We start from the raw sequence: 144,179 nt of genomic DNA on the forward strand, positions 1-144,179 counted from the left end.
GAGATCTGTTAGCCTTAACTAATATGTGGGCTGCTACTAGGTGCTTTGCTGAGGGTTTAAAAGAGAACTTTGAAATGTTAACTTCCTGCAATGTTGTCACTTCATTCCGATAATGTGTCATAAAGAACCCAATAACTTCTGGCATATATGCTCTAAAACTGTGTACAGAGGTGAAAACTAGAGCCAACATTTCTGTGTTGGGTAACTTTTAAATAGCAATGTCTCTTGTAACTCTACTGCTGCCACACTGCAGAACTGATGCAGTTTGATACCACTTTAACTGTTGTGGTTCCATCCTATGGAGTCTTGGGATTTGTAGCTTGTTGTGGTACTAGAGCTCTCAGAGAAAACTAAATCTCTTACAAAATTACAAAACCCAGAATTCCATAACACATACCATTCCATGTCAGTTAAAGTTAAATCTCCAGTGCAGATGCAGCCTAATCAGTCAGCTGGAAATTTTATTCATTTTTCCAGTTTGGCAACCATTAAGTGCTTGGTTTGCTATGACATTTAATCCTGTCTTTCTCCTAAATATATACATAAAGTCAGCCCTTCTCATCCATGGATTTTTTTATCCACAGATTCAAGCATCCACAGCTTGAAAATATTCAAAAATATATATAAATTCCAAATAGCAAACCTTGATTTTAAGTAAGGGGCATAATTTTGCTATGCCATTATATTTAATGGGACTTGAACCTCCAAGGATTTTGTTATCCACGGAGAATCCTGGAACCAAACCCCAGCAGATAACATTGGCCTGTTACAGACTGCCAAAATAAAGCTGCTTTGGGTCTCTTTGGAGGTATGCTATTTAAATGATGCATGCATCCTAAGAATCTGGAAGCTACACTCCGGTGCTTAGGAATGGAGTGTGGCTTTGGTACGAACTCCGGACTCTTAAGACCCATGCATCATTTAAATAGCATACCTCCAAAGAGACCCGAAGCAGCTTTATTTTGGCAGTCTGTAACAGGCCATTGATTCACTGTATGAGTCCCAAAACTGATTAAACAAAATAAACAATGAAATTGTGAAAATCAGTATGTGTTGCTGCAGGTAAGCATTCCAGTTCAATAAAGACTTGCAGGCAAAGAAGTGACCCCTCCCTGCATTGATTTGCACATTCATCTCTATAGCGGTTGAAGTCTTACATGTGTATGCCCCACATGGACACCTCCATCAAAGTAATGGGATGGCCTATACATGTAGAAACTCGGTATAGGTAGGAGAGTGTAAATGCATTTTGGAATTAAGTTTTTTCTCCTGGTCTTCCATATTGGAAACTGCTTTTCAATTTTATTTTCGCAACAATTACAATGTGTATAACATCAATTGTAATTGTGTATAACAATGTGTATAACATCAATTAGGGATGCTGTGGCTTAGTGGTTAAGATACCAATTCTGATAATTAATATAATAATAATTTGTTTTATTTATATACCGCTATTCCAAAGATCATAGCGGTGAACAGCAAGTAAGCTAATTAGCAAGTAAGCTAATTTGCCCCCAACAGTCTGGGTACTCATTTTAGCAACCTCGGAAGGATGCAAGCCTGAGTCGAGCTTGGGCCCTTTTGCTGGTCTTGAACTCGCAACCTTGCGGTTTTGAGTGAATGGCTGCAGTACAGGCATTTAACCACTGCGCCACCAGGGCTCCTGATGATTGCAAGATCGGAAGGTTGGCAGTTCGAGCCCTGAGTGCTACATGATGGGGTGAGCTCCTGTCACTAGTCCCAGCTTCTGCCAACCTGGCAGTTCAAAAGCAAGCAAATGAAGTAGTTAAATAGGAACTACTTTGGTGGGAAGGTAACAGCATTCCATGCAATCATGCTGGCCACATGACCACAAGAGTAGTCTCTGACAACACTGGCTTTTTGGTTTAGTAATGTAGATGAGCGCCACCCCCTACAGTCAGTTATAACTCGACATTCATGTCAAGAGACTACCTTTACCTTTATAACATCAATTACAATATGTAATGGACAAACAAAAAGGTTGTATGGTGTCATTAATCCTGATTGGGAGTCCTAATATATAAAAGTAAATTCAGCTCCCTTTTATGAGGATTACAGTCCTACTCTTGTTATACTAGTCCCTGTGTTAGATTAGGGGAAAGTGTTCTTTCTTGTCCTAGCTTGTAAGCACGGCCTGTAAAGCTATAGTTGGAACTCCTACACACACCCACACACAAAATCCCGAGCAGTCAGTTCCGCCACCAGCCTTTAGATCCAGTGCCAGACTAATGCCAGTAACCATGCTCTCCTTAGTCCCACCTTCATCTGCATTCCTGCATTTCTCATTCTTGTATAGAAATGAAATGAACAGGCAGCTGAATTTTATTTTAACTCCAGCAATGCTGTCACTTGCTGCATCTAAGACTATCAGGCTAGTTTGGGGGGGGAGACTAGCCAGTGGACCAAGAGAAATGGGTTAAGGAGTTGCCACGGTTCTCCTCCCCCAACTGCCATTATCTTGAGTCTATTAGCTAATTTTGCCAAAAGCTAGGGCCAAGCTTGAAAATGCCCCTCACATTTCATTCCCAGTTCTCACTAACTTATTGTTACAGAATCTGTAATGCCAGTGCTTTATTGGTACAGGGCATGACCAATACCATCCTGCCTAAATATCCTAGAGGCACCAGATTCCTGTCTGGTCTAGGAAGCTAAGCAGGGTTGGCCCTGAATAGTACTTGGATTGGAGACCACCAAAGAATACCCATTGCTGTAGGCTATGTTTCGGGGGGGGGGGGGGGGACTGGCAAAACTACTTCTGATTATTTCTTATTCAGGGTGAAAACCGTGTGAAAAATTCATGGGGTTGCCAGAAGTCAGCAGGCAGCTTTGAAGGTACATACATACATACACATATGACCATAAGCTAAAACAGGTGATAGGTAATGCTGACTGGAATTCACAATCACAGTTATGACTGCATAACCCACCATTAGAATTCAATGACATAGCTATGGCTGCCACCGCCTCCATTTCTGCCGGCGGGAAGCCTCAGCTGCCAAACAGCGAGGCTTCCTGGCAGTGGAAAAAACCCTCAAAAAGCAGGTTCTTTTTGCATTGCACTTGCGACGCCCGAGTGCGCAAATGGCACACTCATGACATCACAAGCATGAAGGGGCATGCAGACGCTACGCATCTGTCGTGTCAAAATGGCAGCGCCCATGTAGACAGGGTGCCGCCATTTTGACGTACTGAGTACGTACTAGGGTTAGGGAGTGTCTAAAAAGGATGCTCCCAGGCAACCCTAGCATGCACTCAGTACGTGCTTTTTGGCCCATCTGGACAGGGCCTATGTTAGTCTGGAATATCATAGAATCATAGAATCATAGAGTTGGAAGAGACCGCAAGGGCCATCCAGTCCAACCCCCTGCCATGCAGGAAATCCAAATCAAAGCATCCCCGACAGATGGCCATCCAGCCTTTGTTTGAAGACCTCCAGGGAAGGAGACTCCACTACACTATCAGTATGCAAAGAAATCTTGTAGAATTTTTTAGACTAACTGTGTGAAAGAAGCTATAGCATAATCTTTTGTAGAGATGGCCTACTTCCTCAGAAGCATGAAGTAAACTGATTCCCAGGAAGGATTTTTATAACTGGACTATATGAATATCCAGGGGTGTCAGTTCACTCCATGCATTTAGTGCCTGTCTGTCAAGGCCCATAATCTGTAGTCATGATCCATACATATTCAATAGTGTGGGGAATCTGTAGGGATTGTAAAGATCCAAATAGGCTTTTTGAATAAATATACAATAAATATTAAAAGAAGTTTGACCAGGAGAACCATCTGCAGCTGCTTTGCATCTTTAAAAAGTGTGAAGTATAGGGCAGCTGCAGGAAAATGGGTCAGCAGAAGGTTTTAATGATGTGATGTGTGAAAGGGTACAGAAAAAGTCAGCTGGCACAAGTGTTCATCTTTTGCCACAAATCAGGAAGCCAAAGCCTTTCTAGCAGCCAAAAGCACTGATACAGATACTGATGACAAATTAGAAGAGAAAAGTAGTCTGTCTGCCTGCCTACTGGAGCCCTTACAGCTACATAAGCATCTCTTGGAGTCATTTTACTGAAAAATGTGCCCACGTGGGGGACTGCTGGAAGGTGAACCTCCTGGCATAGTTACTAGAATGGAATTTGATACACTAAGATCTCACATTTGACAGCAGCAAACAAGATGGCATGGATACCACATATGGCCCTTATTTAGAAATATACGTTTATCAATTTTGATAACCCAGAATCAAGGATTAAAGCCTAAAACCAATTGCTGGTCCCCAACAGGACTGACATATTGAATCAATTGCTGAGTAAATCAAAACTTTGGCAAATCCCAATGGCATCTCATGGTGAAAGATGAGGAGTAAGAGAATTTCGCCTCCTGTTCCAGGTAGAAGCAACTGGGATCAGTGTATCCTATGATCACTCTGATGCTGTCACTCTGGAAGAACCTGATATCTGTCTTTAGAATCGGAACTGTAGGCATCCCATCTCCAGCCTTCTGCAATCGCCCCTGGGTTCCATGGTCAGAGATTATAAAATCATAAATCCAAACTGAAACAGTATTCTCAGAACCAGTATCCTTCTGATGTTCAAAGAAGGTGAGGGAAGGCATAAAACCTCTCGTGTTGCTTCCCACATGTTCATACCCTCCAATGTTTCACATGTGAAAACTAGGATACATGTGGCCAAGGAACATGTGGCAATGCAATATCTGACTATGGTAAAAGTTATTATTAATGGTCAAGATGGTAAAAGTCTTTAGTGATGAGGAAGAACACACAAGTGAGGAAAGACTGAGCAGTTTGAGCCTATTGGTAACTGCCTATCAGGAACAGCTACTGGAAACTGAAAGAATCAGTTCCACCTCTCCTCTCTCCACACTGAATTCATTGGGTACAAACTACTTTTGCACTTTGAACTCACTTTGTAGCAACTGAAGTAAGTTGAAGATGAAGGGGGAAGGTGCAAAGAAGAGAGACAAACTGGAACATTTTAAAACTAGCTGAAAAAGTGAATTAAATCAGGAATGTCCTGGCAAATCAGGACAACTGTAAGGTATGCATATTTTCTTCAATCTGGCTGATAGACCTGTGCTTCACCTATGATTCCTCCACTTCTATTCAGCAGGCCTGCCCTGGACCTTCTTCTTGCTCTGCAGGACATGTCCCCAGCCGAAACTGATGAGGTTGCATCTACACTGCAAAATGAAATGTAGTTTGACACTGCTTTAACTGCCATGGCTCAATGTTATGGAATTCTGGGATTTGTGGTTTAGAGAAATATTTCGCCTGCTCCTTTAGCGAGCTCTGGTGCCATGACGAACTACAAAACATAGGATTCCATAGGATAAAGTAATGGCAGTTAAAATGGTGTAAAACTGCATTAATACTGCAGTGTGGCAGCAGCCCAAGTCACAAGAGGAATTTAAAAAGAATTATTTAAAAAAAATCTCTAATTTAGAGGCCTCTTCACCACTTCCTGTAGAACTGCATTGAGATATTCTGAAGTACGCTACATTTGGGGCCACTGAAAACAGTCACCTTACTTCTGTTGTGCCCTGTTTTCTTCTTCCTATGGTTGATTCTTGCACACTGCTCATGATGAGCAGTTATCCCAACTGGTAGTACTTGTAATGTCTCTTCTTTCTGTGTAGGCTAAGCAGGAAACTCAGGGGCATGATGTGCACTTATCTTTCTGGCTGATTCAACAATACTTAATAACTATAAACACAATAAGAGCACAGTAAACAAAGAGAGGTGGTGCAGAAAACAATCATGGTTCCACAGTTTGTAGTCTGAGAAAATAGGCTTTGGCCTATTTTCTAAGGAACATCAGTGGAAGAACCACTGGTAAAGATTTTACCTGTCGCACTGCAAAAATAAAGCAGTTTGACACCACTTTAACTGTCATGGTTCCATCTTGTGGAATCCTGGAATTTGTAGTTTGGTGAGGTATTGAGCCTGGTCTGTCAAAGAGCTCTGGTGCCTCACCAAGGCTGCATCTGCACTACAGACAAAATGCAGTTTGACACAGTTTTAACTGTCATGGCTTAATGCTATGGAGTTCTGATATCTCTAGTTCTGTGAGATATTTAGCCTTCTCTGTCAGAGAGCTACAAATCCCAGACTACCATAGCATGGAGCTAAAGAAAAGGTTCAGGCATGCAGGGTGGCTTTTTGGAGTCCACATAGTACCTCAGACCTCATAAAGCCCCTCTTTAGGGGCAAAAAATATTTGGTAATGAATGATCAGTGCAGTTATAGATATTTCTGTGCCCGAGTCTTTCTCCCAGTTCATCATGCATACAAACTTGTGCCACACAAATTCAAAGGGGCAATTTGCTCTTCAGAAGGAACATCTCCTCTCAAACAAAGGTTTAGGGGTACTTTTACCCCTAAAAGTACTTGTTGCCAAAGTAATCATAACATAACCGGTGCGGCTCGGGAATTCATGGATACCATGGCGGCCATGGGCCTGTCCCAGTTGGTCTCGGGTCCAATGCATTTTGCGGGTAATACACTGGGTTTGGTTTTTTGTACGGATGCGGAAAATCCGTGGGCGGAAATAACTAATATTTCCCCCCTGTCATGGACGGATCATTTCCTCGTGGAGGCAAAAATCAAGGCCTCCACCCAGATCCCTCCCGGGGGTGGTGGACCTATTAGGATGGTCCACCCTCGAAGGCTGATGGAACCTAAAAGGTTCCAAGAAGCCTTAGAGGGGAACATGGTTGGAAATGACGGCGATTCTGTTGACGCCCTGACTGGTATCTGGAATACCGGCCTTTCCAGGGCTATACACAGTATCGCTCCCAAGCGCCCTCTCAGGCCCGCTTCCAAACGTAAGCCCTGGTATACGGAAGACCTCCGGGCAAGGAAGCGGGTTCTGTGACGGCTAGAGCACCGCTGGCGGAAACACCTACGCTTAGCCGACAAGGCTCTCCTGGACCGCCTTTTGGAGGACTATGGAGAGGCGATACAAGCAGCTAAGAACTCGTTCTATGGTGCTCGTGTCGCGTCCGCGGAGTCGCGTCCAGCAGAGTTGTTCAGGGTGGTCAGGGAGCTAACTCAGCTCCCTCCCACCCTGAACCAGATCTTTGAACCTTCTAAGGCCTGCTGTGACCAATTTAACAACTTCTTCGCAGATAAAACCTCTTGGATAAGCGAAGGTCTTAACGCTGGCATTAGGGCAGAACCAAGGGTAGAGGCATCCAGAGCCTCCGTGGACTCCATTAAACTGGATCAGTTTGAGTTGGTCAGTACCGATGATGTGGACAAGATCCTTGGAAGCGTTTGGAAGACAACCTGCTCTCTCGATCCCTGTCCCTCATGGCTAGCGGCTCAGGGGGGACCGGTGGTAACCTCGCTGTTACATCGGATTATTAATACATCTCTGAGGGATGGGCAATTTCCATCCAGCTTGAAATTGGCCACTATAAAACCGCTGCTAAAAAAGCCCTCCCTCGACCCCCTGATATATAGTAATTATCGGCCAGTCTCGCTGCTGCCATTCTTAGGGAAGGTGATCGAGAGGGCGGTTGCAATCCAGCTTCAATCGGTCTTGGATGAAACAGATTATCTGGACCCATTTCAAACTGGCTTTCGGGCGGGCTACGGGGTTGAGACGGCCATGGTCGCCTTGGTCGATGATCTCCGTCTGGGCATCGACAGGGGAAGCGTGTCCCTGCTGGTGCTCTTGGACATCTCAGCGGCTTTCGATACCATAGACCATTGTATCCTTCTGGAACGCCTGGCAGAGGTGGGAATCGGGGGCACTGCGCTCCAGTGGTTCCGGTCCTACCTCTCTGGGAGGTTCCAGATGATGCAGCTGGGAGACGTGTGCTCCAATAAGAGGGCCCTCACAACTGGGGTCCCTCAAGGAGCCATTCTGTCTCCCATGCTATTTAACATTTACATGAAACTGCTGGGAGAGATCATCCGGAGACATGGGGCGCGGGGTTATCAGTACGCTGATGACACCCAAATAATCTTCTCTATGTCTCCGACTGATGCAGTGACTGAGGATGGCGTCTCTCCTCTCGTGGCTTGCCTGGAGTCGGTAATGGGCTGGATGAGGGAAAACCGACTCAGTCTGAATCCAGAGAAAACGGAGGTACTTGTGATAGGTTCCCCTGGTCCAGGAATGGCGGTGGTTCCACCTGTCCTGAACGGGATCACGCTTCCTGTGAAGGACTCCGTGCACAGTCTGGGGGTGCTTCTTGATTCGTCCCTTCACCTTACAGCTCAGGTGAATGCGACGGTCAAGAGCACCTGCTATCAGCTTCGGCTTATTCGCCAGCTGCGCCCATACCTGGCCCAGAGGGACCTTGAAACAGTGGTACACGCTCTGGTAACCTCTCGATTGGACTTCTGCAATGTGCTCTACATGGGACAACCCTTGTACCATACCCGGAAGCTGCAAATGGTCCAGAATATGGCAGCCAGACTGGTCACTGGCACGTCCAGGACCAGTCACATTACACCGGTACTTAAAAATCTGCATTGGCTGCCCATTCGCTTCCGGGCGCAATACAAGGTGTTGGTTATAACCTATAAAGCCCTACATGGCTTGGGCCCAGGATACCTTGAGGACCGCCTCTCCCCATACATTCCGCCCCGCACCCTCAGAACATCAGGGCAGCAACTACTGAGGGTTCCAGGGGCCAGGTTAGTCTCCACAACAAGGAGATCATATTCCATCGTCGCCCCGACCCTCTGGAATACGCTGCCCATTGAGCTCCGCTCGGCCACCTCCCTGGCCCAGTTCAGGAAGGAGCTGAAAACCTTCCTGTTTCAATTAGCATTCCCCAATACAAGTTTAGCTAGTCCCCCTCACTGACAGCAAGGGTAGCTGGCTTAAGGGGTTTTAATATTGATTTTAACAGTTGTATTGTATTGGTATTGTTTGTTTGTTGTGATGATATTGTATTGTTTTATCTTGCTGTTCACCGCCCTGATCATGGGAAGGGCGGTATATAAATAATTTATTTATTTATTTATTATTATTGTGTACACTGTATAGCTGCCTCTATGGTGTATCAGTTCAAATGTTTAAAGTGGAATTATTATTGCAGCAAAAGAATCTTGTGGCAGCGCCTTAATCTCTAACAAATTTATCATGGGCTGTATTTCCACTTCATTAGATGCAAAAATCAAGGAGGAACCAAAACAAGACAACCCTTGCTGCTAGCTACTGCCAAGCTGATTGAACCATACATCTTTTGATTCAGTCTTCAATTATTCTTTGACATGTAACATCACTCTTTAGAAAAATTCAATTGCTAAATGTGCTTCATTGCATCTTTTCAGACAATGCTGTTATACTACAATTGCACTGCATTGGCTCCATATTTGACCAGCCTTTATTGCACAAAATTGAGGTTCCCCCAGTGCTGGATTGCTGTTAGATTGTTGAGAAATCAAATATTTTCCCACTTGAAATAATTCCTTAATGGCCTCCTATACTGCTGTTTAGGTATAATTTTTAGCATGAATGTCTCCTTTGACTTCATTGCAATTTTGGAAGATCAAGTGATCTCCAGTGGGCATGGTGTAGGTGTGGTTTTGTTGCCCCTCACCAGGATTCCACAGCAGAACAACCTCAGTCAATGTTCAGTGGTTGTACTTTGGCCACATCATGAGAAGGCATAACTCACTAGAAAAGCCAATAATGCTGGGAAAAGTAGGGGATGGTAGAAAGAGGGGAAGACCCCAAGCCAGATGGATGGACTCAGTTAGGGAGGTCACAGGCCTAATCCTAAGCAGAGCAGTGGTGGGAAGGGAGGCCTGGAGATGTCTCATCCACAGGGTTGCCATGAGTTGAAGTGATTTTTTCTCATGACTTTTCCTTCATATAGCTTAATTCAGCAGGATTTCTCAGTGCATACAAATGAAGAAAGAAGGAATCAGGAGAGGGGGCATTTGTGTTCATGGGCACTCTCTTGGTTGTGATATTCATACAGTGTTTGGAGGAAGAGGAGAAAAATGGTTTGAAGAATAAATGAAACCAACATTTCAGTGGGTGGAAGATGTCCATTTACAGAAAGGGGTGGTTACTACAAGATTTATCAGCCCTGAGAACGTAACCCAACTGGAGCACCTCAAAAAACCATCATCCACTGTAGCCATGGTAACTCTCTCTCCCTCCATGGCTTGCCTGTCATTATATGGCTGGTATTCCTCTAGGAATTGTGAAATCTTCAGATCAGCAAGGTCTCAGAACAGCACATGGTCCTTTGGCCTGCATATGTTGTGAAACAGTACACATAAAGACACCTCTGGGACACCATTCACTTGAACCAACCAATCATCCTTGCCCCAATGCACCTCCATCTAGAGCTTAAGGCATACATAAAATCATGCTACACAACATTCAGACAGTGATTTAACGCCTTGTTGTAAGACTCCCAGCAAACAATTTCACCAGCCAGCACCACACTGAGTAGGCAACATCATTGAGAATGAGAGGAGGGACTGTTACCCCATTTATTTTGTAAATTGTAGGGTTACCAGGGACAAATACACCTTCATCCAATACCTGGCACAAGGTGAAGTGCCTGCAAACTTACAGCCTCGACAGACCAGCAATAAAGGCTGGCATCAGGGTGCAGTGGAGGTGTGGCATCTGCACGATGCATGCCCCAATTCCGCCCCCATGCCAACGTGATGTCACATGCCCCACCGCACAGCCGGCAGCATCACTGCACTCCTCTAGCGCTGTGTCCAGATGATGCATGAATATATGAATATATATTCCTCAAAATATCCTCACCTGCTGATCCAGAAAGTTCAAAACCATGGAATCTACCTGAATGTGCAAATGTAACAAGAAAGCAAGCTCAGAGCCCATGACAAAGATGTAGAGCAATTTGATGTTCCTTATGTGACAGTCAATCATTTTGTTGTTGTTAACTGCCCTCGAGTCAATCTCAACTCATGGCAGCTGTATGGTTGAGACATCTCCAAGACCCTCTGCCCTCCATTACTCTGCTTAATTCCTGCAACCCCAAACCTGTGACCTCCTTAATAGAGTTCATCCATCTAGCATATGGTCTTCCTCTCTTCTTACTTCTCTCCACCTTTCCCAGCATTATTGTCTTTTCCAGTGAGTCCTTCCTTCTCATGATGTATCCAAAATACAACAGCCTCAGTCTGGTCATCTTGGCTTCCAGGGAGGTTTCTGGCTTGATCTGCTATAGGACCCATTTGTTTGTCCTTTTGCCAGTCCATGGAATCCTTAGCACTCTTCTCCAGCACCTCATACAGATGATAAATAAATGGTGCAAGACCACAGTAGTTTTACAGTGGCCCACCAATTCTGGGTATGTAGTTGGGGTCAAGATTCTATTCATTGTCACAGGCAGGAGGGCAGTTGCAAGAACCATCAACCTTAAACACCATTGCAGCAAGGTTGTGAAAGGTGTCGCCTCCTCCTTCTACCTTTTCACTTAGGGAAAAAGTGGTATTCATGCAGAACAATGGGATCGTGCAACAAGGCCCACTGTGTTTGGATGCAATCAGATGGTGAATAAAAAAGTAGTATTTGGAATAGTGCCCTTATAATCATCTCAGGAAGCGCACCTTTTTCACCTAACCAGCTACACCTAATTGTTCCAAACTGAGACACTAGAACCATTACAAAAGAGAGGTTGACAACTAACTCCTATTAAGTTAAGTCAACACCACATCAGAACACCAAAATTTTCAATTGTGGGGATGTCTCAGGGAATGTGATATCCCACAAGCCACACTTTTTCACCCCTGAGGTATACAGTGTGTCGAGTGGCAAATAGAGAAAAATGAATTTAATGTGGCACATGTGTATCCAGTAACGCAGCATTCTTTCTCTGGAATTGATCAGTTGGATTCTTTCAATGAAAGCATTTTGCAGACGAAAAGAATGAATGAGACCAAGCATTGAGAAATTGTTTGAATGCTGGACTAGGGCTCTGCAGAGCAGAACAGAGTACAAATCCCTGCTTAGTCATAGGAACCCATAGTTTGATCTTGAACAAGGAACACTCTCTCAGCCTCAGAAGGAGGCAATGACAAGCCCCTTCTGCATAACTCTGGTTGAGAAAAACCTATGATAGCATTGCCAAAAGTCAAGTCAACACGAAGGCACATAACTATAAAATCCAGTGAGCATTCTGAAACATCTTACATAAGGGGCTTTCTGTTTGTTCTGCAGTCCCTTTCATTGTATTTGGCTTCTTTGAGATGGTCAAAATTGTCAGAAGAATGGCAATTTGATGAAAGACTTGTCAAGTTTGGGCTAATGATATCCACCTCTCTGACAAAACTTTCATCATGGCTGCAGATTCTTCTGACTGAGATTATTATCATAGAAGGCATGCAGATTTAGTGTACAAGGAAAAGTGCTGAACTGAGAGAAGCTGGCTGAGGAATGTATCTCGTCTCTGGCCAAAAAATAAAACTTTGGTGAAGTTTAATCCTTGGGAAATCTCTCTATAAGTGTTTAAGATTTTTAAAATCCCTGCTACTTCAGGATCTCTTTACACTGCAGCATCAGTATCACCATTTCATTCCCTGGCATGTGCTATATTTCTGTCATCAAACAAAGCCAGTTAAATTATGTACACAGAAACTAAGGGTGGGGAGTCATTATGAGACTAGTTGCAGATAATGCTTTACGGTTATTTCTCCATTTGAATTTATTGGGACATTGCTTGAGAGACATTTTTCTTCAACATCAGTTTCTTTCCCTCTGTGTGAATGATTGTTTGTCTGCTGACAGCTGGCAGTGTGATCAGCACACAAACTGTTCATAAATGTAACTGCTTTCAAGAGAGCTATTTGTACAAGAAGGAAAGCACAGTGTCTAACAGAGGAGACTTGTAGCGAATGATATTCAGACTTCAAAATAAATTCATTGCTATTTAGAAGTAGTTTGTCAGAAGCTTTTCAAACTACTTTTTCCTTATTAAAGCACAAATTATATGTGTATTTTTGGCCCGGCTTGCTGCTAGTTACCTCTTTCCATGGTGCATTGACAATGAACACCCCATCTTCCTGCTTATTGCCAGCAATAAGTTGCTGATTATTCACTAACCCTGATTCACTAATACTATTCACTAACACCTGTAGGTGGAAGCAAATTCTGTTCTCAAGCAATCCAACCTCTGAACCAAGAAGAGTTGGTTTCTGTTGCCTGCATAAATTAAGCAAATTGAGCAGCTCTACCTCATTTGGCTTAATTTGCTTGCTTGGGCTTTATGAACCTTATCGCACACAATATTTTCCCCATTATGGGAACAGGAAGGAGATTCTTGGGGCCGCGCACAATCGGGAAAAAACAGATTTTATTGCACAGCAAATCATCCTCAAAATGGCCTCGTTCCATCCCCCGGCACCAAACCATCCCCATTCAGTGCTGATGCACGTCATTTTGGTTGGCCTGGCTGTAGCACAGGAAGGAGCTCCAAAACCGAGCTCCTTTTTGCCACGCATATCATTCCCACGGAAACCAAACGGCCGTGGGAACAATGCCAAGGAGAAAGGGGCCGGGTGGCCCCTTTCTACCATGGCTCTGGTTGTCAGGGTGTCCGGGGACATGAAGCCCCAAGGACACCCCTTTTCTGCACCAGGGAGAAGCGTCAGCCTCACTGGCAGCTCTCACCAGCAGCCCTGTGCCCCCAATCCGGAGCGAAAAAGGGAGGGTGCAGGCCACCCCAAAGGGGCGGTCTGTACCACACCTTAATTAGGTATATGGTAACGGCAGCTAGAATTGTCTTTGCTAGATATTAGAATAATAATAAATTACCAAAATGTAAGGAATTGAGAGAGAAATTGATGGAAATTGCAAAAATTGATAAATTAACTAACTTAGGGGCTATACAGACCACACACCAAAATGGCACCTTGGGGCCAGGTTTAGGGCATCCAGTATGTGGACGCTGTACCCTAACTCCACCCACAGGCTGGCACAAAGTGCCAGTCTGTATAGGGCCTTAATTAGGAAATATACATTGGAGGGTTTTTTTTAAGAGATGTGGGGACCTTTTATTGTTATTATATAAAACAAAAAGAAGGGGAGGCTTCAACTGCTGGTTTTGATTTATAAATGGCAAATTGTAAAGATTGTATTTTATAATTCTTTGTAAAGAGGAAATGTAATCTAATGAAGATAATATTGGAGATTTATTTATAATTTAGGTAATGTTTACTGATTTTAAAAGGAAATTAATGATAAATAATTATAACACAACTGTTGGGAAGTGGGAGGTTTTTTGTTGTTATTTTTGTTGTTTGGCTGTTGTATCCTTATTTTATCTTAGCAGGGGGAGTTTGTTAGGAGAATAGTTTGGACACATATGTAGGTATGTAGGTCTATAAATGTTTTCATTGTTTGTTATTTTGTTTGATTGTCTGTTTTGGTGAGATTGCATATCTTTGTGTATATGTGCACATTTTTTAAAAATCTAATAAATATTTAATTATTTAAAAAAACAATACACACTACAGAAGCCGTGGTTTGTTTTTAGAAGAAAAAGCTGGATATAGGCAAGCAAACCATAGGCCTGACTGAATGTTTGCAAAAACAATTGCCTATTGAAAATGAATGGGTCATTCTTATTCACAAATAAACTGTTTAATAAGTGGCTACATTGATCCCAAATCAAGTGCTGTATGGGTAGTCAAACTTTAATGAATGGCTCAGTCGTAAGACTAGAAGATGTAGCAAAAGTCATAAATGCAGCAAACATCATAAATGAATAATTAATATGAAAAACAAATACATAATGTTTGAGGACTTTGTATTTTAGAAACAAGCTTTACATTATTTGGTTATGTTATCACCAAATGACCACTCTCTTTTGTTTTGTTTTTTTTCCTGTTCTTTTTTGGTAAGTGTCTACATGTTAAAGTAATTATCATTGCATACTTGCTGCATACTTTTTCCTTTGACCTCACTCTTAACAATCCCCACCCAAACATGTGGTATAAACCTAAGTCCAGTGAGGATAGCACTTTGTGCATCTAAAGAAGTAATCAGAGTACTGTACATGAAATCTGATGCCACCATAACTTATAATTGCTACTGGATGTGCCTACTGGGTGTGCCTAGGAAGTGCCTCTGGGATTGAGAGGAGGACCCTCTGCTGAGAATGTCAGTGCCCAGGAAGATCAGGTCATTCAGACAGCCTTGATCTACGGGCCTTTTAAACTTTGGGGGTTTCCAGTTTCCTTTGAGAATATGATGAAAGCTATGGACCCTCACCTAGATAAATGCACTTGAACACAATCCAACTATCTACAGTATTTAGGTATGTGGAACCTGCCTCGATCCTATGGGACAGGCAGGATAAAAATAAAACATTAGTAGTAGTAGTAATACAGTAGTAGTGGCTCCATCTTCCCATAATATAACACTGCAGAAACATTAAACATACATCTTACTAAGCTGGGGGGGGGGGATACATCATGTGTTGTTATTTCAGGTTGTTGGTAGTTCAAATGGGGCTATAATCTTTGTATGGCTTCTACCACATATATCAGACTAATCCACTTAAGAGTCTGGTCGACACAAGACATCCCATGGTTTATGGCCTTCTGTGCTAGTGTGAAGACATTCACATGAACTGATTGGCATATGTCATAAGAGACTTAGAAAAAGATACATCAAGAGACCAGGATTGGGTGACCTTGGACTCATCCCTATTTCTCAATCTACCTCTCAAGATTATTTTCAAAATAAATGTTGTGAGTTTGGTATAGTTAGTTACTGTTTGAAAATAATTTTCTGTGGCAGGCACAGGGAAACTTTTTCAGTCCTGTAGCCAAATTCCAATCTGAAGAGGAATTGGGGGGCAATATTTCAGTGGCAGGCAAAACTGAGGGTACAGAGTGAGATCAGAAAAATTGGGGAGGGTAATTCCTACCAAATATACCATTTTACCACCAACCAACAGACCAGTTAATCCTATGCATCTATCCTTAGAAGGAAGCACCATTAGAACAGTTTCCTGGGATAGAGAGCAAAGTTCAATACCCTGCAATGTCTTCTTGGCTATACAGAGCTTATTGTCTGTTATCTCTGATTACTTCTCAGATATAAGAGAACTTGCAACCTGGATAAATAGTAGATATAGGAGAAGCTGTAATCTGGATAAGTGAGAGATATAGGAGAAGTTGCAATCTGGATAAAAGCTCTCTGCAGACTGATTTCCTGATGTATGAGGAAGGTTGTTATATTACAAGTGGCAGTAGTATACTTTGAGCCCCGTTATTTTAATAATAATAATAATAATAATAATAATAATAATAAATTTTATTTATATACCATTTTTCCAACAGATCAAATCGGTTGACAAAAATGCATAAACAATGCATTTTATCAGTGATACTAAGATCATTGGCCTTTGGAGATACCAGCCTATAAATTACAGATGGCAAACATATGCAACAAGTGATTTATGATATGATATGATATCATATCATATGAAACCTAAAACACTAGATCCCCTCTGGTGAAGACACACTGAAGACACCACATTCCCTCTGATCTTGGAAGCTATGCAAGGTCAGGCCTGATTACTAGTTGTATGGGGGGCCACTGGGAAATAACAGGTGCTGTAGGCTAAATTTTAGGGTACAGCACTGGTAAACCACCTCTGAGTGTGCTCTGCTAAAAGAAAATTCATGGGGGGTCACCAAAAAAATCCATGGGATTCACAGGTAACTTGGAGATACATACATATACACAAACATACACAGTGATGTACAAATGTACAGGCTAATTACAGCAACAAATAATCAGCTTGGAAAGAGTTATAACTATTACAGTCCATCCATTTCCATATTATTGCCATTGTTTTCATCACACCTGATCATTTTAACATTTATTACTTCTTTACATAATTCAGTTTGAATTCATTTTTTCTTAGTTTCTTGTCCATATTATTTTCACTGCTTACCTTCCTTGTAGTCTTGACAAAGCCTTGAACCATTAGGATTTCCTCATTCCTACAACAATATCTGGGACAACATAATCTAATTTCAGCGGCTTCCTTTGCATTGTATTATTTAGAAGCTTCCTTTGCATTGCATTATTTAAAAGTAGATGTCATTGTGTACCTTCAAGTTGTTTCTGACCTATGGTGAGCCTAAGGTGAACCTATCATGGGGTTTTCAGAGGGGAGTTTGCCTTTGCCTAAGGCTGAGGGAGCATGAGTTGCCCAAAGTCATCCAGTGGAGATTTCAACCCTAGTCTCCAACACTCAAACCATTACATCACACTGATTCCTTGTAGTAGATAGCTTCCTGTAGAAGCTATTTTCCACTTTGGAATACATCTAATTTTGTCAGAATGAAAATTTCTTGTAGATAGCTTCAAAACCAGGGTGATTTAGAACTCTAATAACATTATCTAATTGAAATTGCTTATGGGTCTTTGAGGCCACATTATAATATTCTGTTTGATTACTGTGTATGCAATACAGATAAGAAGCATACAGCGCAGATGGCCAGTCTGATTTGGCCAAAATCAGCTAATAAGAGAGTTCCAGCCGGGGAAGTGAAAGCCTTAATGAAAGAGAAAGTGTGATATGAAAATAAAGGTTTTTTAAAAAAGAGAAATCAAAAGGCAGTCTTAGAAATTACTATGCTTACCACAGACCATTTAGTGTGGTGCTTCATAAATCAAAAACCCTTCAGACAGAACTTTAAAAAATAATACTCATTTGTTATGACAAACTGGCATAATGAATCATTTTTCTTCCTTGCTTTCTTTCCTTACTCCTTCTTTTGTTTTCTCCTAGTCTCTCTCTTTCTTTCTTTCTTTCTTTCTTTTCTTTTCTTTCTTTTTTTCTTTTTTTTCTTCTTCTTCTTTTTTGGTACATATATCAGCAAGCAACCATATCACTTCCTGACTCTTCTGAAGAAGTATTGCTTTGTTCTCCCTCCTTGCTTGCTATCCAACAAATCAAATTAGAAGGAACATCTGTGTAGGCTGTTAAATTACTACCCTGGAATTTGGCTACAATGTCAATGTTAACATCCTACTCTATAGTGTTACTATATTTACTGTTGAGGGCAGGTGCAGTAGGACTGATTCATTCTGAAAGAGAAGCTCCCAGCTTTGAAAAGCTTGTGGACTTGGAACCTTCTATTCTTTAAAGGCATGAAACTGTGGGAATGTACAGATCATTTTCTTTTCTGTTCTGTACATTTCTTTCTTTTCTTTGTTGTGAACTCATCTCTAGTCATATCTCTGAGTCACCTTGAACCTCATTTCTGGAGAAAAGGTGGGACACAAATAAAAGGAAACATTATCATTATCTTGTCATCATCCCTTGTTTCCTTTGTCACAATAAATTCCAATAAGGCAAACCTCTCTAAAGAAATCCTCCCAAGAAAGCCCCTTGGTAGGTTCGCTTTAGGGTCACTATAAGTTGGAAACGACTTGAAGGCACACAATAACAACAACAGCTTATACGTCTTGAGTTATAATGCTCTTTAAAAATCTTGAGGACAGGATATCTGAAAGACTGCCTCGTCCTATATGACCATTCTTGAAATTTTAGTTCCATGGTTGGAGTCTTTATTGTATGTTCCACTATCTCATGAAAATAGGCTGCTGAGTTCACATGTCAGCTCTTCTGTGGCAGCTTCCAGGTTCTGGACTTTCTCTCAAGGGAGGCCAGGCGCTTTCCATCCTTTCTGAGTTTCTGGCAATGAAGACTATGCTATATCATTTGACATTTTATTATTAATATTAGATGTGCCTATTCTGACTGTTTTTAGCTGCTTTTGACTGTTGCTTTATTTGTTTGTGGTTTAGGCTATTTTTAAAGAGGAGTTTTGGTTTGTTTTTAATGATTTTTACACAATAAAGCACTAGTGCTCCCAAAACCAAAAACAAGTGGGAGTGTATGAACAGACTAATGTATTCAAAGCATAAAAACACATAAGATACTATAATCAAAACATACATATGATGCAAAACATATACAGCATACAGAATAACATAATCAAAAAACATATCGGTACAACAGATCTCTGGATAATATCAATATTTTGACCAAAAGGGTCTTCTTCAAACTACAGTCATCCCTCCGTTTATGCGGACTTTGAATCTGCATCCCTCACTTACTCGTGAGGGGCAAATGGAGGGACTTAAAATGGGGGAGCGCCGCCATTAAAGCCAATAGGGCTAGAATATTGGTGGGTTTCCGTTTTCATGGGAGGTCTGGAACAGATCCACACAAAAATGGAGGGGCGACTGCATAAAGAATATTTACAGCAACCAGTTCTGAGAGCAAACCTTTATCTCTTTAATATATAAATTTCTCATAATCAAAGAAATATTCTCACAAGTGAGACTAGTACATAAGTAACACAATGATAGAATAACAAAAATACATATAAGTAACTCAATATCTAAATAATAAGAAAGCACTGGTTAGTAAAGGCAGAGTTCAGTGTTAATTCTGTTTGCTTGCTCCTCTCATGGGAAAATAACCAAAGCCTTCCTCATGAGAGAGGGGCAAGCAAGCAGAATTCCTTTTAATGGGTGGGTTTTTAATTCTGTTTTTAACAAAAAAAAAGTTTTAATTACTTGTTTGAATGTTGCTATTAGCTGCCTCAAGTGCTATTTTTTGCCAGAACAGCAGAATATATTGTATATACTCAAGTCTAGAAATTTTCATCAAAAAAAGCTGGGTGAACTTATCCACAGGTCAATAAAGGGTCCACTCTCTTTCTCTTAGTAGAGTGGCAAAAAGAGTTTAGTCCATCTCAGGAGCACCTAAAAGAAGCACCAACCATTTCTACTTTGTCCACCATTGCTCCACCTCTGATCTTTTTGAATGCCTAGGTTGGAAAAGCACAACCAGTTATGGCTGCCAGAACAGGGGCGAGATACAGACGGGCAAAAAGGGGTGTATTCATGACGTCATGAAGGTAGAGCCTTCAGACGGCCCTTACCTGAATGCCGTCATGAACGCGCCGCCCGCACGCCCCAAGCGGGAAGAAGCGGCATTAAAAAGGTGCTGCTTTTTTCCGCTTCTTTTTGATATGCGGCGTACGTGCGCATCTCCGTCTGTAAGCTGCTGCACCGGTACGCCAGAATTGCCACGCCGCAAATATAAGTTGCCCATTTAAAAGCTCTGTGTCAGTTGCGTCGCATAATGGGTCGGGGTCCGGGACATGCGTGGTTTGCAGTCAGGCTTTAATTGCAGCGTCCGCTGCCATGCAGCTGTGGAAGCTGCGGCACAGCTGCGGCGCATTTTAAGTCTCGTAACCCTAACCCTAGAGCTCCATGTGCGCATGCGTTGCTGGAATCGCGGGAAGTTGTAAGTTTTGCCGGTGGATGTTTTGGTTGTAGACAGTGATAAGGGAAAGTTTGGAATTTAAAGTGACCCCCTACACACATTCCTGCGCCATTTTCACCTGGGAACGGGCACAGTTCGGCTGCTCCTGGCACAGCTTTGCAGCGGCTCCCCTTTGGCACCAGGCAGGATGGCACAGCCATCCACCAGCACCCCGAAAAAAGGCAGGGGGACGTCTTGGTCTCATGCGGAGACGGCTGACCTTATAGCTATATGGTCCCAGCCAAACATTCTGCAGAAATTGGAGTAGTCCTATCTGAATGCTGACACATATCGAGAAGTGGAAGAAGCCATGAGAGCCAAGGGCCACAACAGAACTTTGGAGGAGTGTCGCCGAAAATGCAAGTCGCTAAAATCTCAATACAAACAATACAGAGATGCCCAGGCCAGAGGTACTAAGAAGGGCACCCCCCTGCCCTTTTACAAGGAGCTGCATGCTTTCATTAAAAGTGATGGAAGCATCAGACTCAACAGACTAGCCACCAGTGGGGAGCGTGTGAGGGTCCCGGCGGGCCAGCCAGCCAGAGCAGAGCCTGTGGTGGTGGAGGAGGAGGACGAGGATGAGACCCCGGACCTTGAATGTGCCCAAGACCTTTTGATGCCCCCTCAGGGTAAGATGCGCCAGGGCCCCTGGGGGGAAGGGAGGGGGAAATGGGAGAAGGAGAAGATGTGGCCCCGGGGTGGGCACAGGGCAGAGATGACCCTTGTCCCTTGTCATACAGATGAGGAGCAGGAGGAGGAGGAACACCCCGACTCGGGCGATTCCTCCAGCAGCCAGAGACCTCTGGACCCCCGCGCCCTGCTCAGACGAATGTCTGCTGGGGCTGGGAGCTCCAGAAGGAGACCACCATCTCGTGCTGGATCCTCTTCCACGACCAGCAGCTACCGTGACCGCTCACCTGTCTCCCGGGCCAGTGCACCCGCCAGCGATGGCAGTGAGGCCGAAGAGAATATGCAATGTAAACCCTATATTTATGTTTATTACTGCATGGCTCAACTGCGCAATTGTGGCATGTTCCTTTCACTGCTTACTGTGCTGGTATGTTTGCAAGGTTGCTGTGCAAGTAGGCTTGTGAGTGTCCCTGGCATGGTCATGTGCTGCATGTGTCCCACATTCCTAAGGCACCCCTCCCTTGCATGTAAATCTCTCCTTTCCCCACGCCCTTAGTTTGAAGCTCTACCCTTTGCCACAGCTTCGAGTGAGAGTTCCTGCATGGCAGAATGGGGTTGGACTAGATGGCCCTCAGGGTCTCTGCTAACTGTAGGCTTCTGTGACTCTCTGCTTGTATGTCCCATAGTAGGAGACGAACTGAAGCAGAAGAAGAAGGAGCAGGAGAAGGAGAACCACCTCCAGCTAATCCCATAGCTGCCATGTCAGCAGAGGAGAGACTTGCCACCAAGAAGAAAAGGGTGCATCCGTCAGCAGCTACTAAAACTGTGGCGGCTGTGGATCAGCTCAAGGCTTGCTCAGAAGAGCACATGGCAGCACTGATGCAGCAGGGGCAGCGAGCCTTTGAGGACAGGGAGAGGGGCAGACAGTCCCGCAGGGAGCTCATGGAAAGGGCACTGGGATTTCAAGAGACGGCACTAGGATTTCAAGAGAGGACACTGGGAGTTCATGAGAGGAACCTAGAAGTTCAAGTGAGGGCACTGGGATTTCAAGAGAGGAACCTAGAAGTTCAAGAGAGGGCCGTTCAGAACCAGGAGAGATCAATAGACAGGAGGAGGAAGGAGTAGGGCAGCAGCTGGAAGGATTGCCCCCAGCAAGAGCAATCCTTCCAGCTGAGGAGCAGGGAGTTGCCGTGGAGGTGGAACTGTCTCAGCAGCCTCTTGCTGGGCCGTCCTCCAGCCTCTTCATTGACTCTCTGGCAGTCCCACCGCCCACAACTCGCCCCCAAAGGCAAAGGGCAACTAGAGGGGGCCTGGGATCAAGGGGCAGGGAGCACTGACAAGGCACTAGGTCCCATGATGTCCCATAAAGACATCATTTCGCCTCCCAGGGCATGTGTTCCCTCCCAGCCCTATCTAATCTATTCTACCCTTCCTGTTCTCTCCTCCCACCATGCCTGGCTCACTGGTCCCCAAACCAGCAATGTCCAAACTCTGTCCTTCCAGGTGTTTGGACTTCATCTCCCAGAATCCCCAGCCACCTTGCCCTGTGGTCTGGGATTCTGGGAGATGAAGTCCAAATGCCTGGAAGGACACAGTTTGGAGATTGCTACCTCCCAGCACTCCTGCCTAGCTTTAGACTGCACAGTTGCGCCTAAGCTATCACATTCACACTCACAGCCACACTGCCGCAGTTGCGCATAATGAACAACACAATTTTTTTTTAAAAAAATAAAGTTTTTTATTAACAACAATAACAACAATAAAAATCTTTGACTATATACAATATGTACAAAGGGAAGGGGGAGGGTAAAGGGGGTGGTGAAGGGGGGATGGCAGAGGGGGCAGGGGAGGGAAGCTGCTTCAGGGAGGGGGAGGAGGCGGTGGGGCGGGCAGCCGGCGGAGGATCTCTTGCAGAGTCTCCTCCATGGAGGAGACTCTCTCCGCCAGCTTCTCCACCTTGTCCTCCAAGGCAGAGAACCTCCGCTCCGTCCGGTTCTCTGTGGGGGGAAAAGAAAGAGGATGATTAGGATCAGACTGTGGAGCCCATCACCCACTCCCACAGGCAGGGTTTCTGGGGACCCCCTCTCCCTTCCCTGGGTTCACCTCTACACTTACCTCTCTGCCGGGCTTGGAGGACTCGATACAGGGCACTGGCATCGAGGGCCAAGTCCCCTGGCTCTCCTGGCAGGCGGCGGCTCAGCCCAGGCTCCTCTTCCTGTGCGGTGGCGGCGGCAGCAAGGACATGAAGCCCTGCCAAAGGGGAAGGAAAGGCCCAAGTTACCATGCTGGCATGGCAGAGGAGGGCACAAGTGTCGTGGGGGCTGCAGTCAGGCAACCCCCACCCCTCACCCTGGGGACCTACCTTCCGCCAGAGGAGCCTGCTCTGGCTGTGGCCCACCCTCGGGGACATCCTCGTCCCCCGAGGATGGTGGAGAGGGCGACCTGGAACGGTGCCCTCCCTCCCTCCGCCTCCGCCTCGGCCGCACGCCTGCAGAAGGGAAGAGGAGGGATGGCATTGGCACCATGCAGGAAGGAGAGGAGGGCAAGGGAAGGGTCAAGGAGGGGAGGACAGGGCATGGCAAGAGCTCTGACTTACCTGGAGGACGGCGATCTTCCGGTCTTGGCCGATCACCCCTGACCCACAGGTCCTTCAGCCGCGAGAAGAATGGTGGCCGCTTGTCAACCGGGGGCTCCTCTCCGAAATCTTCAAGGGTTTCAAAGGACGCTGCCTTGAGAGTTTTAAACTTAACTCTACATTGGTGCAGCGTTCTTTGAAACCCTTGGTTTCGGAGGGCACGAGATGACTCTAGAAAATGCCCCCGGTTGGGCTTGTTGGTGCTGGCCATCACCCTCCTCGCAGCTGCCTGTGGCATCAGGGAGTCCAGGAGGATCCCGACCTCCTCGTCCGTCCAGTAGGCGATTCGGACCGGGACCCTCCTGCGTGGCGCTGCCATGTTGATCGCCGTCCTGGGGTCTTGCACAGTTGCGCACGGGTATATATGGGCACCTACGGCTCAGGGCCGTTAGGCCAAGGTGGTCCTAGGCCAATGATAGCTTTCAGAGGAGCAGTTTGAATCTCTCCCCCAATAGATGCCCTCTGGGTGCCCTATTGATACATTCAAATGAGCCATTAGGAAAGCTTGAATTTGAGGGGGATTGATACATTGTCAAAGGGGCAATTGGCAGTTGGAGCTGATGTATCTTTTTGACCCAGGAAAACAGGCGCCAGGAGACCTTTTGTGTGTGTGTGTTTGTGTGTGTCCCCCTCAGGCACGTGGCAAAACATGCCCACAGCACAGATCAGGAATGATAGGCAGACTCAAACTGTGGATAATGGGATACATTTATTCATGTGCTTATGCTATTACAGAACATTGCACTCTGACATCACAGATGATGGCACAAGAGCCATCCTTCAGATTCTCCTTGTCAGAAAAAAATCTGCCAGGGCATTCCTCACAGTCTCCCCTGCTTTCTTCTTCTCTTTCTCTTGAGCCTCTGTGATTGGTGCCAGGGTGGGCAGCACAAAACGGCGCCTATATCGCATGCCCTCATCCAGGACCCTGCCCTTGTTCTCACAGATGTTGTGCAGAATGACGCATGATACCAGGATGGGCACCACGTTCTCCTCTGCCACCAGCAGTGGGGCAGTGAGACAGCGCCATCTCGCCTTCAATCTGCCAAACGATCTCTCCACGGCCCCCCTCACACGATTCAACTTCTTGTTGAAGAGCTTCTGTTTGGGAGTGCGGGGGGTCTTAAACGGTGTCATGAGCCACTTCCGAATGGGGTAGGCACAGTCAGCCAGTATCAGGGGCCCGATCTGCTGGCCTCTGATGTTGATGCTGGGGTTCCCTTGCACATAGATGCCAGCCTCCATGGCCTCGTAGATGAGAGAATTCCGTGCCACCCTGGCATCGTGGGCTGACCCATGCCATCCGAGCTCCACGTCCACGAACCTTCCTGTGTGGTCACATGTCCCTTGCAGGATGACAGAATAGGAGCCCCTTCTGTTGACATAGGCATTCCTCAGCCCCAAGGGTGGTATGATCAGGCAGTGGCACCCGTCCATGAGGCCAACCACTTGTGGGAAGCCGCGGCGACCAAAGGTATCCATAATCTATGGGGGAAAGAAAGGGAGAGAAACAGAGGAATTGAGATGACAACTCTTTTACACGTGTGCAACTGCACCATAGCAAGAACAGCAAATGTACAGTGAGGGGGTGACACTTGACACAGAATATCACAGAGCTGCCAAAGATTAAAGGGAAGGTGGTCTGGCTGTCCCTACCTCACGTGCGTTCCCCAGGTACACGGTCCTTGACAGCAGCAGCTTCTCCATGGCCAGGGCAAACTCCACCACGATCTCCACCACGGTGGCAACGCCAGTCCCAAACAACGCCCCCGTCACAATGTAGGTGGACTTGTGTGCCAGTGAAAAGACACCAATGGCCACTCTTTTCTCCACCGGGATGGCTTTCCTCATCACTGTGTCTGACTTCTCCAGTTCTGGGCGCAGGATGCCCACTAGCCTGTGGAAGAGGGCACGGGGCATTCGGAAGAAATGCCTCCATTGCTCATCAGACCATATGGTTGACACAAAGTTGTCCCACAAGTCTTGCGATGCAGGGACCTTCCAGCATCGGTGGAGGCGTGCCACTCTGGCCAGGGCCATGGCACCGCCAACAGTAACCTGATGAAGTGCTATGGCAGCCACTGCCGTGCGCTGTTCTGTGTCATCATCATCATCACTACTGCTGTCATCCAAGTCTACAGCTGTTATGGTGGTGGATGATGGGACCTCCATTGCAGCGGCAATGGAGGCGGAGGGGCCGGAGGGGGCGGAGGGGGCAGAGGAGGCGGAGAAGACGGCGGTGGCACTGGCAACAGCTGTGGCTGTGGATTGCAGCTTCAGGAAGACCACAGGGAACAAAGGAGAGGAGGCATCGATGATGCCAGTGGTGGCACTCGCAATGCGCAAGCGGGCAAGGATGCCAACATCAGCTGATCACCAGCTGGCAGGAGGCCACCTTTGTTCTTAGGCAGGGCGGGGAAAAAAGTTTAAAGGGGCCTGGCGCTTTAAATGTGCACATGCGCATTCCGCAGCCGGCAAAAGGGAAATTGCCGGCTGGTGCTGGAGTGCCGCAGCTGCGCACTTCTCATGTGGCAAAAGGGAAAAAAAGCCGCGGTTTGGGCCGCCCGTGCGGAAGCTGCCCCTTTCTTTGCGGCGTCCTCCGAGGCGGCGGTATAGAAGCTACGGGTCTGAAATGGACCCAGGTGAGGCGTCTTCACTGCCCCCCGTGTGGAAGCCCCAACACCTGAAGCACGCCCCCGGGGCGGGCAGTCTGGAGGCTCCGTATTCAGCAGAATACACCTCCAAGACGTCTTCTCCTGCCCGTCTGTATCCCGCCTTTGTAAGTTCTTTGGCATTGTTAGCTTCATCCTTTACATCCTTTCTTACATGCCTCTAAGTTTTATCCTTATCCATGAGTCAGGTCAAAATCCATAATTTTAGTACCAAAACCTGCCCTCGACTTATACATGAGGCCAACTTATAGTTGAGTATATATGGTAAGTTTAATAAATAAGTGCATACAGTCAACCCTCTGTATCCATGGATTCTGCTTCCATGGATTCAACCCTCCACAACTTCAAAATATTTTCGACAAAAATCCCAAATGCAAACCTTGATTTTGCTCTTTTATGTAAGCAACATTGTTTTACTACATTGCTGTATATAATTGCACTTGAGCATCCATGAATTTTGGTATCCAAGGGGGATGGTCCTGGAACAAAACCCCAGTGGATATCAAGGACCCATGAAATAACATAGAGAGGCTAGAATTTTATTTGTGGCATATGAATAAGTAGGGTTTTTTTGTTTTGTTGTTGTTGTTGTTGTTTACATTGTGGAAGGAGGTATAAAAACCCACTGGGTGATCTTGAGCCCATCACACTCTCTCAGCCTCAGAAGATGGCAATGGCAATCCTCCTCCGAAGAAACATGCCAAGAAAGCTCCATGGTAGGTTCTCCTTAGGGTAGCCCTAAATAAAAAAATGATTTGGAGGCACACAACAACAGCAACGAGGTATCCTGTACCCACCCTTGTGAAATATCTTCCATTCAAGTGTGCAACAACAGCCTGGGGCCTCACAAGTATATCTCCATCCTCTCAGCCACACAGCAGCCAGACACATTCAGGCTGCCCTCATACAGTATACCCAGGGAAAGAAGGAACAGTTTTATGCTGGGAGCAGAATCCTTTCTATTCAGGTGTACAAGGGCAGCCAGTACACACCCAGACACATGCACAGGCAGTTAGCAATTCAGTGTGTGTGTGTGCACTGCACCCATGAGCCCCCAACATGGTTTGTGCACCCCAGGAGGCAGTGGGGAAAATGGTGAAGCCTCCACCAGCAAACAGTAGTATAAGTACTGTACAATGGTAGAGGCTTGCTCTCTACCACTATGCATGCATACTGGTTCTCATTCAAATACACCTGTAAGAGTCAAGATTATAAGGGCCAAAGTCCATGTTATGATAAACATGCTTTTTAAAATGTTTTTAAACTGGCCTCTTTTGATTTCAAGAAATGCAGCAGAGATGCTGTAGCCAGGGGTCAGGGGGAAAGAGCAAATAAACAGCAATGGATCACCAGTTCAGATCAGAAGGAAATTCTACTTCGGGACCTCACAATCGTTTTTAGTTCATTAGAAATGTGGCTAGTTCAAGAGTGATTTTTATATGTATGTTTAACACACCACAAAGTTCATTTTGAAAAAGATTAAACCACCCCCATGAGACTTCAGATGGATGATAAAATTGCTTGCAACTTTGACTTTATAATTGCTTTCATCTATATTACACACAGAGACATTCTAATGACTTTATTCCACTGCTGAGAAAGCAGGTATAGCCGGTCTGTGATCAAGTAAACAACTCATCTACACATATTCATCCCATGCTACAATGTGTTAGATATCCTTTCCCCTGGTTTTATGTTGTAAAATTTCATCATCTTCTATGGCTCAGTTCATTGTATGCTTGGCACAGGTTTCTGGCTTTGGCTGTATGAAAGACACTGTTTAAGAATGAGAAACTTGTATGCCTTTTCAGCCAAAAATCATTACTTCCAAAAAGTTATACATTATACTATTATTCTGAAGTGATTTTATTACACTGTTTACCTTGTGGAACTTGTACTGGAAGTACTAAATGTGGTACTCATGTGGGTAATATATTAGCTGAAGTGTAATTGGATGCTCTGACTTTTCACTAGCAAAAATTGCATTTGCTCTACTCTGGAATTGGTTTTCAGCCCTTGTTATACATTTGTCTTTCAGACATCCTTACTGGTGAAAATGGCACTGTCAGTAGACTCTGCTTGGTATCGCTGGCAGCCTCAACACTGGTGGTCAGTAGAAGAAAAAATCCAGAATCAGCTAGAATCAACACCTTTGTTGTCATCTGGGAAAGAGAGTCAGAAATACAACCTCAACAAATGGAGGGTTGTATTTCCCAGTAATGAGAGATTTCAGAAGGAGTCAGAGAAAGTCTCCCAAATTTATTCTGGAAATTGGATACGGACCACAAAGTACACGTTGCTGACCTTTTTACCCCGAAATCTCTTTGAACAGTTTTACAGGTAGGTATAAGCATCATAGCTAAAACCTAACGAAGACAATTTTAAAGTCTTTTGAGAAAGGGGGATTTTAAAAAAATAATTCAAGGGACGATTAAAACAATAAATGTTAGATGAGAGGAAAATATAATTGTTAAAGACTAGTAGTAGTAGTAGGCACAATTAAACTCAGTCTGAAAGGATGTTTGGCTGTTCACATGATCAGAAGTGAAAGGAAAGTCCAAAGGAACTTATAAAGACATAGACTTGAGAAAGATGAATCGGGGGAAGCTCAATATAGTAAAACAAGAATTGGAACATATCAACATTGTAATACTTGGAGTGAGTGGGCAGTGGACAGGAATGGGCAATTTTGAGTCAGATAATTATACAGTCTTGTCCTCAGTAAATTAAAACCTAAGAAGAAATGGGATAGTATTAATGGTGAGGAGAGATGTAGCAAAAGTAGTCAAAGGATATCATACAATTTAGATATCAAATAAACTACATAATTGGAAGCATACAATGTAGAAGCTCCATCCTATCTACAATCTGCAATCTACAGGAGCAGATTGCGACACAGACCATGAACTATTATCAAAAATTAGTGTAAATTTAAAGAAGATCACTAAACCAATCATTATGCCAAAAATAACTTAAATAACATCCCTGTAGAATTTAAGGATAATGTAAAAATAGATTGGCACTATTGAACCTACTTGCCCAGAAGCCACAAGACTGAAGCCAGGGGTATTGTCAAGAAAGAATACAAAACCACACTACCTGCAGCCATAAAGAAATAGAAGCCACAGTGGATGACGTTCTTCAAGCTGTTAAAGATGTATGACATGCAAAAGTCATACTCTGAATGTAACTATTCACCAACCTGGATGCAGGTAGATGGAATACTACTATAAAAGTCAACGCAAAGAAAAAGATGACAACAAAAAAGGAAAAAAGGTAGACTTCTTCCACAAAATTCAATAAATCTAAGGGACATTTAAACCAAGAAAGGGGATGCTCTGTGTCCACCAAGTGAGCACATTACATGACCAAGTAGAAGTAAAAAGAAGATGGAAACAATACCCAGAAGAATTATATAAAAGAGTTGAAAGGATGACAGACTCATTCAAGGAAGAGCCATTCAAAGATGAACCTACAAAGTTTGAAAATTAAGGGGAAGCTGCAGTTATAGTACTTGGGAGAAACAAATTACCAGGAACAGATAACACAACAGAGCATCTACTATAGTTCTAACTAAAATCTGTCAACAAATAAGGAAAACAAAACAATGGCCCACAGGTTGGAAACACTCAGTATACATTCCAGTCCCTAAGAAAGGGGATAGCGGGGATTGCAGTTAATCTCTCATGCAAGCAAAGTGATGTTCGAAATTCTACAACAATGTATTTTACCATATTTGGAGCAAGAAATGCCAGATGTTCAAGCTGGGTTTCAGAGAGGAAGAGGCACAAGGTGTCCGATTGCAAATTTGTGTTGGATAATGGTGTGCGCCAAATAGTTTGTGCCAAATAGTCTTATTTCTCTTTACCTTCCAACTAGGGCCCTCTGTTCTGGTAGTCAAGGTCTACTGTCCCAGCCCAGGATTTCCTCTGCCCCATCTCGGATTCGCCCCTTTTCACTCGCTGCCCCTCACTCCTGGAACCTTCTTTCCCCGCGAGCAAGAGCCATCACTTCTTTAACCAGCTTCAAAACGGAGTTGAAGACCATCCTGTTCAGAGAAGCCTTCTCAGGCATTGCATAATTGTCGCTTACTATTTGATGTTCTTTTGGTGCCTGTTTTATTGAATCATTTCCTATATTGCTATGTATTTTATATGTATTATCCTACTAGAAAGGCCTCTTCCCCACCACCACTACCTTTGTGTCGTGTCTTTTTAGATTGTAAGCCTGAGGGCCGGGAACCGTCCAATTAAAAAGATTGTGTGTACAGCGCTGTGTAAATTTACAGCGCTTTATAAATAAAGGTTAATAATAATAATAATAAAGAGGAAAATCAACCTGTGCTTTATAAGATATACGAAAGCCTTTGATTGTGTAAATCATGGAAAGCTATGGCTTGCTTTTAAAGAATTGGGTGTGCCACAACATTTGATTGTCCTAATGTGTGACCTGTACTCAGGGCAAGAGGCTACCACTAGGACAGAATATGGAGCAACAGAATGGTTTCGAATTGCCAAGAAGGTCAGATAAGGCTGCATTTCATCTATCTGTTTAACTTGTGTATAGAATACATACATAAGGCAGAATCAGACTTCAAGGAAGGAGGCTGGAAGATGCCAGCCACAGTTGCCAGAACATGGCCATATAGCCTGAAAAACCCACAAAAACTATAGATTCCAGCTGTGAAAGCTGGACTTCACATTCTGACTGTATGTCTTCCATCAGACTGACCCACTGAGCCCCTATATAGGAAAGTCCTACTACCACTTGGTTTTCTATTTGGATACTACGAGGACTGGTCTGAGAGCAGATATTTGTAACTCCTTTGCCATGAGCAGACCATTCCATGGAGAACCCCAGCAGCATGCACCCTCAGGGAAGAAAACAAATATTCTTCCTCATTATTCTCCCTGTATTTTAAAATCCCAAAGTAGTGCTGAGGTATTATTTTGCGGAGAAAAACACATGGTTTTTTTTCTCTTAATGGTGACCCCATGAACTTCATAAGGTTTCCAAATCCAGTAGGCCTGCTTTATTGATGGGCTAGCCCTCCACAGATTGGAGCTGCCACAGATCACCCCAACCCATATTAGACAATGGTGACGTGTTCCCCTGGGCAATGCCCATATGCCTCATATTGACTAATATGGGCTAGAGCTCCTACTTTTTTTTCCATCCAGGGGGAGATAGAAGCAAACCCCTATGAATGGGAAGGGCCCACTGTACCAGGACAAAATTGTGGAATCTATTATTCTTCATGATAGGATTTCTCAGCGGTCAGGAAACTCATTTTTAAACCAGGGAATGCATAATTACAAATATTATTTCCAACCTTATTGGAGCTTAGCCTGTTCAGTGGTATTATAGGAAACCACAGGCAATGAAACAGTAGAGAGAATGATTAGAATGTACAGTAGGTAGAGAGAAGCTTAGGATGATTCTGATCAAGCATTAGCTGCAATAGTATTTACATTTCTATACCGCTTAATAGCTGGGGCTCATTTCAGAGCTGTTTGTTAAATTATTGTGACAAAGGAGTTGTACTTTATCTTGCCTATGTAAAGTATAATCCAGCGGAACTTTTCGGGTGGGTACAAGACCTCAGGAGACCTGGGCTTATGGCTATTCACTCAGTAGTTAACGGTGACATGTGTATTGATATTGAGCAGTTCTAATATGGTGGGTGTGAATGACTGGCACAAAGAGGTGTCAAGACGCCGCCCCTTTCTGCCATGGAAGCATGGCAACCACACGCTGCAGCCTGTGCATAGCTCAAAAAGAAGCCCTGAAAAGCAGCTTCTTTTTGCACCAGAGAATGGGAACCATAACTGCCACAGTGCAACATTATGACACCCCTCATGTGCAGCGCCATTTATGCATGGTGCATGAGGAGAATTATCATGGCATGTTCCATCTGTACAGGAGCACGCCAAGATGGTGCCCTGGCAGAGAAAGAAGGGCTGGGCACATGTGGACACCCAGCCCTTCTTCAGCCCTGCCACGCACGGAGGCCGGCAGAAACTGCTGCTCTGTATTCCCCCTGACTCAGTGAAACCTGTTGATGGTCCTTGGGGTCTCTTCCAACTCCATGATTCTATGATTCTATTAATAATTATTTAAGTGAAAGGGTGGTCCTATTGTAGCGCCTGTTCTGCAGTAGCCAAAAATAAATTCATATGACCCAGAAACTTATAGGTCGGTTTGGGACAAAGTAGTAGAGTGGGTAGATCAGATGTAAATGTTCTTGAATAAACTTTTTCAAACTGGCTTCTGGTGTGCATGAGGGGCATCATCATGGTGTGCTCCATCTGTACAGGAAAACTGAAATAATCCTGCTTACACTCCTGGACAACCACTATGGTCTAGCAATGGTCTGTGGGCCCAGCTTTACAAGACTTTAATCACAACAGAACTATATGGCCTTTAGCCCTGTCAACTGAAATTTAATCACAAATAAGTTACCACAAATAGTTATTGCCAAAGTTGTTGCAAATTGCAGTATCATATCTTGATTTGCTGCTCAAACGAACTTTACATTCAGGAACATCAGATGTAAAAATCCATAGTTTAGATGAATGAGCCATGTTACGTAATTCTGTAGCCAACCAATATATATGGAGATGGGGGAAACTGTTGTTTCTTACACATAAATAAAAAAAAGCAAATTAAGTATAAAACTTCTATTAATACTATATCTTCTTCTTTTTTCAGATTGGCCAACGTCTATTTCCTGTTTTTGGTTATCATCAACTGGTTCCCACAGTTGGAAGTCTTCCATAAGGAGATCACAATGTTACCTCTGGCTGTTGTACTTTTAATTATTGCAGTTAAGGATGGCATTGAAGATTATAAGCGATATAGATATGATCAGCAGATCAACTCTTTTAAAGCCAAAACATACAGTGTGTAAGTCTAAAAATGTCATATTATTCTCATTTGTTAAATTAAATTCTTATTCTATCAATACATAGGTGCAATTAAAAGATCTGAGGACAACTATTTGAGAGCCAGCATGGCATAGTGGTTTGAGTGTTGAACTATGACTCTGGAGACCAGGGTTCAGTTCCCAGCTGAGCCATGAAACCCACTGGCTGATCTTGGGCATGTCACACTCTGTCAGGGCAAACCTCCTCTGAATAATAATAATAATAATAATAATAATAATAATAATAATGTATATCCCATCACTCTGTGCAACTCAACCGGGGTGGCTTATATGTTAAAATACACAATGCCATATCCCAATAACCCACTCTGAACAAATCTTGCCAAGAAAACTCCATGATAGTTTTAGGGTTGGTTAAAAATGGAGTTTCAAGATTTATCTTAGATATGTATTGTAGTAAACACTATTGAAATCCATTCTGGTGTTTTGCTATGATTACTTTTGTTTGTTTTATATGGTTCTTTGCTACTAACTAAATATCTATTTTCCATGGCTTGAAGGGTGATTTAGGATAAGGCTTTTATTGTCCACTTACCCTACCTCAATTACGGCATTTTATTGGGGTCCAGAGAGCATCTTCTTCCATTTGTGCCCATCCTGTGTTTCCCCACCATTTTATTTCATATAAAAGACAATCCTTTGAGGAGACAAACCAGGAACAGCTGCACAATGCCTTTTGATAGCACAGGAATCAATCTGTCCAAACAAGGAACTTTAGACAAGGAAATTACATTTGTCAAAGTACCTGAGATAACATAGTAGTGCACAATCAGGCACCAAGGTGGGAGGGAGATATCTGTTGAGAGCTCTGTGCTGCTTCAGATTCTTTGGTTGGTGTGGCCACTGCCATCATGCCAGCTAAGAGAAATCAGGCAGTGCAGAAAACTCACAAGCAGATGTTACAGAACTTGCACCCTGTCCTTGTCACACTCTCAAAGAGATTTTTGGTAATTAGGTTCAGAGTAAACTACAATATTTTTTGCTTTATTTCATTTTAAATAACTTGCTTTGCTGAGCCCAGTTCTGGATCAGGCCCACTGTGGTTTCCACATCACTAAACTCCTATATGACTTGCCAGTTGGCATTTGTGGATAGATGCAAACATCTCAGGGAGCAAGGCTTCCTTAAGATGTTTCAAAAACTTTGGGCACCAAAACCTATCCTTTTATTGGAACTGTGTCCCCATAATATTTGATAGAAATACCAGCCTGCTTTCTGCCCTGCCTTTCCTTGCACTGTTTTTCCTCTCAAGGTATACCCTGTAAATTCTTTTACAAATTCCTACATAATAAACAGGCTGAAGTTGGCTCCCTGCCCTCATAATGCTAAACTGTTGGAAATTATTCATTAAATAATTTTGCAACTGCTCTTCCACAGCTGAGTGTTTCACTCATCTTCTCTGCTCCCTGCTTCAGATGCACTTAAACTAGAAATATGTAGAGAATGTCACCCCATAAGAACTATACAAACCAGAGTATGTGTGAATATTTCCAGTGGCAGGGTGATTTACATTTTTACCTATCCTGGGTACTTAGAGAAACACAATATCTTGCAACAACAAAAATATTCAGTATCAAAATATGCAAATATTATTTGCCCAAATAATAACAATTTTCAAAATGCTGCATCTGGGCTTTTTCTGTAGTCATGGATTTCTTGCCTGGAAATGTGATTAGCTGAAGGACTTTTCTTTAACAAAATGTATATATAATGCTGTAAATGCAGAAATAAGAGGTATTTGTAGATATAAGATGACAAATATTAAAATTTACCTAAAAAAAATCAAGAGACAGAATAAAACATCTTCTGTTTTGAATGTAAATGTAGTTTACTCTGAACCTAACTGAAAGTTTCTTTGTAGTTCTACATGTGAGGAATAATTTCCTCATCATCACAAAGAGCAAGCACTAGGACCCAGGATCATTCATTCTGAGTACAGGGAAACCGGTTTATAGGAGGATGATACCTGTATGTGCAACTCTGACGTCTGTGTTCCGGTAGGTGCTGACTAAAAACAAGTGAAAGCAATTAGTTTAGTTCAACTCAGCCTGGCACTTCGCTATACAGCAAATCAATTGGAGTGGATAACCCTTAATTTCTAAACTCTGTGCAGCAAAGTCTAACTTTTAAGGAGCAGGAAGATGTCAAGGAAATGTGCTCAATAAAATTCCTAAGGGACATACCTTGGTTCAGAAGACCGTGCTGCCAGAGTATTTCTTCAGATTCTGAGAACGAAGAACCTGTGAAAAGAAGGAAAGGGAGAAGGAAGAAAGAAGAAACTAAGAGGGTTGTTGTTTCTAATATCCCCTTTGAAGGCAAGTGGAAGGAAAATCCAAATAGACATTATGAGGGCAACAAAATCAAGACCACAAAATACACCTTCCTATCTTTCATCCCTAAAAACCTCTTTGAGCAGTTTCACCGTTTTGCCAATTTCTATTTTGTGGCCATTGTAGCACTCAATTTCATACCTGTGCTCAATGCATTTGAACCAGGGATAGCTATGATCCCAGTCTGTGTTATAATTGCCATCACAGCCATCAAAGATGCTTGGGAGGACTTTCGGAGATTCAACCTGGACACAGAGATAAATAGCATGGGCTGCCTGGTATACAGCAGGTAAATAACATGTTGAATACAATTTGAGGATATTTCAGAAGTAACGTTGTTAATCCCTGAAAAAGTACATTTGCCTTTGGCTTAAGTCAGTATTTAAATGTGTGCATGGGCACAAATACTTTTGCCAGAGAATGTTTAGCTAGCATCTTGGGTCTTTGGGTAGCCAGTTAGATGCCCATGAGAAATACACAATTTGGTCTTGATAGCATTAGCCACTTCCTAGTTAACTTCTAGTGCATGGCATTGGAAGGAATGCTGCATCTCATCCATCAAGTAGCACATAATCATCATAACTAGCAGCCTTTCATAGTCTTATGCTTCATCAATTTGTTTTATGTCCATTTAAAAACAACTGAGTTGGTAGCTATCACCACATCCCATGGAAAGGAATTCCATAGTTTAACTTGGAAGTGTGTGAAAAAGATTTAATTTTATGCCTTGAATCTACTACCAGTCAGTTTCTTTGGCTGACCCTAATGAATTCAAGTATTATAAGAGAAGAGAAACCTATTCCCTTTCTTATGCATAATTTTATGTAACTATCATATCCCCCTTACTTGCTTTTCTTTAAGGTAAAAAGGCCCAGACCCCATGTTATTCTTGCACTTGACTTAATTCAGGCCCTTGATCTTTCTGGTTACTCTTTTCGGTGCCTTTCCAGTTCTACAATATCCTTTTTGACATGTGGTAACCAGAACTGTACATGGTATTTCACATTTCCTTGCACCACAGATTTGTAGAAGAGCTGACAGTTTTATTTTGTGGACCCTTTTGTAATGTTTCTTAACATGGATTTTGCCTTCTTATTTGCTGTCACACACTATATCAGCATTGTCATTGAGCCATCCACCATGATGGCTAGTCCCATCAACATCTGTATATAGTTAAGATAGTCAGAGCACAATATATGCAATTTCTTTGCACTTAGCTTGTTGCATTGAGATAGTTCATTTATTTTTGGTGAAAAGGAAAAAGCACTGTTGGCACAGTGTATTTGCATCTCAACCTTAAAAAAACTAATCTTATTAATCATTTGGCACATTTTTTTATGTTTTCTAGAAATCGTTTTAAACTGTATCACAGATACTTCTTCTAGTTTAGTTCCTGATTACTTTGTCTAAAGGTGAATTATTAATTCAGTTTGTTGTACTGCTCTAAAAAAGAAATTGTGTACAGAAACATTGAATCATAGAACCATAGAATTGAAAGAGACCACAAGGGCCATCCAGTCCAACCCCCTTCTGCCATGCAGGAACTCACAATCAAAGCATCCCTGACAGATGGCCATTCAGCCTCTATTTAAAGACCTCTAAGGAAGGAGACTCCACCACACTCCAAGGGAGTGTGTCCCACTGTCAAACATTGGCTTAGTTAGATGTCCTAACAAATCATACAATAGTTCATCCAGTACAGCTGTGTTTTACACATCATTCTTTCCAATTGCTATTTCTTCATCCACACATGTTCTCCAATTTCCTATCACATTTCCTGGTGACAATATCCATAAGTTGGCATTTACATCAAAATTGATGTTCACCATATTAACAATAATTTGCTTTTATACAAGACTTGAAAATCATGATTTCAACTAGGTTTCCATTCTAGTTTGGAATCAATAAATGGTTTGTAGTAATAATTTGCCCAAGTGGACATAATGAAAACTATGATTATAACAAACCAAGAAAAAGGGAACTTAAGTATATTTCTGCAGACCTTCAAGCACAGCATGACATAGTACATCGCCATATGAAATTATGCTACAGTGAGCCATTTACCACCTCTTACGCCTACTGTAGAGCCACTACTGTCTGAAAGAAATGTATTACAGAAGCATCTGGCTATGATGCTGTAGCCAGATGCAAAGTGATTACATCAACTGCTATGGGTCCTCCAGGGTCCTCCAAAGGTCCCAGTGGCTGATGTAATCACTTCATGTCTGGCTACAGAGACATAGACAGGTACATCGGTGTGTATCCCCCTCCCCTTTACACACGTGTGCTCTCCTCCAGTTAAATTAGAATCGTACTGCTATAATTGTGTAACATGAAAGGGATCCTGGAGTAAGAACCATTAACTAGTATAGCCTTATCTGCCATGGTGTGATCTGCCTTTTGTCTAATGGGCCAATATGAGTTCCTGTTAATCCTGGGTAGGACGCATTTGGCCCACAGACTGGATGAAGCCCTGAAGACTCCCACCACCAGAATTGAAGTGCTTCTGAAAGAAAGTATTCAAGTAAAAACTCCTTTGCAAGTCTATTGAATACTGTTTCCAGTGCTGCCCAACCTGAAACAACCAGCCCTCAGAAGGAAGGAAGGAAGGAAGGAAGGAAGAAGAAAGAAAGAAAGAAAGAAAGAAAGAAAGAAAGAAAGAAAGCCCAAGAAGCAATCATGTATCACTTTTAGTGCCCTAAATGGCAGCTACAGTGGCACCTGCCAGAACTCCAGGGAAAGCAAAAATTGGCCAGTGTTGTCTAGGCTCTGGAGTATAGACACCCTAGTGTTGAATTATGAAGATAATAAAACAGCTACAGTGTGCTTTAGGAATATGAGTAGCACTCCTATGGCGTGGAAGACAAATTTATAAACTTTTATTTGACATGATGTTTAATGGCTGGTAGATCTAAAATACCATTTGAAACAACAATCTGTTCACCTCTAGGAAGCTGTACAGAAGTATTGGGGTTGGAGATGTCTGGTTAACACCCTTTCATTATCTCTCGAAAGATCTGTGTTTCCCCTTCTTTCAAGAAAGAAATGACAGTTTTCTTCTGTGGTGAGAAACCTCATAATTTCTTTTGATGTGTCTTCGTGCCAGCTTAGAGCTCAGGGTCCATTGTTCAACATAGAAGGAGGATCCCTTTAAACGTTCACCCAGTCACCGGGAAGAAAGTTCCCCCTTATCCTTCTGGAGTACTACTTAAATAACCCAATCACTGGATGAGGATGTGTAACAGAGTGGATCTTTGACATAACAGATATCCTCCTCCCAGTGGTATGCCAAGTCTATTTGGGCTTTCTGGAATCGGCTCCTGTTGTTTGTGATTGGGTCACAGAAAAGCAGCACTCACACAGTACGGGTTAGATTTCAAGTCCTATTGTGAAAACTGAATTTTATTGTGAGGTCTTTCACCTTCAACAATTTTAATATACAGCTTGAATCTTCCGTATCTGAAATGCTTGGGACCAGAAGTCTTTTGGATTTTGGAATTATTACTTTGTTGCATTTTGGAATGCTGGTATTTGCATATACATACATAAAACCCACTGGGTCACCTTGGGCAGGTCACACAGTCTCAGCCTCAGAGGATGAAGAAATCCTCTGAAGGAATTTGCCAAGAAAACTTCATTATAGGTTCATTTTAGGGTCGCCATAAGACAGAAATGTCATGAAGGCACAAACAGCAACAAACATAATGAGATATCTTGTCTAATGTTTTGTCTAAACACAAAATTAATTTATGTCTTGTATTACCCTTATACACATAGTGTGAAAGCAATTTTATACATTGTTTTCAATAGTTTTGTGCATGAAACAAAGTCTGTATACACTGAACCATCAGAAGGCAAAGTTGTCACTATCTCAGCCACCCCTGAAAAAGGTTTTGGTTTTTGAAGTATTTCAGATTTTAGAATTCCATATAAGGGAATGTCAACCCGTATTACTAGGCAGTTGGACCCTATTTTTAACTGTGCACCACACTTCTCTTCTATTGCCTCATGTCTTCCCTCCTTTTCATTCCCAGTGTCTTTTGCTGCATTTTAGGCAAGAGCCTTCCACTCACACCTTTGTTTTTCTGGCATATTTTCCTCTGTTTTTCTATACTCTTATTTCCCAGGTCCTTGTTTCAGGGCAGCTGTATATTCCTCTTATATTTAATGAGAGTGTTAAACTGTAGGTGTCTCACCATTCTGAAACCATGCTGACTTCTTTTATTGGATAAATAAGCTGGTCTTTTATTTGTTCTTTGTTGTAGTTGTTTGGATTTATGAAGTCATTATATTTACATAGCAATGAAGGCTAAGGAACACACTCTGACCTTTGATCAGTGCATGGCAAAATGATGCAAAATTTGTGACTAGTTAAAAATCAGTTACATCTAATTTCTTTTTCAGACAACAAAGATTGAATTGTGTTACATAACTACAGTATAATAAAGGATAGGTTTACATCTTTTGTGCACACTATACTTGATCTTAGCCAGAGGGCCGAGAAGCAATTTACTCCCTTTATAGTATAATTGTAATTTTAGTCATGTCCATAGTTACAGGCAGAGGAGGGATACATGGTTCATGTATTAACTTGTATTGCTACTGTTTGCTGTGTTACGTGTTGAGAAGGAAAACTGGTCTTTTACTACAGGCCAGGAGCTTGTAGCATTCAGGGTTTTAAAAATCCAGAAGTAATTATTTTAGTCAATTTTAAGAAATAGATAACTATACTTTTTTTTATTGAAATATTGTAATTACAATGGCAAATAACTACTTTTGGGATGAACTGGAAGTCTAATTTTAACATTTGCCTTTTTAAAGTAACTTTCCAAGTTTATCACATTGATGTGTTTTTGAAGGGGAGGACAAGCTGGTGTGACCATGGATAGGGCCTGTAGCTAAAGCAGGAGATCTTTGTAGGAAAGTCCTTTTACTGTGGAGATTGTCAGATGGTGACAGGGGTGATGCAGATTGCTCTCCCATCCTTATCCCATCCTTATCACGATCGCATGAAAGACTGTCATAAATATTGTACTTATCTGGTCATTATCCTGTCAGCAAAGTGCAATTGTCCTCACTAGTATTAATGGGTTATTCCAATATTAAAAAATGCAGGGAAATGATGGGACGATTCCACCTTATTGATGGGACAATGAAGGGATTCGCGCGTCAGAAAGTCTTTTGTGCAATCGTGGACAATTGCACTTCACGAACAACATACTGTCCAGATCTGATGTCATTTGAAAGTCTCTTGCTAATCGCGCAATGAGGAGGAACAAGGACATCCTTTTGCCCATGTGTTAATCTCCTATGTGTCACCAACTGGTATGGCTTTACAGAATGTCCCTGAACTGTGAAATTGTTCCCAAAAAAGCTGTTTGTTTTGCTGACTGAACAGCATTCTGTAATACTTTGAGTCCTTAGGATTATAGCTACCTTAAGTAACAGTCATTTTATGTAATGTGATTTTCCTGGTTGTCTTGAAAATCAGTTGCTTCAAGGACATGCCCCTCTTTCAGTTTTTATGATAGGTAAATGTAAATTGCAAATAGAATGGCATCTGTAAATACTGAGATGGTTTAATGAATACATACTGTGTACCTTATGGGGCATATTTGTGAAAATTGATAATGCTATCTGTTATCTAGATTTGCAGTAGCAGAATATGCTGGCTGTGCTGGCTGGACTTGCTTTTAAATATTTAAATATTTAAAATGCTTGTATGATGTCTACAGTCAATCATAGAAATAAGAAAATAGCACACAGAATGTAACAAAGAATTTGAATTTTGGTATTTTAAACCAAGCTTTGAGGGAGACTTGGCTGGACAGTCTTATTGACCTGAAGGTCATTTGATGCAGTGAGTGAAGTGTGTGCAGAAAGGATATTAAAAAATAATATAAGACATGATGATCATTTTGTATTCAAGCAAGTCATGGGCTCAATGCATACATCTTGGAGCCAGCATGGTGTAGTAGTCTGAGTGTTAGACGATGGCTCTGGAGAACAGGGTTCAAATCTCAGTTTAGCCATGGAAACCCACTAGGTGGCCTTGGGTAAGTCACACTATCTCAGCCTCAGAGGAAGGCAAAGCAAATCCTCCTCTGAAGAAACTTGCCAAGAAAACCCTGAAGCAGGGTCACCTTAGGATCACCATGAGTCAGAAATTACTTGAAGACACACAACAACTATAGATTGTTAGAGCAAAAAAGGTGTTCAGGCTATAGACCCCCTCTTGCCATCAACCACACACCATAATAAAATATCTTCAGCATTTGTAAAATCAGCTATCTTATCAGCCATCTTATATATTTTAAATATATGAAAGGCAAATAGGCATAAAATCTTGTTGAATTTCTTCACTAACCAAGAGAGGCTCAACAGAAACACTGTGTAACTAAAGAGATTATCGCATGACCATTTTTGCCCTGGCCGTGCACAGGATGGGTTCAGGGCGGAATGGGGAAAAATGGGTGTTATCACACAGTAAATTGCTGCTGCCCTGCTGCCCGACCATCCCCCATCCTGCCAGCTGATTAGGGTGGTATGGAAGCCTTCCATGCCTTCCATCTCATACACAGCCAGGACAAAAATGGCCATGTGATAATCTCCTAATATAACTTTAACTGGAAAATTTTTGTACAACACAGTATTTGGAGTTACATCATATCATCTATGCTCTTGTAATCTAATTTGTTCCAAAACTCAGCACTATGGACAATGGCATCACCGCCTGAGGTGTCACCTGGTGGGGGATAGGGCTTCCAGGGACAGGGCCAAAAGGGTACCGCCCCCTCTCTGCCATGCACCACTCTACATGTGAGTAGAATAGCATGTGGCATGGAGGGGGGCAGGGATGTAGCTAGGATTTTAGGAAGGGGGGTCCAGACTAAGTGCCACCATTATAATGGGGCTTGAGTGCAGCGACACAGCAGCACACACCATTCATTTTTCTAATGGAAGGGGGGGTCCGGACCCCAAGAACCCCCCCTTGGCTACATCCCGGGGGGGGGGGGCTAGAGATGCTTCCCTCCCTGTTGCACACTGTTCTACTCACGTGTAGAGTGGTGCACAGCAGAGAAGGGGGCTGGGCACACTTCCTTGTTGCCACACACCACACCAAGGCAATAGCACCAAAGTGAAGAGGGCACTTGGCTCACTCGATACTGCCGTGTTGTTCTGCTCATGATACACTGTTCAACTGAGGTGACGGCACCAAGGCGGGGGTGACCAAATGTCACCCTTCTTCTGGGGTGTCACCCAATGTGATGTCACTGCGTGCAGATGATAGCAAAGGCAATTTTATATCCAGAAAAGCATTAACTAATTGGGTTTATATTAGAATACTATTTCTGATGTTGTTGTTTTTAACTGCCCTCAAGTTTATCCTGACTTACGGTGACCTAGTAGATGAAACATCTCCAAGACCTTGTGTCCTCCACTACTCTGCTTAGGCCCTGTAACATCTGGTATGTGTGGTCTTCCTACCATTCTGCTTCCTTCTGCCTTCCCTAACATTATTGTGAGTCATGCCTTCTCATGAGGTGGCCAAAGTATCATGGCATCAGTTCATCTTGGCTTCCAGGAAGACTTCAGACTTCATCTGATCAAGAATCCATTTGTTTGTTTTTGAGGCTATCCACAGTATCCTCAGCGCTATTCTCCAATATCACATCTCAAATGAGTTGATTTTCTTTCTGTCAGCTTTTTTCACTGTCCAGTTCTCACATCCAAACATGGTGATAGGGAATATAATGTCTTGGATGATTCTGACTTTAGTGTTCAGTTGTATAGTGGGCCCTTGTTATCGGCTGGGGTTTGATTCCAGGACCCCGTCGTTAACAAAATCAGTGAATGCTCAAGTCCCATTCAATCTAATGGCATAACAAAATGGTGTCTCTTATTTAAAATGGAAAATCAAGATTTGCTATTTGGAATTTATGCTTTTTCTGAATATTTTCAAGCTGTGGATGCTTGAATCTGTGGGTAAAAAATTCGTGGATAAGGATAGCAGACTGTATATCTTTACACTTTAGGATCTTGTCTGGTTCTTCCATGACTGCCCTTCCCATTCCTGGTAATCTTTTTATTTTTTGGCTGCAAGTTCCATTCTTTTCAAGATGTTTGATCCAAGGCATAGAAACTCTTTAACTATTTTGATTTCTTTATTATCTCAGTTGAATTTATGTAGATCCTCCGTGGTCATTATTTTTGTTTTTTTTACCTTCAGCAGCAAGACTGCCTTTGCACTCTCTTCTTTTACCTTCCTTAGTAACTGTTCCAAGTCTATGGTGTTTTCTGCCAGTTGTATGGTGTCACCTGCATATCTTAGATTGTTGATGTGCCTTCCTCCTATTTTCTCCCTTCCTTCTTCTGCGTCTAAACCTGCTCTTCATGTGATATTTTCTGTGTACAGGTTGAGCAGATAGGGTGATAGAATGCAGGCCTGCTTACTCCTTTGACAATTGGGAACCATTCTGTTTCTCCATATTCTGTTCTAACAGTAGCCTCTTGTCCTAAATACAGATTCCTCATCAGGACTATCAAATATAGTGGCATTCCCATGTTTTTAAGAGCATTCCATAGCTTCTTGTGATCTATGCAGTTAAAAGCTTTGCTATAGTCTATAAAGCACATGCTGATTTTCTTCTGGAATTTTTTTGTTCACTCCATTAACCATTGTATGTTTGCATTATGATTCCTAGTGCCTCTTCCTTTTCTGAACCCTGCTTGCAGCTCTGGGAAGTATTTGTGAAGTATCAAATCATTATTTAAGAATAAAGCCTTCATGAATCCTGTAACCTCTTTCTAAATTATCAGAAGTGGAGAGATGTTTTCTGAATCCTCTGAGGCTATGTTTGAGTGGTGAGCACTTCATTTTCATATGTATTGCAAGAGATTATGCTTTCACTTTTTTATCTGACAATGTGAAGTAGGACAAATTTACAACATGCTCTGTTTCAATCTTTCTTCTCTCTCTGTCTGTCTCTGTCACGTGCACATATGCCCAGTAGTAACAACCACTGTTACATTTTAAAAATAAGATTGTACATGAATTCTTTACCCTTTAAAATGTTTTTAATTTGGGCACTGCCCACAGGAAATGCATTAAATCAGCAGTGGCTGGGAGCTTCCTTATCAGTGAGATAGTGAAGCCACACCAGGTTTTACTCAAAATTTTAAAGGAATTAGCAAAGTGCTAAACCTACAGAGGGCAGGGTTCAGCACCCTTAATAGTTTAAAGTGCAGTCTAAAACCTGAAATGGATTTCCTGCCCCACTGATGTGGAAGCAACCAGCCACCGCTGTTCAGTATTAGACCTGGTTCGGTTTCTACCATGAAAAATATCAAAGAAATTCCTTCTGACAGTGCTTCTCATCTCTCCACTGATTTAAACAGCCAGACATTGCCCTATCCCTGGACCCTCTCCCAGCACCACAGTAATAATACTAACTCAGAGCATCATTTTTACCAAAGAGTTGAATCTTTAGGCCTTCCCAGCAGATGCCTAACCAACCTATTTTAGAGACTCCTGATGAAAAACATTGGACAACCACCCTCTCTCTTTATTGTTCCATTGCAGCACTGCTCTTATGAGAAAGAAAGCTTCACCTAATGTTTGTGCTAAAGCATTGACTTTGCAGAAGGGCGTGTATCCAGCATACTAAACTCTTTGGACTTGGCCTCCAAACTTGCATCTAGCTTATATGTTTCACAAGTGTGAGGCAAGCCATCCCAGAATACTGTGAACTGCATTGGAGAGAAGGATCTCAAGGCCCTGATCTCTTGCTAATCTTCATTTGGCCTGATCAGCTGTCACAGCAGGGCTCCCACTAAGTAATGGCCAACCAGGACTCAGCTCAAAAGTGAAAAGATACTTCATATCATGGCACCACCAGAAATACTTTAACATTCAAATCATGCCAAGCAATAAATCGATACAGCTGTTTCATTTATCAGTGGAACAGTCTCTTACTTTTTCTTGGCAAAACTTCAGGAGGAAGCAATGTACTATTTCCCAGAAAGAGAATATAGGTGCCTCTTTAATCATTGACTATACCACACCCTCTGCTTCCAACACTTGGAATAAAATGGGTCAGAGAAAATCCGCTTTCACTATGGAGAACTCTCTATAGAGAATTCTCAATCAGTATAAGAGATTCCCTAATTCTTTTATTTTCACTACATGATTAAATTGCTTCTGATAACATCATATCAACATTGAATATATAGTATTGCTCTTAATACCTTGAGAAGGAAGCAAATCAGCACAATAGTGCAGTAAAGATTACTACCATATCACTCTCAAGATTCCCTATTTCACCTTATTTGAGAAGCTAAGTAGAGTAGAGCATAATTGGTGTTCATATAGAAGACAATCTGCAATACCCAAGGAAATACTCTCCAACATTTCACAGATGTTTTGAAAACCAGGATCCATCCATTCATGCAATGAAACAGTATAGTTAAAAGGGTATGGCCAGAAAACAAGAGGAAGAATACACAAAAGTGTATAGTATTTTCTTCAGATTTATTTTTTTCACAAAATGAAAAGATAAAAAGAACATGTGTGGGTTAAGGCAAAGCATTGTCACTGATTTGTGAATAGCTTGGATTTAGAGGCCAGAACTGTGCATGATGTATGTATGCAGCTGATGCTAAGAATAGATTCCCTACACTTAATCTAACACAATTTATCTATGGTCCAAAACACACTGCAAAAATAATCCAGTTTGAGACCACTTTAACTGTCCTGGCCCAATGCTAGGGAATTCTAGGAACTGTCTTTTTGTGAGTCATTTGGCCTTCTCTGACAGAGAGCTCTGGTGCCACAATAAACTATAATTCCCAGGATTCCCTAGCATTGAGCCAGGGCAGTTAAAGCAGTCTTAAACTGGATTACTTCTGCAGGGTGTTTTGGACCTATGTTAAGATTCCACAATACTGCTGCATTTTACACCATGTTCTAGCAGTCTACAATGCATAACATTAAGTTAGTTTAGCATGTGTATGCTGTATTAGGGATTATAGAATATTTAATTCCTTAAATAAATAAATGCAATACTGTGTGTTTGTATGTATGTTTGCATGTGTACAGCACAATTAAATATATACTATAATATTTATAAACATTATTCTAAAATCAAAATACTAACATCAGACCTGCTCAAAATCATAGCTTAGAAAGGTAGAACGATCCTGATCACTAGTATTGGGGCACTACTGGTTGCAAGTAAGATCTTTACACTGTGCCAGTATCTAGTGCAACAATCAGTTAAAGAGCCCTCTATAGACAAAAATATCCAAGGACCAAAGAGCCCTCTATAGACCAAAAAAAAAAAACCTACCCAAGTGTTAAAATAGTCCTTGGTAATGGTCGGAAAAGGTCGTTGTGGCAAGGAGAAATCCTTTGTGTACACAATCATCCGTATGTAGACAGTGAAGCAATTCCTTATAAAAGTGTTAACCAAAGCAGCAGTGTATGAAATTGATCCAAACTATGTACTCTACCAAACTGGTCAGCTGTGATAATATCTTATGTGGCTCTTTGCTTTTACTCCATCAAAGATTGAAGCAGCATACTGAAGACAACGGCAAGAAAAAATCACCAACTTCCCTCTTCACTGTATCGATTAGCTAACTGCCCCATTTATCAAGGTCATCTGAAGTTCTAATGCTATCTTTTAAAATGTTTACAATCCCTCATCATAGATTGTTTCCCCAACAAAGACATACTGTGTTCTCCACCCATGTCCTTGATTAAAATATTGATTATGCACAACATATCACCATTCAGTGGATGTGAGTTTACCATCACCAACTTTATTTCCTGTTACAAATGTAGACACAGAATGTGCATAGCCTGGAAATACAGATAAAAACATGAAGAAGAAGCCAGTCAGTAGGAAAAACTACTTGCCCCAAAAATAAAATAGCTATGAAATAAAAAACAAAATTTGACTCAAAAAGCACCCAGTGATGCTAAAGCTCTGGTACAACTCAGAATAATTTATTGGCTTCGTGGCTTTATTTTCCAGTACAAAGTGGCTGATCCAGTTTTCCCTTGTCCTAAGGCAACAGTAGCTGCCTGGGAAACTAATTGGGAGAGGTTTTCAAGGAGACTTGCTCAAACAGATTCTTAGTCTGCTTGTATCAAGACCAAAGGAATGTAGACAGTTAGAAACTGAAGCTTCTCTATATTTAGCGTCCAATTATATAGTTTGATTTCTATATTGGCCATCAAGCTGATATCCATGTAAACATTTGCCTCATTGGTTGCTTAACAAATGTGTTTTGCAAACTGTTGGCCTCGCAAAATTCAGTCAGCCAGTCTCCTGATTCATTTCTTGTTCCTAGATGAAATTTTCCTACAATCTTTGATTCTGCTGTTTTTCCTGTTTTTCCATTCTAATCATCTATGATTAACAAGAAGTCCTGTTTTGATGTGAGAACAGTTTCCTCCTGGACTCCAGCACAGAATTGTATTTGTTTTGTTTGTTAAACTTCCTAACTGTCTCTGCAGTTGAAGCATAAACCTGGATTAAGATTATATTAATGGGTTTTCCATGAAGTCTTGTTGACATGATTTGGATTTGTAATTGGTTGACTGGCCGAACCCAAAGGGTTCTCAACAATGGCTCCTTTTCATCCTGGAGAGAGGTGACCAGTGGAGTCCCACAGGGTTCTGTCCTGGGCCCAGTGCTATTTAACATCGTTATCAATGACTTGGATGACAGAATTGGGAGCATACTTATCAAATCTGCAGATGACACCAAATTAGGAGAAGTAGCTAACACCCCAGAGGACAGGAGCAAAATTCAAAATGACCTGAATAGACTAGAAAGCTGGGCCACAGCTAACAAAATGAACTTCAACAGGGAGAAATGTAAGGTACTGCACTTAGGGCGGAAAAACAAAATGCATAGATATAGGATGGGCGACACCTGGCTGAACGAGACTACATGTGAAAGGGATCTGGGAGTCCAAGTAGACCACAAATTGAACATGAGGCAACAGTGTGATGCGGCAGCTAAAAAGGCCAATGCAATTTTAGGCTGCATCAATAAAAGTATAGTGTGTAGATCAAGGGAGGTAATAGTGCCACTCTATTCTGCTCTGGTCAGGCCCCACCGGGAATATTGGGTCCAGTTCTGGGCACCACAATTCAAAAAGGACATTGAGAAACTAGAGTGTGTCCAAAGGAGAGCGACTAAAATGGTGAAGGGTCTGGAAACCATGCCCTATGAAGAAAGACACAGGGAGCTGGGGATGTTTAGTCTGGAGAAGAGAAGATTAAGAGGTGATATGATAGCCCCGCTTAAATATTTGAAGGGATGTCATATTGAGGAAGGAGCAAGCTTGTTTTCTGCCGCTCCAGAGAACAAGACCCGGAACAATGGATGCAAGCTACAGGAAAAGAGATTCCACCTCAACATTAGGAGGAACTTCATGACAGTAAGGGCTGTTCTACAGTGGAACACACTTCCTCAGAGTGTAGTGGAGTCTCCTTCCTTAGAGGTCTTTAAGCAGAGACTGGATGGCCATCTGTCGAGGATGCTTTGATTGAGATTTCCTTCATGGCAGGGGGTTGGACTGGATGGCCCTTATGGTCTCTTCCAACTCTATGATTCTATGATTCACTCAGACTTTATGCTATATCCTTTGACTGCTTTTGTTACATATCTCCTCACTACAAATGCCACCCATTTCTTCTTGGATTGTTTACTGAGCAAAAGACTGTGTAATGATCTGGCTCAAAATGCCCTATTTCTGTCCACTTTTGGTCACTCACCCCAAGTATTGCAATGTTGAGACATTCCATTTCTTATTTTACTATGTCCTGATTCATGCTTCTTACGTTCCATGTTCCTATAATATGTGTTGTGCAGCTTCAGTCTTTCCTTTCATGTTTGAGCACATCGCTGAATGTTCTTTCAGCTTGAGTCTAGTTGTGTCATTAGTGCTACTCATAGTTATCCTCCACTGTACCCAAGTAGTTCTTTGAGTGCCGTCCAACCTGGGATTCTCATCTGACACTGTCTCTTGGTTCCTTTTGGATTGTCTCATCATAAGTTTTTGTGGTGAAATCTTCAAAAGAAAGTTTACCATGCCTCTCGCTGTACAGTACTAACAAAGTGCCACTGCTGTTTTCTCTGAGAGATCCTCCATGAATGTCAACTTCCACTACTGCTGCCCAGTAGCACTTTGGCAAATTTAGTCTGTCTCCTCAAGAAGACATGGGTGACCCTGTCTGACATGAGACATCCTGTCAGCAGCACTGCTTCCATCAGCATAGCCTCTTGCCTCACAGGAGCATGCAATCCCATCACCACAGAAAAGTAGTGCCATAACTATTTTACTTCAGTTAGAATTCAGAAACATAGCCATGTCTGGATTATCAGTATGGAAAGGAATCTTGTATGACCTATCTGAGGAAGTAGGCCAAGTCTACAAAAGCTTATGCTACAACTTTCTCACACAGTTAGTCTCAAAGGTGCTACAAGATCCCTTTGCATACTTATTTCAGTTATTAATGAATAAAATGTAAACAACATTGTGATCCTTACAGGAACAGAAGAATACAGGTGTGATAAATAAACTCAGTGGCTTCAGTCAGGTGGCCAACTAGCCCTATACCCCAAAGGAAAGGAATGCTCTGTGTCTTGATGGGGCTGTCACAGGCAATTCAGCTGTAGTGCCTTTTCTCCTAACAGAAGCAAAAACACCTACACAGAGAAGTGCTGGAAAGATGTGCGAGTAGGAGACTTTGTGCAGCTGCAGTGTAATGAGTTCATCCCTGCCGACATCCTGCTGCTCTATTCCTCTGATCGGAATGGGATCTGTCACTTAGAGACAGCCAATCTTGATGGTGAGACCAATCTGAAACAAAGACAAGTTGTGAAAGGATTCTCCAAGCAGGTACGTGCCTTGAAGCAGCAACATCTGTCCTCTGTTCTTTAAGTATTAAAAGAAATGTTAGGACAGAAATGCAAAACTGCCCAGCTGGAGAGAATTATTCTTTAGTGGCATAACGTGAGTGGGAAATGTGCTTGCACGGTTTACATGTAACTGTTGCCACAATTGCCATATAATTATCTTCAGTTGCGGAATCAAAGGTGACAAAGGGTAGAAAAGTGCTATAGCCATCCCTGGGTTCCTACACGTAAATAGTTCTCAGCAACAGAATATTATTAACAAAATGTTATAGACTAACACACATACGTTTAAAAAGGGAGGGCATGATTCAGATAACAAATAATGGGAGAATAGTCCCTATAATAGTGGTGGCAGAATGAGCAATTTTCCCCAACATTTTGAATAAATATAATTTCAATCGAACAGTGATATCTGTACCACAGTTCTGGTAGCCTCTCCCTCCTCCTTCCCCCATCTCCAGTGGTATCCTTGTAATATGAACAGACCCCTAAGTCACTCTCTCAGTTTCAGTCAGTCCAGAAACACACAAAGAGAGAGGCAGAAAAGAGAGGGGGAGATAGCGCACATGCTCTGGTTCTTCCAGGGGGAGACAGTTCTTTGAACAGGAATAACTTCTCCCCAAACAATGAGATCTCTTGCTCTCACTCTGCTGGTGTCTGTCTACTGCCCATAATTTCCTTCACTGTTTTTCTCTTGCATTCATGAATTAATTTTTATATGTCTTTCTGCCACACCTCCCCCCCCTCTCTCTCTCTCTCTCTCTCTCTCTCTCTCTCGTCTCATATCCTAGCCTTTCACCTGTTCCATAAACCAACTGACAAATTCTGTTTCTGTTGCCCAGGCAACCTGCTGCCCCCCCAACACACATGAACACACACACACACACTCATTGTATCCCCCTAGACATTTCAGATCCTGCTATAATAATAGCAGTGACAGTTGGAATGTTAACAGACATTGGCTTTATATAAAATATAGATATGGTTATGTTGAGCCTAAATGTGGCATGATGTACAAGAATGAGTAAAACTTAATCCAGCTCTTTGACTCTCGTGTGCTATTGTCAGCCATTTTGCATGGCTTGCCAGGTGCTTGACAACCCCTCCTTTATACACTCCTAGAAAAGTGATTTCACTTTAAACCCCAGGCAGGCCCTTCAGAGTAAGGATTCATGCCCAGCGTGCCAAGGTGCCAATTCACACGCTGAGAGAGAGATTCTTTATAGCCCTTTATTAAATCTTGCAAGATTGAGTACACCTGGCTTAGTAGCAAATCCTGTGTCCTCCCCTTACTGGAGAACAGCATTCTTATATAGTTTTACAACTTTATCTATGACACCAGAGCAAACTGTGATTGGAAGACAGCATTTTAATACAATACAGCCTAAGCTTGTGGACACTGCATGGACACTAACTCATGATTGGCTGCTCAAGCTTTGCTTACTACATCACATATGTTTTTCTGCTTATGCATGGCAAAACTGAATTCATCTGTTGTCTATTCACCCCTCAGAAACATGTTATCTGTTGTAGCTGTACTCCCTAAGTTCCAAAGGAAAGGAATGTCAGTTGCTACCTCAAAGCTCAAGGCTTCTGTTTGCTTCTCTAAGTCATACTGTGAGGTTTCAGGCCTGTTTTCTGTCTTTTGGCTATTGGTGACAAAAACAAGTGGTTTTCTGAGCTCCTGATATGACAAGTCAGATAATACATATATATTGGGTTTGGCTTGGTGGGCCACAGAGTCTCCATGACTGACATGAACAATTATCTATGTGAACATCCTGGATGTAGATGTTATAATTTGGGACAGGCAGGTAGCTTAAAGTCTACTGGTGGCTTTGGAGTGAATCTTGTAACCTGAATACAAACATTATACACAGTTAGGGTTGTCAAATGTGGACAGCTCTTGTCCCCTTAATGTTTGTGTAGAAGATGTAATTTCAGTAGTTGTTGCTTGTCATGCAACCAGGTAACAAGCAACACCTGCTGGAATTCCCATTTGTATAGCACCATTAAAGGAACAGGAGCGGTCTTCAGTTTTCATTCTAGAAACTGCCTCTCTCTCTCTCGTTCGCTCTCTCTCTCTCTCTCTCTCACACACACACACACACACACACACACAGAAATACTACGAGCTTATTAAAAGTTCTAGGCCATTAAAGACACTCATAAAATTACTACCATTACTTAATAATATTACTTTTGACCTTATAGATCATGAAAAACTATGGATCGCTCTAGAATAAATGGTTGTACCACAACATTTGATTGTCCTGATTTGTAACCTGTATTACCATTAATACTGAATATAGAGAAATAGAATGGTTTCCAATTGGCAAAGGGGCCAGGCAAGGCTGCCCTATCTGTTTAACTTGTACACTGAACATATCATACATAAAGCAGGATTAGACACAGAGAAAGGAGGCATGAAAACTGGAGGAAAGAACATCAAGTATTTAAGATATGGAGATGACACCATACTACTAGCAGAAAATAGCTAAGACATGGAACTATTACTGAAGAAAGTCAAGGAAAAAGTGGAAAGGCAGGTCTACAGCTGAACCTTAAAAAAAATAACAACCAGAGATAGCCTATATAACTTTAAAGGCCTATATAACTTCTGATTGTGGTGGAGTTTCCCCACTGTGACAAACAGCAGACCAAACAGTCGCATTCCCCCTTACCTGCCACTACTGATATCTCTGAAGACCCCAGTTGTAGCCTGTAATGTCAGAAGGCAGTGGCTATGTAGGTGAAGCCAGGCATCTTGTTTACATTCTTACGGGCAGTGGCAGGGGCAGCGATGGGCAAGGCAATGACGACTATGGCTGCTCCATTCTGCAGTGGCAGACAGGTGTCTGAACACCCACCCATACCCTGCCATCCCAGGTAATTGCCAGATCCATGTGAAGGATACCACAAAGTTGGCCTCTGGTATTCTGCCTGTGTATTCAGAGCCTAAGGTATACCTGTATATAGCAACAATTCAGTTATAAATCTGACTTAGTTTACTAACTAACAAGACAGTCCTGTGGCTCATGCACCATTGTTGATTTAAGCTCTTTAACACTTAAATCAGTGCAAGTGATTGTCCATTTATTTTTATTTATTTATTTTGCTGCCAAAATTGATACCTCTCCAAAATAGCAGCAGCCAGTTTCAGAATGGCAGCATCAGATTGCTATGGTCCCGCACCCATCGGGGTTCAACTGGAGGTGGAGCAGCCAGCAGCTGCTCCAAATTGCCGGTCTGCATGACTCCTATATTAGCAAGCTGTTGAATCCATTTGAGGTCTGGAATTTTAAAAGCTAGCCAAGGGTTTGAATTTATTTGAGACTAAATCTGTATATCCCCCAGCTAAATATATAGTTGTATCAAGACATAATAATAGTTACAGTAGATTCGCTGAAATGAACAATTCTAATGTGACCATTCTTAGTATAAATTAAGATCTAACTGTGAAAGTATGTGTACATATATATTGTGTATTATAAATGAGTGCAAAATTAGGATACATTCAAATTCAAAAGTCTGACAACAAATGTTGGGCGGACTAAATTTTAGCTTGATGGCATTTTATGATAAATTTATATGCTTGATATTACTTTCTTTCTATACATATTACCCTTTATAGAAAAACAGTACATTGACATCCTACCATCTTCAGAGGATAAATCTTCTGTTTACATGGCAGTTTTAACATTAGAATCTCACACTACCGAGTGATTTCTCAGACATTAGTGCCGAAGTCAGATGAAGGCAAAACAGGTTAAATCAGCTACAGCATCAGAAGGATGGTAAATCTATTCCATTTCTAAAGGAATTAAATATTTCCTGGTCGCAGTGTTGCTGATTTAGCCTATTTTGCCCTTATCTGAGTATGTTGTCATCTTGCTGTGAGCCACAGTTTAAATAGATGCAGTGTTAAATTGTTAGTTACTTTTGTCTCTTCCCTTGACCTGGGCTTTTTGCTCTGTCGGGTATATGAGTCTGTTCTTCAGAATAGAGCTCCCCCTGTAAAATTTAGCAGCTAAATACAAACACTTTATGTAGACAATAAGACTGCTGTGTTTCTTGTATTTTTCTTTTTTCTGTTACTGAATTGTTCATAGTCTTCTATTGTCCAACAATTTTTCTAATCTAATTTAATATCATTCCTTTAATTATGATGTTATTATAACCTACAATTAAACTAATTCTTGAACAAATCTGATTTGAGCACTTTTTAAAAATGCTGCTGAACCCAATCTAAAACTCCATCACAGTCAATTTCTCACCACACAATAAAAGCAACATTTTCACCAGAAAATAATGAAAAAGTAATGTGGTACAACAGATTAACAGTATCCTTTAAAGCTTCCCCTATGTTTTTGTTCCTTTTTACATTTTTATTTTGGTTTAATTTTTACAGTGCCACAAGACCTTTGATTATTATTTTTCCCCACACAACAAACTAACAGGCTACATCTCTGGAAATTCTTAAATGGGGTTGTTTAATGCACTGGTTTGGTTAAGTCATCACTGCCTCCAAATGAATGAATTAAGTAAATTTTAAATCCATTACAGCCATATATTTAAAAGACAAGGGGATGATCTAACCAGATTTTTTTCTGATTTTGACAAGTTCATTTGATGTTAAAAATTCACTCTGGTTTTTGTGTTATTTCTTGCAGAACACTGAATTTGAGCCAGAATGTTTCCAAAATATAATTGTTTGTGAAAAGCCCAACAATGACCTCACTAGATTTAAAGGTTATATGTAAGTCATGATTATTTCTCAGTCAACATGGTTATCATATTCAGATATTTATCATCCAAGGCAAGGTCAATCAACTATGTAAATTGTAATATCTTATTTTTATGTACCCTCTAGGTTGGATGGGAGGCCAACTGTAGTCCTCCCCATGTTGGATTTTGCCCCACCCTTACCACCATGACAAGTGTCAAGTTGCAGTCCAACATCTGGAAGACCACAGTGCCCAATTTATGTTAGGTCCAGGAAGGAACATAGCAACAACTTGTTCAGGCACCAGTTGAATATGTGGGGACTAAAACTATGCAGAGGGATGGATGTTTGATCTCCAATGGCCCTGCATGCAGAGCTTCTCTTTAAAGATATTTTCATATTTAACACAAAATCTTGGAGATGGTATTTAAGTACTTTGAAGTAAATGAACTCAGAAACCTCTCTGCAATCAGGAGCGCTGCCACATCAGTGTTCTTCATCACGCAGAAGCATACAAGTTCATTCAGCTGAACATACCTAGAAACCCTCTTCAGACATTTATGCTGAATTTGCAAAGTTCTGAACTTGCACAGTCATGGCTCATGGGGGCAGGACATGAGTGCATTTGTCCCTCTGCATGTGTTTAACCCTCATATATTCAGACAAATGCCTGATTGTGCTGATATTTTTAAATAGTATTCAAACTGCTTCAGCTTCTAATATGTCTCTGAATAAGAAAGCAGGGATTCAGAACTTTTTCTGAAGGCAAGTAAGTGAGTCCCATTTCAGATTGTGTGCCTGATCAGTAATTCACTCTCACTTCTGTAAATCCTACTTTTGTTGTACCATTAGCTCTGACAGGAGGGATGACCAACACACAGCACATGGGCTACATTAAACTTCCCAGTCATTGGAGCTTATTGCACAGCCCCTTGGGATGCTCCTGGCGCAGAACGAAAGGGGGCAGGATGGGAACAGAATGGGGCTATCACCCATTTTATCACATGCCGGAATGTCGCTGACACCACCGGAAGTTCCCATTCCATTCCCAATCCATCCCAGAGGAGTCAGTTTTCAGGAACACTTCTGAAGAGTTCCTGAAAATCACCCTCTCTGAGACGGATAGCTGGACTTCATTTACTCCACTGAGTTCAGTGAGTGATAGTAAGTGCTGCAGAGAGTAGGGTAGAAAAAGAAAAATAGAGCTTGGAATACATTTGGACTACAGCTCCCACAATCCCCCTTCTAGCTATAGGACTTGTAGACAAAACTGATCTCAGCTTGTCTTCTTCACTCTATCTTCCTCATAAACTACACCAAGCTACCTCCCCCTCCCCTTCTGCTTCCCTTGTGTGATAGTTTCTATTTTACTTTGGGAAATTTGAATCCAGTCATTGCAAAAAGAACAACAACACACAATCTCAACACCTCATTGGCAAGACAGCTTTACCTTCACTAGTGTGTGGAAATCCACACCCTCTTGCACCCCTGCAGCTTTATTACTATGATGCCTTAAAGCACTGATGTTTGGATGGATGAGCTTCAAAAGAAATTTCCTACCATTGATTGGGATGGCTGCTCGCTGGCCATTGTGAGAGATGAGACACTGTAATTATCTCACACCTTTCATGAGGGGAGAAAAGTAATTTTATTGCCCACCATTTTTCAGACACAAGAAGAATTATTCTGTTATATTACAACACTAGGAACCAGTGTGTAGCCTGGGAAGATGGCCTCAGATAACATCCCTCCACGCCTGCAATGAAGATCCACTGTCTTCTGGCTTTGGTTTTGAAATCATAAAATGGGTTGCACCTGCATTGTAGAAATAATGCAGTTTGACACCACTTTAACTGACATGGATCAATGCTATACAATTCTGGGATATATCATTTTCTCCCTGCCAGAGAGCTCTAGTACCCCCCACCCACCAAACTACAAATCCCAGAATTCCACTGCTTTAAGCTGTGAAAGTTGAAGTGGTGTCAAACTGCTTTATTTCTGCAGTGCAGATGCAGCCATAGTTGTGATGCCATTGCATGCTTTTGTGCTTTTGAGATGTCAAAGTGGAACCCATTCCATGAGCATGGCCTTTGTAATATCATCTAGAGGAGTAAGAGAAAAAGAAACTCTCTTGCGCACTTTTGCAGGGTGGAGGCAAGATATACATTCTGTAAGTAAATATAAATGAAGTGCAATCCAAACAAAATGTTGTTCTTCCTTGTAGGGAGCAGGCTGATCTCACACGGATTGGTTTTGATATTGAAAGTCTTCTTCTTCGTGGATGTACAATAAGGAACACCAAAGTTGCAGTAGGAATTGTTATCTATGCAGGTGATTAATGATTTGCTTTTGCTTTTTGTGCTGTTAATTATTGCATTTAGATTACTGTATATATACATACAGTAATCTTTAGATATATATATGTATGTATGTATATTCCTAGAAATACACTTGTCCCTCCATATTCTCTAGGGTTAGGGGGCACAAGACCCCGTGAATATGGAAAAACTGCAAATAACAAAAACACCATGTTTTTACCTGAAAGGACACCTCTCTAGGAATCTCTAGGTCCTCCAGTGCAACTCTGTGGTCAATATCCAACAGACACTGACCATAGAACTGCACTGGAGGAGCCACAAATGCCTACTAGGGTATTCTCTCTAGGAATCTCTAGGTTTTTCAGTGCAACTTTTAGTTAAAGTTGATCACAGAGTTGCACTGGAGGACCTAGATATTCCTAGAGAGAGCATATTAATCAAATCCGTGAATAATCAAATCCGCAAATATCAAAGACGCAAATATGGAGGGATGAGTGTATACTGTATTTATATAAGCCTAGAAATTTTAGTCAAAACATTGATCCAAAAAACTTGGGTCAGCTTATCCAGAGGTCAGTATACGTACTGTACTTTACACCTCATCAAACAAAGAAGCCACCTCCTTCTCTGAGTAGAGTGTCAGTCTGTCCCAGGATCACCTAAAAGAAGCACCAACCCCCTTCTACTCTCTGTGCCACAGTATCGTTTCTGACCTTTTTGAATGCCTGGGCAAGAAAATGGCAGCAATGGCAGCTCTTTGGCACTTCCCCTAAATAGAGTGCTGAGGAATCGGGTATTAAAGGATGTGAATAAGATACCTGTGTATGTTTGTCAGCTTTTCTGGGTTAAAATTAGGCAAAGTTATGACACTACAGTTAAAGGCTATAAACTGCTAATGTTGTCACCATTTTGCTTTGCTTTGCCTTGTCATCCTTTCTGACACATGTGTGTTTTCTTAGTCCCTCCTGCATCTCGTCTCCTTCCCCGACACATTGCAGAAACACCATTTACCATAGTTCCCTCCTCATCCATCCAGGCTTTAGGGTGAGCACAAACAGTTATGCCTGCCAGAATTTTGTAAGTTCTTTGACATTGTTTCCCTTTCCTTCATCCTTTACATCCCTTGTTACAGGCATCTAAGTTTTACCCTCAATGTGGGTCATATCAAGATCCATAATTTTGGCCTCAAAACCTGTCCTTGACTTATACATGGGGCTGATTTACAGTCGAGTATATACAGTAAATATGCAGCCTGTCTCTTTGTCCCAGTAGCCCTTAGTGCAAACTAAAAAATAAATCCATCTCACAGAGTTCCATATAATGAAGCCTGCTTAGCACCTCTTGCATTTGATCTTAAGAATGTTACAAACTGCACTTGGAAGTGTTCTTCCATTGTGCTATGTTTGTCCTCTTTGCTCCCAATCCCTAAATCTTTAATATCCAACCTGAAGAATAATTCTGAGAACTCAAAAATGAGTTTGCTAAATTATGTCATTTTATTTTAGTTATCTTATATAATAATAAGAGAGACTATTGTCTGTTTCCACCATTGCTCAAAAAATCATGGAACTGAGACATCTGAAACAGCTTACGTGACAGAAATCTCACGTTTATTTTTAAATACATGTAATTCATTTTAGTCTCTTAGATTATATAAACTCCCGTATCATGTTTTTTCCCAGATGGCAGGTTTTCCTAACCTTCCCTAAGCACAAAAGACAAAGATGGAGGCAGACCTAAGATACTCATTTTTCCACAGAACTTGTAAGCAGCCCAGCATAGTGCTTCCCAATGCAGATTTTTCTAAACTCTTCTAACTGTTAAAGAAAGAAAGAAAGAAAGAAAGAAAGAAAGAAAGAAAGAAAGAAAGTTAGTTAGTTAGTTCAGAGGAGAGGAGAGGAGAGTGTATGTGTATGTGTATGTGTGTCATGCAGCCCATAGACTGCATGTCGTCTACTCCCTTCTGATCTAAATAAGCTAATGGGAACAGGCTACTTCTGGTTTGCACTGTGTCAAACAGTATAATTGTCTCATTGCTCATCATTGTATCATTTCCATAAATGACTCCCATAAAGCTACGTTGTCAAACCAGAATAGGCAACCTTTATTAGAAACTAGCTTCACAAGGTTTAGCATTTAAAAACTCATCTACCCAGCACTCTTTCTGGTTTCTTCTGCTCTACTCTTCTTTTCTCCCCCTTACTCTCTCTCTCTCCCTCTCCTCCACTTAATTTTCATTCATCCTTTCTTCTCATTCTTCTTCTTCTGCTTACTAACAGGATGCTTCCCCTTGTTGTCTTTTAACAGTTTCTCTTCTCTCCTCCCCTCTCCTCTCCTCGCCTCTAGATGAGGCAGTGCCAAAGGAGCTCTGAAAAGCCACAGCACCAGCAGCTATGGTGCCCTTTCCACTGTGCAGAAAAGAGCTGCTTTTTGCAGCTCATTTTTGTGCCACAGAAAGGCAGGATCGGGGCCGCAGCGTGTGGTTGCTGTGGCCCCACTCTGGTGCTAAAAGGGGTGGGTGCATCCTTTAGGGACAGTCTGTACAGCCCCTGAAAGCCTTAAATGGCATGGGATGTCAATACTTTAAGGAGCACATTTCCCAATATATACCTGCATGGGAATAGAGGTCTCCAAAAGGGGCCCTCCTCTGTGTTTTACAAATGGGGTTATAATGAAATGAAAAGACATGGGAGATAGTTTTCTTAGTTGTAGCACCTCTACTGTGGAATGCCCTCTCCTTGGAGATATGACTGCTGCAAACATTGGTTTCTTTCTAGCACCATGCCAAATGTCATTATTATTAGTAATAGTAGTAGTAGTAGTAGTAGTAATATTTCTGTCTTGCCCTTTTCCCAGTTTGGGACTCAAAGTAGCTTACAACAAATTAAAACTCACATAATTAAAAATGCTCAAGTTTCAAAAGTTAAAGATTAACCAGTAAAAAAATTAAAACCAAATTAATACACACACACCAAGAGAACAATTAGCAAAATCTAGCACATTATTTTCTTTTTATTAAAGCCTTTGGGTGGGGATGGGGGTCACATTTATTTCAAAGTATACGTGCACATGGTTTTAAACTGTGGTAGATAAAAAGTGGTTTTATCGGTTCCTATGTTTAATATGTTTTATCTTGTTTAAATCAGTTGTGGTTTTAATCTGGAAGTGTATAAAATTGTTTACATTATATGCCACCCTGAGATCCCATGATAAAGGATAGAATAGAAGTGTTTTAATAAATACAATAAAATGGTGACTGTGGCTAGTTTACCTTTAAATTAAGGCACATAATTAAGCCTGCACCTTGTTTTCCATCTGAATAGCATTCTCAAATGTCTCCTGGCTGTTCCTGCTGCAAATCTCAATGGCAGCCCCATGCTCAAGTACAACACCCAGTGGATTGAGGTGGTGCTGCGCTCTCAGCCCTCCACCAAAAATTGCCCACTCCTGTTTTAGGGAATCATAGCTTTGTATTTTCTGGGCTTTATTGTTTTCCTATTATCTTCTTACATAAATCATTCTAGGCATTTTTATTAAAGGATGGTATAAAAATATATGAAATAAGTATTAGGGTAGCACATAATCAAGAACTGTCAGAAAGAGACAGAAGAAAGGTGGACACAATCTGTTCCCTTTAGCAGTCCAGTCTGGCTGATGGGTATATCACCTACAGATACTATTTTATAGAGAAATGAATACATAAAAAAGAAGTTTTTTTACTTATGCATTTGTGTATAAGAAAACACAGTGACATAATACTAAACACACTAAGAATAAACATAATAAAAGACTTCCAGTCTTTTAGACTTCTGAAGCAGTGGCTAACTTAACCCTCCACACTTCCTCTTTGCTTATATAGCAAAGCATTTTAAAAAGAAAAAAAATCCACCTTAGCTTTTCTAATTCATAAATTATGAATTTAGCTTTAAACTAACACACAAGTCTTATCTACAACATCAATTACTAAAGCCTATTACCACTGTATCCTCCTCTCTCTGATATATGTATTATATAAATAATTTACACTCTTTAAAAAAAAGCATGTATGGATTTTTCTCTAATCACATGTGTGAGTTTCTCCATCTGTGCAATTTCCATCATTTGTTCTTTACTGTTCAATAATATTCATAATTTTGGGATTTTTACAATATTTTGTGTAAACTAATCTAGCTGCGAGTGCTATATGCCAAACAGTCTTTCCATGTTCTTTTTATAATTTTGAGTTTTCATCAAAAAATGCTAACACAAAAAAGTTCTGAATTCTCTGACAATTTTGACTTCAGTATTTTGTGCATTTGTGATTTAATACAGGTCCAATTTTTTTCTATTAAGAAAGAATGTTTAATAACAATGGTTGGATGGTTTATCACATGTTCCTCAGCTTTTCATAAGTTCTATGCCTAAATCCTGTTGTATGGACATATTGCTGAAATCTGTGAAATGTGCTCTGAGTTACACATTCTAGATTAGGATGTCAGTTTGCTAGCAAATTGCACAATCGGGGACTTGGATGAAGAAAAACGTTGCAGCTGCAGTGAGATCTTGAAGAGATGTCACTCAGAAAAGAACATTTAGATGTTAACTCCTTCCCCTCTTTAAAAGCTATGCCTTTTTAAATAGTTGCTTTTGATTTTAAAGGTGTGCTTTTAGGAATACAAGGGAGGAGCCAGGGGCACTTTTTACAAATATTAATTCCTAATAAATCTCTGTTGCATCTCCAATCTTTGATGTTGAAAAATCTCACTTGGTATATGTTCACACTGCACCACAGTGTCCCTGCTCATAGCAAGGGAAAAAGAAAGAACTGCAGGAATACAGAACAGAATCTGGTTTCTCTTTTCATGTTGCCTAGTTAGAACTTGAAATGCAAGTCCACTGAAACAGTGGCAATTTGATTCCAGTTTAGTACACGTTTTCTTTTTTGCCTGCTATTTTGTTTGTAGTTTAGATTCACTTCATAATGACCTATAACATTAAAATTATTCACAGCCAGATCTGACATACTGGCCTTTCTTTATAGTCACATAGAAAGAGTACTAGTTGATGCTCCTTAAGTGTGTTTTGCTGCTGTGAAATAGTCAAATATACTTAAAATCAGTCAGCCATCTAATCATATTCAAATATATTTAAGTATTCAGTCTTTTTTGTTTCAAGTAGATGCTCATTGTGAACAAGTTATACAGAAACAAAAACCCCTGACTGAAGTGAAGGACGTAACTTAACATTAGCACAAAAGAAAGGGCCTTTCACAGAAATATCTTAGGGGATGTACACACGGGTGATGAAACGCTGCCCCTCTTTGCTGCATATCGTTCCTGGAGCAGTCAAACCGTGCAGGAACAATATGCAGCCAGGAAGAAGCTGCCTAGAGCAGCTTCTTCCTGGCAGCATCATAACGGCTGCGACGCAGCCCTATGATGCCACTTCCTGTGCACAATGTGCAGACGCTGCGCATCACGTACATCATCATGGCAGCCCCCATGTGGACAGGAGGCTGGCATGATGGCAGTGGCAGCACGTTCTAGGGTTCAGGGGCGTGCAGTTGCTGCGTGCTCTGGAACCCTCAAATCGGCAACGCCACACCGCTTCCTGCCCATGTGCACCAGGCCTTAGATTAAACAGAAGGCAATATATGGTGAGGACAAAATAAAAAGATAATAAAAACAGTACACTGAGGAACAGTACAATGAGATGAAAAAATTAAGTAGAACATTTTGATTAAGAACCTACAATTTTAGAAAGTGAAGTGGAAGCTGTCCTCAGAGCACTTTGATTAAATAAATCAACAGAAACAGATGGCTTATCAATAGAGCTACTTCAAGCTAAGTGACAGAATCTGCTCTAGCTCTAGCTAAAATCTGCCAGCAAATATGGAATACAAAACAATGACCTACAGACTGGAAATGCACCAAAGAATTTTAGGTGAAAATCAGCCTGCACTTTAGAGGGTCAGACAAAGATGCAATTCCTCACCTAGAGGGTGTACAGACTGGCACTTTATGCCATCCTGCACCTAAACTAGGGCTGCGATAGGACTGAGCATTCACATGTTCAGAGCCCTACTTTCACCACTCGGCCACCATCATGGCGCACACCCATCCAGACAGCATGCGCTATGAAGACGTCCCTCGTGTGCAGCACCCAAATGGTACTGCACACAAGGGGTGTCATAACGCTGTGCTGGGTGCTTATGGCACCCCTTCTATGGCACAAATAGGAACCATGTTTTGTGGCTCCTTTTCACACTGGGTTGGGGGCGTGGCATGCGGTTGCCATGTCCCCAAACCAGTGCTTACAGGGGCAGCATAGAGCTGCCTCTCATCGGGCTGTCTGTACAGCCCCCTAATCTGTTTAATTTATATGCAGAACACAGACAGAGAGCAGGCTTACATTTTGGGGAAGCAGTCTGAAAACTGGAGGAAGGAACCGTAATTTAAAATATGCAGATGATACCATATTACTGGGAGAAGCCAGAAAGTAATTGAAGGTAATATGAAAAGATGATCACATTGTAGGTGGACAGGCTCAATCAAGGAAGCCACAGACCTGACTGTGCAAAACTTTAGCAAGGGTGACAATAACAGAGACTCTCAGTCCCTTGCAAGTCTCTCATTCACAGGGTCATCATAAGTCAAAGTTGACTTGGTGGCACATACCTAAAACACCACAGTTACGAAAATCATAGCAAACTTCACAGGTTTCAACTCCCACAATCACTTTAGTCAAGTAATATATCCATAAACTGAATTATAAGAAACTTTAACATAGATGTCAAAATGTGTTTGGCTGAGTAACACATTCAGAGGATTGTTGGGCTCTGATGAAGTTCCCATATGGCATTCATGTGTCACGAACACTCTGCTGATTTTGATGATGATGGGCAGAGCCACAAGATGGTTTACAACATTTTTTTAAAAGCCTAATAAAAAGCCATTAAAAATAGTCAATCAAACATCCTCAAAAGCAGCACTACTATTGAAATGTGGCAATTTAAAAGGATGTGACTTGATACATTTTCTAAAAGAAAAGAAAATAGTGTCAATTCACAGCTCTCCCAATAATGCATTCAGTACTTTACGAAGAAAATACCATTCGAAAGCAATAATTCTTTTGCCGTAATCACAGCATCATAAAACTATACAGCTGAGTCTATCTTCACAACCTCCACAGCTGCAGTTAAAGCATCTCTGACAGCCATTCAATAATTATTCAAAAAATAGTGTCATCTACAGATTTTATAAGCATGCTCTCTATTCCTTCATCTAAATCTTTTATAATGATTTCGAACAACTCTGGACCCCGCAAGTCACTACTGTCTTGGATGAAGAGGCATTACTGGTGAGCACTCTTTGGATTTGGTCTGTCAACCAGCTACAAATCCACCTAACAATAGCCTTACCTGTCCCAATACCAGCTTGCCTTAAAGAATATCATGAGGAAATTTGTTGGAAGCGTTACTGAAATCAAGGTATATTCTATCTACACCACTCCTTTAATCTATCAAGCTTGTAACTCTGTTTGAAGAAGATAAAAGATTAGGCTCCCATGATTTGTTTTTGAGAAACCCATGTTGACTCTAACTAATCACAATGTTCTTTTCTAAGTTTATAATCTGGCTGTTTAATTATGTTCTAAAATAAGATCTAAAAGACTGCCAAAACATTTCAAATCCACTGACCATAACTCCTTCCTTTTGATCAATGATGGAACAAATAATACCATCAGGCATACCTTTCAACATTGAAAGTGACTATGGGGAGAGAGCCAGTGTGATATTGTGATCTGACTGTTGGAATATGACTCTGGTGACCAAAGTTCAAATCTCCTCTCAACCATGGAAATCCAGTGGGTGACCTTGGGCAAGTCACAGTCTCACAGACTCAAAGGAAGGCAAAATCAAACACAAAGAGAGAGAGAGAGAGAGAGAGAGAGAAATCATGCTGTGCTGTGTTCATCATAAGTCAGAAATGACTTGAAGGCACACAGCAGCAGCAACAATAACAACAGGAAGTTGAAGGCATCCATAGTTTTTTGTAGGTTTTTCGGGCTATGTGGCCATGTTCTAGAAGAGTTTATTCCTGACATTTCCCAGCAGACAATGATCACCAATTAGCAGACACTAATCCTCCTTTGCATATCTTCCTACCCTGAGGCCTGGCCATTAACAACAGAACAATACACAGATTAACATGGGAATCACTCCTCCTTACCCAAGATCACACAGTGTGTATGTGTGTGTATGTATATATGTATGTATGTATGTATATATATATACACACACACACACACACACACACACACACACACACACTCTTCCAGATCAGCATTCTCTGGAGATGCCAGCCATAGATGCCGGCAAAATGTCAGGAATAAACTCTTCTAGAACATGGCCACATAGCCAGAAAACCCCACAAAAAAACTAATATCAACAGGGTTCAGGATAAAGGACTTTGGAGTTCAGGTGTCCTCCCTCAAATTGTCATGCAAAGCAACCATTTTCTCTCACAGTTTACGAGCTACTGTTCATAAACCCACAGAGCCTGCTACATAAAGCCATTGACTACAAGTACCCCCCACCAAACCAAATCATTGATTCACATCCTTTCAGTGTTCACTTTCTCTCATTTGTAGTCCCTCCTCCTTAGACCATGTGCTCCATTAAAGTCCCAAAACACAAAATCACATGAGCAGGATCCAAACAGCTCAGCAAAACAACTAAACTTGGCCTCAAAGGCCTCATTTTATCTCCTCTACCAATCTCATTCACAATATATCTGTTTAATCTTCCAGTTAACAGGCTCTTGTTCATGAGTTTACATAGGCTGTAAAGATAAATATATAGAGCTAATAGCTGAAAAAGAGTGGTGTGGCCCCTTTAAGATTAAAAGATAGATTACAATATGATCTTTTATTGGCTACAGAGTTAGATTGTGTTTTCATTTCAGTAAAATTTTTCTCTTTTAGAGTTGTTGCCATGCTTTCTGCAATGCAATTTTTTTCATATACAGTGGTCCCTCCACTTTCTCTGGGTTTTGAGGTGAAGGACCCCTGTGAATGTGAAAAAGCTGCAAATAAAAAACACTATTCTTTTTACCTGAGATCACTTCTCTAGGAATCTCCAGGTCTTCCAGTGCAACTCTATGGTCAATATCTGTCAGAAGTTGATCATAGAATCATGCTGGAGGACCTACAAATGCCTAGAGAAGTGTTCTCTCTAGGAACTACTAGGTTCTCCAGCACAACTCTATAGTCAAGTTCTAGTGGAGTTGTGCTGGAGGACCTAGAGATTCCTAGAGATAACATATTAATCAAAATTGCAAATATTCAAATCCACAAAAGTCAAAGCTGCAAATGTGGAGGGACAACCGTATATGAGGTGCTCTTCTTTCTAATGCTTCTGAAGCATTCCCTCCACCATTGGAAATCATGTTGTTGACCATGACTATGCTTTAAAAGTGTGTTCTTAAAATCACTATGAAATACTTGATGACATAATGAAAATAAGAAAGCTTAATTTCTGACTATATTTACGGAAGTACCTAAAGTATAGTTTTTTGTGGGTTTTTCGGGCTATGTGGCCATGTTCTAGAAGAGTTTCTTCCTGATGTTTCGCTGGCATCTATGGCTGGCATCTTCAGAGAATGCTTGCCTGGGAAAAGTGGGTATATATATACTGTGTGAGCCTGGGAATGCAGGAGTGATTTGCATGTGTATTGTTCTGTGCTAATGGTCAGCCTCAGGCTGGGAGGCTAATGCAAAAGAGGTCACCAATTAGTAGATACTAATCCTCTTTTGCATTAGCCTCCCAGCCTGAGGCCTGCCATCAGCACAGAACAATACACATGCAAATTACTCCTGCATTCCCAGGCTCACACAGTATATATATCTACTTTTTCCAGGCAAGCATTCTCTAAAGATGCCAGCCACAGATGCTGGCGAAACGTCAGGAAGAAAATCTTCTAGAACATGGCCCCATAGCCTGAAAAACCCACAAAAAACTACGGATGACAGCCATGAAAGCCTTCGACTTCACATTACCTAAAGTATAGTTTATATAAATTTCTGGTCCTGAGATATTAAGTTCATATGACTGTTTCTTTCTTGTGTTTTGCATATGTGTTCAAAGGCCATGAAACCAAAGCCATGTTGAATAACAGAGGTCCTCGTTATAAACGCAGCAAAATAGAGCAACGCATGAATTTGGATATATTCTTTTGTGTGGGACTGCTCTTCCTCATGTGCCTCATTGGAGCACTAGGTATGAAATATTAATGGAGAAAATGTGAAGTTCAATGTCAATACATTAGTCAAAGTGATGCTATGCAGACTTCTACTTTTCCCACCCCATCACCATCTGTAATAACCCTCTTCTGATTATTTATGCTGCTACCATCTTCTGTGAACATTCAGCTTTAATGGTCACTGTTATCTCTTGTAACAACCACCTTTGTGTTTCTTTTTGTTTGGATCTCTTGCCATACCAACAAAGTAGCCATGATTGTACATCCGATTGTATCACACACATCACTGTGCCTGACTTTATCAATAACTATCTCAGCAGAATGGCCCCAAAAGGTGTGTGTGTGAACAAAATAATTTATTCAGCAGAAGAAGATATTACAGTAGGACCTCACCATCCATGGGTTTGCTATCTGTGGATTTGAGCATCCACGGATGGCAAGCCCCATTGTACCAAATGGTAGTGTACAGCCATACGTTGTGCTGCTACTGCGGACAATGGGACTTTAGGTCCCACATTTTTTCATATTTGTGTGAATCTAGAACAGATCCCCTGTGGTTACAAAGTTCTGACTGTAAAACTATTCACAGTTATTTATCATTCAAATGTATAGGGTAATAATACAGTGTTTTGGCTTACTTATTACAGTTAATAATATGCTTACATATTTAATTTAATTAAACTTCCTCAAACTCACCTCACATTCCATCTTTACTCTAAACAATTAACCCCTGGCTATACTTGTTCTGACCCCTGCCTCTCACAGGCTCATATGCCAGACATAGGGGCTATACAGACGGGAGGCTAAACTCTGCCCCCATTTGCCCTGGATCATTGTCATGACAACATCTCAGAAGCAAAAAGCTGTCCAAAGCAGCTTCCTGGAAGGAGCGCCATTGTGGCATCCACACACCATAATGACGCCCTTCCATGTAGTGCCGTTTGGGCGCTCCACCGCCCATGCATCATAATGGCGCCCCCCGTGTATAGGTGCATGCTATAATGGTGTATGTGCGGTGGAACTAGGGCAGGGCACGTGTGGACGCCCAGCCCTAGTTCAGCCCTACTCCGCAGTCAGGCAGGCACAAAGTGCCAGTCTGTACTGCCTCATACTTAATTCAGACTAAACCTACTGTTCTGACCACTGTCTCTGCTCTAACTCTACTCTCTAACTCTAAATTAATTGATATCTCTAAGAAGATTACTACACATAGCTTTTAAACTTTGACTAGACCTGAAAAAATGGCTTTGGCTGTAATTGCATGCCACCTCCTTTGACCCATAGCTATTCTGTTCCCCAAGTGCGGTTAGGGTGCCCCCTTTCATTTGAGGGAAACCCATCAATGACCTCCCAGTTTCGTAATTCCCAAGTACAAAATGTCACTGACCGGGCAGTTGAGATTTTGGCAGTCATGTGGTGTCATAGTCTCCTCTTCTCCCCCACCCTCTCACTATTCCTAAGCAGGCTGGTTGTCTTTCTTTTTTGTCTATTTCTTTTCTTCCTCTTTTTCTTTTTTAAACTTACATTGCAGTAACAGAACTCTGGAATTGCATGAAAAAGTTAAATTGAAATAAAATAAAATGAGAGGTATCTAAATAGGTCATAGAGCAGGGAGGCTAGGTTAAGGGGGATCAGGAAGAGAGTGTGATGGCAGCAGCAGCCCCATTTATTTAATTACAAAGACATGCAATGTTGGCTCCTCTGAACCTGGTATGTTTGGGTTTTTTTAACTGACATGATTGCTGTGGTAATACCCTAATTGCCTTATCATACATACCAGCCTTTTAAAAATCCCGTTACTAGTCCCAGCTTCTGTCAACCTTGCAGTTTGAAAGCATGTAAAAGTACAAGTAGATAAATAGGTACCACCTGGGTAAGAAGGTAACAAGTTCCATGCACCTCAGTGTTTAGTCATGTTGGCCACATGACCACAGAGTCATCTTTGACAATGCTGGCTCCCTTGGCTTAGTAATAGAGATGAGCACTGCATCCTATGGTCAGACATGACTACGCAATCTTGTCAAAGGGGAAAGCTTTACCTTTTTTACCTTTAACATTTTAATAGAAGTCCAAATCATCCCAGCTACATTAACACACTTTCCATGGCTTTCTGTTTTAAATCGAGTAAACATAATCAGTCCATTGACCTTTGTTCAATGGAAAAGGCTTTTTAAAAAATAAGAAGAAAGAAAGAAAGAATGTTTGACTTTCTTGTGTGCGCTCTGTGTATTTTGACTGGGCTTTATGGCTGAGATCCAAATTACTGCATAGGATCATTCAATGAAATTGGTCTGAATTTTTCCTTTGAACAGCACACTTTGCACACCTGAAGCTGTTTCAAAACTCTCTCAACCTTTTAGAAGACATTTGTGATGCATGTAAAGGGGGGGGGGGTGAGCTGCTCTTGGAGAAAAAACAATCTACGGCCTGTTTTAGCTCATTCATAATTTATTTTGAGACAAAGAGGTCGTGCAGACGGGCCTGAAAGAGCGGTGCACAGCCATGCTGACACCAATCATGGCGGGGCATGGCAACTGCACATGCCCAGCCCTGATATGGGTCACCACCACAGTGCTCAACCTGGCCGCCAGCAAGGAGTGGCTTTTTCTGCCAGCTCTTCCAGGTTGGGATGGGCTCAGCACAGCTTCCAGCTGCATTCAGGGAGTGCGTCATGTAGATGCCACACCCCTAACACAGCCCAAAGCTGGCAGTTTGGGCCTGACTGCTTTGACTCTTAGGACTTTTAAAAACAGATTATGGGGCTGTACAGACCTCCCCAAAAGGGTGGTCTGCAGCCACCTGTTTTTGCCCCACACAGAGGCCACACCAACCAAATGGCCCTGCCTCTGGCAGACATAAAAACAACCCGCTCCTGGCGAGTTGTTTCTGTGCTGCACGCGGGGTGCCATTGCCACCCTCGTGCACACTGATGACATATGCATGGTGCGGTGCCGTTTCAAAGCTGTGCTGCAGGTACGTCATCATGGCGGCCCCCATGTGGATGAGGGCGAGCCATGATGGCGCCCGAATGGGACGATAGAGCTTGGGAGCATGCAGATGCTCCACTCTCAGCCCTAAAATTGGCCGCAGGCCGGCACTTTGCACCAGTCTGTACTGAGCTATTGTTACTTCTTTGAGGTATTTCCTGTTGAAAGGAGAGTAAAACATGATGAAGGAGATACACTAGGCAGGCCCATATCTTTGGATGTCAGCAATATACATTTCATCTGGATATGGCCTACTATCTGAATCTGAACAGCTGAGAGGCTTTTTAAAAGGGAGGTCAGTTCAGAAAACATTCATATTGCTACAGTCTAAAATATTATGTTTTCTCATTGTCTTACCTAAATGGGAAAACTGTGCATGTCTGCTACAGGATAGCTCACTTTATAAAGGATTCAGGGGCATACACTTCACATAGATCACTGGCTAGGCTATTGGGCTTGTTCATTATTCTATTACAGCTTACAAGGCACTAGCAATTGTGGGGGAACTTCTCCCACATCATTTCATTTATGAACCACAAGTAAGGTACTAAGGAACCCTATGGTTTTCCAGAATAGAGATATGAAACTATTGGGGTAAAAAAAAATCCAGTTCAACTCAAATAAAATATTTCAATCCAGGTACAATTTTTACTTCTAAGCATTAATAATGCAATATTGTGGGGTTCCCTGAATTGCCATTAAGAGCAGCAATCATTTCCAGTATGTATTGTAGCAGGAAAAAAAGATTGTTTTCAGATAATGTGACTATGATTTGCAGAGATGTCAGACTTTAATGACTACAAGCCCACCAAGTGTTCCACAAATAAAAATTTGGCAATGAATCTAAAGGTTCCTATAACTGTATGTTGATTTCTAAGCAGTAGCACATAAGTGGTTTATAAAAACACTACACTGAAAGGTTTCATATTGAGTTTCTGTTTCCTAGTGGAATGAGCCCTAGAGAAATGTGGCATGACATGGTGGTAAACTATTAAATTAGTCAGACAAGTAATACCAAAGGACCTAGGAATTAAGAGTGTTCTTCAGCTGAACAGCAGCTCAGATTTAATTATTTTTTCCAAAGCAAAATGGTACTTCAAATCAAAATGATTTTCTTGGCTTAAACAGGAATTGCAACTTGATGTAGGATTGGGACAGTGGGATTAATTTGCCAAAGAAAAGAAAAACCGAGGGTCCCATGTCTGAAAATCTTTAAAACAAAAAGAATATTTTATTCTGTTTTTCTGATTATGGCTTCTTCCTCAAGTTAATCAACTTGTAGGTTACATTTATGAAAACATGGCTATTATGAGAACAAAATGGAGGAGAGCCATGGATTCTAACTTGAGTTCACTGAAAGAAAACAAGATAAAAATGTAACTAAGTAATAAATACATAAATAAATATTAAACTGTTACAGATTAATGCTCCAACTTTTCTGTGTTATTCTTTTTTCACAGTGATTGCCTGCAGTCTGTGTTTCTTCTGAAGAGACAACAGCTGACATCATATTTGTTGGTCCCAGCTAGACTAGACCTAGGATCTTATCGCACTGACAAAAAAACCCGACTGCTCCACAACGGGATACAGTCAGGTTGTGGGTTGCTACCAGGAATTATCACATGTAATTCATCACCGATTCCGCCATGTGTTTGCAACCCAGCTGCATCCTGGGTCCCAGGTGTGTTTCGGAGACCGCTTTTGAAAGTCAGAAAGCGTCCAGCTTGAAAAAATGGCCACCAAAGCATGTCTAGGACCCAGGATGCAGCAGGGTTGCAATCGCTTGGTGGAATTGGTGGCGAATTTCATGTGATAATTCCTGGTAGCAAACCACAACCTGACGGTATCCCATTGGGAAGCAGTCAGGTTTTTTTCGGTGTGATAAAGTCCATGGTAAATCAAGTGTTGAATAGTAAGTCAATATGTAAATAAATCTCATGCATAAATGGGTTTACTGTAGTCAGAAGTAACAACAGGATTTAGGTCAATATGTTAATAATCACCCTTGCCCCTTGCATTTTGCTTTTCTGAATGTATTATTCTAAAAAAACTTGTATTTTTATATAGGTCATGGCATTTGGAATGGGAATTTTACAGAACACCCCTTGTATGTTATCCCAGATGTACAAGGCAATTATCTTTCTCCAGCTCTTGCAGGTTTCTACATGTTCCTGACAATGATCATCCTTTTGCAGGTGGGAAAAATATTTATCAGTAATGAGAAAATATGGTTAAGGCTGCACACTCAGCCAAGAGTAAATCCCCCAGAAATACGTAAATTAAACAGCAATATAGCACAGTGAAAAATGTCAGTTGTGAGCCAAAATCCACCTCTAATCTCAGCTATGAACTCAGTATGTTAGGGAAAGGACAGGCCAGATGGTCCCACCAAAAAACCCCTGCAAGCTGGATGTTTGACATCCAGTTGTATCATGCTACTAATGTCACTGGCTCCTTGGGCAAAGCTGTTTTAGAAAAACACTTGCTTAGCCTCTCACAAATATACCCTTCTGCAACTTGAGAACATGCAACATGATATATGGATCACTGAGGTAATTATGTGAAGTAAAGTGAACATGCAAAAGTGATATTAAAATGTGATGTTATTTTTCCAACAAGAAGAAAAATCAGATATTGAGGGGAAAATGTTTCCATTTTGACATTGATCCTCAAAATCGTGCCTTGTATTGCTGCTACAGGTCTTTAGAATATTACCATAGGTTGTTCGGATTTTTGTTATTTATATAAAATAGTATCCCCTGTATTCTCTTGAAAATAAGAAAACTAATAGATAAAAGTAGTGTAATGACCAACCCCTTACGTAACTTTGAGAGTTCTGTGATTGGTTGACCTGTGTGGTTTGCTCAGATCACAACAGCAATGCTTAAGGAAGGACTTGTGACTTCTCCCCCACCCATCCAAATCATATTTTCCCCAGCCAGCTATTTTGTTTATGGACAAAATGTATAGATTTCATATGGAAACCAGCAGTGAGGCAGGAGTCGATTGACTCAGGAGCTTATCACACCACCTCCGATTTGGGGGAAAATGGCCACCAAAACAACTTATGGGGCCCGAATTCAGCACTGGAGGCAACCGGAAGCCGTTTTGAGAGAAAAGTCAGTGAGATAAAATCAGCCTAATTTCCAAATTTGAGCCAAATTCAGAAGAGGTAAGTCAGGCACCAAAGGCAGTGCGATAAGCTCCTCAGAATCAAATCAGAATCAAGTCACTTCAATTATTCGATTTGGACTCAACTCAGCAATAAATGATGTACTGGCATGACTTGACTTGTGACCTGTATATTTTTAATGACTAATTTGCTGATGTCATTCACTTCAAGTAGCATGAAAACCCACCCCCAGAGCATGAGGTACATTTATTGAATGGGTAATAGTAATAAAGTTTATTCGGTCATTGACCAGCATTATTGAATGGGAAGAGCAAATGCGTTAGGCAATGGGCTTGAAATAGAGGGATCCTTTCAAAGCTTTTGAAAAGATTTAGAAGGCTCCTCTAACGTGCAATGGAGACAGGCTATAGAGCAGAACTCAAATCCTTCCTCAAGCCCATTCCCTAACACATTTGTTGCTCCCTGCTGAGAAACATACCCTGGCTTCTTTTTATCTGTTAAAGCTGGTTCCCAGACTTGAGGCTTGATTTGAGACTTGACTTGAAGGTATCTGGCAAGGACTTACAACTTGCCTTGAGACTTGGACTAAAAAACTTGACTACAACACTGAATACCAGTAGGTAAATATTTCTCCATCAAAGCAGTTTGCATCAGGAAAAAGGCAGAAAAAGAATGGGATTTCCAAGCATCTTGCCACCATTTTTCTCCTACCTTGCTAAAGCTGGAGCTGAAGGCTAGGAGAAATTGTTTCCATGTTGAATTGTCACAGGGCCACATAGTGGACCCTGTTTAATCAATAATACTAATATGGGCTGCCCAACAGTAGCAATGGTTTATTTTTTGGCCCATATCTTTTGCATATATTCATTCATATATCTATTCTGCTTAATTTCCCCATTTTACAAAAATGTTTACATCTAGTTCAGTCTGTTAACATAAACATATCACAGTTTCTAAACTATTTTTTCTTTAAAAATAAGCAAATTAAATGCATTTTCATTAGTTTGTATCACAAAGTGATCAACTGAAGACAGACAATTCACAAATTGCTCAAGGCTTCCTTATGCCACCCTAATTGCTCAAGGCATCCTTATGCCACCCCAAGATTTTGCCTCTTAAACTATTATTTTTATTGTGCAGAAAGGTTCCCCCCCCCCTTGAATTATCTAGAGATTAGATGGAAAGGAGAACCTGTATTGGTACATTACCCAGTCTGAAATCTTGTGGAATATAGAAATAGAAGTTACCCTTTTCTAACATTTTGGGAAATGTCCTTTTTCAGGTTTTAATCCCTCTTTCCCTCTATATATCCATCGAGCTGGTCAAGTTGGGCCAAGTCTTCTTCATTCACAGTGATATTGACTTGTATGATGAAGAGGAAGACATGACCATCCAATGCCGAGCACTAAATATCACTGAAGATCTGGGACAAATCCAGTACATATTCTCTGACAAAACAGGGACACTAACAGAAAATAAGATGGTTTTTCGACGATGTTCAATTAATGGGAAAGAATTTTCACATAAGGAAAACGGTAAGGCAATTGCACTGGCTTCATACCTTAGCTCAGGCCCAGGCCACCACAAGGTGCCAGTCTGAACAGGCCCTTACTTTGAAATGTACCACTATTATTCAGAATTTATACAAACACACACACATCCCCCCCAACCTATTTCTTTCTGTTCTGTTTCCTGTTCTTCAGGAAGCAGAGTTCATCTTCCAGTTGGGATTGTTTGGGTTATGAGGGTCTATGGCCTATAGTATACCTCCTGGCCTGAACCATGTGCCATAGACAGGATGAGCAGGCAATCCAGGTTCTGTCATGGGTTGCTAGACCCTTGATGAAGGACAGAGGTGCTTAGGTCTCACTAGATTGGCCTGGTCCAATCCAGTGCTCATAATAAATAGGAGTTCTGGTTGTATGTTGGTCCAAAGCACAGCACTCATACTCTGCTCTGTCCCCCTATTTGCCAATAACATAGTCAGAATCAAGGTTATAGAATTTCACCAGGTTTCCTGACCCCATGCTTTCTTTGCACCATGTGTTACTTCCCCTCAATCACTGGTTTAGGGTTAGAAAGAAGTTAGAATACATGTCTGTTTTCTGTCATATAGCCAAGCGACTGGAAACCTTCAATGAAGTAGATTCAGACAATGAAGAATGGGCAAAATATCTGAGTCTCCCTTCAAACAAAGGTGCAGAAAAAGTCACAACATGGACAAATGCATCCAAGCCCTTGAGGAGGTGCCAAAGTGCTCGGGCTCATTTTCAAGGGCATACAAGAAACAGATCTCTGGGAGCCTGGGGAAACTGTCATTCTCAGGTGGCATTCAGCAGTAGCATTGTGAGTAAAATAACACTTAACCATAATATTTCTCCTACTTATGTTTCTGGGGAGGGAGGACAAACAAAAGGGCCATGTTCTAAGCTGTAATTGCAGGATGAAGACCAAAATACAAGGTCACACAATGGTTGCCTGGGACACCCTGGGCTAAATCTGTGCTGAGACCTTATGGCTGTGTATTTATGGATCATGGCCACTGAAGAGCCTTTTAGAGTCAATAATTAAAATGGAGAAGGGAATATATTACCTCAATATGTCTCAGAATTAAAAAGAAACCCACTCAAGGAAGAAAATAAAATGTTGCATCTGATACTCGGAATTGCCACAAAGTATTCTGGGACTGCAGGAACATTGTTTTGATTTTTTTTTTAAAGGGAACTGCACAACAAACACTACAACTTCTCAACATATGTGCTCTGTCTAGAGATGTCCTATATTCAAATTTAAATTCTTGAAAACATAATGGCAGACACCAATTTTGTTTTGTGTTGTTTCAAAATTAACAGCAAAATCTGTTCAGGAGCAAATACATTCTGCTCTATGTAAGGGTTCCCCATTATTTATATTAACTTTAGGAAAAATCTTGATTCCTTCTAAACAACACCAGTCAACTGTGTGCTACAGTTTGTTGTTGTTTGTTTACTAAATGCCAGGTTTCCTGGTGTTTATGTGCTACGCATGACAATTGGTAGCCTCAGGTAGTAGAAAAAATGAAGAATTTAGCACTGCTGAGAACAAACAGTGGTTGCTTTCTAAAGGTTAGTACATCATCTTCTCCAAACACCTGTCTCTTTGGCCTGATACAGACAGGCCAAAATAAAGCTGCTTCGAGTCACTTTGGAAGTATGGTGTTTCAATGATACATGCATCCTAAGAGTCCAGAAGCCGCACCAAAGCCATGCGCCAGTCCTAAGGACTGGAGTGCAGCTTTGGTGCAGCTTCCAGACTCTTAGGACACATGCATCATGAAAACACCATACCTCCAAAGTGACCTGAAGCAGCTTTATTTTGGCCTGTCTAATCCATTGCCAAGAAATCCAGTAAGCAGCAAACCAGTGTCTCCTACGTTGAAGTTTAATTCAAAGTCTTTGCACTAGCAGTTGTCAAAGTAGCAAATATGGATACAGTCGGCTCTTTCACATTTGAAGCTTTGATTTTTGCAAATTTGATTATTTGTGGGTTTGATTAATATGTTCTCTCTGGGAATCTCTAAGTCCTCCAGTGCAACTCTGCCAGACATTGACCATAGAGCAGTGGTTCCCAAACTCTGGTTCTTCAGGTGTTTTGGACTTCAGCTCACAGAATCCCAGACCATTGTCCAAGATAGCTGAGGGATGGATTGCACCTCACAGGAGCAGGCAGAAACGTTTTTGCCAATAGTCTCAAAAAATTGATCAGGAGGGCTTTAAACTGAGTTATGTGGAGGAGGAAGACAATACTTTGGAAGGCAGGAGTTCATCAAGGGCTGGAAATAATAGGCCCTATACAGAAAGGCTGGACTCCCTGACTCTGCCCCCAGGGCATCATGATGCTGTGCATCATTCCAGATGGCACACAGCCTCATGGCGTGCCTCCAGTACTGCATCCACATGATATAGTGCCAAAGGGGCGTCATACAGATGCACTGACCCAACTATGGCACCCTTTGAAGGGCGCAAAAAGGAGCCACTTTTTTGCAGCTCCTTTTTGCACCCTCCGGAGCCTGGATTGGGGCCGCGGAGTGAGGTTGCCACAGCCCCAATCCAGCTGAAGACGGGGCAGCTGCATGCTGCCCCTTCAAGGCTGTGTGTACAGCCAAATAATCAAACTCTTATAGAGGGAGCAAGTCAAATAGTGCAGGGACCCAACAGTGGGAGGCAAAAAAACTTGCACAGGCAGCTAGTGGTCTTATATGTCTCTTCACCAGCATGGGAAATAAGCAAGATGAACTTGAACTCCTAGTACAACAAAGCAAATATGATATAATAAGCATTACTGAAACCTGGTGGGATGAGTCTCAAGGTCTGCTGTCTCAGCCCAGGATTTCCTCTGCCCCATCCCGGATTCGCCTCTTTTCACTTGCTGCCCCTCACTCCTAGAACCTTCTTCCCCCACAAGCAAGAGCCGTCATTTCTTTAACCAGCTTCAAAACAGAGTTGAAAACCATCCTGTTCAGAGAAGCCTTCCCAGGCATTGCATAATTGTCGCTTACTATTTGATGTTCTTTTGGTGCCTGTTTATCAACCATTTCCTGTATTGCTATGTACTGTATATGCATTATCCTACTGGAGAATATGTATTTTCCCTGGAAAACAATTAACCATCCATTATGAAGCCAAGCCCTCCCTCCAGTCCATCTGCCTTGGCCCAGGCCTCAGAGGTAGAGAGGAACTGCTGGACCTCTTACCCTTTCCCTCCACCACTCCCTTCTCCTTCTGTGTCATGTCTTTTTAGATTGTAAGCCCGAGGGCAGGGAACCATCTAACTAAAAAGATTGCATGTACAGCACTGTGTAAATTTACAGTGTTTCATAAATAAAGGTTAATAATAATAATAATAATAATAATAATAATAATAATAATAATTGGAATGTAGGAATAGATAGGCCAAACAGGAAAGGAGGAGGAAGACCATTATATGTCAGGGATGTTTCTACCTGTAAAAAGATCCAGGATTTAAATCAGGTGGAGAGTATCTGGATGAAAATTAAAAGGGAGGGAAAATAAAGGGGAGGGAAACAACAAGGATGTTATTGTGGGGGTCTACTACAGACCTCCAAGTCAAACTGAGGTATTGGACTTTGTCTTTCTATAACAGATGACCACACACTCAGAAAGGAGAGATGCAGTAGCGATGGGTGACTCAGCAAAGTTAAACTCAGCAAAAACCTCAAGGTCTAGCAAATTCCTCACTTACCTTGAAAATAATGTCATTGTCCAAAAGGTGGAAGAGGCAGCATAAGCTATTTTAGATCTGATCCTAACCAACAGGAATGACCTGGTTAATGGCGTGCAAGTGGAGGGATCCTTAGGTGGGAACCAACCAGTACAAGGTGTTGGTTATCACCTTTAAAGCCCTAAATGGCTTGGGTCCAAGCTATCTCCGGGACCGCCTTCTCCCCTACAATCCTCCCCGCACACTCCGCTCCGCTGGGAGAGGCCTACGTCAGCCACAAAAATCTAGACTCTCGGCTACCTCCCAGAGGGCATTTTCCATCGTCGCCCCCAGACTGTGGAACGGCCTGCCGGATGAGATCTGTCTACTTACATCCTTAGACAGCTTTAAAAAGGCTGTTAAGACGGATCTCTTCCAGCAGGCCTTCCCAGAATAGAGAACCCGGCCTTAGAAAAACGTCTGGGAAAGGTACTGCTGCTCCCACTGGTTGCTTGTTGGTATGATGTTGTTGACCTTCTGGTCAGTTTTTAACTTGTATGTTTGCTTGTTTGTTGTTTTTTGTTCTGTTTTTTAAATATTGCATTGAATTTAATACTTTTTTAAGGAGGGGAGGGTACCAGGGATTTTATATGTTTTGTATTTTTAACTTTGTTAGCCGCCCCGATTGTTCTCAGAGGGGCAGGATACAAATAAATACTATTATTATTATTATTATTATTATTATCATCATCATCATATTTTCTTGGAGTTAGTTATACAATGGAAAGGAGAATCCAGGCATAGTCAGACACACATTCTAGACTTTAGAGAAGTACTCGGGATGATTCTGTGGTCAGGAATACTAAAAGAGAAGGGAATTCAGGACATATGGGAGTTTCTCAACAGGAGATACTGAAGGCACAATCTCAAATGGAAATGGAAAAAGGGGAAATCACAAAAGAGGAATTCAAACAAATAGCTAGCACATGTAGGGGTAAAATCAGGAAAGCTAAAGTACAGAATGAGCTCAGGCTTGCTAAAGAGTTTAAGAACAACAAAAAGGGCTTTGGGGGTATGCCCATAGCAAAAGGAAGAAGAAGGAAATGGTAGGGTCACTGGAGGGGGAAGATGGAGAAATTCTAACAGGGGACAGAGAAAAGGCAGAAGTACTCAATACCTTCTTTGCCTCAGTCTTCTCAGAAAAGGAAAAGGGTGCTCAACCTGAGGAAAATGGAGCAGAGGACACAATAGGGGAAATGCAGCACAGAATAAGTAAAAAGTTAGTAAAGGAATACTTGGTTAATCTAAATGAATTTAAGTCTCCAGGATCAAATGAACTACATCTAAGGATATTTTAAAAACTGGCAAATGTGTAATCTCAGAGCCACTGACAATAATCTTTGAAAACTCCTGGAGAACAGGAGACGTCCCAGCAGACTGTAGGAGAGCAAACATAGTCCCCATCTTCAAAAAGGGGAAAAAGAGGATCCCAACAACTGTTGTCCAGTTAGTCTGACATTAATACCAGGAAAGTTTAAACTCATTAAACAGAGAATCTGTAACATTTAGAAGGGAATGCAATAATCATAGAATCATAGAATTGTAGACTTGGAAGAGACCACAAGGCCCATCCAGTCCAACCCCCTGCCATGCAGGAAATGACAATCAAAGCATCCCTGACAGATGGTCATCCAGCCTCTGTTTGAAGACCTCTAAGGAAGGAGACTCCACCACACTTCTCAACATGGGTTTCTCAAAAACAAGTCATGCCAGACTAATCTGATCTCTTTTTATATATATAAAATTATCAGCTTGGTAGATGAAGGGAATGCAGTAGACATAGCATATCTTGATTTCATTAAGGCTTTTGACAAAGTCCCCCAATGATATTCTTGCAAACAAGATAATAAAATGTGGGCAAGACAATACAGCTGTTAGCTGGATTTGTAATTGGTTGACCGGCCAAACCCAAACTTGCTCAGCAATGGCTCCTCTTCATCCTGGAGAGAAGTGAGTAGTGAGGTGCCACAGGGCTCTGTCCTGGGCCCAGTGCTATTCAACATCTTTATCAATGACTTGGATAAAAGTATAGGGGGCACACTTTTCAAATTTGCAGATGACACCAAATTAAGAGGAATTGTTAATACCCCAGAAAACTGGATGAAAATTCAAAATGACCTTAATAGATTAGAAAGCTGGGCCAAAGATAACAAAATGAATTTCAACACAGAGAAATATAAGATACTTCACTTAGGGCAAAAAAATGAAATGTATAGATATAGGATGGGGGACACCTAACTTAAAGAGACTACGTGTGAAAGGGATCTAGGAGTCCTAGTAGACCACAAGTTGAACATGAGTCAACAGCGTGATGCAGCAGCTAAAAAGGCTAATATGATTCTAGGCTGCATCAACAGATGTATAGTGTATAGAATCTAGACTCTAGGTCAAGGGAAGTACAGTCAGTCCTCCCCATAGACAGGCTTTGAGCTTATGCAGAAGGCAAGCTCCAGCAGAAATAATGGGGCACATACCCGCACCGCGTGCCACCATGAGCATGTGACCCATTATTTTCTATGGGGCTTGAGCACACGCTGTTTTCCCCATATGCAGGTGTGTGTGTGTGTGTGTGTGTGTGTGTGTGTGTGTGTGTTCCAGAACAGCTCCCCTGTATATGGGGAGAGTGGACTGTAATAGTGCCACTCTATTCTGCATTGGTCAGGCCTCACCTGGAATACTGTGTCCAGTTCTGAGCACCACAATACAAAAAGGATGTTGAGAAACTGGAGCGTGTCCAAAGGAGGGTGACAAAAATGGTGAAGGGTCTGGAAACCATGCCCTATGAGGAACGACTTAGGGAGCTGGGGATGTTTAGCCTGGAGAAGAGAAGGTTAGGAGGTGACATGATGGCCCTGTTTAAGTATTTGAAGGAATGTCATATTGAGAATGGAGCAAGCTTGCTTCCTGCTACTGCAGAGAATAGGACCAGGAGCAGTGGATGCAAGCTCCAGGAAAAGATATTCCACCTAAACATTGGGAGCAACTTCCTGACAGTAAGAGCTGTGGAACACACTCCCTCAGAGTGTAGTGGAGTCTCCTTCTTTGGAGGTTTTTAAGCAGAGGCTGGATGGCCATCTGTCGAGGATGCTTTGATTTTGAGTTCCTGCATGGCAGGCAGTTGGACTGGATGGCCCTTGTGGTCTCTTCCAATTCTATGATCCTATGATTCTATAATTCTAACCCTAACAAATGTGGGGGCCCACTGTATTTGTTTGTGCTTAGATGTAGATATAGATGTACTGTATTTCATGTCTCTCTCACTTAAGGGCCTGATAGTGTTTTAGCAGATATAATACTGGAATTTAAAGAACACAAAATGTTTGTGAAAACTCTAGAATACACAGCAGAAGCTATTTTTCACATAATCCTGAGCATGTGAGGGATTTTTAGAAAATTATCAAATAATTTGTCTTCCAGGAAAAGGACGTGATCCCAGATAATAGGCTATTAATGAAAGTTAGAAACGCATCATGCCAACTAGAGTCATTGACACCCTTTATGTCTGCAAAATCTGCTTCTTCAGTCACAGACTTTTTTCTTGCTCTGACCCTCTGCAACACTGTTGTGGTCTCCACTGCAACTGACCCAAGACAAAGGGTAAGTGCTCGTGTTAACCTCTCTGTTAGGAAAGACATTTTGTTAGTATGTGTGTTTCAAAGCACTGAATCTAATGATAGACTTGAGAGTTTTATGGTGAAAGCTATCAAGGAGGCCAGAAAGAATCCTGCTGTAGAACTGTACAGACAAATGCTTGAGAATTTGGTTCAGATCATACTTGGATGTGAATCAACATGATCTCACCTCCTGAATGATTCAGTATGTAAATATCATAAGAATTTTGCAATTACTTGAATTTTGTGGTGCCACTTTCAGCTTTAAAAACCACATCAAAATTAATATAAATGTATATTTTACATGATTATAAAAATAAAAAATATGAAAAATGAATATGGAGCAAAAACAGACTGATACATCCATCCCTTCTAGTTGTTCTTTCCTAATTTGAACACTGTGATCTTTTCCTTTTCTTTTTTCTATTTTCCTTTTTCTTTTTTCTTTTCTTCTAATTCTGTATTGCCACATAATTTGAGAAAAGCTGTCAATTTCATTTAAAATCACCAGAAAAACACTTTTAGTATCTGCAGGATATAATTGCTTAATTACTGAGTGATCACTTGAAAGACAAACAGAATTAATCAACCTAAAACTCTTTGGTAGACAGTCCTGTTTTGTTTTGTTTTTTGCAAGAGGATTCTTGAAGTGCCTGTTTCATACCTCAGTCCTTTATCCAATTGTAATGCATTTCCGTCTGCTTCTACAATATGAAAATAAACAAAGAAACAATACTCCTAACATCCACTTAGTGAGCCCATTCCTTTTAACTGGAAACATTACCTGATGTTCATTGTGTGATGGATAGTCTTACCCTACTTATTTGGGGGCGGGGGGCATGTCTTGTGCTGTATAATTTCAGTTGTAATTAATGCTGTTTCCTTCTTTTCTCTCCAGGTTACGGATTCCTCATTGATGAAACCCTCGGGACTCTCCCTGGAGAGGATTCAACACTTGTTCCAACGGCTAAAGCTGGCAAGCCTCAGCCAGTCTCTCCAATCAACTCGGTCAAGTTCAAACTTAGGAGAGAGTTTTAACACAGAAAGTACTAGAGTATGTGCTGATTCTGAAAGAAAAGATTATTTTTCAACTAAGAGCTGCTCTACTTTAACAGATGATGACAATTTTAGAAGGGATTCAGCCATTGAGAATGATTCCCTTGAGGATTTGGACCCTTCTCTGATGGATGTCTGTGGTGGGCCATTTAGTCAAGATGTTCTGCAGCCTGACTTCTGTTATGAAGCTGAAAGCCCAGATGAAGCAGCTCTTGTCCATGCAGCCCATGCTTATGGATTTACGTTAGTATCTCGGACTACTGAACAAGTGACTGTCAGGCTGCCAGAAGGTACCCTCCTGACCTTTGACCTCTTATTTACTTTGGGATTTGACTCCAACAGGAAGAGAATGTCAGTGGTGGTGAGGCATCCCATTACCAATGAGTTCATTCTCTACACCAAGGGAGCTGATTCTGTCATCATGGACTTACTGAAAGACCTGCCCAAAGGTAATCTGAGAAGGAGAATTTGTGCCAATGAACTGCTGGCAACATGTAGCTTGGCTGGCATGAAAGTCATATAGATAAATGCAAATATAGAGATAGGGTCTCTGGCTTATCATGTAAGTGAAAGCCCTTGGCATTTAAAACCATAGCACTGCAGATCAGTAGACAGACATTTGTTTAACAGGAGAGTGAGTAGAATAAATAGAGGTAGAATTAGAATTGGCAGGAAACCTAAATTAATTGGCTTCATTAGCTATCGAGTATTCTAATTTTAGACTATCACAATATACAAGATCCAGGTTACAGTTGGTCCTGCAAATCCACAGAAACAACCATCTATGGTTGGAACATATATACAAAAATATTAATTCCAAAAAGCAAACTTTGATTTTGCCATTTTATATAAGGGACACCATTTTAACACACCATTGTATTTAATAGGGCTTGAACACCATGGATGTTCGTATCCATGGGCAATACTAGAATCCAACCCCAAAAGATACCAAAGGCCCATTGTACATCATGCATATTGTGATATTCTGATGAAAGTATAAATATGCACTAATACACATCCATGCACTGTTTACTCAGGTGATAAGATGATCCCTAAAAAGATATTAAGTTGTAATAAGGAAGAGACTGTCTATGCAAATGTTAAAGATCCTGCAGTAAAATGACTAGGGCATTTTCTCAAGTGTAGAGTTCACTTTCTCAAGAGTACAGTTCAGGAGTCAAAAGCATAATTTGATGATCCCCTCAGAAGACAAACAATCTTGTGCCACCATGAAGGAATCATATTTTTGGCTGCTGTATTTGAAATAATCTGTAACTGGAATAACCAATGTCCTTTTGTGCTTCACAGCTAATATGCCTGATGAAAAGAGTATGAGAAAAATAAGAAATCAGACACAAAAGCATTTAGATTTGTATGCACAAGAAGGCCTGAGAACACTCTGCATAGCTAAGAAGGTAAAAAAAGAAAGAAAGAAAGAAAGAAAGAAAGAAAGAAAGAAAGAAAGAAAAGCTCTTTTTCAAAAACATCTAGCCTGTAAATTGCTTATATAACTGTTTTCAGACAGTTTCCCTGTGGAAAACTGTCTCCATATTTGTTTTCATAGACTTATTGCCTATTCCTTTTTTCTCTTCCTGATCTTAATTATCTTAAAATTGTTATAAGAAAACTAGTCCTATATTCCAGCCTTTCCGTTTTTGTTCTTCTTGTCATCATGTCAGCCCTTCCAAAATTATTCATAAAGCACTCTGAGATAGATATTCTCATATATTTCATGCAGCATTTGCCAAGTTGATTAATTAAGGTATATAATTCCCAGACCTGCAGCTTTTTCCTTGTTTATTGGAGAAGTTATGTGAAAGCCTGTATAAAGGTAAAGATAAGGGTAGTTGTTTGACATGAATGTCTAGTCATAACCGACTGTAGGGGAGCAGTGCTCATCTCCATTTCTAAGCCAGAGCCAGCATTGTCCAAGGACTGCTCTGATGGTCATGTGGCCAGCATTACATCACCGAATGCTGTTACCTTCTCATTGAGAAGTGGTACTTATCTATTTGCTTGGATTTGCATGCTTTCAAACTGCTAGGTTGGCAGAAGGTGGGACTAGTGATAGGAGCTCACCCCATCATGGAGCACTCGGGCCTCAAACTGCCAACCTTCCAATCTTGCGATCATCAGAATTGGTATCTTAACCAATAAGCCACTGCATGCTAAATAAAAGTCTATATAATCATCCCAAAATTGCTCCACAGAATATAATTTGTAGATTATACAAATTCCTTGATCTACAAGGAAAAGCGGTATATAAATAAACAATTTATTATTATTATTATTATTATTATTATTATTATTATTATTGTCATAGGTCATTGAACTGGAAGAATGAAATGTGTATTTAGATAGGAGTATTCCTGTGATAATTTTATGTGAACTGTGAATAAATGTCTGGAAGTACCAACATATCATCTCCCAGGAGCTCAAGAGGACTCCCCAGGAATTCCCAGAGGATGACTCATGTGTCTGTGGTCACATAGCCAGATTCTTCTCAAATATCCTCTGATCTCCACTGGAGATAATGGCCATACATTGGGTGTCTGAAAGAGTAAGGTGGTTTGTTAGGAGGTTTTGGTCATTGTGTGAAGAAGGAAAAGTATTTCCACCTACATAATGGCTAAAAAACAAAAACAAATGAAACACAAGCATAGACTGGGCTTATGCCTGCATATGTCACTAAAAGGATGTCAGATGCAGTATACATGTAGTTCTTGTTGACCTACAAATTTTATTTAAAAACAGATGATATTTTTTAAAAAAAAATAATAATTAGGAGAGGACTAGGGAAATGGTGCCTAATGGTCTATTAGCCTTTGGATGCCCTATATACCTGTGTAGACCAGCTAAATGCCTATAGTTCAAGAGGTGGATGCTATACAAGTATACTATTTTAAGGGCAATGATTAGTCAGCAATGTTGCAGTAGTTAACATGAAATATTTGCGTAAAATTCAGACAGGGCACAGTCCTAACTCACCAAGAGGGCTGAGAGCCAACTGACATTAGGACAGCTGAAGCTTGGTTGTTTCCAAGCCCCTCTCAATTTAGAAAGTGAGAGGTCTCCTCTGACATAACAGTGAAGGAGTCAACAGGAATGAAAACTCAGCCTATAAGTGGTGTCCATAGAAAAAGACTTAACAGCTACCAGTCATCAGCTAGCTACCACCATAATCCTGAATGCCAACAGACAGACAGACAGACAGACACTAAAGAACAGCTACAGGGCCAAGTTAGCTACTGACTGTGGTGGTAAGAAAGCCCGATCAGTAATACATATGAATGCAGTCTTTCTGGATGCTGGTTTGAGATTCATCTTGAGATTTGAACTTCAAGGTTTGTGCCATTATTGCCCAAAATTCCAATCTGGCCTGATCATCCAGTATATTTTGGCCACACAGAAAGGTTTTTAAACAAAGGTTGGATGGAGGTCTATAAAGTGTGGATTTAGTGTGAACCTCCTACATTCGTGGGGAGACTGAATTAGGTTATGTGTGGTAACATTCAACTCTACAATTCTAGGATGTGTGGTCCCACCTCCCCTGACACACTCCTTATTTAGTTTAATCAGTTATGGCCTTAGACCGGTTGTTAGTCTCAGCTAAGGGCCAGTACAGACTGCCATTAAAAGCCAGCTTCCGGACAGCTGCGGGTGGCTTGGAGGCATGTTGTGCATAGCCCCCCATGATGCCCTAAAGGTGCCCAGAGTGGCCATACGTCAGCCAACTTCTGGGTGTCTTGGGGGCATGGTGGTTACACACCACAAGGCCCCAATATGCCAGGAAGGCACCGTGGGGCTGCGGAAGAGCCACTAAAGGTGACTTTTTCATGGCCAAAAAAGGAGTGGTTGAAAACCTTTCCTTTTTCAGCTGGCACCACGGCAGATTGGGGCCGTGGTGTGCAGCTTCATGCCACCCCATCCAGGCTGTCTATTTTAGCCCTGAGAGATGACTTGCAAAGTTCCCCTTTTTGGGGGGGAGATAGGCCAAAGTGGTGTTATTTTTGCATGACTGATATACTTCTTATTCCTGATATACTTATGAAAGTTGATGTAAATTTTGTCTATTGAATTGTAAATTAACATATTTTAGGGGTCAGGTTTCCAGTATTATTCAAACAAATATGTGAAGAAGTATCAGAAGAAAAGTAAGTTAAATTCTGGATTAAAATGGAGTATTCCAATAGTGATTTAAATTATGATAATGCTTTAAATGAAAGATTTCTTCCCTACAAGACAATACTACAAAACCTTACAGGGAATGCTCACTAGATTAAGGCTCAGACTCATTTACTTTGGATGAACTCCCATTGAATTCCAAGAGATATATTTCATAGTAGGCTGCAATGTACTTTTAATGTTACTTCCTCTGTGCTCACTGGTAAAAGAATTGCACATGTGTATTAGTGTCTACCTGAAGTTTTGAAGTAGCATTCCATCAACTTTCACATGCCATTATGGTTTCTGCTTTTTCAGTTTCTTTGATGTTCATAGAATCATATCATAAAATCATAGGATCATAGAGTTGGAAGAGACCACAAGGGCCATCCAGTCCAACTCCCTGCCATGCAGGAACTCTTAGTCAAAGCATCCCTGACAGATGACTATCAAGCCTCTGTTTAAAGACCTCCAGGGAAGGAGACTCCACTACACTCCGAGGGAGTATGTTCCACTGTCAAACAGCCCTTACTGCCAGGAAGTTCCTCCTAATGTTGAGGTGGAATCTTTTTTCCTGTAGCTTGAATCCATTGTTCCGGGTCCTAGTCTCTGGAGCAGCAGAAAACAAGCTTGCTCCCACCTCAGTATGACATCCCTCCAAATATTTAAACAGGGCTATCAGATCACATCTTAACTTTCTCTTCTCCAGACTAAACACCCCCAGCTCCCTAAGTCATTCCTCATAGGGCATGGTTTCCAGAGGATATGTGGAATGTATTGATATGTGCCTTCAGGCCATGTCCAATTTATGGAGATTCTGTTACAGGGTTTTCTGGGGATGAATGTGTGTGAATCACCAAATGGGTTTCAATGACCAAGTGGGGAATCGAATCCAGGTCTCCAGAGCCGTAGTCCAATATTTAAACCTCTACACCACGTTGGCTCTCTGTTTTGTTATCCAATTTCAAACATTTAGCTCTAACAATACAGTCATAAATCATGTTAAGACTATTTGAAATGTTTACCTCAAACAATGCAAGAGGCTGTACAAACCCAGTGTGAGACTGTTTGAGATGTTGAATGTTTATTGTGGCAGGTCTTAAGTGAAGATGACTTTCAGAAATGGGCCAACTTTCGTCGTGAAGCAGAATCAGCTATTGACAACCGAGATGAGCTCTTAATGGAGACAGCACAACATTTGGAGACTAAGCTCACTTTACTTGGTATATTTTTAATGATTAATTATAGACTAATATTGGCATTGGCTAATAAAATGAATTGCAGTGGCACAGCTCTAAGCACATTTACTTGGAAATAAGTCACTAGTGAAAAATAAATCTTATCTTCTTTCTAATGGAAGTGTTCTTAACATTGCACTCTACTATCAGTTTTTGCAGAAGTATACAAAATGAATATTTTATGAATATTTTATATGCTACACAGAAGCGTTTTGCTTCTGTTGTGATACATATGTATGTATATATGTATGTATGTATACAGGCATATCTCAGTTAACAGGACCTCTGACAGACACTCCTTTGTACAATGTCTTTTTATTCCTACCCAGCCTCCCTTTTACTCCTTGTCCTCTGTCTAGCTGGAAGGTTTTGGCAGCATTGTCATTGGGAGAATGTGAAGCAGAGTTGTGGAAATACAAACTATTGGTGCCAGGTTGCTGGAGGCTGTCCCTTCGGGGTTGTTTGTACAGCCCCTTAGTTTAACTTTTCAAATGTGTTAGCTGGGTTTCCAACTGTGAAAGTTAGTCTTTCTGGTAACTCTGTTATAAAATTGCACAGCATGAAACTGCAACACAGATTCAACAATATACCATCCCTTGAAGATTTTGCATCTATCTGCAAGACCTGAGTGCAGGGCAGACAATGCCATAGCAAGACCCTCTTATCCCTATTCATGAATGCCATATACCTCTGTGGTAAGTGCCATTTGTGGCACTAGTTAGCTATCTATGCTTTAAGCAATGACTTCTAATTAGTGTGCAAATCAGTGTCAGTTATCTAGTATTGACTTCTGGTAGAAGAGATGTGATTATTCTCTCTAAATAATAATAACACTGAAGATATAGCCAGGTTAGTCTGTAGAATCAGTATGTAGAGAGAGAGACTTTCATAGACTTCAGTCTACTTCCTCAGATGTGAAAGCTCATGCTGCCAACTTCTTTCTTTCAGTTAGTCTCAAAGGTGCTACAAGATCTCTCTACATCACTGAAAATATTATCTTCAGTAATCATATAGCCTCCTTATCTTAATCTTGACTTTGCAAGAACTAAGCAGAGCAGTGGAGGATAGGGAGTCTTGGAGATGTCTCATCCACAGGATAACTATGGTTCAAGATCGACTCCACGGCAGTTAATAACAAACAACAACCAATCTTAATCTTTAGATAATTCCAACATGGAAATGTAGTATAGCCTAAATTTCTTTGATGAGAGAAGGCACTGATTTGCATAGTAAATGCCTTTCAATTAAATAGGTCAACTTTCAGTTATCCCTATGATCCCAATGATTATCACCAGATAAAAAGGAAGAATGCTACTTGTACAATTATGTTCGCCGATGTTCAAGCATGATGTGTATAATGAATATGATATATGTAGCATATAAATTAACGAGCTATGTCCAAACATAGTCCTGCCTGCAGTTAAGATTTGTGGCATGCAGCTTAATGTGCTGACATGCAAGAATGCTTGCAGAAGGTGCTTGCAGAAGTAAAAAAATGACATTTCTCACTACAGTCTCATTCCATGTACAAAGAAGATTTCATGAACAGGATCAGAGTCAGGCTGCACAATTGTACCAGCACTTCATTGCCATGAAATATTATGTTTGAGCATTATGTTCGTTTACAGTTTTGTAGAGTGTTTTTATATTTTAGGTTAAATTCTAGCAGTTGGAACCATATAGCAGTTATTCACCATGCATTTCACTATTGTCTGAGGTCAGTGTATGCGCGAAGGTAAAATAAGAGAGAAACTCTGCATGCCATTCATTTCTAGTATATAGCTTGAGAGCAGAGTTTACAGTTAGCTTGATGATGATGATGATGATGATGATGATAGATTTATTTATAGCCTGCCCAATCATGTAGATAAAGCTAAGTAGTCTGGTCAGAACCTGGCTGAGTGACTACCTGATAACTTCCTGTACAATGTAGTGATGACTTCTGATATGGAGGAAAAACACATACAGCTGGATCAAATAAACAAATAAATTTCAAGAATTTGCTTTGTTTGGGGGATGATCAGCTATCCATAGGATAGATATATTTTACTTTCAAACAAAGCAAACATTTGTGATTTTTGAAAGAGGATTTTTGGTGCAAAGTAAGTGCATTCATCACACTTAATTCGTGCATGGCTCTCATTTTCTCCTTTTTACCAGGAGCAACTGGGATTGAAGATCGGTTGCAAGATGGGGTGCCAGATACCATTGCTGCTTTCAGAGAGGCTGGGATCCAGATGTGGGTGCTGACTGGAGATAAACAGGAAACAGCAGTCAATATTGCGTATTCCTGCAAACTTCTAAACCAAAGAGATACTGTCTTTACCATTAACACTGAAAGTAAAGTAAGCACTAATAATAATAATAATAATAATAATAATAATAATAATAATAAAATTAATAATAAACACCTTCGCTTAGACGACAAGACTCTCCTAGCCCAACGGTTAGAGGACTATGGAGAGGCGATACGAGCAGCAAAGAATTCGTTCTATGGTGCTCGTATCGCGTCCGCGGAGTCGCGTCCAGCAGAGTTGTTCAGGGTAGTCAGGGAGCTCACTCAGCTCCCTCCTGCCCTGAACCAGATCCTTGAACCTTCTAAGGCCTGCTGCGACTTATTTAATGACTTCTTCGTGGATAAAACTTCTCGCATAAGCGAAGGTCTTAACGTCGACATTCAGGCAGAACCTAATGTAGAGGTGTCCAGGGCCTCCGTGGACTTAGTTAAGCTGGATCGGTTTGAGTCGGTTAGTACCGAGGATGTGGACAAGATCCTCGGAAGTGTTCGGAAGACAACCTGCTCTCTCGATCCCTGTCCCTCGTGGCTAGCAGCCCAGGGGGGACCGGCTGTAACGTTATTGTTACGCCGGATAATTAATACATCTCTGAGGGAAGGGCAATTTCCATCTGTTCTTAAATTGGCCGTAGTAAAACCTTTGTTAAAAAAGCCCTCCCTCGACCCCCTGGTGTATAATAATTATCGGCCTGTTTCACTGCTGCCATTTCTAGGGAAGGTGATCGAGAGGGCGGTTGCAATCCAGCTTCAGAGGGTCTTGGATGAAACGGATTATCTAGACCCATTTCAAACTGGCTTTCGGGCAGGTTATGGGGTTGAGACGGCCATGGTCGCCTTAGTCGATGATCTCCATCTGGGCATCGACAGGGGAAGCGTGTCCCTGTTGGTGCTCTTGGACATCTCAGCGGCTTTCGATACCATAGACCATGGTATCCTTCTGGGACGCCTGGCAGAGGTGGGAATCGGGGGCACTGAGCTCCAGTGGTTCCGTTCCTACCTCTCCGGGAGGTCCCAGATGGTGCAGCTGGGAGACGTGTGCTCCGATGAGAGGGCCCTTAAAACTGGGGTCCCTCAGGGAGCCATTCTGTCTCCCATGCTATTTAACATTTACATGAAACCGCTGGGAGAGATCATCCGGAGACATGGGGCGCGGGGTTATCAGTACGCTGATGACACCCAAATAATCTTCTCTATGTCTCCGACTGATGCAGTGACTGAGGATGGCGTCTGTCCTCTCGTGGCCTGTCTGGAGTCAGTAATGGGCTGGATGAGGGAAAACCGACTCAAGCTGAATCCAGAGAAAACGGAGGTACTCGTGATAGGTTCCCCTGGTCCAGGAATGGTGGTGGTTCCACCTGTCCTGAACGGGGTCACGCTCCCTGTAAAGGACTCCGTGCGCAGTCTGGGGGTGCTTCTTGACTCGTCCCTTCACCTGACTGCTCAGGTGGATGCGACGGTCAAGAGCACCTGTTACCAGCTACGGCTTCTTCGCCAGCTGCGCCCATACCTGGCCCAGAGGGACCTTGAAACTGTGGTACATGCCCTAGTAACCTCGAGATTGGATTTCTGCAACGGACTCTACATGGGACAGCCCTTGTACCATACCTGGAAGCTTCAATTGGTGCAGAACATGGCTGCAAGGCTGGTCACTGGAACTTCCAGGGCCAGCCATATAACACCGGTTTTAAAAAACCTCCATTGGCTGCCCATTCGCTTCCGGGCGCAATACAAGGTGCTGGTAATGACCTATAAAGTCCTAAATGGCTTGGGCCCAGGATACCTGAAGGACCGCCTCTCCCCATACATTCCGCCTCGCACCCTCAGAACATCTGGGCAGCAACTCCTTAGGGTTCCCGGGGCGAGGTTATCCTCCACGTCTAGGAGGTCTTTTTCCACCGCCGCCCCGGCCCTTTGGAATACGCTGCCCACAGAGCTCCGCTCAATTACCTCCCTGGCCCAATTTAAGCGGGAGTTGAAAACTCATCTGTTTAAAATTGCATTCCCCGAGTAAGTCCTTACAGGCCCCCCCACCGTAAAGGCCACACAGGCAATGGTTGGCTAACCCGGGGGGCATTTATTGTTATTTTATTTTGTAGTATTTTGTAATTTTAACTTTATTGGATTGAATGTTTTTATGTATTTTATATGCTGTGAACCGCCCTGATCTATGGAAGGGCGGTATACAAATGAAACATTTATTATTATTTATTATAAAATTTTATTTCTATACCGCTATTCCAGCGATCACAGCGATGTACATCAAAGAGTAAGACAATTGAAACATTAGCATGAAATAATACAAAGTTAATAATTAAGAACAGTAAAAAAAAAAAAACTAACAACACTCTATACAAGTGGCTGTTTAGAATGGAATACACAAAGACATTGCCACGGGGAAAAGAATGACCACAAAGCTCACGGGGGGAAAGTCTGGCGGAACAAAAAAGTATTCAAGTTATGAAGTAATGACCTCCCAGAGACAATATTATTTTCTGTGGAATCATGTGACATGTGTAGATCCTTTGTTTTAATACCTCATTGAACATGGATAAACATGGGCCAAACTACTGTCTGAAAATAATATTTTGAAACTATTCACTGTTCAGAGTTGGAGAATAGAAACAATGTCACAACAAATTACAATTTTAACTGTAATACTTTACTTTGGAGCTAAATGGTTACCAAGTTTGTTACTTTTTAAAATAACATATAATTGATAACATTATTGTTTAACTGTAGTAAGTTTTCCTTGTTATTCCTAAAATGTTGGGATTTGGGATGGTTAGTCATTCCAAGGGATTTTGTGCCATTTTTATTAAGTATGTTGTTTCTTCAAAAAAATTTTTATATAGATTAAAAGTAATGTACTAGTACAGTAGACCCTTGTTATACACTGGGGTTTGGTTCCAAGATCCCCTGTGGATAACAAAATCCATGGATGCTCAAGTCCCATTAAATATAATGACATAGCAAAATGGTGTCCCTTAGAAAAAAAATGGAAAATCAAGGTTTGATATTTGAAATTTATACTTTTTTGAACATTTTCAAACCGTGGATGCTTGAATCCGTGTATAAAAAAATCCGTGTATAAGAAGGGCCAACTATAATATGTTACTTTTAATAACAAGTAGTGAATAACATTAATTATTTGGTTTAGGAGGAGGAAAATATGAGTAATAAATAACAGATTATTTTTTAAAACTTCCAGTATTCAGAAACCAGATCCTATGGGTGCTTTAAAAAAATTTATAGAAAAGTGGCCCCTGACTATGTACAAAAAAAAATTGTCTCCAAATACCACTGAAGTATTATTTTGATTCCTGCTAGTCGTCTTGCTGTTATGTACATCGCTTCAAGGAACTTTTTCCTATTTAGTAAAAGTACTGATCCTATGAAGTTTTTAATCAATTGCTCAAGTAACGCACAAGATATAGATGATGACCAAAACTCTGGAAAATTCAGGAAGCAACTGAATAAACAACAGCAACCAAAAGCTTTTCTTCCCACTAGCATTGTCCAATTTGCTACAAACCTTTTGGGAATGGAAGAAGGTGGCAGTGAAGTATGTTCTCCTGCTGATCCTACAGAAAGGTGTTGTGGCAATTTTTTTACACACTTGGTAGAGAAAATAAAGAAGGATGTCACTACAAAAACTGTTCCTGGAACAAGTGATAATCAGCAAATGCTTCCAAACCTGCTAAATGATATTATTAAAATTTCTCATTTCGTTCCAATATGTTCATCTGTGCTGGTGTCATGCTATAGGTTTGGCAGTGACATAGCTACTAGTGCTACCAGCGAGCCTTTTTTCAAGGACCTGAAGTACACAGAATTCAAGTACTTTACCCTCCCTATGCATCTAGATGAGTTTATTTTCAAGCATATTCAGTCAGTGGATGGCATCATGAAGCTTATTGCAGCAGCTCAAAATGTACCTGTGATTGATGAGCATGGTAGAAAAGAACTAGTCTAGGAAAAAGCACTGTGGAGCTGAACAAAATGACAATGTGCAAGATGCATGTAGATTTCACAAGTCCCAAGTAATCCCATGTGAGGACAATATTCAACAGAATAGCAAATCCAATAGTCATTTTGAGTTAAAGAATGGAGAGAATGTACAAATTCCCATATTTGGAAATAATGATTTGATGGCAGAATTTCAAAATTGTGGAAAGAATATACAAGGATGTATAGAACCAAAGTGTATGGGACAATTCCAGCAGAGGATCGTCTGGACCTCTGAGAAAACAAATTGGGATGCAGGAGAGTTGTTGAATAAAAGAAGAAAAGAAAATGTTTTTCATACCTGGCGTCATATGGATCTCAGCCAGACCAAACCTGTGCTATCCATTGTTCTATTGAAAATGGCAGCAGAAACTTAAGACATTACCGCATGAGCCCTGTTCTCAGCAAAATTGCACTTGTCAATGAAAACAGAATTATATGTGTTTGTACAACAGCCATTATCACACATCATCACAATTGCACCACTGGGTACTGCTGCCATTGCACTCTCTTTTTCACGGGATCAGTACTTTTACTAACTAGGCAAATTCCATAAGTTTACATGATAAGACAATACTCATTGTGATGGGCAAAGAAAATGGAGGATAGTAAACTCATTAAAATGTGAGTAGAAAGCCAATTAATAATGGAATAGATCCTCGTTTACAGTCAATATACTGTATCTTAAAAGGTTATACAATTATCTTTTCATAGGAAACATGTGAGTCACTGCTGGACATCACTTTGGAAGAAGTTAAAAAAGCTCATGCTGTTCCAAGAACAACATGGAATATTTTTGGCATTAAAATGCCATTTTCTTTGTCAACCACAGCAATACCAGTTCCTGCTATTGGACTGGTGGTTGATGGGACAACTCTGAACATCATTTTCCAAGGACAACTTCAACACAAGTTTCTTGAACTAACCAAGTATAGCCGCTCAGTATTGTGCTGCCGGTGTACTCCCTTACAAAAAAGTATGGTGGTCAAACTGGTCCGGGGTCATCTAAAGGTTATGACACTGGCAGTAGGTAAGTATTTTGGCACTTGAGCAGTCTAATGTTATTATCTAGCATTGGTTGCTGCTATTTTGCATGAACAGTAAAAGCTAAATCTGTATTTTAAAGATAAAGCAAATCTGCCCACTTGGATTGATACCAGTTAACAACTGACATGTATACCCAAATGACACAGAGAAAATGTAATCCAACCCATCCACTTCTCTGTCCCATACTAGGAAAATAAATTCATGGGGTAGACTGTGATCCCTGTTAAAAATCTTTTTTAAAGTTGCTGTTTAATTATCAAATGTCTGCTGTCATTACCTTGTATTATATTTAAAAAATTAATACAGATATGTTTTTAAAAAATATTTTTTAAATCTAAATAAAATTCAAGATGAAAAACAGACTGTGAAACACAACTCTCCTCTTGAACAGTCTTGTCCTCTCTGCTCAAGCAGTAGAAGGAGCCTGAGTCTTCCCTCGCAGATATTTTCTTGGGAATCCTCAAGGGAAGGACAGCTACATTACACCACACTCATACCATGCCCACTATTCATACTCAGATTGGTTACAGAACCACAGTGGAAAAGAGGGTCGTTAAGAGATTATTTCCAGAATGGAAAAAAATGAATTTCCAATGATTCTATGGCACAACACTGAGAGAGATACAACGTTGTGCAACAAGGCTGAGGTAAAGTGTAGTATTGTGGTCTGAGCATTAGACTATGACTCTGGAGATCAGGGTTTGAATCCCATCTCAGCCATCTAAATCCACTGGATGACCTTGGGCAAGTCACACACTCTTGGTCTCAGGGGAAGGCAATGGCAAACCTCTGAACAAATCTTATCATGAAAATCCCATAATAGGTCTCCCTTGAGGTTGACATAAATCAGAAACAACTTGAAGACACACAACAACAACAAAAAACAAAGGTGGAATTAATCCATTATAATGTCTTTGTGTGATAAGTGCTCTTGTTTTAGGGCAGAAGGTTCTGAGTTCTTGCCTCACTGTTGAAAGGGGCTTCATAATCTTTCAACCCCATCCATCCACAATGCAGGAAATCGACATCTGCAACATTCTTAACAGATTGTCGCTCCTGTTCTTGAAAACCTCTCAGCAGGAGGATCATACCACTTGTCTGATTAATTTGTCCCATGGTCAAACCACTGTTACTATCAAGATGCCTCCACTACCATTCAGACAAAATCTACTGTCTTGTAATTTAAGCCTGTTAGATCTCTTCCTGTCCCTTCTATGGAGCTTATCGCTTTGGTGTTTTAAATTGGCTCCAGCCTCCTGGGCTGCAGTCGGGATGCAGGATGAAGGCAGGGATTATCGCACACTAAATCTCCATCCAATCACTGGCCGCCATTAGCCCGGGTCCAAGCCGCACTCCACCAGCACTTTTTAGAAGTCAGAAAGCTGGCAGAAAACTTCAGGAAGCAGGTGGGAGATTCATATGTTTCAGTGCTGCTTCTCAAAAGAACAACCTGTACATTGTTATATTAGGGAAGTTATATCACGGAAAATGTCAAGACTGGAACATTTTTCCCTGCTGTATTATCTTTCTACAGACATAAAGGTCTTTATGTGAGAAAACATTTACGTAGCTTTTAATCCCCCTTCTGAAATACTTCAGTCCCAAGGAACATTTTTGGCCCTGCTCAATTTTCATGGATTCCCTCTACCCATGGCTTGCCTGATATTCAAAAGAGCTCCCTGATGCTTTATGCATCATCTCCAGGAGACTGGAGGAGCTGATATGTGGAAGAGGAGCTGGCTCTAGGGCTGATGGAGTGTGTTTCTGCCACCCCAGTTCCTTGTGCCTGGATGTAAAGCCAGTCCATAAATATATATGAATTTATCCACCTTCCATAGAACTATGGTATTAACTCTATGCGTTCAAAAGGCACTATGGTTATTTTTGGGAAACTTCCCTGCAGCTGACTTGACAAGCTGGTTTTGAAGCCAAGAGGCATTTCAAAAGAAAAAAATGGGATTTCAAAAGAGTGCTATTTTTTTTTAAAAAAAATGATATTTCAATGTGATGAGAAGGTCTGTGGTTTAAGACAAAGGAGTGAGTCACGAATTTTCCTAGGCTAATAGTGTGAACTGAAGCCGGTCTTTCAATCCCACACTTTGACATTAATCATTATTGTATTTCAGAGTGGGATATATGCCAAACAAGCTTTTGCTTTAACTTAAAGAACTGTTTTAATTATCACTGTTTCCTTCTTTGTAGGTGATGGTGCAAATGATGTAAGTATGATTCAGGCAGCTGATGTTGGAATTGGCATATCTGGACAAGAAGGTATGCAGGTATGTATAATAAAGGACATGTGGAGTCTTTTTCCATTTGGCAACTTCTGCAAAATCATTTATCACTGGTGCGCAGTATTTATAGCAGAGAATACTCTGTACATAACATAAACGTAAGTTATCTTGATAGCTATCTGGCATAATACACTATCATCCAAGGTGAAATGGTCCATCCCCACAATCAATGAAAATGACTATATCATATATGGGGAACCTGTGGCCCTCCAGATATGTTGGGCTGCAACTCCTATAAGCCCCACCCAGCAAAGCCAGTTCTCACAGACTGGAAGAGCTATATGTATGCCAAAACAACTGGAGAGCCAATGATTCCTCACCCCAGCCTATACACTTGTCTTGATCATTTATTTAAGCTTATAGCTACTCTCACATTAATGTAGACAGCTAGTAACAGTTTTGTGTTTTGTAAATTAACACAATCACTACCTTATGACATGCAGAGAAGAGATGTAGTTACAGCTCATTATTAAGACACTGAGTTGAAATCCAGGCCTCTCTCAAGGCCAACGGTCTACTTGCAGGATTGCAGCAGATGAAATAAAGGTGTCATCAAGTATTTCCCTCTAGTATCTGGGACTTTAGGCCATCTCTTCCCAGATTATTCTTAGTGTCTGATTGGTAATAAGATAATCTTGTCATTGACTACACTGTTCTATTGTACCCAGAAAGATAAACTTCAAGACAACTGCCGTTTTGGAATAAAAATACACACTTTTATTATTCAACCTTGAGGCCTCAAATGCATTAGCTTTGCCCTCTTGGCTTTTGCCATTCTGATTGGATTTGTCTCTTCATTTATTCTGGGCAAAATAAAGTTAAGAAAATAGATTATTTGTGTTCCCAAATGCTCTCTATTCTAGGCTGTGATGGCCAGTGATTTTGCCATATCCCAGTTTAAGCATCTCAAGAAATTGCTTCTAGTCCATGGACACTGGTGCTATTCTCGATTGGGAAAGATGGTGATATACTTTTTCTATAAAAATGTGGTAAGTTTAAACATTTATATGCCAGCCATGCTTTTTTTTTCATAGTTGCAGATAATGAGGATAATTATGCTTTATATTTCTCCTGATTAAGCATCCTTTGCAACTTTGCAAAAATATTGTATACCTTCCAAAACTTCTTGTAAAACATTCCATAAAATCACAATTAGAACCTTAAATGATGAATGCTCAGCCAATAAAAACATAAGATAAAAGCAGATTGAACCTTATGTTTATTAAAGACATATATTGACTTTTTTTTCCAAAAAGTAAAAAGGGGGATAGTTTTTTGTGTTTTTTTCTGGCTATGTGGCCATGTTCTAGAATAGTTTATTCCTTATGTTTCTCCAGCATCTGTGGCTGGCATCTTCAGAAGATGCCAGCCACAGATGCTGGCGAAACATAAGGAATAAACTATTCTAGAACATGGCCACATAGCCTGAAAAAACCACAAAAAATTATGGATACCAGCCATGAAAGCCTTCGATTTCACAAAAGGGGAGATACTTCTGTTTGATCATTCTCTCTTTTAAAATAAAACAAAACAAAAACCTTGAAATTATTTTTGGTATAATCCTGACTAGATATACAGAATAATAGATTATAACAATTCAGAACAGAGCTGGCTCAAGCTTAGACTGTAAAACTGGCCAAGACTCTTACTTTGATAGGAGTGACCTTATTGACAAGCATTAAAAATACCATGGGAAGTTACATTAAACACATGTCCAATCCCCAAAAAACCCTCACATCAGCACAGCTAAAAGTGAAGGATGATGGGACCTGCAGCTCCAAAACATCTAGAGGGTCACAGTTGCCCACGTCTAATTTGGGGTTGATCCTCCCAAACAGGACATAAATATTTAATATGAAGAGATCTTAGGGGGGGTTTTATATTTTTAAAAAACAGTACTTCTAAAGAATATGTTAATATGTATAATGGAGGTTTGTATGACATCACCATAGTACTGTAAGTAATACAAAAGCCGTTTACATTTCTGTTAACAGCCTATGGCTTTCAATTGAAAGTAAGCAGTTATTGGTCTCTTCATTATGCTAGGAGCATAATGGGGTGATCCAGTGATGCTTAAAGGAAACCTGCTGAAATCAATAAGACTTGATTCAGTCATGACAGCTTTAAGTGACATTCTTTTTACCAGGGTGCTGTACTTGTTTAACTGTACTTTTTTAAACTGCTTTTTATGGTTTTTATTGCATAGTTAAACTTTTATAATGTTATTGGTAATTTAAAGGTAAAGTTAGTCCCTTGACTTGAATGTCTAGTCATAACTGACTAAGCCACTGCATCCCAGCAAAATTAAACCATTGCTGGTATTTTAATTCCATTTTAATGTTGTCCTTTTGTATGTTTTGACTATATTGACCATATGGTATTTATTTTAATAATATCTAAACTGCCTTGAGTCCTTGTGAATCACTGGGCAAACAGCCAATCATGTAAGCTTATCACACGGCTCTCCATGACACTGGAACGGAAGGGTACGGAACGGGAGGAGAATGTGTGTTGCCACACGGGAGAATGCCGCTGATGCCACCGGAAGTCCCCAATCCGTTCCCCATCCATCCCACAGCAGCTGATTTTCAAGAACGATTCTGAACAGTTCTTGAAAATTGGCTGCTGTGGGACAGATGGGGAACATATTGGGGACTTCTAGCGGCAATGGCGGCGTTCTCCTGTGCGGTAATACACATTCTCCTCCCATTCTGTACCCTTCCATTCCATTTCATTCCTACGCCACAGAGAATCATGCAATAAGCTATATGGTTTGGGCTGACTGTAAGGGAGGGGCTGCAGAGGAAGGAGTAGATATAAAAGTCAGGAGTGAGTGACTGTGACTTTAGTTGAGAGAGAGATGAGAGTTGAGGGGAGTTGAAAGGAAGGTTCAAGTTCAGGGAGGTTCTTGATTGAGAGTTCTAGGGAGAGGGTCAGATAGGGAATCTGACTGGGCCTAGAGAGGTATTCTGACAAGACAGTAGTAGACTAACTGGAGAAAGAGAGAAAAGCTCAAAACACACTGCAGAACTGATCCAGTTTGAGACCGCTTTAATTGCCTTGGTTCAATGCTAGCTAGGGAATTATGGGAACTGTAATTTTGTGAGACATTTAGCCTTCTCTGTGAGAGATCATAAATACAATTTCCAGGATCCCATAGCAATGAGCCAGAGCAGTTAAAGCAGTCTCAAACTGGGTTATTTCTGCCACGTGTTTCAGGCCAAAGGGTCTCAATACAGTCAGATAAGGATACTGCCTGGGAGAGAAACTGTATTGGAGATTGTAAAGAGGAAACTGAAATGCCTGCAACTGTTATATTAATGTAACCATACTACATTTGAACTATTCTACTTAAGCTACTTTCTTGCTACATGTCATTCAATAAAGTTAATGTTTATCCGTTATAACAGAAGCCTCCGCCTGAGTGAATTGTAGACAATATAGGCATAGTCAAACGTGCTACATAAGATATTAAACTTATAAGAGGAAGCCACTAGCCCAGGGGTAGGCAACCTTTTTGAGCCGGGGGCCGGGTTGCTGTCCCTCAGACAACTGGGGGGCCGAAGCCCAAAAATAAATAATTAAATAATGTTTTTAAAATTTTAATAAATAAATAAACCGGGACAAATGTAGGACAACATTTTCAAATGGTGGACACTTTTTTAAAAAAAGTGGAGGACACACAAAAAAATTTGCTGATTTTTTAAAAAAATGTTAATATAAATGCATGTTTCTGAGGCGTCTATAGACAATTGCCCCCCTTGCCCCTGCGCACGAGAGGCCAAAGGCCCCGGCAGCAATCGGCGGCAGGACCGGGCTGGGGCCGGTCCCAAGGCCTCGCTGGGCCGCATCCAGCCCGCGGGCCGCAGGTTGCCTACCCCTGCACTAGCCCTTATACATTTAGGGAAAGCATATCAAGGGTGGACACTGGGTAGGTGTCAATGATGAGAGGCATTCTATAAGTGAGAGGTAAAAGGTAACCTCAAGGAAAGGCAGTTTCATCACAGTCCTAATTTCAGGAGTATGGCAGGGAATCATCATCACCATCATACCATCATCACCAGCATCATCACCACATGAATTCTGGGTCCAAACCAATGTTTGTGAGTTTCAAGGCAGCTTCAGGGAGGAAGAATTTCAGGTGGAAAAATGATTAGTGGGAAAAGTTCTTAATCGTTTGCGCTACCTGATGTTTCTCCAGTCTAAACCTCTCTAGCAATATTTCTGTCCATGAGATTCCAAAAAGTAGAGGCAAATATTTTTAGAAGTTTGTGGTAGGAAAAGCAACATAGAGGAGAAAATAGCAGGAATAGAAAGGAAGAAATGTCCCTGTTTTTCCCCTCACTGCTTTGCTATATTAAATTCCCTACTACCAACACTGCTTTTCAACTTCAGAAACTATGGCGCGTTACAGACCACTTGAAAGCGGCGGTCTGCCGCCACCTCCATTTCCGCCGCCAGGAAGCTGCAGCCTCCAAACAGGGAGGCTTCCTGGTGGCGGAAAAAGTAGCCGCAAAAAGCGGCTTCTTTTCGCGCCGCGCTTGCGACGCACGAGTGCACAAATGGTGCACTCATGACATCGCAAGGCAAGGGGGACGTGCGTAAAACTGGCTGCTCCCATGTGTATAGGGCGCCGCCATTTTTACGCCCCCGTCACGTGCTAGGGGTGAGGCCGGTATGGATGCTAGGTCCTCGGCCAACCCCTAGCACGTGATGGGGGCGGCGCAAAGGCCTGTGCAGAATGGGCCTAAGTCAGACTCAAGTTCAGTTTTATGTTTTTGTGTAATTTATGTTTTGTTTTTTAAAAAAGCCCTACCATAACTAAATGTTTTTAGACACTGGTCAAAAGCCTAGTTCAAACACTTGCTTTTCAAGTACTCTGATGGTGTAATTTGGACTGAACTGCTTGAAATAAAAATAAAAATATTCCTATTTAACTGAATCATGAATCAGTGTATGCAGTTAGCAAATATGCATCTCTACTACAATATTACTAAACTATTTCACCTTGTAACATTTCAGGCCTATGTCAATCTACTCTTCTGGTACCAGTTTTATTGTGCTTTCTCTGGAAACTCCATGATAGATTACTGGCAACTGATCTTCTTCAACCTGCTTTTCACTTCTGTGCCACCAATAGTTTCTGGAATCTTGGATAAAGATGTTTCTGCGGAAACTCTATTAAGCTTGCCTGCCATTTACAAGAGTGGACAAAATTCAGAGGTATGCTTTTCTTGCTTGTGTGTGTTCTATGAATTCTCACATGTCTTTAGCTTGGAATCATGAACTTTCAATAGTGCTACCATGAAAAATGTTTTTCATAAAGCAGACACTGTGGAAACTGGCAATGTTATCAGTACTTATGAGTTTCATAAAAGCCCAGGTTTTGAGATTTCACCTGGCTAACATAAAATCCAAAATGCATGTTGGGCAGAGTTCCATTAATCTTCCTTCCACATTTTTAACCCGCAACACCCTGCGACAGACTGCATATGAAGAGAAGGGCAAGCAGGCAGAAGCAGATTTACTTTTTCCTTGATGCTCATTTGAAGTGGTTTTCCCATCAAATGAAAGATATATGGTCCCCACATGAGCTGGGGCATGGCCTTCAATCCTTGTGCTCTGCCCTAGAATTCTGACCAGTCTAGTTGCTGGCTATGTTTCTGTTTATTCAGTTGTAATGTGTTCTAAATGGGACTGCCCTTGAAAAGTGTTTGGAAGCTAACGCTAGTACAAAAATGTTGTCTGGTATGCAGTGGCATCACTAGGATTAGTGTTACCTGGTGCAGTAACTCATGGTGTCATCACCTGCATAGGCCTCTTCCCCTACCAGAACATAGAGAATCCTTACCTTTTTTTTTTTTTTTGCTAATGTTATGCCTTAATAATTCCATATATCATTGAATATAATGACAATAGTTGTGACATATTATAAACAACAACTCCTAAACAACATCTTCATCCTCCTAACTCCTGAAGTTGAAGGCTACCATCTCCCATTCACACATGACACTCCAGTTTCTTGAGTGGGGTGTGGGAGGAATCCAGGGATTCTTCCTCAGTGCTATGTGCTCTATAGATGCATTTCACTGGTTTGTATCAGTTGTACTGACTTCATTTTGCTTCCAAGCTCAACCAAAGGTGCTGCTATTGGCCAACAAAACCTAAATGGCTGGTGGCCATGATATCTGAAAGCCTGCATCCTCCAATATGACCCTGTCTGAAATCTGAAATATTCAGCAGAAAGTAGGTTTGTACATAAATGCATGAGAAAGAGTTTTCTCTAGCAACAACTGCATTATGAAGCTCCCCCCAAGAGACATCAGGCTGATTTCATTCCTAATGAGTATCTAATAAGCAGCCATGATAGATTCATTCACGTGGCTTTTGGTATTTAAGAGCAGGATCAGACTTTGGAATTGTTTTATTTTTTTAAAAATGTTTCAAAAATGTTTACCTCAGGAACCCTGGTGGGCGGAGAAGTGATAAATAATAATAACAATATGAACTGACGAATCCTAAATTGGTGTGCATGTGTTTGAAATCTCAAAACTGGTAACAACAAATATTAAAAGGGCAGCAAAAGACAAATAGCATATATGTAGTAAATAAATCCATGAAACAATTAATAGTGGGCGTGTAGCAGCAAATAATCACTATTTACTGCCCAGATAAATAGATGGGACAAAATGTCAGTAACTTTAGGGCCAGACATAATTCTTGGGGCAGGTCAGTCCCAGGTGAAGGGGCCAGCATAGAGAAGGAACTATCTTGTGTCACTGCCAAATGTACTTTTTCTAATGGCATGAAAACAAAACAATCCTCACTCATCTAAGATTTACTAAGATTTATTAAGACTGGACTACAAGAAACTACAGTTTTATAATGATGGGTTACGAGTTGAGGTATCACAAAACTAAGTGTGAATATCTTCTCTCTTTTTCCTCATGATTTGCTACAGATTTACAGGCCGCGAACATTTTACATTGCCATTTTGGATGCCTTTTACCAGAGCCTCATCTGCTTCTTTGTCCCTTATCTAGTAAGTTTTTTAAATACATTTTCTCAGTGGCCTTTAGTAAAACCTAGGTGGTGTATTTTCCATGCACTTTTAATTTTCCTTCCTGTTTTCCAGGTATATCAAGATTCTGATATTGGTATTTTCACCTTTGGAACAATAGTCAATACTGTTGCTCTTCTTACTATTCTGTTTCACCAAGCTTTAGAAATTTCAACCTGGGTATGTATATATAAATTCTTCAGTAGCTATCAGATTTCATTCAGGTTACTTTCTTTAGAAGCGGTAGTCATTATGTGAGTGTTTATGAGATGACAATTTGCTCTTGCGAACATATGTATAAATCTTGTGGTGTGTGTGTTTTTAGGAATTCATCTCTTCTATATATCTTTTAATATATTAATGGCCAACTTAATCCTCTTTGATATGCTGAGCAATGACTAAAATAAAACAGAATTAAAACACTGAAATACCAACATTTGGTGACAGCACAATTCACATATTTTAAAATTTAAATAAGCTTACATTTCTGAAGCTGCTGAATTGGCAGTTTTTATTCATTGTTTATGCAAGATCTGTAGAACAGTCCAAATTCCATCAGAGGTGGTTGTGCAGTTTAGTGACTCACTGACATACTGCAATCCTATTAATCTCTCATGAGCTGCTTCTGTGAACAAGTCACATTTGCAGTCAGTGCTGGACCCTGCTGCAGTTTTTAGTAAATGCACCAAACTTTCGTGACTGGCTGGACTCTTCAGAGGTTTGAGCAGTAGAATTAATGCAGTATTATACCCCTTTAAATGCTGTAGCTCCAGCCTATGGAATCCCAGAATTTGTTGTTTTACAAGAACCTTCTCTGTCACAATGATGGTGCACAAAAGTACAAATCCTAGAATTCCAAAGAATGGAACCATGTCAGTTAAAATGGTGCCAAACTGCATTATTTCTACAGTGTAGATGTACCATGAGATTCAAGTTAACTGGATGTCATTCATGGGGGGAAAAGAAAGAATTCAAAATTCTTTCTTCTTCTTCTTCTTCTTCTTCTTCTTCTTCTTCTTCTTCTTCTTTTTAAGGATTCTGTAAAGTGTAATCTGGTAACATGTATAGCCCAGAAATAGAGGATGGAAAACCCATCTTATTTGTCCATATTGTTTTATTTCCAGAAACTGTCACTGAGAGATATCAAGAATGTTTACAAACATTCTTATACTTGATAGGAAAGTATTGTTTTGATGCATTGAGAGAAAATATGGAGATTTTCACACAGAGACGGAATAGGGATGGGATCACTCCCCCGTCCTTACCCTGACCATGACCCGTGTGGAAGTGATTACGCAAATCACTTTCACGTGAAAGTGGGCTGAAAAGCGCTATCAGGTGTCAGCTGAAAGCACTTTCAGCCATCATTGTAATAACGGGTTTTTCCATTATTACAAAAAACTGGAAATGATGGCTGAAAGTGCTTTCAGCTGATGCCTGATAGTGATTTTCAACCGACTTTCATGTGAAAGTAATTTGTGCAATCACTTTCACTCGCTCTTCCCTGCTGGGTCAAGTGTGGGTCATGTATGAAAGTCCTTCCTGCGATAGGACGGGAAGTACAGGACAGGGACGAGACAATGATGCCCAGTCTCTAATGTGATAATCTCCTATGTCTTGACACACTGTCAGAAATATATCACTCAGACAAGATTGTTCACCCTTCATTGACAGCAAAAGGGCCCTTTTTCTTCCCTTTTTTGTTCCTCATTTTTAGCCATTTTTGATTTTAAAATGCATAAAGTGTTGTATTTCATGCAAAATACAGCATTTTTGTGAATGAAAATTTTATATGAACATAGGGAGGACTGGATAAGATATCAAGACTTGATTTAAAAAGACAAGACAAGAAATGAGATCAAGGGAAGAACTGGAAAAATAAATTAAAAAGTGCAAATCAATATGAAATATAAAGAGGAACAAGCTCTGGGGGGTTTTGAAGAACAACAGAATGAATTGGATAGAATACTTTGGGAAAAGGACAAGGGAAAGGTGTCTAAAATATACAAATTATTATTAACAAGAGACTTGGAGCAGGAGACCGTAAAAACATATATGATAAGATGGTCTCAGGACATAGGCCATAATATACCACTAGAAGAATGGGAGAACACAGGGGGAAAGACAATTAACTTTACAGCTTCACAAGACCTAAAAGAAAATTATATCCAGATTATTAATAGATGGTATTATGAAATTATGCTATTTTTCCATAAACTGAAACAATTTTTCTCAAAAAAAGTCCTAAAATACAAAGTATCATTAAAAATTATACTCTCACATCATAATTTTCCCACATGAAAAAAAAGTTAAATTTTACAATTTATAAACATATCATGTCCTAAAATTACTTTGCAGTGCCATGGTCCAACGACAGGATTACAATTGTATTTTGTATAATATGGTAGTATGCTTCATTGTAAAATATTGTTTATGCACTGCTGTTGCTATCACTATGCACTCTGTATGTATGTGTTCCTATGTGTATAAATGTGCCAATGTCTCTTCCACCAACATTTGCCAGTATCTTTTTTCAAGTTCCTCATACTGGAATGATAGCTAGGAGACATGGTGTCCTAAAGACTCTTTCTCTCATTTCTGTTCACAGACCTGGTTCCACGCAGTCACAATAATTGGAAGCATTCTGTTCTACTTTATTTTTTCAGCCATCTATAATGCTATCTGTGTGGTTTGCAATCATCCCACCAATCCCTACTGGATTATGGAGAAGATATTTTCAAAACCTAACTTTTATTTCATATCCATCATTACGCCAGTCATTGCACTCCTTCCAAGGTTTGAACATATGCCTCTTTCCTCAAATGTTAGGATATCATGCCCTCATCAGAAGATAGAGCTGGAAAGGTGTGCGATGTGTGACTCCTTTAAGAGTGAAGTGCAGCCTGAGTTAAACCTGGTGTCAGAAAGCTTTTTCCCTTATGATGTTCCACAGAGTTGGTGTTTCATTTAAACCAGGGCCTCATCTACGGTATAAGTACATCAGGCACACAACAGGATGGTGTCTTTCTGGACCACAAATCCCAGCAGGGCCCACCTTGTTCTGGGGTGAAGCTGAGGCAGTTGTTTCAGGGTTTGGGTGTCATGAAAGGACATTATTAGTTACTTATTCTGCTGTTATGGAATTGTTTACTGGTGGGAATGGTGAAAGGGGCTTATGAGATTTTTCTGCCTCATGGTTACTTTCGTAAGTGAAGGGCACCATTGGTTGTTTTGCCTCAAACAGCAAACAGGCTTGGGTCATAATCAAGGCCATATGATGTGAACACCACCTGCATAGTTGTGTGTTCATTGGCATACGCATCACTAGTGTTTCAAACTGGTCTTAGGGATGCTGCATGAAGGACTTGAACTCTTATTTCCTGCAATGACCCTTCCACAGCTGTGGCATCCTCCCTCCACAACCTCTATTTACCCTGGGCTCTGCCTCTGGGATTCAGATTTAGGACCATGACCTCAACTTTCTATTCCGTAATATACAGTGGGACCTTGGTATCCATGGGAGATCCATTTTGGACACCACCACCCCTCCGCGGATACCAAAATCCAAGGACCTCAAGTCCTGTTGTCCCCAGTGGTGGTTTGTACACATGGTTGCACCACCATTAGGAAGAACGGGGCTTCAGCTAAAGTCCATTTGTTCCTAATGGTGGTGCAGCCATGTGCAAACAACGCCACTGGGGACAACGGGGGCTAGCCATCCATGGATGCACTCTCTCTCTCTCTCTTTCTCTCTCTTTCTCTCTCTCTATATATATATATTCTATATAAAGTTAAAATTGTAAAGATACTTTTTGTATACCCTGTACATACTCCCCAATGGCCTCAGAGACTGGTGCCTATTATCACATATGTGCTTCTTGACCAGATGCATTCTTTTGCTAGTCTTTCAGCTGCAATGCAAAGGCAAGAAAATATGGAGGGCTGAGTGCCTGTGTTTCTTCTTCTTTTCCTTCCCTGTGAGATTTTTAATTTATTGTTTTTGTTTTGTAAAACTTCCCTGAAGGCATTGCCAGTTGGGCACTATCTAAACATTTGAGATAAATAACTAAAATTCAAAGTGGCACACCTGCATCTGAAAACACAAATCACTTACAAGTCAAAGGTTTTACCAAAGAAGCAACTAACCCAGCATTTGAATCTCTACAGCTCCTAACACAATTGCCATCCCTCTGTTGGCTATCAAAGCTACCAGGAGTAATTGAAACCTGAACTGAGGAAATTTGGTCACAAACTGCAGCCTGTGATAAATACTTTAAGGAGGTTGTTAATCCCAACAGTCCTTTTTTGGCTATGTGAATTCCTGGTCTATTTAGAACAGAGATGCTATGGAGGTTCATTCTGATTTGGGGGGTCTTTGAAGGAGGCAAGGATGTGCATGGGAGAATATGGTCTGTTACTGCTCATGGGTCACCTAAATCAGCCTTCATAGGAGGCCTGGGTTCAGGAGGATTCTTTCCAAAAATGAGTACAGAAATTATGGGAGAGCATTCTTTCTGGGAGACTGCTGGCCTTGCACAGTTTCCCATCTGCCATGTTTTAACAAAGGAACTAGTGCAGGCTGAAGGATCAAAAGGATGTGTGCAAATGTGGTGTAAAAACCATGGATGTTGGCCATGAAAACCTTCAACTTCACACGGTGTAAAAACTGTTAATCAGTCTACCTGATTCCTGAAGGAAGCTTTGGACTGACTTAACTTTCATTTCTTATCTCCCCTGATCTGCCACTCAAGACATTTTGATCATGCCTAAGAAACATGCATTTATATTAACATTTTTTAAAAATCATCAAATTTGTTCGCGTGTCCTCCATTTTACAAAAATGTGCCTGCTCTGCTCTTGCCTCCACTCCGCTCCTTCTGCCTGCTCTGCTGGCCTCGCCTTCTTTCTTCTGAGTCACTCACTCTCCACGTCTTCTCCCTCTTCAGTTTAAATCGCGCGCGCGTGCTGCACGGGGCTGAATAGAGTGCTGCAGGCTGCAGCTCCTCCCCCTTATTGTGAATCTGGTCAATGGGGACTGAGGAGCTGAGAAGGCAGGGCCTGAGGGGAGCCCAAACCAGGACCTTGAATGGGGTCTCCACCATTTTCCTAGTAATGATGAGACTCCCCACATTAGCTTTCTCCCTTTCCCCTCTTCCTCCACAAAAACTCTTGACTGGTATGCATGTAATAAGCCTTTCCAGCAACCCTGAAATATCTTTCAGGTATATTTTAAGCCCTCAGATAGCCTATAAATGCCACACTCTGGGGAAGATCTCTATAGCAGGTGGGCTGCAAGTATATTATGTATTGCTAAAAATGATTCACTGAAAGCATTCTACCTCATAGCAAAAGGAAACAGTAAAAGTTATGGGTCATTTTTGTTAGCTCACTACTCAAGTGTCTCTTGTTTGCTTTCCCAAGGTACCTCATATTGGCTCTGCAAGGAACTTTCAAGACATCTCCCATCCTGCAAGCACAGCACCTGGATAAGCTCCCTAAAGAAATACAGGCCTGGGAAATACAGAAATGGAAACTGAAGGAACAAGGCAGAGCAGTCCATCATGATGACCCCGACCCAGTCAATGTAAACAGGGGTGTTTCAACACCGGGTGATTATGCAGCAGCAGGAATGGATCTGCTTTCTGAGAACAATGGTCAGCTGGAGCAGGAAATACTCAAAGAATGGACACTTAATGGAGAAGGCAATGACTACATCACAAGCTGGACCCAGGAAGAGTCGGCTGCTGCCAGCTTCTTGTCAGCAGCAGCCTCTCCTGGGCAAAGTACACCTGTGAAGCCATTTTGTGGCCTTCTCCCCAAGAAGACTGAGAGTTCTGCTCGAGGAAGCCATCGCAGGTCTGTGAGTGCTGTGACTCTATGAAGAACAAAAAACTATGGTTTTGGTCCAAAACACACTGCAGAAATCATCCGGTTTGAGAACTCTTTAATTGTCCTGGCTCAGTGCTAGAGAATCCTGGGCATTGTAGTTTATTGTGGCACCAGAGCTCTCTAGCAGAGAATGCTAAATGTGTCACAAAACTACAGTTCCCAGAATTCTCTAGCACTGAACCAGGGCAGTTAAATCGGTCTCAAACTGGATGATTTCTGCAGTGTGTTTTGGACCTAAGACTGAGGGAAAATAATTGGAATTCTTTCTCTGAACATCTTCTGCCTCCCATAAATAGGATTGCTATTTATATTAAATAGCAGCCTCTTCTTAAAGATAGGCCTAAAATGCAATTTCACCAGCCTATCGGGACACTGTATTTCTGTTATACAGTATGGTACACCTCAGGCATATATAAGTGTACTTATTCTGAGAAAGAGAGATTCCAAACAGCAGCATCCCTTAACTGATGTGAAAGGCACCATTTCCTTGGAAACCAACAATATCTCCAGAAAAGGACAACTTTGGTTTTTCAGTAAAGGTTTCTTTCTGAACTTGATCTTACTCATGTTAGTTGTCACTGTGAGCCTCATGCCTAGGATACAAGACATAGATAGTTAAATTATAATTTATTTTTGTCCATATTGTTTGTTTACATATGTAGTTTCTTTGTTTTTGTAGCAATGTTTTCCAGGAATTTTCTCAGGTTGCAATATTTTATAGGAAAATCACCCCAAGAGAAAATCAGAATGAGCCCTTACACTGAACCTAGAACCCTGTTTGTTTTGCATGTCAACATCTAAAAGTATGTTGTTGTTATTTAAAAAATTAATTTAAAAATATAATCATGTTCTGGGCCACCTAGGATCCCAGTATTTGGAGAAAGATGGTAAACAAATGGAATCAATAAATTAACAAATAATACAGTTGGTAATTAACTTACGATGCCAATTAAAAACCTGTAAAACAGATGCCATGTTGGTGTGACTGCAAATTCATCTCATCCCAAACCTTACTTGGATGTAAGGAACACTTGATTACTATATGATGTAAGGTTGAATGGTATTACCTTTCTGGAAGGGAATAAAGCTGCAAACCCAAAAAACAAGTAAACTAGAATATTTGGATTTATACCCAGATCTATAACACCATCAAAATAGGCTAAACCCAATCCTTGATTTAACAGTTAGATTGCCTATATAGAAATCATTTTGCCTGTATCAGAGACATGAAGGGGTAAATGACCAAAAAGCAGGGAAGGAGCATGCAGGCAAGAGGCTCCCTAGTATGGACAAGTGTCAAGAAAGACACTGTTTGGAAAATGCTGCAGTGAGAATGCTGACCAGGCATGTGATAGGGAGCTTATAATTCACTTGTTGAAACAGGTTAACTCGCTACCAGTTCATTTCCAGGCACAGCACAAAGTGCAGGTCATGACCTATAAAGCCCTACACAGCTTAAGTCCAGACTACCTGGAAGACTGTATCTCCCCATACAAGCCTACCTGAGTCCTGCAAGCATATTAATATCTTCAGGGCAAGGCTTTCTCTCAGTCCTGCCACTATCAGAGACTCACTTCATGAGGACACAAGAGAGAGCATTCTTAATGGCAGCTCCTACCCTCTGGAACTCCCTCCTGTAAGAGGCTAAGCTGGCCCCCACCCTGTGTTCCTTTGCTGGCAGGCAATACAGTCAGCCCTCGATATCTACAGGGGATCCATGCCACCATTAGGTACAGCCCCTGTTGTCCCGTGGCAGACTATGCACATGGCCACGCCACCAGTGAAGACAATGGAACTTAATGGCGGTGTGGCCATGTGCACGTACTGCCATGTTACAATGGGGGCTGTCCCTAATGGTGGCACGGCCATGAGCAGACACCAGCATTAAGGACAATGTAGACTTGTTATCCACGGATGCTTGAATCCGCAGATGCAAGTCCATGGATACTGAGGGCGGGCTGTACTGTTTTATTCAGTGATTTTAATCGTTTTTAATTTTTTTATTGTGAAGGTTTTTTTAACTGACACTGTCTGGAACCCACTTTGGGTCCCACTCTGGGAAAAAGGCAGCATGCAAATGAAAACAAATGAAATGAGAATGCCTGCTCGCCCTCTTGCCCTGGCTGTGAGTCCTAATCCATTCCAGTTAAGCTGAAGATTCTCATGTCTTGATACACAGGATTCAGTTTCTCTGCCAAGCCATGTTGCAAAAGGGGAATTTGTTGGCCTCAGAGAAGGAGAATTACTTTTCCAATTAATTCAAATTAATTAATTAAGTGACTGCTGTTACTGCAGCAGGGCTACCAGATGTGTTTTCCATCACAAACAGAAGTCCAGAACTGGAAGTCAGGTGGCCTGCAGGGAGCTTTTCCATTTTCCCCTTACAGATCATATCTCCCAGTGCTACTTTGTCAAGGAGAAGTGGTGGTCATAGTTTCCAGACCCAAGACGGAGGTAAAGGTAAAAGTAAAGATTTTCCCTTAACATGAATGTCTAGTCATAACTGAATGTGCTCATCTCCATTACTAAGCCAAAGAGCCAGCATTGTCCGAAGATTACTCCAGTGCTCAGGTGGCCAGTATGACTGCACTGAATGCTGTTTACCTTCTCATCAAAGTGGTACCAATTTATCTCCTTGCATTTGCATACCTTCAAACTGCTAGTTTGGCAGAAGCTGGGACTAGCGACAGGAGCTCACCCCAACATGCAGCCCTTGGACCTCAAACTCCAACATTCTGATGTTACAATCGTCAGAACTGGAGTCTTAATCACTGAGCTACTGCATCTCTACAAGATGGAGGTATCCTAATGGATGTCAGCCTGCATACCTAGTATAACAGTAGCCAGCTTCTCAGAGTTGAGGGGATGACTGAGAAAATAAGTGGTGAAGCACTTTCTGCACTAAAAATGCTACAGAAATAAGATCCTGTGTTTATTAAATCATAATTAAAATTCCACTGTCTGTATTCTTTTTGTGTCTTTGAAATGCAAAAACTGTGTTCATTCATACAAGAAGGACAAAATAAAAGAGAGAGGTGTGTGTGTATATGTGTGTGCGTGTGTTAGTAGAATATCTAAAAGCAAAATGCATCTGGAGCTTCTAGATCCCCATATTGTTGCTTGTGTCAGATCTGTTTAGTTCAGGAGCAAGCTACTCAGCTAATGGGCTTCCCAGTGAAGCCACTACTTTTCTTTCACTTAAGAACATTTTATCACAGCAAGATACCTATAAAATTAATAGTGCTACAACATTGATAGCACACTTTGCCAAAGAGAGTTAGAACCAGCAGGTTTGCAAAGCCTGGAAACATAAGGCAACTTCTAGAAAAGAGATACATTCAACTGTTCATTAACTCTGAGCTCACAGGGGAAAGTGCAATATCTGTCCTGAGCTGAAGAGGTTAATGAGAACCATGATCAGGTTCTGGGGGGATGTATTTGAAACTGACTGACCCAGATGGAGACCCATACAATTACAGTAGTTACATGTTAGTCTGCATTAACAGAAACATTGGCGGGTTACAGACCGCCGAGAAGCGGCAGTCTGCTGGCGCCGCCGGTTGCAGCATCCAGGAACTGCAGCAGCCAAACGGCGCGGTTCCCGGACGCTGCAGAGAAGGAGCGCGAAAATCGCGCTCCTTCCTGGGCCCCGGAAGAGACGCTGCAAGGCGCTAGTTGCGCACTTGCAGCATCACTTCTGGGGTGCGACATGCGGACGCAGAGCGTCTGCTACGTCAAGATGGCGGCAGCCGTGTGGAACAGCCGCTGCCATTTGTTACGGACTCAGTCCGTGGTAGGGTTAGGGGCATCTAGAAGAGACGCCCCTTTCTAACCCTAGCATGGACTGAGTCCGTCCTAGGGTGCCCATGTGTAACAGGCCATTGTTTCCAAGTCAAAGGAAGTAATAAGTCCCCTATTTTTTGTGCTGGTCAGATCTCATTTGGAGTACTGCATTCAGGGCACCTCATTTTAATAAGACTATAGAGAAGTTGGGGCAAGTTCAGAAAAGGGCAATGAGGATGATTAAAGGTATGGAGAACAAAACATATGAGGCAAAATTGAAGGAACTGGACATGTTCAGCTTGGTGAAGGGTGACAGGATTGTACTGTTTAAATATTTCAAGGGCTGTCACCAAGAAGAGGGGGCAGGCTTGTCCTTTGCTACTCCAGAAAGTAGAACTAGGTCTAAAGGTTTTAAGCCACTGAACACTAGAAGGAATATCTTGACATTGAGAGGTTCAGCAATGGAATCAATTGCCTATAGAGGTGATGGGATCTCCCTTGCTGGATGTCTTCAAAAAGAGGTTAGACAATACCTGCTGGGGATGCTCTAGCTGGAGGACCTGCATGGAGCAGGGGGGTCTAACTCTGTGGTTTTATGATTCTATGTGTCACATAACATAAGGCTGGGCAGTTGTGTGCTCTGGTTTCCTATATAAGCCGCAGAGTTGTGTTTGTTTATTCTATGCATTAATCATGTCATTTCATTATATGCTCCATGCTAGTCCTTGCCCTTAACAGTACATCTGTACAGATATATACAAGAAAAATTAAAACTGTTTACACTGGAAGATCGATTAACATACATTGTCTGTGGCTTTGCTTGCTTGCTTTATTTATTTATTTATTTATTTATTTATTTATTTATTTATTTATTTATTTATACCCTGCCCTTCAGCCCTAAAGGCTATCAGAGTGGCTTACAATTATTATTTTTAATTAGACGGTTCCCTGCCCACAGGCTTAAAATCTAAAAGACATGACACAAAAGGAGAAGGGAATGGTGGTGGAAAAGGGGATGAGGTCCAGTGGTTATTCTCTCCCTCTGAAGCCTGGACCAAGGCAGACGGACTGCAGGGAGGGCTCTTCTTCTTCAGGCTAGCCCTGGTGGAGCTGGGCCTGCCTGTTCACTCCCTCACAGGCCAAAGGATGACATCATGGAGGGAGGGCTCTCTACATGCTAGCCCTAGTGGAGTGGGCCTGCCTGTTCACTCCCTCACAGGCCAAAGGATGACAGTTATAATGGAGGGAGGGCTCTCTATCTTCATACTAGCCCTGGTGGAGCTGGGCCTGCCTGTTCACTCCCTCGCAGGCCAAAGGATGACAGTTATAATGGAGGGAGGACTCTCTATCTTCATGCGAGCCCTGGTGGAGCTGGGCCTGCCTGTTCACTCCCTCACAGGCCAAAGGATGACAATTATATTATCTTTGCAAAGAATATTCCAGGGACTACAGACACACTGATACATGCACTGGAGCAAGTATACATATTACTGTTCTGTGATTCCAGTGCAGTCTTTTGATCACAGTTCCTACCCTTGAAGGAGACATGACATGAATTGGTGAATTGTTTCTTCTTGCAGGAACTGACAGATTGTTTTTGTCAGTGAATGTTTTGTGCATTGAACTGACACACTTGCTTTGCTTTTCAAAACTCTTACTTTATTATAAGCCAGAGCTGCCGGACCCTTGTTGTTGCTAGCTGCCCCTGAGTTTACTCATGATGACCCTGTGGATGAGATGCCTCTATGACCCCCTGTCCCCTACTCTCTGCTCAGCCCCTACAGGCCCATCTGGCATGTGGTCTTCCCCTCCTTCTACTTCCCTCCAGCTTTCCTAGCATCATTGTCTTTTCTAATAATTCATTTTTCCTCAAGATGTGTCCAAAGCACAATAGCCTCAGTTTAAAGATCTTGGCTTTCAGGTTTGATCCATTCTAAGGCCCATTTGTTTGTCTTCTTGATTGTTCATGGTATCCTTAGCACTCTTCTCCAACACCACATCTCAAATGAGTTTATTTTCTTCCTATTAGTTTTTATTCACTGGCTAGCTCTCATATTCACATGGTGATGGGGAATACAATGGCTCAGACCATCCTCACTTTAGTTTTAGGAGTTATATCTTTACATTTTATGATCTTATCCAGTTCTTTCATAGCTGTCCTTTCCATGCCTAGTCTTCTTCTGATTTCTTGACTGCAGTCTCCATTCTGGCCAGTATCTGAACCAAGGTATTGGAATTCTTTCACTATTTCAATTTTTTTTTGTTGTCTAGTGTGACTTCTTGTAGATATTTCATAGTCATTGTTTTGGTTTTATTTTTTAATGTTCAGCATTAATCCAACCTTGGCACTTTCTTCTTTGGCTTTCTTTAATCATTGTTCCAGAACAAATATATGGAAATACACTCTCTTCATGTTTAAAAATGAAAATGAATCTCTCTGTTGGACTTTTATGGTTGCTTATATATTTTACTTTGTGTTTCAACAGATAACCTCAGTTATACTTTTTTTTTAATATCTGCCTCCTGTACCATTTACTTTACCAACCAGAACCACTTTCCCCACCTACAAATCCAAACCCTCATTTTCCAACTATTGCTTCTATATCTCCCTTTTCAACAACACATTCTCTCTTTCCAGACAAGCAGTATTTAGCATAGCCAATCTTCAACCATACTCTCTCATTCATCCCTCTCTGTTCTCCCACCTTGCCTGATTTACTCTAAAATACCAATGTATAAAACACCATACCATAATCACTGTAATATACAAATATGTAGAAACATATGAAGCCATACAGCACATTTACTACACCCAATAATAAAAATGAGTTGTATTTATTTTCCAGAAATGGAAATGACATGTATTACGTGTGGGTTCATCATTCTCAAATATCCACAGCACACTTGTATTTTCATAACCATTTCATTTCCTGTCATTTTATTAACAGTAGTAGAATCAAGTGTCCTACATTATGGTACTAATAATGAACAAAAGAAAAGTGTAGCACGAGATACTTTACTCTCGTGGAATAGAAACAAAACATATCATTAAAGCTGAAGAACAAACAGTATTTTTTTTACTTGCAGGCTGAACATTGTCACTGGCAATTTGACAGAAAAAACAGCAAATGACACACAGAGTGGTATTGATTTCCTTCCCATTGTGAGGCCTTCTTCTGCCTGCATCTTTTCTTCCACAGCTGGAAGGGGAGTGAAAAGGGTCTTTTTTTTTCTTTTCTGTAGCCATCACCTTCTGTTCCATTGCATCCATACATCTTGACAGATCCTGATCTGCAAAATGAAAGAGTGGGAAGAAGGATGAATGATTCTGGCTCCTCCATGAGAAAAATCCTCCCTAGTTCAGATCAGTAATTGTAATGTGAGAAAGAAGCAACACCACTTTAGCAAACAGATTTAAACAGTCAATCTCTCTTCAGACCAGTAAACTCAATGAATTCATTAATTTTAATGATTTTTTGTGAGGAGAACATAATTGGGTAATGCTGAACATACATTCACACTATATATGTGTTTACATTATACTTATCTGAATGATTGCACCAGTTTCTCTACCAGGATTATATGAGCATTACATAATAATTAATCCACTTTAGCCTATGTAGAATGAATACAGATATGTTGGTTGGGATTAATGAGACTGAATTAGAATGTGTGTTCAGATCAGCTAAACAGGGCACATCCTTCAGGACAAAATGCACTGGTGGTATGTGAAAGCAGTTTTTGCAATAACCATAGAACTGCATCATACATATCCACACAGACATGTGTTACATGAATATTGTGACAAATGGCAAAAGTTAATGCAGTTTCTTTTTCTTCAGTTGTGCCTATGCATTCATAATACTGCATATAATTGTTATGGGACTCTCCAAATCAGAAGGCAATTTTAGAGCTCTCTTCCATAGCAATGACATAATTTGTTATTGTTGCTAACTGCATTGAGTCAACTTCAACTTGAAAGGTCTCCAAATCACCCTATCATCAGCATCCCTGCTCAGTTCTTGCCGACTCAGGTCCATGGATTCCTTGACTGAGAGGATTATCTCATTACAAAAAAATTCCAATTTACCTCTCCAATTTTTCAGCTGAACACGGGATGCAGTCCAGTATTATCACAGAGAAAATGCCGCTAATGCACCGCCCGACTGCATCCCACCTAAAACCTGGCTGCAAGCCACACTCAGCTGGCCAATTTGCAAAGTCAGTTTTAGGCAGGATGCAGTTGGGCAGCAGCAGCAGCATTTTGCATTCGATAATACCCAACTGCATCCCGTAATCGAATCTAACCCAGGAGAGGTAAATCCAGTTTATTTGGTGTGTAATAAACTCCTGAGTCTATCAATCTACAATGTGATCTTCCTCCTTTCCTACTGCCTTCTACCTTACCAAATATAATTATCTTTCTAGTGAGTCATATCTTCCCATGATATGTCCAAAATACATGAGTCTCAGTTTAGTAATCTTGGCTTCTAGAAAGAGTTCAGGCTTGATTTGCCACCTTATCACATGCATTTTGGTGCCCAGTCTGGGCACGGCCTGGGGACACTCGGGGACACGCATTGCCGAGGGAAAATGGATTTTACTGCACACTGAAACTGTCTTCAAAATGGCCCCATTCCATCCCCGGCACCAAGCTGTTCCCATTCAGTGTTGAGGCGCCCCATTTTGCTTCACCGGAAGGCTTCCGTTGGAGCAAAATGGTGCGCCTTAGTACTGAATGGGAATGGCTTGGTGCCAGGCGATGGAATGGGGCCACTTTGAGGACACTTCAATGTGCGGTAAAATCTGTTTTCTCTTGGCCGCACATTTCCCCTAGCGTCCCCAGCCCATGCCCAGAACATTTACCAAAATGTGTGCAATAAGGTTCTTGCTCTAGGACCCATTTGACTTTTTAGCAGTCCACAGTATCTTTGGAACTCTTCTCCAGTATTTATTTATTTGTTTGTTTATTTTCTATCCCACCTTTCTCCCCGAAGGGACACAAGGTAGCTCACAAATAAAAATTCTAAAAACTTATTGCAATAAAACAATTCCAAACATTAAAACCACAATAAAATCACAATACTCATCCCATATAAAACCCATCCCATGACTATACATTAAAAGCCTGCCTGAACAGAGCTGTTTTTGCCTGCTGACAAAATGCAAGCAAAGAGGGGGCCAGCCTTGCTTCTCATGGAAGGGCATTCCAGAGGACAGGAGCAGCCACCGAGAAGGCGCTCTCTCGTGTCCTCACCAGGTGAGCCTGTGAGGGTGGAGGGACCAAGAGAAAGCTTTCCCTGGAACATCTTAAGGTTCTAGCAGGTTTGTATGGGGAGATCTGGTCTCTCAAAATAATCTGGACCTAAGTCATAGCCAGCACTTTGAATTGTATCACATTTCAAATGAGTTGTTTTTCTTCTATCAGCTTTCGTCAAAGTCCAGCTTTCACAACCATACATAGAAACTGGAAATTGGAAATACAATGACATGGATCACTAATCCCAGAATTCCATAGCATTGAGCATGGACATGTCAAACTGTTGCATTTCTATAGCATGGAAGCAGCCTAAATTGAATGCCCCCCCCCCCAGCCCTCTGCTTTATTTGTTGTTTCAGTCCCTTGTTCATTATGATTTACCCTTTTATGCACCTTTATTTTAATTTAATAAAATATTATACTCTATACTATATCTACAGATATCAGGCATTATTTAAAATCAATTTAAATAATTTAAAAAGGAAACAATGGCCTGATCCAGACGGGCGTGACAGGACACCCTCGTCACGTGCAAGGGGCAGCACTTCTAGATGCCCCTTGCCCCTCGCACGTGACAAAGGCATCAAAATGGCGGCGCCCTGTACAGATGGGCGCCGCCATCATTACATGATGGATGCCAACGTCCACATGTCACGGCACCATTATAATGTTGCAAGTGCGCCATTGGCACACTGCGGCATCATAACTGTGCTACAAGAAGAACCCGCTTTTTGCAGGTTCTTTTTAGTCTGCAGGGAAGTCCCGTGGTCTGGAGGCTGCGGCTTCCCCACGAACCAAAGCTAGGTGCCGGGAGACCGTCCTTTTTGAACGGTCTGTCCCGCACCAATAATATGCACAAACTAAAAGCATACTGAACAATTTTACAAGTTAAAAAAGATAGTGTAAAACCAATTAAAACAGCTCAAGGCAATTTAAAATCATACACATGTGTAGATTTGTTGCTGATGATTTCCTAGCTCTCTACTATATCTTTTGGAAATAATAATAATAATAATAATAATAATAATAATAGGATTTATTTATATGACGCCCAATCACTGGGAATCCGGGCAGCTTACAACAGAGGGGATAATAGACAGTTTCCTGCCCTCAGGCTTACAATCTAAAAAGACACAACACAAAAGGAGAAGGGAATGGTGAGGGGATCAGGTCCAGCAATCTTCTCTCCCTCTGAGGCCTGGACCAAGGCAGATGGACTGGAGGGAAGGCTCTTCTTCTTCAGGCTAGCCCTGATGGAGCTGGACCAGCCTACTCTCCCCCTCATAGGCCGAAAGATGACAGTTATGGAGGGAGGACCCTCTTTCTTCAGGCTAGCCCTGATGCTGGGCCAGCCTGTTCACTCCATCCCAGGCCGAAGGATGACAGTTATGGAGGGAGGACCCTCTATCTTCAGGCTAGCCCCTGATGGAGCTGGGCCAGCCTATTCTCTCCCTCACCAGCCGAAAGATGCAATTAAGGAGGGAGGAGCCTCTTTCTTCAAGCTAGTCCCAATGTAGCTGGGCCAGCCTACAAGATGATCCAAATTATACATAATATTCCAAGTTCTGTTACATCATTGATTTGTAAAAGGGATACAGGTAGCTTTAATTTTTTAAAAAAAAAACCTTTCTGAATTATTTTCCCACAGAGTTTGCTGTTTGCGCAGGTGTTGCTCACTGGTTCAGCATTTCCATTGTGCCATCCACCAATACTGCTCAAATGAAGTTAGTCTGGAATGGCCTCAGTTTATGCAGTTTCTGTGTACAGTTTGTGGACATAAAATTAAACACTTTTTTCCTTTAAAAACTCAAAGCACAACACTATTATTATAATGTACTAGCCCTTAAGTCTCAAGCCTTTGAAAATGATTCTTTTTATTTGAGGATGGCTTGTGGTTGGGAGAGGGTAGCTTGAAATTGTAAAAATTAAATATTTTTGAAAGACAAAGTTACCTCTGTTTTCTGAAATACAGAAAGAAGTTAACTGTTTCTCCACATTTATGGAATCAGAAAAATACAGCTTCTGTGAAAAAAAGATGACACTAGATGGAGCTCAGTGAGTCCAGTCAAAGAAAAAGCCAAAATGCAAACTGAGACCCCAAGGCCCCAAAACAAAGCAAATTGGTTCACAAAACCTAGGACTGAGGAACAAGTAAAAATGAGGAAAAAAGAGAGCGCCTTTCCAAGAGTACAGTTACTTTTTGATCTTCCTGCCTTCAGGTTATCCTCTGTTCCCTTGTAACTAAAATTTCATTCGGTTTTGGTAAATGGCAGGTCATGGGGACATGTTTTCTTTACTGCTGAGAAACAAGATTTCTTTTTCAAGAAGCAACTAACATGAACCTTGGGTTTTAACACCATAGGTAGAGCATTGTCGAAAGTATCTGGTATTGCAGCTCGCCCTGAAACAAAGGGCCGGACGTCATGCTATGGATTAAACAGTTTGGCCACAATTTTGTGCAAATTACAAGTATCATATTGTTACATTCACAGGTCATATCATCCTGAGGTTGACACAACATAGGCAAATCAAGGTTGAGAGGACACGGAGTCCAATGATTTAAGCCCATGAGTTTTCTAACATGAGTCTTCAATAGAAAGTATCTTAATGGAATAGCCGCAGCATGTGTATGTTCTAACTAATACTTATTTTCTTAATTCAAAAAGCATACTAGCTGTTTCTCTTACATTTCTATTCTCTCCCTCCCTCCCTCTCTCTCTCTTTCTCTCTCTCTCTCTGGGACTGCTGCCACACTGCAAAATTAATGCACTTTGACACCACTTTAACTGTCATGGCTTCATGCTATGGATTCCTGGGATTTGTGGTTTGTTGCTGTCACACTACAGAATGAATGCAGTTTGAAACCACTTTGACTGTTACAGCTCCATCTTATGGAATCCTGGGATTTGTAGTTTGTAGTGACCCCAGACCTCTGAGAGAGAAGGTTAAATATTTCACAAAACTATACATCTCAGAATTCCATAGCATTGAGCTAAAGTGGTTTCAAACTGCATTCATTCTGCAGTGTAGATGCAGCCTGTGTTATGTATGTGTGTTTTAACCATTTCAAAGTTCAAGTCTCAGGCAATGGAAGCGTACCTAGAATCAACACAACTACAGTCAATATAGACCTGTGTAATGACAACCCACCAGTTTTCTTGAAAGGAAACTATAGTATCACCAGCCAGGTAATCATGTCTGATTTATGTAGAGAGTCAATATGGTGTAGTAATTTGACCATTGAACTACAACTCTGGAGACCAGGGTTCAAACCTCCACTTGGCTATGGAAACACACTTGGTGACCTTGGGCAAGTCACATGCTTTCAGCCTCAAACCCCCTCTGAACAAATTTTGCAAAGAAAATCCTGTCTATAATTTCTTAGCATCATCATAGTTTGAAATGTCTTGAAGGCACACAACAATGAATTTGATTGTGGCCTAAACATGCCAAAGAAAGCAGGTCCCATCTGATTTCAGAAGCTAGGCAAAATCGGCTCTGGATAGTACTTGGATGGGAGATTGCCAACAAATACAGGTACTGCAAACTGTATTTCAGAGGAAGTGAACTGGCAAAACCAGTTTCACTCTGAGTATCCCTTGCCTAAGAAAACCCTACGAAATGCATGGGGTCGTCATAAGTCAACAAGTGACTTGCAGGTACATATACACTCAAGAATTTGGTTGGATTCTGGGGGAAATGAATGGAGATAGACTCCCTGTCATCTATCACACTCCCCTCTTCATAAAGCCCAGCTTGCAAGGAGTCAAATAAAGAGCATGAATTATCTGGTTCCACCCCAACCAGAACTGCACCATAGAACTGCTGCAATTGTTTCCATACATACATACATACATACATACATACGCACACAGAACACAATTTGGGTGGCTTCCTATAGGTTCAATAGATCTTCATATTGTTGAGTTGGCAATTCGGGATCTGCACAGAAAAAGAAAAAGCAGTAGCATATGCCTGTGATAATGCCCACAAACATCTATGCAGTGTATACAGAGACTGCATTTTCAACTATCCTTTTCAAACACTCTCTAGAGGGCCTGGGATAGAAAGATCCTGGTCACTAGTATATGAGCACTACCAAGTTCAAATAGATCTTTACATTCTGCCAGTGTCTAGTACAACCATCTGTTGAAGAGTTCTTTATGGATAAAAATGCACACCCAAGTACTTGTAGTCTTTGGTTATGCTTGGGGAAAGAGTTTGCAACAAAGTTTGAGAAATCCTTCTTGTACACAATTGTCCCTATGTAAACATTGAAGCAATGTCTTATAAAAGTGTGTTAAGCAAAGCAACAGCATATAGAATTGATCCAACCAAGGTGCATATTCTACCCAGTCCTGGAATTGTTAAGAAGAGTCTCTTTGTTGCTTTTACTCCATTGAAGACTCAGATATGCTGAAGAAAGTGGAAACATTTTTCTCCCTTAAGTACAGTACTTCATTGTATCGATTGTTGGCTAAGTGTCCAATTTATCAGGATCATTTGACGTTCTAATCCTAGCTTTTAAAGTGTTTACAATCACTCATCATAGATTTGTTTCCCCAACAAATATATTCTTTGTTCTCTACGCATGTCCTTGATGAAAATATTGATTCTGCACAATGTATCACCTTTCAATGGATGTGAGAGTGATAGCCACCACGTCTAACATCACCAACGCTAATTTATTTCCTGTTACAAATTCCAGTCTTGGAGACAGAGAATGCAAATAGTCTGAGAACAGAGAAATAAAACATGATTAAAGGGGCCTGACAGTAGGAAAAAAATGTTGTTTGATGTTAACTGATCTCGAGTTGACCCCAACTCATGGTGACCCCATGGATGAGACACCTCCAAAATCCTCTATCCTCCAATACTCTGCTTAAGTCATGTAAATTCAGATTCATGACCTCCCTAATTGAATCAATCCATCTGGCATGAGGTCTTCATAATGAGTCATGCCTTCTCATGATATGGCCAAAGTATAATGATCTCATTTGATCATCTTGGCTTCCAGGGAGATTTCAACCCTGACCTGTTCAAGGACCCATTTGTTTGGCTGTTCACAGTATCCTCAGCACTCTTCTCCAGCATCTCATCACAAATGAGTTTATTTTCTTCCTATTAGTCTTTTTTCAACTATCCAGCTCTCACATCTGTATATGATAATGGGGCTTTGATCATTCTAATTTTAATGCTCAGTTGTATTTCTTTACTCTTTGGGATCATATCTAGTTCTTTCATGGCTGCACATGTCATCCCTAGTCTTCTTCAAAGTATTTCTTCAGTTCTTCCTGCTCAGTGGAGGAAGTTGAAGACTAGGGGAGCAGGTGGATGTGGGGATTGCAAAACCAGGGATAATACGAATGGCTCTGTCCTTCTCATTCCATCAAGTTTCAAGTCTATCTGCCCCTCGCTTAGAGCTTTTTGTTACTCCATTACATTGTACCCAGAGTTGTTTTTGAAGGCCAGAAACCTCAATGGGTGGAAAACACAGCTGCCAGAATTTTGATCAGAACCTGTGACATGGAGCCTATTTTGCTGGTATTAAACTTCTTCCCTGGCATCCTGTGCTGGTCTTGACCAATAAAGCTTAGAAAACAAAATGAAAGAAGGAAGGATTAATGTCACCCACACAAATCTAACAATTCATTAAGATCAGGTTAAGACACTCTTTCCCAACCAGAAATAATAAGCCCTGACTGCAACTAGGGCTTTTTCAGTCATGATATGGATGGTCTTCTTAAGAGGTACTTTTATGAAGAATTGTGGTTTTTACTGCTTCCAATGCTGTTTTTAATTCTCTTTTACTGATGTACTGGTGTATTTTATTAATTGTGTGATCAAGCAGGTAGCCAACTAGCACTATACCCTAGAGGAAAGGGATGCTCTGCATCTTGATGTGGATGTCACAAGTGATTCAGCTGTGGTGTCTTTTCTCCTGGTAAAGGCAAAGGGGTTGTTCCCACTTAAGATTTGAAACGATTTAAAATACAATGTTTTTAATAAAATCGATTCAAAATAACACTGTTCTTATCCCGCTATCCGAATCGCTTTGTTCATCGTTCCCATCTGGTTATTTAAATCGAAGTTTTTACCTGCAAGCGTTCCTACTTGGCATGAAATCGGTGTTTAAATAAAGCGATTCTTCTCCTCCATACCTTATTTGGAGCTGTCAATCAATAGTACGTCAGAATGACGTAACGTTAATCCGGAATATTTGGAAGCGATTTATCTTTTGGCATCGTTTCCATTTCATTGACTGTTTGTGAATTTAGCGAATTTAGGAAAGCGAATTTAGGAAACCCAAGCTCTTTCCAGAGGAACTATGGGATAGGTTTTGCATGACAGCATCCCCTCTTCATGTCTCCCAAAAGACAGCCAGGGAGAATCCCTTCAGAGAGCACAGAGATCAATGGGGGAGGCTTCTGGCAAAGTGAATTTAAGAAACCCAAGCTCTTTCCAGAGGAACTATGGGATAGGTTTTCCATGACAGCATCCCCTCTTCATGTCTCCCAAAAGACAGCCAGGGAGAATCCCTTCAGAGAGCACAGAGATCAATGGGGGAGGCTTCTGGCAAAGCGAATTTAAGAAACCCAAGCTCTTTCCAGAGGAACTATGGGATAGGTTTTCCATGACAGCATCCCCTCTTCATGTCTCCCAAAAGACAGCCAGGGAGAATTCCTTCAGAGAGCACAGAGATCAATGAAGGAGGCTGCTGGAAAAGCAGGGAGGGAGCACTCTTCCCAAAGATTCTCTTTCCAGGGTTGGAGGAGAAGGCAGATTCCGTTTGAGAAAGGGAGGGAGAAAGGCTCTATCCCCCCCCCCCATTGATCAGAGCCCTTCCTTGCCTGGGCGAGATCAGATGCCTCCTCGCGAGGAGCCTTCCCTTCCCTGCCTGGGTGAGATCAGAGCCCAAGCGGGCAGGGAATGCCTCTTCGAGAGGAGCCCTCCCTTCCTGCCTCTCCTCCGTTAGAAATGGGCTCTCCCCACACAGAGGGGAGGTTGCAATCCACCGCCGGGACTTCAGGCGCTTAAAGCGCTGAAGAGATTAAGCGCCTGTAAACCATTAAAATAAAAAATAAAAATAATCCTTATCTCTTATTGAAAGACCACAGTGGACAAAGGGGTGAGGGAAGCAAAAATGGCGACAGCCATGACAGATGGGGACAGAAAGGGCAACTCCCCCAAGGCCAGCCCCATCGCAGTCCGCTCCTCCCATCCATCTAACACGATTCAAAGGCTGTCGTTCCTATTTAAATACTCCGGTTCCTAACTCGAATCAGTGGAAAAACGTAGGTCGGACCCTAGTGTTTTTTTAACACGCGTTAAATGAGGAAAGCTCGATTTAAATTTCTATCCCGCTCTACGATTTGATTTGTAGTGGGGACGATTGCGGGTTGCTCTAGAACCGTTCTAGGTTTAAATCGGATCCTAATAGGAACGCCACTCCTTGGATTCGATTCAGAACGCGGGGTTTCACCTAGTGGGAACAACCATAAAAACATCTACACAGAGAAGTGCTGGAAAGATTAGGAGTCTTTGTGCAGCTGCAGCGTAATGAGATCATCCCTGCCAACATCCTGTTGTTCTACTCCTCTGATCAGAATGGGATCTGTCAATTAAAAACAGCCAATCTTGGTGGTGAAACTAAATTGAAACTAAGACAAGTTGTGAGAGAATTCTCTAAGCTGGTACATGTTTTGAAGCAGATACTTTTGTTCTCTATTCTTTTAGAGGGACACCCACTATGCAAAGAAATGTTAGGACAGAAATGCAAAACTGCCCAGCTGGGGAGAATTTTTAGCAGGACAGCTTTTGTGGGACGTGTGTTTGGACGTCTTACATGAGATTGTTTCAACAACTGCAATGTTATTGTTTCAAGTGCAAAACCAAAGGCAACAGGGGACTCTTGGGTAGAGGAGTGCTATAAAGAGGTATTCCGAACAGCCTCCAATTACACTTGGGGGGGGGGGGTACTCTTTCAAAACAGTCAGCACCTGTACATCAAATTTGAATCTATTTCATGTGTTCACATGACATACTTCATAGAGGAATGCACACACAATATTTGTATCTGCTCTTTCCCCAGCAGATGACTTATTAAACCCCTGTTAAAACAACATGCATGTCTGTGATTATCTTTCATGAACCACATGGTGCACAATACTGTCTCAAGCAGTCACATCTGTGTGCACAATCAAGATGTGATATCAGGGAAACTGTAAACTGTCTAGAGAAACGTCTAGTTCCTGAAGAAAACGTGATAGTGTATGGTAGAAATCCATGGCAAGCAGGGACTTCTAACTTCTTCTCTGGCATATTCCCAGTTAATTTCCTCATGAAACTGGGATTCCCAGATCTCAGGGCCTGTGCCCTCTGTCCTAGGGCTCACAGTGAGATAAAATATTTCAGGGTGATATGGCTATCTCGAAAAAGAAAAAGACACTGTACACTGCTGGCCCCTCCTGTTGAAGAGCAGCTGCTACAGATTCTCTGGGAGGGCTGCCTGAACATCTCCTCCCCTCTCAAAGTTTCTCAGCCCATGACCAGCACCAGGGTTCAGCAGGAGGGTACATTCAGAATGGGGAAATAATGAGTTGTTTCAAATATTTCTTGGTTCAGGAGCCTCTAAGTATGGTACTACTGTCCTGCTGTTTTGTGGCTTTCCTATTGCATTGCTAACTTTTTTCTTTTATTTTATTTTTAAAGATCAAATATACTTTAATGCTGAAAATAATGCTGAAAGCCAAGTAACAGTTGTGGATGTTGTGGGTGTATTAAAGGATCAATATTTCTAGCATTGCTAACTTTCCAAGAACAGTTTCCAGCCTTATCATGAAGCTGAAATAGATTTTTCTTTCTAAATTGTCTATGCTGTTAAATTGTTTATTGTCTAAATCAGTGGTCTCCAAAATATCACCCCCTTTCCTAATGAATGACAACCCTAGCACACACACACCATACATTTTTCTTGATATTAGGTCTGCTATTCTACTGCACATTCAAAACAACCCTAACCTTGTGGCACTAGGAGGCATGTGGGGTGCATGCCACACTGAGTGATACTAAAAGTGGGATGACACCATGACCACCACCCAGAAAACACCACTGTTGCTCCTTAAATGTCTGCCTTTTGGAAGAAACAGGGTATAGCATTAACATACCTTGTAAGTAAGACAGAAGGAGCTCAACAAAGAGACGGTCTGGCCAGAAAGTGGGGCAAACAAGACCTCTCTTTTTTCTGACCACTGAGCTTCAAGCACCCTTTTGAAGAAGAGAAAGAGACAGGACAGGATGTTCTTGCATCCTCCTAGTATGACTTAGCCCCATCCATGACAGAGGGGGAATCAGGCAGGAGAATGAGGGGGGTTTATCACATGGGAGGAATTTCTCTTAATTTCGAATGAAAAGAAAGTGGGGTCAGAACACATTCACGTGAATTCGCTACTTCAGCAAATTTACGTGAATTCAAATTGCATTCGAACTGACTTCCTATTGCCTGAAAATAGCTTGCCATTGCCCGAAATTGCATGTGGTAGTCTATCATGCAATAACGTTAAAGCCCATGATTGCGTTCGGATTGCCATTAGATTATACTTCCAATTTCCCTTGTCTGATAAACTCCAGGGAGGGAGGGAGTGTGGGGAAGGTTGCTGTCTGCACTGTTACAAGAGCAGCTTCCAGTGGAGTGCAGGATAAATCCAGGGATTTTTCATTTGCTTAACTTGGGAGACAGCAGCCTTCAGAAGTTCAGGAGGTTAAAGGAGGAAGTCAAGGATTCTTCTTCCTCTTAATGCAGAAGACTGTGGTTAGGAGACAACCACCCCCAGCTTCATGAGTGGGGTGCAGGAGGAATCCAGGGATTCTGCTTCAGGAGTTAGAAGACCAAAGAATCCCTGGCTTCCTTCTGTAATCCTTGCCTCAGATTCTGACAGCAGCCTTCTGCATTAGGAGTTAATAGGAGGAAGAATCTCTAGATTCCTTCTGCATCCCACTCATGAAGCTGGAGTCTCTTGTGTGAATGGGAGAGAGCAGCCTCCAGCTCCAGAGGTTAGGAGGATGAAGAGGTTGTTTAGGAGTTGTTTATGTTACAACTATTGCCATTACTTACAGTGATGTAAGAAATTCTTAATGTATAAGATTAGTACAAAAAGCATTGCTAAATATTCTGTATGGTCCGGTAGAGAAAATGTTAATGGTGGGGGTGACATCCTGAGTTATCACAGGAGAGATATCAATCCTAGTGACACCACTGCCTTGTGGCAAAGGCCAGTGTGGGCAAGACGCCTCTTGGTGGCTCTTCAGCCAGCTGCTCAGTTGCAGCTCCCAATATGACTATGTGGAAAGGGAGAAGCTTCTCCTGTAAAGAAGATCATTGGGGTGGACTGGGTGCAGCCAGTATGTGTGTAGGGGGTAAACCAGGGGTAGGCAACCTTTTTGAGCCGGGGGCCGGGTTGCTGTCCCTCAGACAACTGGGGGGCCAAAGCCGGGGCTGGAGCTTCCACCCCGGGGCAGAGCTTCCACACCCGGGGGTGGAGCTTCCACCCCCTGGGGGCCAGGCCGCCTCGTCTTTGCCGGCCCCTGACGGGGCCCCAGGCCCTGTCAGAGGCCAGGAAAGAGCCAGGAGGGGCCGCCAGTGCTGGAGGCCTCCCCCTCTTTGCCAGCCCCTGACGAGGCCCCAGGCCCCATCAAAGGCCGGCAAAAAAGCCGGCGGGGGCCGCCAGCACTGGAGGCCTCCGCCTCTTTGCCAGCCCCTGATGCCAGAGGCCCGCTGCCGCCGCTGGGGCCCTCCTGGAGTACCCCAGTGAAGGCAATGGGCCTCTGGGAGGCCCGCTGCCACCGCAGGAGCCCTCCTGGAGGACCCCAGCGAAGGCAACGGGCCTCTGGGAGGCCCGCTGCCACAGCAAGAGCCCTCCTGGAGGACCCCAGCGAAGGCAATGGGCCTCTGGGAGGCCCGCTGCCACCGCCGGAGCCCTCCTGGAGGGCCCCAGCAAAGGCAACGGGCCTCTCAGAGGCCCACTGCCGCCATCGGAGCCCTGTTCAAGGGCTCCGGCGGCCGCAGCGGGCCTTGGTGAAGTCTCCCGCAACCTTTTTTGTGGTCGTGTGAGACTTCGCGCCGCCATTTTTTTTTCAAAATGGCGGGGAAGGTCGCGTGAGACTTCACCGCCATTTTGGGGAAAAATGGCGGCGCCCAGGAGCCGGAATCGGTGGCGGTGGCGACGGCAGGGGCACGCAGGGGCCGGCCAAAAGGCCTCCGCGGGCCGCATCCGGCCCGCAGGCCGGAGGTTGCTGACCCTTGGGGTAAACAGAGACCACACACTCTGCACTGGAGACTGGTAAGATGGCGAAAGGAAGAGATTTTAACTATTAGACCTGCAAAGGATTATTTCCATAAATTGACTCCAGATACTCCTCCCCCTCCTTCCACAAAGACATGTCTTGCCCAAATAGCTTCAAGTGTTCAGCCAAACATTGTTTCTTCTGCTACCTCTTCTCTCAGCCTGTTCAGCAAAACAAAACAGAAACAGTATTGCAGTTCCAACCTGCAGGCCAAGTCTTGGCAAAGCTCACAAAGCTTAAGTGGGACGCCAAATGTGACAGCTCCTTTTTGTCACCATTTCTCCCTGGCTGCCACATGCTCTAACGCCTCAGTCCAGTCAATCAGTCTGTCCCAAAATCTGAGCCACAGAAGCTATGCCCTACACTCACAAGAAATTCCAACCATCACTACTATCAAAAGACAAGGCTAAAGGAGTGAGCTTGTCTGAGGTGGAGAGCTGGAGACACCACCATAGGAAGCAGTCAGCATGGCTATGTGGTGGTTTTAAGGGACCCTGAAAAAAAGTTTCATGCAACCCTCATCCCAACTATAGTTCTAAAGGCCACTGGTTCCCCTTGCCTTTCTTGTGCACCAATGCTTTGACTGAAAGCCTCCTTGCTGCCCCTTTTCCCATCACTGCCCCCATGGTTCTTTCCTTCACCCCTAGGGGTCAATATCTACTTTGGGAAGCACTGATCTAAACTGTGAATGTTATTTGCACAATAGAGAGCAAAAAGCCTGGTATAAATGCCTTTCTTCTTCAGATGTACCTAGGCACCTGACAACTTTCTCTTTTGATTTTTGACTCCACTCTGTCTCTCTCTTTCTTGTCTTCTTCTCCTTCCCTTCTCTGTTTCCTCTCTGCAGTTCCTCCCTACACATGTTCTCCCACATTCCCTAATTTCTTTCATTCTTGTCTTCTACCTCTCCAACTCACAACTAAATTTCTTCTTCCCTTCTCTCTCCCCGCATCTGTTTCTTCTCCCCTCCATACACCTTTTGGTTGTTCTCATCTTCTCCCTCTTGCTTCAGTCTTGGTGGTTCTTCTGTTGTGCAAAACTTTTTTACTTTCCTGCACCCCAAATTGCTAATGTTAATAAAGTATTCTTGGGAACTCCACAGTTGGCTTACTATTTTATAACATTTTAGTGATCTTCAACCATAAGAAAATGTGTCTCTATATCTGCCATAGGCCTAAAATAATGAACCATAGATACTTGAATCTTGGCATACTTATTGAGAAAACCCTCAGGATCATTTTAAATTGGAGAAATTGGTTAATTAAAATCTGTCTGTAAGATGCAATACCATCTTTTGTTACTAGGCAGTGACATGTTTCCCTAACTTCGCTGAACCATAACAAAAGAAGCTCAAGATAGAATAGGGTTATTAACTTTTCCATAGGGCCTAGAGGCAGCTCCCTGTCTTGATTTTTTCTGCAGGATCCTGATATCTTCAACAGTAGGGGGGATTTGTCATGGGGGAGGGGGGGATGGCAAGACTGAATGAGCCCTGCTAAGATAAGAAGAAAAAGAAGAACAGCAAGAAAGAGAACAAGATAGGAGAAGAGAAGAGAAAGAACAGAGGGAAAGAGATCAGAACACTTGGAGGGATGAGTTTCTATGGAGATGTTCATACTGGGGGGAAATGCCAGGAGAAAAAGGCATACTCCCAGCAAAGTCACAGGATTGCGCTGAAGATTTTCAGACACATCACTTCACAGGGAATGGTTTGTTGCTGGAGCATTCCTAGATATTCATGGGTTAACTCCTGGATGAGTGTGACATCATCTGAAAATCTTCAGCACAATTGTTCCCAGCTTTTTTTTCCCTGTCTGAAAATCTCCTAAATCTCAGAGAACTGGTACTTCGGCTAGTTCTGCATTCACTACTGTGGCTTTGGCTAAGTTACTTTCTGAAAGTGTATTTATGAAAGCGATACACTAACAAAGAAGAATTGGACAATAATACTTCATGTCACAGCAAAAGGCAGAGATGGCCATATCTATTTGTGTATTTAATCCATGAGATGTATGTGCTCTGGTTTCCATTTATACCTCTCTCTCTCTCTCTCTCTCTCACACACACACACACACACACACTTCCCAAAAATTTACCTTTTAAATCAAGGGGAATAGGGAAGTAGACCCTTGTTTTAAAGCGTTCTCAGAAATATCCTTATGTCATGGTTCTAGGTATGCAAAGGTAAAGGATATCCAAAGCTCATGTTCAGGAAGCAGAACTAAGATCCAAACAAACAGAGCCCTATCAGTGACTAAGGTAAAGCAAATTAATAGGATCCAAAGCCAAAATCAACTAACAGCCCAAGGTTAACTAAATCAGAACAGTAAACAGGCACAGATATTCCAAGAGTGGACATCAATACAACCCAAGAGTTAGTTGAGTTAGTTTGGAAGACGTATGTTGTCAGTTCTGCTCTGATTTAAATAATCATGGGGGGGTTGCATTATCTTCTTGCAATATATAAGACACCCTTTAATTTTTATTTAACGATAGTATAAAAACATATAATACAAATATCTGAACAGCATCTAATCTAGAATTATCAGACACCAGCCAAAGAAAGATAGACACAATGTGGCCTCTTCACACCAATGAGTCTCATGCCTACACAAAACCTCACACAGAATGCTCTCAAGCTAAGTAGCTTTGGCAGGAATCCGACCCTCTCCTTCCCATCATGTATCCTCCATTGTCAAAGCTACTTTCTCCTTTGTTCATCCGAAAGGAGGATTTATTGTTGTGTGCCTTCAAGTCATTTCTGAACCTATCACAGAGTTTTCTTGGCAAGATTTGTTCAGAGGAGGTTGCCATGGCGTTCCTGAGGCTGAGAGTGTGTGACTTGCCCAAGGTCACCCAGTGGGTTTCTGTGGCCAAGCAGGGATTCAAACCCTGGTCTCCAGAGTCATAGTACTCAAACCACTACACCACACTGCATGGCTCCACCTAAATAAGCTATTTCAATTAATATACTGAGGACTCTTTTCAGATGGCCTATTGGCCATCCAGATGATCTATTTTGTTCCCAGGTTGCACACCTTGTAGCAGTTGTTCTTTTCCCCAGATGTGTTCATGTCTGAAAGACTCCAAGATTATATCCTTTTTCTTTTTCCTTTTTTCCCTGCTTCAAATGCAGTGTGAGTGATGTTTTCTCTCTTCCTCAGAATGATGTATTAGAAAGTCCTGGCAGAGAACAAAAACCCACCTCTTGCCCTGGGTTTGAAAAGTCACAGCTCATCATGGAAATTCACAAGAAATAGACTGCAACAATAAGCATATTGTTTGGGTATTGGAGGGGAAAATCCCAAAAAAACCCACCAGTACAACTCCTGCCAAATCTCAATGCTTTTCCCCAATCAAGATTGTCACTCTGAAAAGACAGCATTCTATTTTCTGAGAGCCCTAAATTCCTTCTCCTGACATGCCAGTATAAAATACAGCTTTTGAATTTAGGGCTGTGCTTTGATGAACCCTGGGGAGCACCTAGGCTTTGGTTCTAGACATACATTTTAGGAATATTCATTCCTAATAAATCTCTCTTGCACTTAGGTCTTTGATGTTGAGACTGTCACTTGGTGTATGTTCACACTGCACTACAGTGGCCCTGTTCATAGCAAGGGAAAAGCAAAGAACGGCAGGGGTACAGAACAGAGTCTGTTGCTTGGTTAGAACTTCAAACGTACATCTACTGAAACTGTAGCAATTTGATTCCAGTTTAGTTCATGTTTTGTTTTTTGCCTGCTGTTTTGTTGGTAGTTCAGATTCACTTTGGAAGAAGCTAAATAACATTAAAATTACTCACAGCCGGAGCTGATATATTAGGCTTTCTTTATGTTCACACATGAAGTACACTAGTCGATTCTCGTTAAGCCTGTTTGGCTGCTGTGAAATAGTCAAATGCACTTAAAAATCACTCAGGCATCTAATTAGATTCAAATACATTTAAACATTCAAACTTTTCTGACTCAAGTAGAGGATCACAAGGTATTTCTGTTTCCACTGTTTGAGATGTAGAAACAAAGCCCCTGGCTTTCCTTACAAGTCAATGGCATCAGGTATCAGTGGCTCAAATACAATGGCCTTTCATAGAAATATCCTACACTAAATTGACAAGGGTCATAGTAGGCATCACAGGTTTACTGCTACACACACACACACACACACATATCATTTTACTCAAATAATACTGCCAAGAACTGAGCCATAGGAAAATCTAATACAGTTATGAAAATGTGTTTTTCCACGTAACACATTCAGAGGAACACACAGGAAGCTGCTTCATACTGAGTCAAACCATTAGGCTACCATTGGGCATTGTGTGAACTTCCAGATTGTGTTCTAGTGTTAGGAACACTCTGTTGACTTTAATGATAAATTGTTCAGCAATGTTGCTCCTAAAATTCCTTTTTTGTTTCCCTTACTGTGTGTTTGTATATGACTTAATTTACTCTAGTTATTTGAAATATGTTTTATGATTTTTGTAACCTATGTGGTATATACTTGGAAGCAAAAATAATCTGAGAGCAGCAAGCTCTTTGTATCTCATTTGTGCTTTGAGTTTGTATTTTCATTGAGTTTTTATTTTCAATTGAGCAGGAAATGCATATTTTAGAATCACTGTCATGTCTTTTATAGTTCTCTGCATTCACACACACACACACACACACACACACACACCGCAATCTATCCATCATTTATTTATATCCTGCCTTTCTCCTAGGCTGAGACTCAAGGTGGCTTACAAAAAGACAGGGGATACAATAAAACACAAATAATTTTTTGAAAAATACAAAATCAAGATTAAAACATATTAAAATCTTATTTTAAAAACAGATTTAAAACAGTAAAGCACCATAAAATCAATTTTTGTTAAAATCAGTTTTCAAAAGCTTCCTGGAAAAGAGAGGTCTGAATCTGCCACCGAAAAGAAAATAAAGAAGCTACCCTAACTTCCCTGAGGAAGAAGTTCCCAAGTGTGGAAGCAGCCACAGAGAAGGCCTTCTCCTATGTTCCTGCCAATCATGCCTGTGAAGATGGTGGAATAGATCTTAGAACTTGGCAGGATCATACAGGAAGATACTATCCTTCAAACAACCTCAGACTGAGCCTGATAAGCACTCCTTTGAATTGTGCCTGGAAACACACAGGCGGCAGCTGGTGGAGCTGTTCCAACAAGGAATTTTCCCAAAAAGATCCAAATTTTTATAGAAGATATATTTCCTTCCATTATTTAAACACTATCTTCTTGTTGTATGCCTTCAAGTGGTTTCCAGTTTATGACGAACCCCAAGGTGAATTTATCATGGAGTCTTCTTGGCAAGTTTTTTCAAAGGGAGTTTGCCACTGCCATCCTGAGGCTGAGAGAGTGTGACTTGCCCAAGGTCACCCAGTAGGTTTACATGGCTGAACCGGAATTCAAACCCTGGTCTCTAGAATTCTAGTCCAATGCTCATACTACTACACCATGCTGACTCTCTAAACACTATCCAGCATTAGAGGGCCTTATTTTCTTCATGGCATCAAATATTTCATGGTGCTTTAAAGAATAGGAATGGTCAAGATTTTTATTTCTAAATACGACGTACAACATTAGAAATGGACCATTCCTGTTCTTTAAAACACTATGGCGGGTTACAGACCGCCATTAAAGTACAGAGTCAGTCCATACTAGGGTTAGGAAGGTGCGATGCTTCCACACACCCCTAACCCTAGTACAGACTGAGTCCGTACAAAATGGCGGCTCCCCTTCCACATGGGGGCCGCCATGATGACGTCATGACCGCGCCGCCTCTATACGGGGCGGCACAGACGTGACGTCATCGGTCCGCGCCAGGGCGCTTAGTGCACCCTTTGCGCGGACCAGGAAGGAGCTCCATTTCAGAGCTCCTTCCTGGTTTGCGTCGCCACTTTGCGTCACTGGGCGCAGCCTTCAGACGGCTGCGCCCAGCGAAGCAAGGGAGAAAGGGGCCAAGCGGCCCCTTTCTCCTCCTCCCCGCCACCGTGGGGTGTCCTTGGGGCTTGAAGCCCCAAGGACACCCCTTTCCAGGCTGCAGGGAAGGGGCCTTTTGCCGCTTCCCCGCAGCCTGAAAAGTGGCAGATCGGGGCCTCAGTGGCTGCCGTTCTGGCAGCTGAGGCCCCGATACACCGGGGAAAGGGGCGGGTACAGCCCGCCCCAAATGGGAGGTCTGTAACCCGCCTATGAAATATTTGATGCCATAAGGAAAATAAGGAAGTCTGTCTACTTTTCATTCTTTAGTATACAGACATCTTTATTTTCTTTATGGCATCAGATATTTCATAGTTCTTTAAAGGAACAGTATAGTATAAATAGAATGAAAAGTATCATGATGTTTATAGTATTGATTCAGATGAAGTATTAGAATTATGGAGATGATAAAAAGTTATAAAAGAAGGTAATGAGAGGGAAGGGAATGCGCAGTTGAGGGAGGGTATTATATCTGTGGAATGATGACTAGCAGTTTAAAGCTTATGCTCTCTGTGGGAGAGGGAACTATAAATCCAAATGGGGGAAGGGAAGGATGTCTTACAACTGTTATAATAATGTGGAATATGCTGTACAATAGTGGGGGGAAGCTTTGGTTAATATGCAAGAACTTAAATTTATGTCAATGAATGTTAATGGTCTTGGTACCCATATTAAAACATACCACTTAAATAAGTTACTAAATGAACAAAAGGTAAGTATAGCCTTTCTTCAAGAAATGCATAAAAAACGAGATAACAAAATCCTTTTTAATTATAAGAAATGGAATACTGTATTCAATTAGAATCAAGGGGAACGAATAAAGCAAGAGGAGTAGCAATTATATTTAATCAGAATACAAAGCTTCAATCAGATAAAATACTGAAAGATAAAGAGGGAAGATATATTTTTGTAAAAGGGAAACTATGGAATACAAAAGTAACTTTAGCCTGTATTTATGACCCAAATTAGAATCAATGCAATTTCTGGAATAATGTATTAACTGTATAATTTCTCAGAGGGTGATGTATTTAGAAATTAGTAGAATTCTTCAATTTAAAGGGGATAAAGAAAAGAGAAAAGGGAGTGAAAGAATAGGTGAAAAAGACAAATTTACCTGTCAGATAGATCTTTTGCAGTGGTCTCGGGTGGCCAGACTTCGTCCTCTGTTCCCCTATCTGTTGGAGTTCCTCAGGGTTCTGTTTTGGGTCCCCTCTTGTTCTCTCTATACACACTGTCTCTTGGCAAACTTATCAGCTCTTTCGGCTTCTCTTATCATCTGTACGCCGATGATACCCAGTTGTATCTTTCCACCCCTGACCTTTCACCAGGGCTTGAGCAGCAAGTTTCATCTTGTCTGACAGCTATCTCTCACTGGATGCTCCATCGGCGTTTGAAGCTCAACATGTCTAAGACAGAGCTTCTTGTCTTCCCTCCTAAGCCCAAACATACTGATTCAGTCATCCCTGCTAATTGTTTCTTCCTGGTTTAAACACAGCATGGTTGTTTTTTTTTTTCCTAATTCTGCATTGCCACCTAATTTAAGAAAAAATTGTCTCCATTTAGGATCACCAGACAATACATTTTTTAATATCTGCAAGACATAGTTGGTTAATTACTTAAGTGATCAATTAAAAGACTCACACACAAAAATCAGCCTAAAACACGTTGGTAGATAATATCCAACAGGATTACCTAAACACATATTTCTGTTTGAACATCTTAATGACTTTGCAGGTTCTAAGGCATTTCCATCTTTCTCTGTTTGTATTATCCTAAGAATATAAGCAAGCAAAGCAAAAATACTTCTAATGCACACTAAACAAGCCTTCTCATTTTAACTAGAGATATCACCTGATCTATAATTCTTGTGTGATCCATAAGTCTTGCCCTGCTGATTTGAAAATACCCCTGTTGTCTTGTACTGTATAATCTGAGTTGTGCTAAATGCTAATTTTTCTGTCAAGGTTACAACTCCATCACTGATGAAACCCTCAGAGCTCCCCCTGCAGAGAATTCACCAGATGTTCTAGCAATTAGAGCTGGCAATCCTCACTCAATCTTTTGTATCAGCTTTGTCAAATTTAGACTTAGGGGAAAGTTTTATCACAGAAAAACTCTTGCAGATTCCAAGAGAAAAGATTATCTTCCTACCCAGATCTGCCCCACTTTAACTAGTGATAACCACTTTAAAGGGGTTTTGGTCTCCAGCAATAATATCTAGAGTGAGCCAGCATGGTGAGGCGAATGTTGGCCTATGACTCTGACCAGGAGTCAAATCCCTGCTCAGCAATGGAAACTCATGGAGTGATGTTAGGTAAGTCACACACTCTCAGCATCTGAGCTTGGCAAAGAAAAACCCTCTCTGAACAAATCTTGCCAAGAAAACCCCATGATAGGTTCATCTTAGGGCTTCCATAAGTCAGAAATTACTTGAAGACACACAACAACAACAACAACAACAACAACAACAACAACGATACCTCTGCAGATTCAAACCCTTCTCTGGTTGATATCTGTGATATTCCAGTCAATCAAAGAGCTTTGCAGCCAGAATTCTTTTGTGAGTCCAAAATCTCATGGGAAACACTCTCATTCATGAACAAATGATTGTCAGGCTGCCAGAAGATGCCCTCTTTAACATCTTGTTCATTAGAATCTTATTGGTGTCCAATGCATATTTATGTCTGGTGTGGAAGCAGATGGACATTTTTTTCTGATGCAGAACAAGCATAGTGAGTTCCGGTCTGCAACAGAAGAGTCCCACATATGGGCCATTATACAGAACTGCATATCACATATGAATACATGTTCCACATGGAGGCCCATGCACCTGGATGAGTGCAGATTTGATTTCACATTACAATTTGGTCATGAGGTGGAAGTTGCACTACTGCCAAAAAATACAGTAAATGTAAAGTTACATTTCATCTCACATGTAGGATCTTGGCTACATCTACAGGATTATAATGGAAACAAAGAAATAAGCATTTGCAGCCATGGTATCACAGATCAGCAGAGAAGTGTTTGTTTGTTTAATTAGAAAGTGCTTAGAATACAAAGAAGCCCAATTAGACATTGCAGGAAGCCTAACTTAATTGGCTTCATGAGATCTAGAGTAATGTCATATGAATCATGCATATTGTGATATGCAATCTAACAGAAAGAGGGACATACACGAATACATAGTGCTGTGCTGCTTATTGTAGTAGTCACAATCTAGGGGAAATCAAATGCTGTCAAATTCCTTTGCAGCTAATTGTTAAAATCTGGTTAGTTTCAAACGGTCTTAAGCCTGTATAATGTAGAGCAGCTATCATTACCACTAGTAATGAATGCACTGCTGACAGGACCAAAGTCAAAATGGGGCTACCAAGAAATGAGAGAGGTATCCACATCCTTAGGTGAGCCATGCGCCATGCTCCTCCTCCATATCTTCCATGCTTCTTTTTTCTGAAAATGCCGTATCTTGTATTTACCTGCTTTTCCATTCATTCATTGTTTTATTAATTGAAGCAACAAAGAAAGTATTTTAATCACTCCAAGAACTATGCACAAGACAGGCTGAGACTTTTCTGTATAGCTAAGTATGTAAGAAACAGCTCTTTTTCAAAAACATTTGTCCTGCTCATGTGGATGTTTGAGGGAGTTCCCTATCTCCTGTTTTTCTCCCATTATCTCTAAGAAGCCTGGATGCCATCTGAAACAGCAGCTTCTGAAGGAAGAATAACACATTTACAGATAAGATGTAATGTTAAACCACAGGTAGGCATCTCGAGACCATCAACATGCTTCCAAACTCTATAAAAAAAAAATTCAGCTGGAAAATATAAGTTTTTCAGCCAAAAAAAAATCCCACATATTTCTTTAGACTAAAATAGACCCTTCCAAACTGTTTCACTCACTACACCATTCTGAAATAGCCTTATTTTTGCTTTCAAATGTAGCCCAAAGTGACTGAATACCACTTCTTATCCTCCAAAATAATACCTGTGATAGATCCCTGAAATCCTTTGGAGTCCCAAAAAATGGTAGCTCTGAAGCCTATCGATCCCTGTTGTAAACCTTGATTTGCTCCAATTGGTGATTCAGATTCAAAGCATGGTTTCAGATGTTTTGTTAGCCATTTCTCAAGCACAGCCTGTCTTTTAATTCCTGAGAAAGTCACATGGTCACTCTGCTAATAAAGCTGTCATTGAAAAATTTGTTCACTGGGACACAAAGCTACAAAACCTTTACAGCAGTGATTCTCAACCTTTGATGTTCCACATGTTTTTGGACTTGGCCTCCCAGAATCTCTACCCATTAGCTAAATTGGCTTCAGCTTTTGGGAGATGAAGTCCAAAACATTAACCAAAGGCTGAGAGACACTGCTTTACAGAATGCTTACTAGAGCAAAGCTCAAGCTCATTTACTTGGTGATAAACCCCATGGATCTCTGTGGAATAAACTTCGGAATAAACATAAATAGATCAGGTTGTAACTAGTAACTGTGCTCAGTGGTAAAAGCATTAGGAATTTGTACCAAATCTCCAGTACCTGGGGAAGTAACACTCCATCAAAATTCACGTTATTATGATTCCTGCTCTTACATTACAGTTGGCATAATAAATTCTATACATTTAGATCTGATGATTCAGTCACAGGTCACGTAAGCCCAGTTGAAATGCTGCAGTGTGCTACAGGAACTCAGCATCTTCACTGTCTGAGATTTTGAGTATTTGTTTTGGCAGTTTTAAGCAAAGATGACTTTCAGAAATAGGCCACTTCTCTGAAGCAACATCTATTAGTGGCAACGAAAATGAGTTGTTAACTAAAATAGTGCAAGAAATAGTGAGACAAAACTACCTTACTAGCAACATTGTAAGATTTTTAAATACATTTTACAATGCTGTAGTCTACTATAACATTGGCTACTAGAAGAAATTAATGACCTGTTATAGGTTATATTTCAGGGGGAGGAGCTGGCAAAACCATCTCTTATTTACTGTATTCCTTGCCTAAGAAAACACTATGTAATTCATAGGATCAGGGCCCAAGCGCCTGTTATCAGCTTCGGCTGATACGCCAGCTGTGACCCTACTTGGGCCAGGGGGACCTTGAAACTGTGGTACATGCTCTGGTAACCTCTCGATTGGATTTCTGTAATGTGCTCTACATGGGGCAACCCTTGTACCAGACCCAGAAGCTTCAATTGGTGCAGAATATGGCGACGAGATTGGTCGCTGGTTGTTCCAGGGTGGACCACATAACACCCATCCTGCAAGATCTCCATTGGCTGCCTATTCGCTTCCGGGCGCAATACAAGGTGTTGGTAATTACCTATAAAGCCCTAAATGGCTTGGGCCCAGGTTACTTGGAGGACTGCCTCTCCCCATACAATCCGCCCCGCACACTCAGGTCAGCCGGGAAGAATCTGCTAAGGGTTCCGATCGCGAGATATGCGTCAATCTCGCAAAGAGCCTTCTCTATCTCGGCCCCAAAAATTTGGAACACCCTTCCCGATGAGCTCCACTCCACCACCTCCCTGGATCTCTTTAAAAAGTGATTTAAGACCTTCTTTTTCCACCAAGCTTTCCCCCATGTGCCCTGATATTATATGGTTTCCTCCCCCCCCCCCCCCCCCCGATATGTATCTGCATCATTGACATCAACTCAGCTGGCTTTGATTTGGTTATATAGCTTTTTAAATTGTAATTGGTAATTTGTTTTATTGTTCTATGTTATTGTATGTACATATTGTATTTTTAACATGTATTATTGTATTCTCTGTATTTTTGTGCACCGCTTTGATCAATGTGGAAAAGCAGTATATAAATAATAATAATAATAATTATTATTATTATTATCACCATAAGATCACATATAAGCATACACATACACACACACTCCTTAACACATTTATTTGCAAATGAATCATTATTTTAAAACAATGCTAGAAAGATGTTATTACTGTAACTATCATTAATTTTCTTCACTGTTCACT

The 144,179-nt window shown here is 41.5% G+C and overlaps 1 protein-coding gene across 3 annotated transcripts; it reads left to right on the plus strand.

The window, feature by feature from the left end:
• Window positions 1–28,335: 28,335 nt before the first annotated feature.
• On the plus strand, window positions 28,336–111,858 carry ATP10B (ATPase phospholipid transporting 10B (putative)). 3 transcript variants are annotated; one of them, XM_089505759.1, is made up of 22 exons: window positions 28,336–28,625; window positions 32,997–33,191; window positions 50,276–50,480; window positions 55,171–55,256; window positions 57,451–57,557; window positions 67,671–67,802; window positions 72,840–72,967; window positions 75,188–75,440; window positions 76,022–76,251; window positions 82,582–82,761; window positions 83,674–84,280; window positions 85,140–85,246; window positions 89,092–89,218; window positions 91,394–91,578; window positions 96,249–96,564; window positions 98,784–98,860; window positions 99,739–99,864; window positions 103,898–104,098; window positions 105,837–105,917; window positions 106,011–106,115; window positions 108,544–108,731; window positions 111,357–111,858. In XM_089505759.1, the coding sequence occupies exons 1-22, from the start codon at window positions 28,342–28,344 to the stop codon at window positions 111,814–111,816; spliced, it is 4,380 nt and encodes a 1,459-aa protein (XP_089361885.1). In that variant the 5' UTR covers window positions 28,336–28,341; the 3' UTR covers window positions 111,817–111,858. The 3 variants fall into 3 exon arrangements, with proteins under 3 accessions (XP_089361885.1, XP_089361825.1, XP_089361795.1); XM_089505699.1 differs by having other exon boundaries at window positions 28,342–28,625; window positions 75,224–75,440; XM_089505669.1 differs by lacking the exons at window positions 28,336–28,625; window positions 32,997–33,191 and adding an exon at window positions 35,384–35,850.
• The last annotated feature ends 32,321 nt before the right edge of the window (window positions 111,859–144,179 follow it).

Source organism: Sceloporus occidentalis, unplaced genomic scaffold, assembly GCF_023333645.1.
Source record: "Sceloporus occidentalis isolate IW3139 unplaced genomic scaffold, rSceOcc1.0.p SCAF_1, whole genome shotgun sequence".
NCBI lineage: Eukaryota > Metazoa > Chordata > Lepidosauria > Squamata > Phrynosomatidae > Sceloporus > Sceloporus occidentalis.

What these genes read in the sequence shown, in the direction of transcription:
- ATP10B (XM_089505759.1), top strand. Translation starts at nt 28,342, where the DNA reads ATGGCACTGTCAGTAGACTCTGCTTGGTATCGCTGGCAGCCTCAACAC. An exon ending in CTCTTTGAACAGTTTTACAG is followed by an intron (nt 28,626 to 32,996) that starts GTAGGTATAAGC and finishes TTCTTTTTTCAG; the next exon opens with ATTGGCCAACGTCTATTTCC. An exon ending in AGAGTGGACAAAATTCAGAG is followed by an intron (nt 104,099 to 105,836) that starts GTATGCTTTTCT and finishes GATTTGCTACAG; the next exon opens with ATTTACAGGCCGCGAACATT.